The sequence below is a fragment of the Marmota monax genome, unplaced genomic scaffold, assembly GCF_021218885.2.
Source record: "Marmota monax isolate L192 unplaced genomic scaffold, Marmota_monax_Labrador192_F-V1.1 WCK01_AAM20220418_F8-fsc00220, whole genome shotgun sequence".
Taxonomy (NCBI): Eukaryota; Metazoa; Chordata; class Mammalia; order Rodentia; family Sciuridae; genus Marmota; species Marmota monax.
In genome coordinates, this window is record NW_026693909.1 from 920,340 (window position 1) to 1,051,398 (window position 131,059).

General features: G+C 58.0%; 10 protein-coding genes and 2 long non-coding RNA genes across 46 annotated transcripts in view; 6 read left to right on the forward strand and 6 right to left on the reverse strand.

The window, feature by feature from the left end:
- The first annotated feature begins 2,370 nt into the window (after window positions 1-2,370).
- Dus1l (dihydrouridine synthase 1 like) lies at window positions 2,371-9,526 on the forward strand. Of its 4 annotated transcripts, XM_046463245.1 has the most exons (14): window positions 2,371-2,448; window positions 2,843-3,143; window positions 3,658-3,766; window positions 4,290-4,340; window positions 4,788-4,900; window positions 5,807-5,889; window positions 6,107-6,210; window positions 6,452-6,596; window positions 6,836-6,932; window positions 7,003-7,091; window positions 7,700-7,845; window positions 8,736-8,773; window positions 9,020-9,095; window positions 9,176-9,526. In XM_046463245.1, the coding sequence occupies exons 2-14, from the start codon at window positions 2,907-2,909 to the stop codon at window positions 9,313-9,315; spliced, it is 1,428 nt and encodes a 475-aa protein (XP_046319201.1). In that variant the 5' UTR covers window positions 2,371-2,448; window positions 2,843-2,906; the 3' UTR covers window positions 9,316-9,526. The 4 variants fall into 4 exon arrangements, with proteins under 4 accessions (XP_046319201.1, XP_058441221.1, XP_046319203.1 ...); XM_046463247.2 differs by lacking the exon at window positions 2,371-2,448 and having other exon boundaries at window positions 3,006-3,143; window positions 3,368-3,766; XM_046463248.2 differs by lacking the exons at window positions 2,371-2,448; window positions 2,843-3,143 and adding an exon at window positions 3,212-3,239 and having other exon boundaries at window positions 3,368-3,766.
- A 292-nt stretch (window positions 9,527-9,818) lies between these two features.
- Window positions 9,819-14,839, reverse strand: Gps1 (G protein pathway suppressor 1). 4 transcript variants are annotated; one of them, XM_046463243.2, is made up of 14 exons: window positions 14,688-14,839; window positions 13,807-13,899; window positions 13,142-13,323; window positions 12,414-12,578; window positions 12,201-12,336; window positions 12,037-12,114; window positions 11,818-11,875; window positions 11,359-11,444; window positions 11,142-11,236; window positions 10,924-11,029; window positions 10,772-10,852; window positions 10,552-10,689; window positions 10,343-10,477; window positions 9,819-10,267 (listed from the first exon to the last, which is right to left on the reverse strand). In XM_046463243.2, the coding sequence occupies exons 1-14, from the start codon at window positions 14,718-14,720 to the stop codon at window positions 10,193-10,195; spliced, it is 1,461 nt and encodes a 486-aa protein (XP_046319199.1). In that variant the 5' UTR covers window positions 14,721-14,839; the 3' UTR covers window positions 9,819-10,192. The 4 variants fall into 4 exon arrangements, with proteins under 4 accessions (XP_046319199.1, XP_046319197.1, XP_046319196.1 ...); XM_046463241.2 differs by having other exon boundaries at window positions 12,414-12,590; XM_046463240.2 differs by having other exon boundaries at window positions 11,818-11,878; window positions 12,414-12,590.
- Window positions 14,832-18,213, forward strand: Rfng (RFNG O-fucosylpeptide 3-beta-N-acetylglucosaminyltransferase). 3 transcript variants are annotated; one of them, XM_058585244.1, is made up of 9 exons: window positions 14,832-15,121; window positions 15,219-15,267; window positions 15,746-15,851; window positions 15,950-16,103; window positions 16,198-16,286; window positions 16,369-16,534; window positions 16,819-16,904; window positions 16,981-17,089; window positions 17,744-18,213. In XM_058585244.1, exons 1-8 carry the CDS (start codon window positions 14,870-14,872, stop codon window positions 17,060-17,062), a joined length of 984 nt encoding a protein of 327 aa, XP_058441227.1. In that variant the 5' UTR covers window positions 14,832-14,869; the 3' UTR covers window positions 17,063-17,089; window positions 17,744-18,213. The 3 variants fall into 3 exon arrangements, with proteins under 3 accessions (XP_058441227.1, XP_058441225.1, XP_046319233.1); XM_058585242.1 differs by having other exon boundaries at window positions 16,981-18,213; XM_046463277.2 differs by having other exon boundaries at window positions 15,749-15,851; window positions 16,981-18,213.
- Window positions 18,214-20,653: 2,440 nt separating this feature from the next.
- Window positions 20,654-24,711, reverse strand: LOC124105890 (uncharacterized). Its single transcript, XR_006855899.2, has 4 exons — window positions 24,358-24,711; window positions 23,784-23,966; window positions 21,622-23,699; window positions 20,654-21,011 (listed from the first exon to the last, which is right to left on the reverse strand). It is a non-coding gene; the product is annotated as an uncharacterized LOC124105890 (long non-coding RNA).
- Window positions 20,760-45,461, forward strand: LOC124105868 (carbonyl reductase [NADPH] 2). Of its 10 annotated transcripts, none has more exons than XM_046463259.2 (8): window positions 20,760-21,030; window positions 43,822-43,919; window positions 44,003-44,181; window positions 44,262-44,304; window positions 44,383-44,482; window positions 44,571-44,635; window positions 44,762-44,879; window positions 44,994-45,461. In XM_046463259.2, the coding sequence occupies exons 1-8, from the start codon at window positions 20,760-20,762 to the stop codon at window positions 45,434-45,436; spliced, it is 1,317 nt and encodes a 438-aa protein (XP_046319215.1). In that variant the 3' UTR covers window positions 45,437-45,461. The 10 variants fall into 10 exon arrangements, with proteins under 10 accessions (XP_046319215.1, XP_046319216.1, XP_046319220.1 ...); XM_046463260.2 differs by having other exon boundaries at window positions 44,027-44,181; XM_046463264.2 differs by having other exon boundaries at window positions 44,954-45,189.
- A 224-nt stretch (window positions 45,462-45,685) lies between these two features.
- LOC124105876 (L-xylulose reductase) lies at window positions 45,686-49,257 on the forward strand. 3 transcript variants are annotated; one of them, XR_009228516.1, is made up of 9 exons: window positions 45,686-46,046; window positions 47,364-47,479; window positions 47,575-47,672; window positions 48,143-48,297; window positions 48,390-48,432; window positions 48,522-48,610; window positions 48,689-48,753; window positions 48,843-48,960; window positions 49,092-49,257. XR_009228516.1 is itself a non-coding variant. In XM_046463283.2 (9 exons), the coding sequence occupies exons 1-9, from the start codon at window positions 45,898-45,900 to the stop codon at window positions 49,193-49,195; spliced, it is 948 nt and encodes a 315-aa protein (XP_046319239.1). In that variant the 5' UTR covers window positions 45,714-45,897; the 3' UTR covers window positions 49,196-49,257. The 3 variants fall into 3 exon arrangements, 2 of the variants coding, with proteins under 2 accessions (XP_046319239.1, XP_046319240.1); XM_046463283.2 differs by having other exon boundaries at window positions 45,714-46,046; window positions 48,511-48,610; XM_046463284.2 differs by lacking the exon at window positions 45,686-46,046 and having other exon boundaries at window positions 47,347-47,479; window positions 48,511-48,610.
- Window positions 49,258-50,822: 1,565 nt separating this feature from the next.
- Window positions 50,823-53,148, reverse strand: Rac3 (Rac family small GTPase 3). Of its 3 annotated transcripts, none has more exons than XM_046463280.2 (6): window positions 53,016-53,145; window positions 52,464-52,535; window positions 52,123-52,240; window positions 51,956-52,018; window positions 51,362-51,521; window positions 50,976-51,226 (listed from the first exon to the last, which is right to left on the reverse strand). In XM_046463280.2, the coding sequence occupies exons 1-6, from the start codon at window positions 53,048-53,050 to the stop codon at window positions 51,096-51,098; spliced, it is 579 nt and encodes a 192-aa protein (XP_046319236.1). In that variant the 5' UTR covers window positions 53,051-53,145; the 3' UTR covers window positions 50,976-51,095. The 3 variants fall into 3 exon arrangements, with proteins under 3 accessions (XP_046319235.1, XP_046319236.1, XP_046319237.1); XM_046463281.2 differs by having other exon boundaries at window positions 50,998-51,226; window positions 51,358-51,521; window positions 53,016-53,148; XM_046463279.2 differs by lacking the exon at window positions 53,016-53,145 and having other exon boundaries at window positions 50,823-51,226; window positions 52,464-52,963.
- Window positions 53,149-53,533: 385 nt separating this feature from the next.
- Lrrc45 (leucine rich repeat containing 45) lies at window positions 53,534-60,628 on the reverse strand. 7 transcript variants are annotated; one of them, XM_046463223.1, is made up of 18 exons: window positions 60,571-60,628; window positions 59,958-60,213; window positions 59,486-59,547; window positions 59,065-59,135; window positions 58,643-58,821; window positions 58,205-58,438; window positions 57,144-57,256; window positions 56,707-56,765; window positions 56,385-56,462; window positions 56,062-56,197; window positions 55,910-55,987; window positions 55,718-55,829; window positions 55,553-55,623; window positions 55,087-55,179; window positions 54,841-54,933; window positions 54,338-54,511; window positions 54,115-54,262; window positions 53,534-54,035 (listed from the first exon to the last, which is right to left on the reverse strand). In XM_046463223.1, the coding sequence occupies exons 2-18, from the start codon at window positions 60,175-60,177 to the stop codon at window positions 53,839-53,841; spliced, it is 2,118 nt and encodes a 705-aa protein (XP_046319179.1). In that variant the 5' UTR covers window positions 60,178-60,213; window positions 60,571-60,628; the 3' UTR covers window positions 53,534-53,838. The 7 variants fall into 7 exon arrangements, with proteins under 7 accessions (XP_046319179.1, XP_046319180.1, XP_046319181.1 ...); XM_046463224.2 differs by having other exon boundaries at window positions 60,523-60,627; XM_046463225.2 differs by lacking the exon at window positions 60,571-60,628 and adding an exon at window positions 60,512-60,529.
- Window positions 60,629-60,802: 174 nt separating this feature from the next.
- On the forward strand, window positions 60,803-63,734 carry Cenpx (centromere protein X). Of its 4 annotated transcripts, none has more exons than XM_046463289.2 (6): window positions 60,843-60,908; window positions 62,068-62,390; window positions 62,617-62,772; window positions 62,859-62,912; window positions 63,137-63,225; window positions 63,306-63,734. In XM_046463289.2, exons 2-6 carry the CDS (start codon window positions 62,330-62,332, stop codon window positions 63,318-63,320), a joined length of 375 nt encoding a protein of 124 aa, XP_046319245.1. In that variant the 5' UTR covers window positions 60,843-60,908; window positions 62,068-62,329; the 3' UTR covers window positions 63,321-63,734. The 4 variants fall into 4 exon arrangements, with proteins under 4 accessions (XP_046319244.1, XP_046319243.1, XP_046319245.1 ...); XM_046463290.2 differs by having other exon boundaries at window positions 62,721-62,772; XM_046463288.2 differs by lacking the exon at window positions 62,068-62,390 and having other exon boundaries at window positions 60,803-60,908; window positions 62,721-62,772.
- Window positions 63,735-65,081: 1,347 nt separating this feature from the next.
- Window positions 65,082-101,712, reverse strand: Aspscr1 (ASPSCR1 tether for SLC2A4, UBX domain containing). 5 transcript variants are annotated; one of them, XM_046463232.2, is made up of 16 exons: window positions 101,559-101,711; window positions 100,498-100,553; window positions 97,116-97,230; window positions 95,360-95,460; window positions 88,710-88,767; window positions 86,844-86,917; window positions 86,011-86,431; window positions 72,144-72,283; window positions 71,811-71,892; window positions 71,300-71,366; window positions 70,414-70,476; window positions 69,986-70,038; window positions 65,840-65,891; window positions 65,515-65,584; window positions 65,271-65,446; window positions 65,082-65,183 (listed from the first exon to the last, which is right to left on the reverse strand). In XM_046463232.2, exons 1-16 carry the CDS (start codon window positions 101,658-101,660, stop codon window positions 65,170-65,172), a joined length of 1,644 nt encoding a protein of 547 aa, XP_046319188.1. In that variant the 5' UTR covers window positions 101,661-101,711; the 3' UTR covers window positions 65,082-65,169. The 5 variants fall into 5 exon arrangements, 3 of the variants coding, with proteins under 3 accessions (XP_046319188.1, XP_046319189.1, XP_058441220.1); XM_046463233.2 differs by lacking the exon at window positions 101,559-101,711 and adding an exon at window positions 101,375-101,424; XM_058585237.1 differs by lacking the exon at window positions 100,498-100,553 and having other exon boundaries at window positions 101,559-101,690.
- A 12,725-nt stretch (window positions 101,713-114,437) lies between these two features.
- Window positions 114,438-122,209, forward strand: Notum (notum, palmitoleoyl-protein carboxylesterase). The gene is made up of 12 exons (XM_046463239.1): window positions 114,438-114,669; window positions 115,818-116,188; window positions 117,270-117,322; window positions 117,402-117,497; window positions 117,994-118,054; window positions 118,223-118,281; window positions 118,604-118,706; window positions 119,415-119,606; window positions 119,746-119,846; window positions 120,645-120,792; window positions 121,158-121,205; window positions 121,465-122,209. The coding sequence occupies exons 2-12, from the start codon at window positions 115,845-115,847 to the stop codon at window positions 121,769-121,771; spliced, it is 1,512 nt and encodes a 503-aa protein (XP_046319195.1). The 5' UTR covers window positions 114,438-114,669; window positions 115,818-115,844; the 3' UTR covers window positions 121,772-122,209.
- A 50-nt stretch (window positions 122,210-122,259) lies between these two features.
- Window positions 122,260-131,059, reverse strand: part of LOC124105893 (uncharacterized) — a 10,979-nt gene continuing 2,179 nt past the window's right edge. The window contains exons 2-5 of the long non-coding RNA XR_009228518.1: window positions 129,545-129,614; window positions 126,035-127,320; window positions 125,050-125,236; window positions 122,260-124,443 (exon numbers count right to left, since the gene is read on the reverse strand). This is a non-coding gene — a long non-coding RNA (uncharacterized LOC124105893). The remainder of the gene's footprint in view (window positions 124,444-125,049; window positions 125,237-126,034; window positions 127,321-129,544; window positions 129,615-131,059) is intronic.

Below are 131,059 nucleotides of genomic sequence, written 5' to 3' on the forward strand. Positions count from 1 at the left end.
CCATTTGAAGTTTTCTGAGGAATCTCCATACTGCTTTCCAGAGTAGTTGCACTAGTTTGCAGTTACACCAACAATGTATGAGTGTGCCTTTTCCCCACATCCTCACCAACAATTATTGTTACTTGTATTCCTGATAATTGCCATTCTGACTGGAGTGAAAGTTTTAATTTGCACTTCTCTAATGGCTAGAGATGTTGAACATTTTTTTCATGTTTGTTGAATGACTATTTCTCCTTCTGTGAAGTGCCCATTTCGTTCCTTTCCCCATTTATTGATTGGGTTATTTGTTGTTTTGATGTTGATTTTTTAAAAATGTTTATTTTTAAGTTTTAGGTAGACACATATCTTTATTTTACATTTATGTGATGCTGAGGATCGAATCAAGTGCCTCGCGCATGCTAGGCGAGCACGCCACCTCTGAGCCACAGTCCCAGCCCCATGATGTCAATTTTTTTTTTAATTCTTCAAGTATCCTGGACATTAATGCCCTATCTGAGATGCAGGTGGCAAAGATGTTCTCCCATTCTGTAGGTGCTCTGCACATTCTTGATTATTCCCTTTGCTTTGAGGGCTTTTTAGTTTGATTCCATCCCACTTATTGATTCTTGATTTTACTTCTTGTGCTTTAGGAGTCTTGTTGAGGAAGTCAGTCCTGAGCTGACAGGGTGATTTGCCAGCCTTGATTTTTTTCAAGCCCCTATTTTGTAATTGAACACTGGGCACTTTAGAGAATATACCATAGAAACTCTGGATTCTAATTCCCTCTCCTTCCCATCAAGTGTTGTTCTTTTCTTGTTGAGTGACATGCCTGGATGAATTGTGTGTGAGTCTGTCTGCTCTGCAGTGTTTGCCCAGGGTGGCCTCCCGGGCCAGCACAGGCTAGTGCAATTATACTTGAAGATCCTGACCATCTCCTGATGGCTCTGAGTGTGGGCGGCAGATGCCCTCAAAGTCCATTCACAGCTTTACCCTGCACAAGGCTCCTGCTCAGCAGCCTTTAGGTTCAAGGCTGGGACCTCCTCCTTTGCTGGCTTCCCAGTCCCAGAGACTCTGCAGGGGATCATAGGCAGCTGTGGCAGGTCCTGTGGCCATCTTTTCTTTTCTTTTTTTAGTTGTTGGTGGACTTTTGGTTTAGTAGTTAATTAATATGCAGTGCTGAGAACAGAACCCAGTGCCTCACACATGCTGGGCAAGGCTGCAACCCCAGCCCCCTCTCGTGGCCATCTTATTCCCAAATTTCCTTGCAAGTGTCTGGTGCCTTTAGTCAGATAAGCTCTAAGAAGCTGCTGCCTTTGGTCAGATACGCTCTGAAAAACTTCTTTCAAGTTTAGTTGACTCTCCAATGTCTTCAGCTTAATATTCTTCCTATCATCCCTGAGGTCTGAGTAGGTCTGGGTCAAAACAAGGCAGGAAGGAATGGACAGAAGGGCACTAGAACAACAAGAGGAGGAGCATCAGGGGGCTGGGGAGCAGGGGAGAAGGGGAGATGGGGGAGACAGGGAGCTGGGGAGAAGGGGAGATGGGGGAGACGGGGAGCGGGGGCGGGGAGCTGGGGAGACGCGGAGCAGGGGAGACCAGGGACCAGGGGAGCTGGGGAGACGTGGAGCTGAGGAGACGGGGAGCAGGGGAGCTGAGGAGACGGGGACCAGGGGAGCTGGGGAGACGTGGAGCTGAGGAGACGGGGACCAGGGGAGCTGGGGAGACGGGGAGCAGGGGTGACGGGGAGACGGGGGAGACGCGAGACGGGAAGCAGGGGAGATGGGGAGCTGGGGAGACGGGGGAGCCGGGGAGCCAGGGAGCCGGGGGAGACGGGAAGACGGGGAGCAGGGGGAGACGGGGAGCAGGGGAGACGGGGAGCCGGGGAGACAGGGAGCCGGGGGAGACGAGGAGACGGGGGAGACGGGGAGACGGGGGGACGGGGGGGGGGACGGGGAGCTGGGGAGACGGGGAGACAGGGAGCCGGGGGAGACGGGGAGACGGGGAGCCGAGGAGCTGGGGAGACGGGGGGACGGGGAGCAGGGGGAGACGGGGAGACGGGGTGACGGGGAGCAGGGGGTGGCGGGGAGCAGGGGAGACGGGGAGCAGGGGAGACGGGGAGACGCGGAGCAGGAGAGATGGGAGAGAGAGAAGCTGCGGTGACGGGGAGCTGAGGCCGACCGGAAGTGGGGAGACGGGCCGGAGAAGGACGTTTTCTCTCCTGAGGTGCTTCAGTGCGTTGACCGGTTCCCGCCGGGGTCCCTGGGACCTTAGAAAGAACTCCCGCCGACATCCGCTCAGCTCGGGCCCCTTGGCGCCAGGTGCCGTTTCCGAGGCCGTGTTTCCTGCTACACCGCGGGCCTCCCGGAGCGCCGGGCGGCACGCTTCCGGCGCGGCACTTCCGGCGGCGGCGCAGTCTGACGGAGCTTGGGCGCCGGCCGCGTTCCAGCGGGTCTTCCTGGTGGTGCCGCGGTAAGGAAGGGCGCGGGCGGCCTGGTCGGAGCGCGTCCTGGCGCTGGCCCGCGTTGAACCCCGGGCTGTTCGGCTCCCGGCGGTGCCGGAAGCCAGTCCCCAAGGCGCTCCGTCGCGGGCCTCCCGGGCGGCCGCGGACAGCCGGACAGAGCCGGGGCGGGAGGCCCTGCCCCGGCGGCGCTGTCCAGACTGCCCGTCACCCTCCACACGGTCCAGCCAGGCAGCGTGGAATACCAGGGCCGAGGAGGGCGAGGGATGGGCCGGGGTCCCTGCTGGAGGTGGTTCCCGGCCCAGCGCTGGTTGAGGAGACGGGTCACCACTCAGAGAGCCTGTGCCCACCGCCTCTCGCTCTGCACTGAGCTCAGGCCGAGGCTGAGCCCGCCTCTCTCCCCAGGTCTGGCCCTGTACTGGGCTCCCAGGCTGGGGCGGAGCCTGGTGCCCCCCTCCGTGTGGACGTGATGCCCAAGCTGCAGGGGTTCGAGTTCTGGAGCCGCACCCTGGGGGGCGCTCGCCATGTGGTGGCGCCCATGGTGGATCAGAGCGAGCTGGCCTGGAGGCTGCTGAGCCGCCGCCATGGGGCACAGCTCTGCTACACTCCTATGCTGCATGCCCAGGTCTTTGTCCGGGACGCCAATTACCGGAAGGAGAACCTGTACTGTGAAGTGTGTCCTGAGGACAGGCCCCTCATAGTGCAGGTGGGCAGCAACCACGTCCCCAGCGGTGAAGCACCGTAGCCCTTCACACTGGCTAGTCCCAGCAGCCAGACACGTGTGGCTGAGCCCATCCTCCAGGTGCACCTCCCAGAGGCTTACCCCCCCTCCCTTGGAGCTGGCTCAGGCACTCATGAAAGAGTGCCCTGGATAACTGGAGCAACTCACAGCCCATGGCGTGACCTTGATGCTGCCTGTCACCCTCACAGGCCTTTCTTCTGGGAACAGTTACCAGAGACCTGTGCTGTTAGGAGAAGTCGGCACTAGCAGCTTCTGTTACTCATCAAGGAGAATTCTCTCGATCTGTAATGCACTCTCCTGTGGGGAGGGGACGAATCCCACTATCGTATTGTAAATGTTGGTAGGCCAGGATACTCCCAAGGATGGACCCCAGGACTACAACCATTGTGTCACAGTGGAACCCCTCACAGGATTGGGCAGCCTAGCCACTGAGGGACCTGAGCCTGGCTTGCCTCATGGGTATATTTCTTATTTTCAGTTCTGTGCCAATGACCCTGAGGTGTTTGTCCAGGCAGCTCTCCTGGCTCAGGATTACTGTGATGCAATTGATCTGAACTTGGGCTGCCCACAGATGATAGCCAAAAGGGGTGAGTTGGTATTCAGGGTCCTGCGATAGCCCTGTGGGGGCCCAGGCCCTGCCTCTGATCATGGCAGCAGCTGAGGCTAACAAGCAGTCCTTCCCTTGGTGTTCCTCAGTGCTGCATGGAGGCAGCCATTCTGCTGACTAGACAGGTGCACAGGCAGGGTTCCTTACTCTTTGATGAGTATCTCTGCAGAAATGTGGCATGCCACTGGGCTCAGCCTCTCCCTCCCTGAGCCCCTCAGTAGGCACTGCTGGTCCTGGCCCACGTGATGTGTGTACAGTGTCCTTTGAGCATGTGCAGCTGGGCAAATAGAGCCCCCAAGTCAGATGCTGGCACACTGCTTGGGTCTGTGATCATCCCCCTGCCCCACCCAGATGCCCAGCTATTGTTTGTCATTAGTTTATGCAGCCTGGCAGGGGGCTTATGGCCTGTGGTTGCAGGAAGGACAGGGATTGTGGGCCACCTTGTGGGAGGGTGCTGAGGCAGCTTGTACCCTGGCCTCACTGGGCCATGCTCATTGCTACAGGGCACTACGGCGCCTTTCTGCAGGAGGAGTGGGACCTGCTGCAAAGCATGAGTGAGTGGCCGCATGCCGCCAGGTGGGCAAGTGAAGGAGCCCCAGAGAAGCCCTGCAGGGCCGGGAGAGGACAGTGTGACAGAGTGTCCTGGATCACTCTGGCAGCTCCTGGCTGCTGTACCCTCCCTGTTGAAAAGAGGTGCCTGTGAAGAGCCACCTGTTCTGCACCAGCTTTCCCCTTAGAGCCAGACAGTAGGTGCTGGGAGTACCCTTGCTTGGCCACAGCCCCAGGGCCCTGTGGGACAGCCAAGTCTCTCAGCATTGGCCCCACGTCATGTGAACTTGTGAGGACAAGGGAAAGGCTGTGGTCACCTGCCCAGCAACCTGAGGGTGATGGCTGGGTGATGACCAGAGCTGTCCTCCAGGAGGCTGATGCAGCTCCATGGGGCCTGGGCTGTGGGGCTCAGCTGGCTAAAGTGGGATCTCAGAAACCATATCTCTTCCCAGTTCTGTTGGCCCATGAGAAACTCTCAGTTCCAGTCACGTGCAAAATCCGCGTCTTCCCAGAGATAGACAAGACTGTGAGGTACGCCCAGATGCTGGAGAAGGCTGGCTGCCAGGTGAGGGCTATGGCTTGCAGGCATGGGCGTCAGGGCTGAGGGCAGCCAAGCTCTCTGAAAGCTTCAGTGAGACAGGCTTCTGCCCTCTTGTCTGCCCTCCTTTTGGGGCCCTTGCTTGGAGGATTCAGGTGAGGCGTTTTCTGTGCTGGGGCTGGTGGGCTTGTCAGTGGCCTGACCCCATTGACTCCAAGACATCCACCCTGAGCTCAGTCCTGTGACAGATGCCATCTTGGCTCTAGGGTGTGGTCCCCATGGGAGTAGCTCTGGGGAGCTCAGCAGCCTGGAGGGCTAGGGAGGCAGGCCCCACAACTCTTGGTATATCTGGTCCCCTGTCCCTGTCCTCTGCATATTGAGCTCTGCCCCATGCAGGCTGGAGGGACTCAGCCTTGAGGGTGCCCTTCAAGGTGCTTAACTGCTGGGGTTGGACAGGATCCTAAGTGATCTTGGGGTAAGGCCTGGGCAGGAGACTCCATCTTCCCTTCCCCCTCACACTGGTCCCTTGTACACCTATGACCTTGGGTGGTACTGCTTCTTCCTGGCCTGGGCACTGGCTCTTTTTTTGGTACTGGGGATTGAACCCAGAGGGGCTTTACCACTGCCATATCCTATAACACTTTTTTTTTTTTTTTTTCCAGACAAGGTCTCACTAAGAGACCTTGCTTAGGGCCTTGCAAAGTTGCTGAGGCTGTCCTTGAACTCATGATCCTCCTGTGGGGTCTGACTGTGGACAGGATTGGGCATCCTTGGTGTAGCCTGGAGCAAGATCCCAAGGGCAAGGCTCACAGCGCCTTTGGCCCAGGACGGCTTTTTCTCTGTCTGGCTAGGGACCAGAGAAACTGAGGGAGGGGGTTCCCTGGAGTTGATCTGGAGGTTCAGTGGGTTGAGCTGGGTGCTGGTCTATCCTAGCTGCTGACGGTACACGGGCGCACCAAGGAGCAGAAGGGGCCCCTGTCAGGAGCAGCGTCCTGGGAGCACATTAAGGCTGTGCGGTGAGTGGACGGGGTGGGGAACACAGCCTGGTCTTTCATGGTGGGGCATAAACCCAGCTCCACACCTGGGGTTGTTCAGTACACCTGACTTTCTGTGACCAGTTGGGGTGGGAGGCCAGGCCCACGAACGTGGAGTTTGGGGCCTGTTTCCCCGTCTCTCCTGGGCCTTTCACTGCCCTGTTGGGGACAGCAGGGTCAGGCCTTTCTCCTCCTACAGGAAGGCTGTGGCTATCCCAGTATTTGCCAATGGGAATATCCAGTGCCTGCAGGACGTGGAGCGGTGCATCCAGGACACAGGCGTGCAGGGGGTCATGAGTGCAGGTGAGCAGGCGGATGCTCAGCCCCCTTCTTCCTTGATGCCCTGTTTTCATGAGCAGGCAGTCTGCTCTGATGGGCCTGCACTCTCAGACTAGGTTCCCTGGGCTGTTTCCAATTCATGACTGGCCAGTGAGCCAAGTGGTCAGTCCTATCCTCAGCAGGAGGTGACCCAAAGGGTGTCCTAGGCTTTCCTCTCCCAGCCCAGGGGATGGCCCCACAAGGCCTGCCTCCCTCCTGCCTGCAGAGGGCAACCTGCACAACCCTGCACTGTTTGAGGGCCGGAGCCCTGCCGTGTGGGAGCTGGCTGAGGAGTACCTCGACATTGTGCGGCAGCACCCCTGCCCACTGTCCTGCGTCCGGGCCCACCTCTTCAAGCTTTGGCACCACACGTGAGTCACACATCAGGCAGAAGCCAAGCAGGACTGCCCAGGCATCAATCTAGGGGCCCTGCCTCAGTGTCTGGGGCTTCCCAAAACAACTTGCCACCAATCTGGTGCGGAAGGGTCAGAGGCTTGCGGGCAGGCGAGAGCCTGGGTGGGAGGCACTGGCTCTGTGCCCTGTGTGCATCTCAGGGTGGTGGCTGGGGCCCAGGAGCAGGCTCAGCTCCTGTGACAGGTATCTGCCTTAGGCTACAGGTGCACCAGCAACTTCGAGAGGAGCTCGCCAGAGTGAAGACCCTGGAGGGCATCGCTGCTGTGAGCCGGGCGCTGAAGCTGCGGTGCCAGGCAGGTACGGGGCTGCGGGGCCCAGCCATGGTGGCCAGGCTCAGTCATGACCGGGTCTGGGCCTTTGCAGGAGGACATGTCGCGGCAGGAGGAGGGAGCCAGGCCCACTGGTGACCTGCCTTTCTTCCACTGGATCTGCCAGCCCTGCGTCCGGCCAGGGTGAGCACCTGGGCCACTCCACGGATGTGGGACTCACATGGGGACCTTGGTGTGGAGCAAGGCACATTTCCCGGGTGTTCCACCTGCTGCCCCTGGGGACCCGCCTGCTCTCTCTGGCTTTGGTGGAGGGTGCTGTCACTGAACATTTGGTTCCAGAAGCTACTTCCCCAAGCTCCTCTATACCTGGGGGATTTGTCCTTGGGGTCAAGACGTGGATTCTCTGGACTTTTCCTGAGCTCTTACAGCTGAGGCAGGCTATCGTTTGTGGCCACAGCCCTGCCTGGGCTTAGTGGCTTAGACAGTGGCACCTGAGGTTCAGACACCCTCCCAGGGAGGCCCCAGCCTCGTGCTAGCCACTCACCCCACCATATGTGTGTAGCTGCCCCCTGTAGTCCTACACAGGCCAGCCCCTGCCTGGGCACCCTGAGAATGGAGCTGGCCAGGGTGCTTTGTAGATTCACATATGTCCTGTGCACTAGTGCCCACCATAGCTACCCAGCCCCTCCTCACCCTCGGACCCCCTCCAGAGGCTCTGACCCATGTGGCTGTGACTAGATGATCACCTCTTGTGGGTGTCCTTGGCTCTGCTCACTGCCCTTTCTCTCCAGGCCCAAGGAGAGCACCAAGGAAAGCAGTGGTGGCCGTAGCAAGAGGGCCCTGGAGGAAGAGGAGGGTGGCACAGATGGCCTGTCCAAGAACAAGCAGAAGAAGCAGCTGCGGAACCCCCACAAGACCTTCAACCCATCTCTGAAACGTGAGCACCCTGCAGTGGCTGGGCAGGAGCAGTCAGGCCACCCCAGAGGCTCTTCTCAGCCTGCCTCTCATCCACAGCTCCAGAGCCAGAACCAGATGCCTGGCTTTCCTTCCCACACTCCAGGGGCTTGGAGTTGTCACAGTTGTAGTGCTGTACTGGGGGAGTGGCGGGGTGTGGACAGGGGACACATCTACTACAGTGTGTGTCAGATGCGGTTGTGGGGCGAGTCCTCAGCTGGGTGTTGTCCAGATGGCCACTGGGAGCCTTGGGTTACTGAGGATATCCCTGGCCAGCAGAGCACTGGGTATGCCCCAGCCTTGTACAGGGATGGCCTGAGTAGCTCTCAGGAGCCCTTGGGAAGTGTTCTGAGGTCTCTGCAGCAGGCTGTGAAGGAGGTCAGATTAGGGTGAAAATGCTCCACCTCACAGGAAGACCTGATTCACAGTTCCAGGAGGCCTCAACCTAATGTGGCCTTCCCCTCAGCAACCTAGGCCAGACCATGTAATGTCTCTCGGGCCTGGATACTCTGATGCCTGCTCACATCTGAGTAGCTGCCACAGAGAGCAGAGCTTGGGGCCGAGTCCTGATTTTGGCCTTCTTGCTATGGAGACACAGCCAAGCGCACCAGAGCCCTAGTACTGGGTGGGGATGGGATAAGGCAGCTCTTCCTGTTAGGAAGAAGCCCCCCCCCCCCCCCCCCCCCCGCTTCCTGTTTGTTTTCTAGCAAAATGCTCACTGCATTCTGCCACCATCCCTTACTTACCCAGACGTAGCCAACCCATATCCTTTGCCCCCGAGCCCCCGGAGCCCAAGTAAGCTTTGTGGAGGTGGACACTCAGCCCATCTCTGGCTTTCATTCAACCAGCATTTCTTTTTGTTCTTTTTTCCAGCAAAATATGCAAAGTGTGACCAGTGTGGAAACCCAAAGGTTAGTCCTGGCAGCCTGCTGCCCAGGAAGTGGTGGGCAGTGCAGACTACCCCAACATTGTCTCAGAGGGTCCCTGTGTTGCTATGGGGCTGGTACTGTCCAGCTGGGAGGACAGCCATGGGGTGACCTGGCCTGGGGGGGGCAGTGCCTTTCTGTGCTGATTCCCAGGGCTGTGACCAGGCCATGGGGCTTCTGGCATAGGCTTCCAGATGACTGGCCTCACCTCACTAGCTTTCCTGTGCCCAGGGCAACAGGTGTGTGTTCAACCTGTGCCGGGGCTGCTGCAAGAAGCGAGCCTTCCGAGAAACAGCAGATTGCCCAGGTGAGGGAGTGTCTCCACCGTCAGCCCACCACCTCTAATGGGCATCTGGGCCTCCTGACCCCCAATCTCTTCTTTTCCAGGTCACGGATTACTTTTTAAAACCAAATTAGAGAAGTCTCTGACTTGGAAAGGGACCCAACCTGGGCTGCAGGAGCCTCCACAGACAGGGCCTGGAGCACCAGGTGGCTTCTCTGAGGTTGTGGGCAGTGCCCTGGCCTGAGGAGCCAGCAGGAGCCACCCCCACTCCGGGCCTGCAGCTGAGGCCTGGACACTTCTTAAGGAACTGCCTTTACTCAGGGAATCTCCTGCTGGTTTACATAGAAGGACATGCCGACATCCTCCCTGGCCCATACTGGGACCTGGCGATGCTGCACCCAGGCAGGCCCAGCTTGTGTGTTCAAAAGCGAACAATAAATCATTTCAGAGACACATGTGCAGACAGCCAACAGCCTATGGCCACCACCCTTCCAGACCCAGGGAGGCCCGGGGCTAGGAGGGCATGATTAGAACCAGCAGGGACCTAGGAGTCTGAGAAAGAGTGAAGAGGCAATACACTAAAGCCTATGCAGAACACAGCTGGGAAATTAGGGCTTCACCCAACCTCCCCCAAGAGTCTCCAGAGAGCATTCCACAGGAGACCTGGTGACAGCTGGAGGGGGCCCACAGAAGCCAAAAGCAACCCAGGTGCGATCAAGTGGCCACAGCAGGAAGCAGAGCCAGAGCGACCATCAGTCTACTCTTTAATGTATGCTGCAGTTGACAGTCTGCAATCCAAACAACACGTGAACAGGAAGGGTGTGGGAGACCGTGCTGCCAGGCAGGAGCCTGGGCACTGCATGGAGTCTGTTCCCTGGGCATGGAAGCCCATGAGGTCGGTCCTTTGTGGCCATCGTAGGCACCCTGTCTGCCTCCGTAGGCCCTAGCACAGAGTCCTGCCAGGTGGAGGGACACATAGAAGCCTGGCTAGAAGCTCAGGAGTGGCACCCAGAAGTCAGGCTGCTCAAGCTCCTCAAGGCAAGCAGGCAGGAAGCCCAGGAGCATGTCCAAGGGGGCAGGGAAGGGGTGTGCAAACCATCCTGGAGGCCGCTGGGTGCCCCTCACATGTTGGTGCTCATCCGGGACTGGCTGTTGGCCGGAGTCAGCTCCCCCTGGCTCCCTTCTCTGGGAGGGGACTGCAGTGGACAGGAGAGAGCTCAGCCAGGGGATGCACAGGTGCTGCCCGCTCCCTGATGCCCCCAGCTGCTCACCTTGACGTGGATCTGGTTGCGCAGCACAGCTGCCCTCAGGATCATGGCCTTGGCACGTCGCTGGAACTCCTTCCCCATCAGCAAAGACTTCTCAAAGGTGGTACTGCGCTGATCCACATCCCGAGCATACAGGATCTGTGTAGGAACAGGTTTAGTGGGGCCAAATAGGGGCCCAACAGGCACCTTCGGCCCCACAGCCCCCTAGCCACCTTGCTATGCGAGTCGATACGGGCGTTAATGAGTCCTTCCAGAATGAGCTGTGTGAGCTCATCCTCCAGTGCTGCCACTGTGGTGTTGAAGGCTGCGGCCATCTTGTGCATGTCAGCTGACACGTAAGGGCTGAAGTACTGTGGGGGCAGAGAGAGCACCAGCTGCCTGCCGCTCTGGGGCACGTCCATCCCCACCAGCCTCTGCCTGCCCTACGCCTACCTGGATGAGCGCACGATTGCGGATCTGGGTGTACAGAGTTCTGACGTGGGGAGCGAGGTACATGTCCAAAAGCAGGTTGTCCTACAGAGGAAAGCTGGTTAGGGACCTTGCTGGACAGAATCCAGCCAGCAGGGCAGGACCTTGCCCCTCACCTTCATCTCATCCAGCATCTTCAGGCATGAAGCGTATTTGGACTCATAGAATTTAAAGATGATGTCTCGGACCTGTGGCTCCAGCTCCAGGAATAACTTGAAGGAGCTGCAGATGTCAGAGTGCTCAGCCCCACACCTCCACCTGCCCTCTCTACCCAGAGGGCTGGAAGGGCTCCACTCCCCAGGCACAAGGCTGAAGGGCCCCACACCCCACCCACCTGCTGGAGATGACATTGCGCTGCAGTTCCTGCCGGTCAAATGTGGCCAATGCGCACAGACCTCCATAGATGGCCACATTGCTGGGGGAAAGTAGCTGAGGGGCATAAAGGGAGATGGGTTCACTGATGACCTGGCCCATCACCTAGGTGTTCTACTCAAGAGAACACCTAGGACCCCATTCAGAGGAGACCAATGATGTGATCTGGACGCCCTCACCTCAGGGAAGTCGCAGTGATCGAATGAGGCCAACAGGAAGCACTTGGCAGCCTGCTTGTATTTGCGGGCAGCCAGCTCGGCCAAGCCTAGAGAAGGGGCAGTGAGGGAGAGGGTGGCGGCATTAGGCTGCCTGGAGCTGCCAAGAGGGCCTGGCCATCAGTGGTGCCCCCCAACCTAGAGACAGTCCTAACTGGGAAGCAGAAGTAACTGCACACTCCAGATATGCCTCCTCAGGCAGGTGCCCAGGGCCTTGAACTGCTGCCGCCTGCATCAGACACCCAGGCTCGGAGACACCAGCTGGGCTGCCAAAGGCAACACGGTGGCTTGTCCCAGGCACATGCTGGCAGGTGTCGCCTTGGTGTGTGGGTTTGGGACACATGCATCCAACGCTGCCCTGCAGCCTTGCAACAGCTCCCAGCTGTGAGACGGGGCACACCCTCTGGGTGGCGAGGGCCTCACCTGCAGCACACTTGAGCTTGGTGAGGACGCCTTGGGTCTGGCTGTCCCGCTCTCCACGCTGCTGCAGGGGAAAGCCACGTGCCTAAGAGGGCTGCGCCCCTCCCCTCCTCATCTGGGGAGCCCGGGGCCCAGGCCCCAGCCCCAGCCTGAGAGGGGCATGAAAACAAAAGGGTCGTGGGCAGGCTCCCACAGCAGGGTCTCCCAGGAGGTGGGCCCTACCTCAGCAATCTCTGGGGTAGACTCAGCCTTGCTGACATAGCTCAGCACATGAGACCAATTCTGCAAGTAGACGCTGACCTGGAGAACAAGGGGCAGGGCCACACTGAGCCTGGGCTGCTACCTCCTGGCTACCCAGTGCTGCCCCCGGCCCGCCACAGGCCCACCTTGATGACGTTGAGGCACATATTGATGACATGCTTGGCACTCGTACAGTAGTCTCGGGCGCGGGAGTAACACTTGAGAGCATTGCTGAGGTCTCCACAGTCAAGGTAGTGGTCACCCAGGTCATCGTGGCCGCGCCTGTAGACCTGGCTGTGAGTGGACACAGCAGGGGGCCAGCTGGGCCCAGACAACCCCTTCCCTGGGCAGGCCAGCACCTGATGCTCTCCTTGATGGAGTTGCCCTTGTAGTTCTTCAGGTCTGTGTCCAACTTCTCTAGCTTCAGCAAGGCCTTCTTCCGAGTGGCCTCCACCCAGGCTGTGTCCAGAGGTGGGGGCTCCACACCACTCTCAGGGATGGCGTCGGGGGCATTCTGCAGCTCCCTGAGGGAGGACCTGGCCATCAGGACGCCGACGGTCACAGGGGCCAATGAGGTGGGCGGATGTTGCCAGCCACAGACAAGCCCTCAAGAGGCTCGTTCCCAACCCCAGCTAAAGGGCCACCTGTACCAGGAGCACAGGGACAACTGCTGACCCAGGAGCCCTCGGCTGAGAGGGGAGACCTGGCCAGGGGAGTGGCTTCCAGGAGAGGACTATACTCCATGGGCTCCCCTGGAACATGCAGGCAGGTGCAGCTCCTTCAGCCGGAGAGGTAACACAGTGGCTTGTCCCAATCACATGCTGGCAGGGGTCACCTTGGTGTGTGGATTTGGGACACACGCATTCAACAATGCCATCCAACAATGAGCAGGGCCTGCGCAGCCTGCCCCTGCACTGCTTACCACGTGCGGGAGTGCTGCTGTGTCACTGCGCAGCTAGGGCACTGGGCATGGCAGGAGCACAGGAAGGCCCCCCCATCCAGGCCAGTCCCAAGCAGGGGGCACACCACATCCAGCCCCGGACACTTCCCACCACAAACGCCTTTTTTACCAAGGCCCTGGCCTTACCTGGTGGCCTCCGAGAGCTTCCGATGTATCTCCTCATACATATCCACATTGAAGGTCCTCTGCACGAAGGAGAGGGCCATCTTCAGGGCTTCCACCCGCAGTGGGGGGCAGTGGTCAGCAATGAACTGCAGCCGCTCAATGCGCATCAGCCCACTGTAGCTGGCTGCATACTGCTCCAGATCCTAGCACAGGTGTGAGAGGAAAGCAAACAGAGGGTCGGACAGTGCATATAAGGCAAGGTCCCATATCCCAAGCCCAGGGACAGCAGACGGAGAAGTCTGACTGCCCACAACAGGCACTGGACCTGGTGGTGCTGAGACCACTGGGTGGGTGGAGACCCCATGGTAGGGCTCTGCACCTCATGGCACTTATTAGTACTGGACTGGACTGAGCAGCCAACGGCATTTAACAGGTTGAGTCTCCCTGGAGATGAGACTCAACAGTCAGGGCTACTCCAGGTGGGTGAGAAGTGGGTGCAGGATGTCAGGCTAGGCTGAGAACCCAACATAAATGAGTGACGGAAAGCTGAAGAGTCCCAGTTCAGAGAAAGACCAGAAAAGTCACTGAAAAGTCACTGATGTCTGCCTAGGGAGCAGACTGCAGTGGGACTCTGGCCTGGACACCCAGCAGGACTGCGATGGCCTCTCCCCGGCCGGGCTCTGTACCAGGGTGGGGTTCTCCACCACGTAGTTGACATCAGGCGCATTCTGGGGATCCTCCTGGGGGTCCACATCAATCTGCATGGGCTCCACAGCCCCCTGTAACATAGGTCAGGCATCTTAGGCACCTTCAGCTCTCAGGTCCTTCAAAACATAGCGCACCACTCCCCGACCAGTGCTGCCCTCCCCAGCCCCTGCTCGACGGAGCTCAAAAGAAGCCCCTTGGCTGGCTGGCTGCCCAGGTTTGAGGGGGAAAGCAGACATCAGGTGGGCTTGTGTTCCCAGCCACCGCCTTCACCCCAGAGGCAGGAGGACCCCCAGAGGCTCTGTCCTGAACAGCCACACGGAGGTGAGGGCCGCGTCAGGGGGAGGGAGAAAGGGATTATCGGGTGGCGCAGGGCCCGCGGGGAGGGCAGGGCCTGGCGGACACCTCGGAGAGCAGCGTGCAGGCCGACAGGCTGACGCTCAGGCTGCAGTCCCCGGCCGTGCCAGGCCGCAGGTCGGAGGCCGACGAGGAGACCGAGCTGGGCGCAGGGCTGCCCGGCATCGCGACCTGACCGCAGCCCGCCCGGCCGGCGGCCGAGGAGCGTTGGCGCAGGGCGGAGGAGGGGCCGGGTCGTGCGCAGCCCGCGCGGCCGGTCCACGTTGCGCGCGGAGCCTCAGCCCGGCAGCCTCCCGCCCCCCTCGTCCTCCCCGCGGCCTCCCGTCCTCCCCGCGGCCGCTCCATCGCCCTCGAGGCCTCCCGCCCTCCTTCCCAGGGCCTCCTCGTCCTCCCCGTGGCCCCGGGGCCTCCTCGTCCTCCCCGGGACCTCCCGTCCTGCCCGCGGCCTCCCGCCTTCCTCGCGGCCCCAGGCCTGGAGGGCGCGGGCGCGGCCTCGGCTCATCACCTGCAGGTTAAACACCTGAACCGGCAGCGGCATCTTCCACCACCCCTCCGCGGCGCGCCGTCCACTTCCGGGGCGACGCGGCTGCTGCTTCCGGGTGGCAGGGCGGGGCTGGGCGCGGGCCACTCTTAAAGGGGCCGTGGGCCGCGCAAGCCGGTCCCCGGCGCCGGGGTCGCGGCGGCCGCATGAGCCGCGCGCGGGGCGCGCTGTGCCGGGCCTGCCTCGCGCTGGCCGCGGCCCTGGCCGCGCTGCTGCTGCTGCCGCTGCCGCTGCCGCTGCCACACGCGCCCGCCCCTGCCCCGGGCCCCGGCCCGACCCGCGCCGCTCCCCGCCTGCGGCCCGACGACGTCTTCATCGCCGTCAAGACCACCCGGAAGAACCACGGGCCGCGCCTGCGGCTGCTGCTGCGCACCTGGATCTCGCGGGCCCGCCGGCAGGTGCGCGCCCCGCCGCGCCCTCGGCTCGCCGCCGCACCTGCGCGCCCGCCTGCGCGGGCCCCGGGCGCGGGCGCCTCACGGCTCCTTTCTCCCGCAGACGTTCATCTTCACCGACGGAGACGACCCCGAGCTCCAGCTGCTGGGAGGTGAGCGCGCCCTGCGTCGGTGCTGCCGCGCGTCGCCGGGTGTCGCGCGTCCCTCGAAGGGTCCAGCCCCAGCCGCCCCGTGGCAGGAGCTGAGGCACTGGCCAGGTCACACGCCAGCAGAGGGAACAGCCAGGACGCCCACCCGCCGGCCAGCGCCCGGGGCCCCATGTTGCCGGCCAGGTTCTGTTCCCCCGCCACTGCCACTGCCACTGCTAGGTTTCCCGGGGCCCCTGGCCAGTGCCACGTCCTCTGCCCGACAGGGAACGTCCCTTTCAGGTCTGGTCAGGGCTGCCCCTCCGCGAGCCGTTTCCCAAGGGCTGCTGGACTCCCAAGGGCCGGTTATGTGTTCAGTCCCGGCTGAGCGAGGCTGAGCTCGGGCCGCATCTGGACGTGGGCCGGGCGGCCGGGCACCGCGCTCTGGCCTCGACCTCAGGGGTAGGCTGGGCGTCCACCCTCCACTTCCCCTCTGCCAACTCAGCAGGCGGCCGCGTCGTCAACACCAACTGCTCGGCGCTGCGAACCCGCCAGGCGCTCTGCTGCAAGATGTCCGTGGAGTACGACAAGTTCATCGAGTCAGGTCGCAAGTAGGCGGTGGTGTTCCCCGCTCCCCCAGGGAACCCAGGGTGAATGGTGGGGGCCCTCTCAGCCACCAGCCCCGTGTACACCACTGCCCTCCCTGCAGGTGGTTCTGCCACGTGGATGATGACAATTACGTGAACCCCGAGGGCTTGCTGCATTTGCTGTCGGCCTTCTCTCCCAGCCAGGATGTCTACCTGGGGAGGCCCAGCCTGGACCACCCCATCGAGGCCACTGAGAGGGTTCCTGGAGGCGGCACTGTACGTGGTGGGGCAGATGGCCTGAGGATGGCGCTGGGGGTCAGGGCTGAGGAGCTCTCTCCTGGGCAGTCTGACCAGAGCTTCCTGTCTCCAGGTGACCACAGGCAAGTTCTGGTTTGCCACTGGTGGGGCCGGGTTTTGCCTGAGCAGGGGCCTTGCTCTCAAGATGAGCCCGTGGGCCAGGTGAGTAGGGGCCCAGCTGCTGGTGCTGGGAGGCGGCGGGATTGGGGTGAGGGCTGAAGCAGCTGACCAGCCTTCCCCGCAGCTTGGGCAGCTTCATGAGCACTGCTGAGCGGGTGCGGCTGCCGGATGACTGCACAGTGGGCTATATTGTGGAGGGGCTGCTGGGTGCTCGCCTGCTGCACAGCCCCCTCTTCCACTCCCACCTGGAGAACCTGCAGAGGCTGCCACCCGAGGCCGTGCTCCAGCAGGTAGGCCCTGGGCTCCCTGGCGCCTCAGTGGGCGCTTCTGCCCCTGGGCCTGCCCCACCCTCCTCCATCACCCTGGCTGGCCAGCCCATCACCCAGGTGCTCTCCCAGCTGAGCAGGAGTACAGGGCTCAGCCTTGGGACTTCTGTGTGGTCAGGGGGGGACCCTGGCCAGGTCATTTTGTTACTGGGCACAAGGTCATCAGGTAAAGAGTCCCTGTGCATCTTCCCCGGGGTAGGGGTAAAGGAGAAAGGGCTGGCCCTCCTGTCTGCTTCCTTTTCTCCCAGGTCACCCTAAGCTACGGGGGTCCCGAGAACCCACACAACGTGGTGAACGTGGCTGGAGGCTTCAGTCTGCAGCAAGACCCCACACGGTGAGCAGGTGGGGGGCTTTGGGCCCCCGGGGCTCGTGTTGGCCCACAGTCTTGACTTCGATTTCTTCCTTCGCAGGTTTAAGTCTGTGCACTGTCTGCTGTACCCAGACACGGACTGGTGTCCCCTGCAGAGGAGGGGTGACCTCACCTCTCGGTGACTGAGGACTCCTGGTGGCTGCCCCCAGGTGGGCCTGGTTGGCTTCCTCTTGCCACCAGTACAGGTGCTGGGCAGATGCTCTGCTGGCCTCCCGCAATCTCTCAGCAGTCTCAGGGGCCAGGTGCTCGGATGAGCGAGGACCACCAAGTCCCGTGCTCTGGCTGCCCAGGGATGGAAGGAGGAGTGATGGGAGGAAGGTGGTGCTGCTGGGCCCACAGGCATCTCCCCAGCCCAGCCCAAGCATCACGCTTGCAGGGAGGGACCTCTGCCCAGCATCTGGACACCCAGGCTCCCAGGCTATGGCCTCCCTGCTCACCTGCAGAAGGGCCAGGCAGGCAGGATGCTCAGGAGTGGACTCCAGGAGGACTGTGGGCAAGTGAGGGGGCTTTCCCTGTAGGCCTCATGGGCACCTCCCCACACAGACCGCTCGGTAGGGCCTGGGGCCAGCGTCAGGGCGTGTTCTCCGTAAAGCTGCACTTGCAGCCAAGAGCCTCCAGGGCTGGCCTCCCCTGGGGCCCTCAGGATGCCCTTCCCCATTCTGCTGGACACTCAGGTCTTCCAACGGAGCTCTGTCCTTCCTGCCCTGGCCAGGGTTCCTAACGCAGCCACAGTCAGGGAGCCCCGGCGTCAGGAGTGCAGCGAGTGCAGCCTCCCGTCGTGCTCATTTGGGCTCCTATTTCAGTGGACACCCGCAGGTGGCAGCTCGGCCCTGCAGTCCTCCCCACAGCCACCCTCCTGCCCAGCTCGACTCCCTTCAGGCTCCGACGAGAGCTTTTCAGGCCTGGTCCCAGGCGCTCTAGCTGCCCTCTCAGCGCGTCTCGAAGCAACTGCCTTGTGTGCGTCTGCACAGGTGTGCACTCCCACGTGCGGGTGGCTGAGAACGGATGGCCCCGGCGGGCATGTGTGCACGTGTGCAGAGGGTGTGCACTCGCTAGCCGTGGGTCAGCTTAGGTGCTCACGTGGGGTGAAAGCGTGTGTCCTGTGCTGGGGAGCCTGCCTTACACTTAGAACACCATCCCTTTCCCAGACCTGGGCCATGACGCCACAGCTCAGGCAGCTGTGGGATCTGATGTGGGGGACCCTGGGCTCCTAGCTGCGTTGCCAAGCCAGGGTGCTGGCCCATGTGTTGCATTAAATGCTTTTTCCACTCGGGATATGTACACCTTGCGATCGGTTCCTGGGACCCAGCCCCTGTGCGTTGGAGCAGCTGTGTGGAAGGCAGGGAGCCACACCATGTGGCAGGTCAGAGTTGGGGAGCAAGGCACACCCAGGACATCTGGGTCAAGGGTCACCAGCCTCAGGAGCCAGGAGCAGTGGCACACACCAGTAATCCCAGTGGCTCAGGAGGCTGAGGCAGGAGGATGGTGAATTCAAAGCCAGCCTCGGCAACTTAGTGAAGGCTTCAGCAACTCAGCGAGACCCTGTTACTAAATAAAGTATATTTCTAAGGGGGGAGGGAGGGGCTACTGGGGGTGTGGCTCAGTGCTTAAGCGCCCCTGGGTTCAATCCCCAATACCAAAAAAAAAAAATTACCAGCAAGCCTGAGAGGAGAACAGTAAGTTCTGAAGTCGCCCCGACAGCGGTTCCACAAGAGGGCGGCCCCTGTGTCCCACGTACACCTGCTTTGGCTGCTGGAGTGGAGGTGTGGCCAGCTGGCACTTGCTTCCCGACACGGGATTGGGTGGCCCCTTCTTCCACCCTCACATGAGGATCTCCACCCGCAGCCTCCCCACAGCCGCGTCCTTGGGCTAGGGACGTGTTCAGGCCACCAGAACAGCGACTGCCAGGTGCGGGCCACTGTCCCGCACGCACACATGGACTCCCTGCATCTTTACAGCCAGGTGTTCTCCACTGTGAGTTCAGCTAGAGCCAACGGCCTGTGGCCCAGCCAGTTCAGGCTGCTGTGACCTGCAGCAGCGTGCAGCTGCTGGCGGGGAGGGGACCTGTCCGTGGAGGGCTCCCTGGAGGTGGGGCTCTGCAGGTCTGACCGGGGCTGGAGCCCAGAGGTGTGTGACTGCTGAGCCACCAGCCCTTTCTACTTTTTATTTTAGGATGGGGTTTTGCTAAGTTGCTTGGGGCCTCCTTAAGTTGATGAGGCTGGCCTCGAACTCTCGAACATCATGCCCCAGCCTCTCGGCCACCACACCTGGCTTCTCTCCTTTTCTGATCCACATTGAGGCTGCTCCTGAGGTCTTGTAGCCTCTCTTCTGAGTGACTAGGCCCACCAGAGTTATGGTCAGACTTTTCTAACTGGTAATTTTGTACTTTAGTCCAAAAAGTTGTTCCCAGGCAAAGCCGGTCCTGCAACTCACAATTTGGGAGAAGACTGCCCACCCCAGACTCGGGCCCTCCCATGTGGATCGCTCAGACTGAAGAGCAACCACTGCTGGGAGGAGTGGAAGAGTCCGGAGGTGACCCACAGCTCAGGAGCAGGAGCGGGACCTAGAGATGGCAGCTGGGGCCCCAGGAGTGGCACAGCATGAGAGGCCAGGGCCCAGACATGGTGACACCCTAGGCAGCCGTCACACAAGTCACACGGGCTAGGGTGTCTGGCAGGTTACAGGAAGTGGCCATGCCTTGTCAGTGCCTCCCCACCTGTCCAGCCTGGAGTGGTAAGCCCCGAGACCCTGCGGCCCCTCGCACCTTGCCAGCTCTTGCCAGGGACGCCCAGGAGAGGATCGGCCAGGCCAGACCTCCCTCCAGAGCAGCCCACAGCCCAGAAGCCCCTGCGCGGCCCCAGCAGAGCAGTCGGCAGCTCCCGTGCCCTCCAACGGGAGCTGTGTGCCCCCCAGATAGCTGCTGCACCTGCCTTCCAGAGAGAAGGAGACCACCAGGGTGTGCAGCTTAGTCCACCTCTGAAAGAGGAAGTGGGGGAAGCACTTGCTCTCTTTGGTTTCTTGTATAATTCACAAACTGCCTACAGTGGACATGTAGTAGATATATAGAAAACGTTATTGACTAACATTAAAAATTGTTGGGCTGGGGACATAGCTCAGTAGCAGCTGGTGCATGAGTCCCTGGGCTCCAGCACCTGTGTACTTGGTCATTTTCTGGACAAGCCTCTACTAAGCTTCAGTACCCCCCATGTGACTGCCCACCAGGCACCTGAGGACCAGTGCCCATAGGTTGGACCTGGCCAGCAAGCTGGGGAGGGCTCCAGGGCCGGATGGGAAGAACTGATGCAAACAGTTGGCGCCCACTACTTGCAGATTACTTGCAAATTCACCCCTCGCTAAATTTTATGTGTAACCCCAAACCAATATTTGCTTAGAAGAGGAGATTATTCACAGATGCACAGAGTGGGGACAATTTGAGTGGCCGCCTTGGCAATTTACGGAGCTCTGTCTCAAAATGAGAAAAGGGCTGGGTTCAATCCCAGCACTGAAAAAGTAAAACTCAGTGGCTGATGGACCACTTCCCGGCTAAGGCCAGGCTCAGGGACCTGCCCTCTGGCTCTGCTCTGATGCGGAGACATGGGTGCTCTACTGCGGTTCTGCTCAGGCCGCTGGACCTGCTGGAGCCCCAACTCTGGCACCCAGAGGTGGCCAGCCTCAGACAAGTCACTTACAAAATTTTACTTTCTCTCAAAAAATAGACTCTGCAGAAGGCGTCGCCCCTAAGCTGCAGGAGAGGTCTGTTTCCTGGCAGCCACGGCTGAGCATTAGTTTATTCCATGGTTGCACAACTCTGTGAGTGTGATGAAAACCATCGAATTATACATAAGGGACTGCCCAAAGCCTCCCGAGATGGGCTGGTTGAGAGGCCCAAGCAGCACTGGGCACCGGGGATCTGTCCACAGCACGCTTGGGGGCAACTTGGTGCTGCAGCTCATCCTGGGGACAGCAGCAGAGGGGTCCTCCACCTGCGTCTGCAGCCAGGGGCCAGGAGGTGGAGTTCAGAGCCCGACGTCAGACACCTTGTTTATCAGGTCTGGGAAGGTCCAAGCCTGGCTGGTCACACAAGATCAAGGTACAGTGTGATTTCTAGCCAAGATACAGAAAGGAAGGTGGTGGTGGTGGGGAGACCTTTGGTGTTACCTAAGAAGTCAGTGGGGGGGGCACGCCTGTATTCCCAGCGCCTCCAGAGGGGGGCAGGAGGACCACGGTGTAGGCCAGCCTGGGCAACTTGGGGAACCTTATCACAAATGTAAGAAGGGCTGGGATGTGGAGCACTCCTGGGCTCACCCCAGGACGGGGGCGGGGAGTGAGTCAAGATAAAGGGTAAGATTGGAAGAGCACAGTATCTGAGCCCATAGTTTTATTATTTATTTTTGGTGCTATGGATTGAACCCAGGACCTTGCACATACTAGACAAGTTCTCTACCACTGAACAACATCCCCAGCCTTTATAATTCGATTTTATTAACAAACGTTTCCACAAAGAGGTCTCCGGGACCAGATGGTCCGATTTACTAGACATTCAAGGGAAGGCTTCTATCAATATGGGACTCAGCAAATAGAGCACCTTTCCCAACTCCTACCGCAAGGCCAGCAGGACCTGTTTCAGCTCAGACAAATACATTATGAAAACACTGACGCCGAAATGTGCATGGGTACTTACCAGCCAGGGGGGACACTGAGGTCACGAGGGTGGTGTTCCGGGGGTGGGGGCCTCCACTGCTCTCGGTGTGCTGAGGGGCAGGAATGGGGAGAGTGGCTGGTGCCCAGAAACCAGGGACGATCCTGGGCAGAGCAGCGTGCACACTGCTGGATCATTGCCAATAAATCTGCCCAGTGATAGAAAAAGTCTTTGGCATAGAAAGTGCTGGGAAACCGACATCCAAGTGGCAAAAATGAACCTTGACCCTTCTATCAGGCCCGACAACCACTGGCCCGGGTGATCCGCAGATTCAGGTCCAGCCTGGTCAAAACCCCATGACTTTTTTCTCTCAGAATCTTAGAATTTATTTGTAATCTCGTAGGGAATCTCAAGGGGCCCAAGTAGCCTAAACAGTCCTTGGGGGGGGGGGGGAAGAGGACGGAACGGCCTTGGCTGATACCACATACCAGAATTAAAACGCGAAAGACCAAGGTCCAAGCCAGAGCCAGGGCACCCCGAGTAGGGTGTGCCTAGCCAGTGCCCACAGCCCTGGGCTCCTTGCCTGCTTCGCGCGCACACAGACTTTGTGTACCAAAGAATGGCATCAAAAGTACAAGGGCTACCCAAAGAGAATCTGGAAGTGTTTACCGGTCACTGTGTGGTAGGGGGTTGCTATCAGGAAGAGAGAACCCCTGAGACTCAGCCAAGAAGCAGCCTGATTCACAAAGCAGGCGCAGGCCTGGAGAGACACCTCTCCAAAGGGGCACAGTGGCCGGCTAGAGAGGGGACACTCAGCAGCTGTAGCCGCAGGTGCCCCCCCTCACTGGGATGACTGCGCCAGGCTGCAGGGGAGAATCGGGGACCTCAGAGGCCTGGCGCACAGTTGGTAAGAATGTTAAATGAGCCCAGCACAGGGACACACCTGTCATCCCAGAGGCTCCCGGGGCCGAGGCAGGAGGTTGGAGAATGAGAGATGAAAAGGACTGAGGGCAGCTCGGAGGCAGAGCCCAGGGTCAGTCCCCAGTTCAAAAAAGGTGAGAAGAAAGGAAAGCAGGGCCACTGCTGTAGGGGACAGTCTGGCCGCTCCCCACGTGACCCAGCAGCTCCGATTGAAGATATATACCCCCAAAACTGAAATCAGGGTCCTGGGGGGGGTGCTTGTACTCCATGCACACAGCAATGCTGTCTACCACAGCCGGCACAGAAGCAGCCCAAGTGTCCATCCACCAATGAATGGACAGGCCATCCACATCATGGAATACTCTTCAGCTCTACAAAGGAAGTTCATCATGGTGGCACACCTGTAGTCCCAGCTAGGGAGGCTGAGACAGGAGGATCACTTGAGCCCAGGGTCTGGAGACCAGCCTGGGCAACAGAGAGAGACCCGTCTGGAACAGGAAGGAAGGTGGGAAGACAGGGAGGAAGAAAAGGAAAGGTTACGGAGAAGACATTCCTACCAGACAACCCTGGCGGGAAATGTGGAGAGAGCGTGGCTTGGGAGGGGGAAGAAAATCAGCCAAACCTGACCCTCTGCCAGGAGAAAGTCCTCCCCAGTAACGTGGCCCAGGGGAGAGCAGGCCTTCTCCCTCCCAGGCTCCTTCCCAGCCCTGGTGGGTCCTGGAGGAGGGGGGCCCCAAGCTCGACCTCCCCCCTTGCCCATCAGTGCTGTGTGGAGGCCTAGTGGGGGGACTTCCAGAGGAAGAGGAGAGCGCTGGGCGGGACTTGAGGCCTCACCCCAGGGTCTCAGCGGCTCCCTTCCCCTGACATTTTAACCTGCACAAGTAGGTCCCTCAGTGTCCCATCCACGTGTCCGCCGTCTCGAAGGATCAGTTCACCCTCAGTGTAAACTATAAAACCCAGGCTCCTTCTGGAACCTGGGGCCATTTTTGTACCCAGAAATGAGCCCTCCAGTGCCCGACTGACTCCACGCGGAATACGGGAACCTTGCTGATGCGTCTGCCCAGTCATTTGTACTTTCATCATGGAGCTGAAACCGTGTGGTGGGAAGGTGGGTGAGGGCTGGGGGTGGCAGCGGCCTGACCTGGCGACACCAGAGCTGGCTCTGATCCCCAACAGTGCACAATGAAGTCGCTCAAGAGCTGCGGAGGCAACAGAGGGAACGCTCACCCCGCACCCCGGCACCCAGGCACCCCACACCCCGTCGCCCCCGGGCGCACACTTACACAGCTGAGCTGGGAAGGGGTCGGCTCTGTGGCTGGTCGGCTGGTTTTCAAGACAGGATTTTCCTAAATGCTGAGGCTAGTCTGTGACCCACGCCCTCCGGCCTTGTCTCCAGGGTGCTGGGATGACAGATGTGCGTCCCTACCAGGCTGCGTACTATGTGCATCTTACTGCAATAAAACAGTCTGGGAATAGGTACCCAAATTAGGAAGAAGAAGGACTATCTCTATTTGCAATGATTTGATTTTATATACAGAAAATACTAAATCACCACAGAATAACGGTTACAGCTGATAAAAGAATTAAGAAAACAGCATCTGGAACTGTGGGTAGATCAGTGGCAGAGCACTTCCCTGACACACTCGAGGCCCTGGGTTCATCCCCAGGACCAAAAAAGAATTCAGCAAAGTTGTGGAATGCAAGATCAACGTGCAATAGTGATGAACAATTCAAAACCGAAGTCAAGACAATTATATTTTGAATTTAAAAGAACCAATTATATAGGAATAAATCAAACAACCAGACAAACGACTAATACCCTGAAAACTACAAAATGTTCCTGAAAGAAGTCAACACCTGGGAAGGGATCCTGTGCTCCTGGTCAGGACGGCAGAGGGCCTGGAGCGGCTGCTGCGTGTCCAGGCTGAGGTGTTGGAGCCTGAGGACCTCCCAGCTGGACACCGGCCACCCAGCCGGAGCAGTGTCTGTGCACAGGGTTCAGCTGAGGGGGGCAGGGCCTGGCTGTTTGGGCTTGTTGCACTCTGCTCTGGGGAGGGGACAGCAGCTGTCAAGGAGCAGCCCCAGTAGGAGGCACTGCCTGGGGAGTGGCCCTTGGGGTCTGGGAGGACCGAGATGCTTCTGGCCTGGGTGGGTTGGGGGAGAGGGAGCAGGGTCTCTGCCCTTCCCAGGGACCTCAGGCTGGAGGGAAGGGCCAGTCCTCTCCCGGGGACTGAGGAGCTGGGGTGGGAGTCTGCAGGGAAGAGACCTCTCCGCCCACCCAGGACCTGCCCACAGGCTGGGTCTCCCCCCCCACCCAGATGCTGACCCTGAGGGCACGGGCCTCAGTTTCTCCAAGTAGAGGCCACAGGGGTTGGTAGCCTCCCTTCTCCCCACCCTGCCCCCGGGCTGGCCTTTCCCACAGTATCTCTTTACACCCTCTCCAGCCCGCCCTGCCCACTCAGAAGAGCTTAACCTCTTGGCCCGGTGACTAGCAGCCCTCTGGGAGCCCATCCTCGTGAGACCTGTTATGATCCCCTTATGTAACAGGTGGGTTGGCCTTTCCCCACCAGCAAAGCCACGGCCTCCCAGGGCAGAGGACCAGGGGATCCTGCCACCCACGCGCCCTCCCAGCAGGGCCCTGAAGCTTCAGCCCAGGCTGCCAGCAGGGCTGCCTCCTGGCGGGCAGAGACCCCAAAGCAGGGTCAGGGGACTCCCAGCTGCTGGTGGATGCAGGAGGTTAGGGTGCCTGGAGAAGGACGAGAGAGGCCTCGGCCTCCAATCTGACCTCGGGCCTAGGCTCTCGGCCAGCCCAGCCCTGGGCACAGCACTGAGCCCTCGTACCCCCAGACTCGGGCCTCCCTCGGCTCCAAGGGCCACCGACCTCCCAGACACCCTCCCTACACATGCCACTGAGGCTCAGAAGACAGGACTGGAACCGAGGGGCCTGTCCCATCCATCCATGCTGGGGACAGCGGGTCCTAGTGGTTTCTGGTCACACAGGGCTGTCCCAAGAGCAAAGGACAGGACGGCCACCCCATAGAAATTTGGACTGGAGCCAGGCACTATGGCACACACCTGTCATCCCAGCAGCTCAGGAGGCTGAGGCAGGAGGATCTCGAGTTCAAAGCCAGCCTCAGCAATTCATCGAGGCGCTTAGCAACTCAGTGAGACCTGTCTCTGAATAAAATACAAAATAGGGTGGGGACCTGGCTCAGTGGTCAGGTGCCCCTGGGTTTAATCCTTGGTGCCAAAAAAAAAAAAAAAAACAAACAGTTTGGACTGGATGCTCTTTTGAACCCTCATTGTCCAGAAGAAACAAAGCAAGGCCTTGGGGTACCCCAGCTTCCCTCGGGAGCAGGGTCTTTCCCAGCCCCTCACACTGTTACCTTCAGAGGCTCCAGATCAGGCCCGGCCAGGAGCCTGGGAGCCACCAGAGGCCGGGGCAGCAGGAGCCATCTCCGACACGCTCTCTGCGGCTGGCTGCCTGCAGAGGACTCCCTGAGCCAGCCGGCCACGGGAGCCTGCTGTCACCTGCGGGGGAGACTGTCCTGCAGGAAGCCAAGCCCAGGACAGGGTCATGGCCAAGCCTGTGGGACCCTCACGAAGACCAGCATCTAGGGTGGAGCTGCTGACTCCACCTCTGTGGGCCAAAAGTGCCTGTGGGCGTGTGTGCTCACGCGGGTCACGTGTGCCTATGTGTACATACACGTGGATTCACGTGAGTGCCGGTGTGCTTTCTTGGAACGTGGGTACCCGCGTGTGCCTGGGGCCTGCCTGTCCTGTGTGCGCGTGGGGGTGTTCGCCCTGGGGCCCGGGTGCCAGAGTTTCTGTGTGTACACACCCGCTCCTGAGTGCACGTCCCTGCATCCCTGGGCCTGCGTCCCCCAGGAGCCCAATGCACGTGCTCACGGTGTGTGCCTGCGCATGCACCGAGGGCCAGAGGGGCATGGTGACTGGGACAGCTGTCCCCTCCTGGGGTCCCCTTGAGCTGGCGCTCAGCGGGGCCTGCTCCAGAAAGCCCCTGCTCCCAGCCCTGTGCTGCGGCTCTCATGCTGAAGGGGAGATGGCCACCCGACACGGTGCCCTGAGGGAGAACAGCAGCTCCCTCCAATGGCGGGAGCCTGCCGGACCCCAGGGAGAGAACCGTCGCTTCTGCTTCTCCCAAGTCCCCATGATCGGAGCTCCTTTGTAGGCTGATGGTGGTCCACAGGACACGGGTGGACTTGGGTCATACAGGCCCAGCTGGTCCACACAGAACTTTGTGGGTCCAAGCGCTCTGTCCAGGGCACCACATGTTCTCCAAGCCCACAGGGTCCCCTGGAGAGAACTTGCTGAGCCCTGAACGTTACAGCATCCCCCGTTCTCCTCTCCCCCAGGGAAGGGGACGCAGACGCTCTGAACTGCACGCCTGCCCGGGCAGTCGCAGCTCGAGTGCCCTCCTCCTAGTTGACCGGGCACCCTGCTCGCCCACACCCAGCGCTCTCCCACACTGTGCTGCGGAAGACTGGCTGAGACAGCAGGAAGCCCTGCCCACCTCCTAGGCCCAGACCTCGGAGAAAGGGCACGGGGCCTTCTGGTGGCCATCCTGAGCCGCCCTGCACCTGCTCCCTGCTGAACCCGAGACGCAAAGAACACTCCAACTTCACACCAAATCAAAGCTCACTGTGCTGCGCGCACAAGAGAGCTGACCAGCGACGGCCTCGCGAGCAGCCGGGCCAAGCGGCTGGTCTGAGGGCAGAAGGTCTCACAGCACCGAAGTCACAAAGCTGGGTGTCTCGGGGACTTGGAGCTGGCAGGGTCCAGGCAAGCGCCACACAAGGGCAGACAGCAGGTTTAGGATCCACGCGGTGTGCGTCTCCAGGTCGGAGCAGACAGAGTCCCACATCAGAGTGGATGAGGGGCAGCGGGGACTTGAGGGCGGTTGTTGTCTGGCCAAGGAGAGCGGGCTGGGGTGAGCTCCGCACACGGGCAGGACCCCGAGCAAGTGTTCCCAACATCAGATTACGGCAGGCCAAACAGAAGTCCTAGTATTTTACAGTAAAACGGAGATGAGCTTCCACGGCTTTGTGATAAGAGGGCTCCCAATCTTCAGACGGATCAGGCTGGGTCCATCACCCGCTCCCCAGCACCCCAGCACCCTGAGCGCCCTGCACGGGGGCAGCCAGGGCCTGTGCTCTCTGCAGCCACACAGAGGTGGATTTGGGCTCTTTCCCTGGGGGTCATTTGTGCCGTCCTCCACCCGTGCCTCTGCCCATGCGTCCACTCACTCACAGACGAGTCCCAGAGCAGTGAGGGACAGGACCTGCCCTCCAGGGTCAGCCTCATGCAAGGCAGGGGACATGGATGACCCCTGATCCTGGAAGACATGAGAGGGGACACGGGAGACCAGCAGCAAGTGCCCAGGGAGACCGGAGCCTGGAGCCACCGGCTGGGCCCAGGCTTGAGGAGCCTGGTGGTGTCTGTCCTCCAGGAAGCAGCCGGGCCCTGGGCAGGTTCAGTCCACACAGACCTGGGGAGGCCAGCGAGGGTAGAGGCCCACAGGTCACCAAATGACTGGTCCTGGGGACACTGGCAGAGGAAAACCCGGGGTGCCAAAGATGAGGAAGGGCCTGGGGCAGGTGGGACTTGGGCTGAGCAGCCAGGCAGTGACGGGTGGGGGGCTGGGGTGAAAGTCAGGTGTGAAGGAGGGACAGGGCCGGACACAGGGTGGAGGCCCAGGGGCCTCTTCAGTCACCCCCATGGACTTGGGCTCCCAGTGGGGACACAGCGTGGGCCCTGGGCGTCTGCGATCCTTCCCCGCGTCCGTCCTGCTGCACTGTTCTGGGTCCAGAGCTGGGTGGCCTGATAACACCCTCCCTGGGGAAGGGGCCCTCCTTCCTGGGTCCCTGTGCAAGGGGCCACCTCAGAAAGCCTCGGTTCAGGGACCGGCCCGGCGCCCGCCCTTCCTGGCTCTGCCGGGAACCCTGACACCCCCGCCCTTCCCTGAGTCCACTTGTCCCTGGCTGAGGCAGCTCTGACCCGGCCCTGCCCACACCCTGGCTCATGTGTCCCCTTGGGAGCTGGGGTCCGGTTTCAGGGGCTCTGCCAAGCTCCCTGCACACTCTGAGAACAGGAAGGCGAACAAAGCCTCCCTCCCTGGGGCCTCCGAGGAAGGAATCGGAGCAGCCCAGAGGCTCTGGAGGATCTCGCCTAGTCCACGTGCAGGGAGGGCTCCCAGGGGCTCTGCACAGCAGCAGCTGAGCGGCCCAGCCCAGGCTCTCCTGGGAACGCAGCTCCTGCCACCCACCCGCGGAGCTCCCCGCCCTCCTGCAGCCCCAGCCCCACCTTCCCGTGTCAGAGTGTGTGCGAGTGCACACGTGTGTGGGTGTGGGTGTGCCTGTGCAAGGGCCTGTCTGCAGAGCCGAGGCTGGCCAGGGAGCATGTTGGCCTCCCTGCTGGCCTCCCCCAGGAAGTCCCAGGACAGCACTGTCCTGATGAGCTCTGTGGTGGCCTGACAGCTCAGGCTGCATGCAGCAGGTGAGCAGGCCACGCTGCTCTGCACTGACCAGTTCCGTGACCTTGGACAAGGACAGGGCTCTACCTGCAGACTCCGACCTGGCCAAGGGATGTGGCCATCACCAGCGCCCCACCCTCTGTGGTGGAAGGACAGCAATGTGGAAATCTCAGAGCTACATGGCAGCCACAACAGGGGCTGGAGAGCGCCCGTAAGATAATGTGACGTTATTTGGAAAAAGGGACTTGGGGATTGAGGCGGGGAGCTGATGAATCCTGGGCCCAGAGCCGGTGCCTCGAGGATCCTGTTACGCAGCTGAAACTCTAGTGGGCAGTCCTTCCTCTTAGCCTCCCCCAGAGGCACTAGCAGCCCTCTGGCAGGGTGACTGCTCATTGCTGGAATCCCCTGGCCCCCATGTGGTCCAGCAACCAGAGTGGGGGCCCAGGGAGGTCGGCGTGAACTTTTGGGGCACACGTGTGTTACAGCAGGGGTGCACTATTGAGGTGGACACGCACATCCAGGAGAGAATCCCACCCTGGCCTCCTGAGCCATGGGATGGCTGCGGTAGTGGGAAAGGCCCCCTAGGAGTTGTTGGAATGGACTCTGCCTTCCTGATGGTGACCAGGGGCAGGACACATTCCAAAAGGGATTCCCGAGATTAGCAACCCGCTTGGCAAGTCCTTCTCACAGACGTGAAAACACGTGTCCCCCTACTCCCTCCTCAGCTGCTCAGAGAACAGAAGGAGCCCGGGGCCCGGACAAATCGCAGGAGGGACTCCAGTCACATCTGTTGCTCCGCATGCTGATGCACGACAGTCACCTGCTCCCGCCATGGCTCTGGGGGGCTTTTCCCAAGCACCCTCAGGGCACGCGTCCTGCTCTCCAGGGCCATCACAACTCAGGAAACTCCAAATCCTCATCCTAAGGAACACACAGGCCCATGGCCCCCAGGAGCACACTGGGACCTGCCCTGGGCCCTTTGATAAGACGTGCATCCCAGAAGGCAGTAATCAAGCCACCTTCGGGGTCCCTCCCCAGGGAAAGAGCACGCCCGCTGCCTGTGGCGCCCCGACTGCTCAGGAAGAGGCACGTGGGAGGTCGTCTGGTTTGGGAAACACGCTGCCTCCGCGGCAGGTGTCTTCTCTGTACTCCGTTGCCGGCATCCAAACACCTACTGGGTCTGAGTCGGGCCAAGAGCAGGGGAAGGCCCAGGAACAGACCAGGCTGCCCTGGCCACACGCCAGGCAGCAGACCCAACGCTGGTGACAGGTTTGTGACAGAAGCATGTGGCAGGTCCCCCAGGTGACTCACAGCACGATGCATTAGCAGTTGACAACTATTCTCATCTTCAGGAATATCTGCTATGAAATTCGCTTCTGGGACTTAGAGACTGAACACGTAGGCACGGACCACCCAGTCACCCTGTGACCAGAGCTGCCTGTCACGAGTGGGGGTTGTCAGATCTGTCCAGCCAGAAAACTGGAAATCCAGGGAACGCCTCAAGCAGTTCCTGAGCCGGCAGAATGAGGGACGCTCTTCTGAAGAGCCGGGTGCTGTGGCCCCTGGTGGCCAGGCCCTGGGGTTGGGCAGCGTCCTCCGGAGTGGAGTCTGAGCTCTCAGTCACACACAGTGCCCGGTGCTTTCTCTCCCAGAGCCAGGCGCAGGCCCAAGGGTCAGGGGCAGGACGGGAGCCCTCCTCTCCCTACTCCCCCAGGACCCACTGGCAAAATGTCTGCCTCCATTTCTGCAACCCAGGGCTCCACCCCGGGAAAGCAGTCCTGACCTCCCGGGACAAGACGACGGTCCACTAAACTGGAAGTGGGTACTGCACTGGCTCTTGAGGACGCTTCACACAGGTGAACCAACCAATGGGCAAAAGGAGGCCCTTCCAGCTGGGCGCTTGCTTCTGACCGTCCAGAGCCTGGACTGCCCCGGGGTGCACCATCTGCCACGAAGTACATCGTGACTCGGGGACCCGGGGCACCCCTTGGTGCTCCCACCCGTGTGATCCAGGTAAGGCTCCACGCTGGCACGGTCAGTGCCCGGGCTTGGAAGCTTGGCCAGCTGAGGTGCTTCCTGGGAGAAAGGAACAGGAGTGGGGTGGCCGTGTGACTGCAAGACCAGGAGCAGAAGGGAGCCGAGGGACAAGGTGTCCGGGACCGGTTGGCGCATGGCTGTGCCTAGATGCCAGAGTCCCTCTCCCTACACAGGGCTAAATCAGCGTGGCCACCACAGGCCTTCAGCTCCAGGTTCAGAGGACGCAGTTGGGCAGCGGTGGCCGTGGGCTTTCGTGTCTGGAAGTGGGGAGCAGCTGACATCCTCGAGGGGTGCTCCAGACTCAGGTCTGTCCCGTGAAGTTTGAGAAACTGATGTGACTCCATTTTTGAAAAACCAGCCTCTACCTCAGCAGGGCCTGTCCAAAGGGAGGGTGGCCCTTGTCCTTGGAAAACCTGTTCCTAGGCGCATAAGCTACGCTGCTGAGTCCTCGGTCCTTACCAGAGGTCCTTGACTTAGCAAATGCAAGTTCCTGGAAAGACCTTCTCTCTCTACCCCCTCTACTGACCTTCATTTCTTGGAAAGACCAAAAGAATGCCTGAGGCCTGATTGGGACTTAGTGACAACCAACCAGAGTGAGACACCCAGATACCCAGCCCTCCCAGGGGTTTCGGCCCCCCTGAGTTTAGCGTTTACACTCTTGCAACCCCTCGAGGCCTAAACCAATCAGTTCAAACCTATCCACCACTTGAACTAACCAATCACCTACCCAACTTGTTCCCGCCGGTGAGTGTGCTCATCAGTGTTAAGAGTTGTTGTGTGACTTTCCCGCGGTGTGGAATGACTTGCTGTGTGATGTTGTGACACATAGAGTATCCCCCAAACCTATAAAATCTCACTGGACAAAAGACCGGGACTCACTCCCTGGGACCGCTGCGTTGGGAACGGTGGTGAGTCCAGGCTCCAGCTTGCAATAAAGACTCTTGTGTGATTGCATCGCATTTGGCTCCTGGAGGTCTTTTGGGGTCCCCCGAACCTGGCCTTACAGGTTCCCCATCAAGAGGCCACCTTGAGGAGACACTGGCAAATCCAAACCCAGGGCTGCCAACCAAGGCCAGCTGTCCTCTGTAAGAGCATCAGGCAGAAAGGGCAAGCAGGTCCCGAGGACAGCTCCCCCTCCTGATGACCGTCCTGGAGCTCAGGAGGGGTCTGTGTCCCCAGGCAAGCATAGAGAGCAAGGCTCACAAAGAAAATGGTGCAGACAGACTTCTCCCAGGAGGAGCGGGGACTCAGAGCCAGAGCCTATGGGAGGGGTGCGACTTCTTCTTACGACTCCAGAACCCCTCTTTAATTATTTCTCCCCTGTGTATACGTGACCAAGGGCAGGGACGTGGAGCGTGCCCAGGAGCACAATCACAGAGGCCAACGACCCTCCTTCTCTACTTGAGAACTAGCCGCCACCCTCTCCACCCCACCCTGTTACCTACACTGACCGCCTGACCTCTGCCCCTGCCTCAGTTGGCTGAGGAATGGGACACATCTTGTCCACTGAGCCAGGCAGGGGTCACTTTATAGAACGTGTATGTGGGGAGAGCTTCAGGCCCCATGGCAGATGCCCGGTCAACGTCACAGCTCGAGGGCTGTAGCTGTGCAGGCCAAGGCATTGGTCAAAGGAGACAGACACTAACTATTTGGGGGTTGATGGGGTGTTACTTGGCAAATGGCTCCCAAACAGTGCAGGGGAGAAGGAAGTCCTTTGTGCTACACCTGGTGAGTGCAAAGCCAAACTGCACAAGCGGGAGATGGACCTGTGGGGGCCTCATGACCTGAAGCAGGTGAGTAAGGACAGCCCTGGGCTCGTTTCAAAGAGATGCTGTCCCCAAGCAGAGGAGTCCTGGTGTTTGACTGAGGAGGCACATGCCTGGGAAAGGCACATTTCTGAGCATGCTCCGCTCAAGGTCAAAAAGAAGGACGGTAGCCAGAAAGGCTCTGGGTGCTCCCTTCAGCCCTGGAATGAGCCAGGTCCACACGGGCTGCCGGAGTCGGAGTCACTTGATGGCCTTGGCTGGTTCCAAAGAGCTTCAGCTGAAACACAACAACAACTTTGAAGGTACGTTCTGACTCTTGAAAGGGCAGCAGCTTCCCAGTAAGCACGGGAGTCTGTCCTGAAGTCAGTCCTTACTCAATAACACCCTGCGGCTGGATTATTTAAATATAGAAACTTCAATAGAGAGCGTCTGGTCATTTGTCAGGAGGGTGACGTGGCCGTGTGGCGGGGCTGGGTGCTGTGTGGTTTTCACTGGAGATGTTTGTGAGCTGCTGTGTGCCTCCTGTTCCAAGCTGCAGACCTTGAGGGACACTCCCAGAAGGTCGTGTTAGTAACTCAGGCCAGGCCGGGTCCCTCGGAATCAGAGCCACTGGGATGGTGGTGTATCTCACCCTGACCCATCCCAGGTCATCTGGAGATCACTGCTAGTTGGGGTCAGGGGCACAGTGGAGCCGGCACCCTGGTCCTGGGATTCTCCACTGATGCTCTACCACTGAGCTATACCCTCAAATCCTTTTTATTTCTTATTTTGAGACAGGGCATCCCTAAGTTGCCCAGGCTGGCCTCAAACTTGTGATCCTCCTGACTCAGCCTCCCAATAATGTTAGGGTCTGGAAACAAGTCAGGATGGCGCCTGGCATTTTGCCAGAGGGAGTGGTTTGTGAAGTAACGCCAGCGAGCCATTAAGTGTGGAGATTCCTTATTGGTTGACTGCTGTCTCTAGTTTATGTTAATTAAGATAGGCTGTGTGGAATGTATCTAGACCCCTCCTGTCCTACAATAAACGGCTCCCACTCCTGCTGCATCAATGTACACAAGTTGTTCGTCACCCCCCGGTTATTTTGCTGCAGCCGGACTGCGGCACCAAGTCACTGGGATTACAGGACTGCATCTCTATTTTAAGTGGGAACTTGACCCCAGCCACACCAGTCCCTCAGGGTCCCCACCTGTGTGGGTTGGGGTAGACCCTTGCACAGAGCTGATTTCCAGTTTCTGCCTCTTTACTCTCTACTCCCCAGAGTCCCAGAAACTTCGTAATCTGCCCTTTCAAAACTAAATTTCTAATATGATATGTCAAGAGTTTTGTAATGTTTTGAACAACCAGTAAAAAAAAAAAAACAACTAAATTTCTAGGGGCTGGGGCTGCAGTTCAGTGGTAGCCCACTTACCTGGCATGGGAGGCCTGGGTTTGATTCTCAGCACCACATATAAATAAATAAGTAAATGAAATAAAGGTCTATCAACAATTAAAAAAAACAAATTTCTAAAACAAACCCACTAGATTTCTGACACAGGTGAAGGAAAACCCCAATTGAGCACTCTGCCTGACCCCGGCCCAGGCTAAGATCTCCTGCACTCCCTCTCTGAGGAGCCACAGGTCGAGGACACGACCCTCCCGGAGGCCCACAGGACCCAGAGGTTTCAGAGGGCAGGAAGGGCAGGATGGGCAGAGAAGAGTGACCAGACCACGGGGTGAATCTCTTCTTGGGGGTCTGGCTCTGGGTTGAGTGGCTCAGCTTCAGGGCTGGGGCCTACCTGCTTGTGTAGGCCTGTAAGTCAGGGCCTCCTGCCTGACAGAGGTCCCAGTGACCTGCCCTGTCTCCCCTGGACAGAGGCATTTGTCCCAGGAACCCTGTCGTCCAAGGGCTTTGGACTCACTCTTAGGGGGCTCCCCAGAGTGGAGCTCGTTAGCTGCAGAGCAGGCTGCAGGAATGTCAGCTGCAGGTGGCCTCAAGGCTGAACACGCTGACCCCAATCAAGGCTGGACACTCGACCCCCACCCGTCTGGTGAAACGGAAACCCACATCTGACCCCTGCCCATCTGCCTGAAGGCAGAAGATGACACCCTTAGCCCCTGCTGTGTGACCCCAGATCATTACATGCCAACAAGTCAGCTTGCAGACCCAGAGACCCCATTGGATTTTGGCCATAAAAACTCTCCCCTCTCTCTTTCTTCTCTCTTTCCCTGCTGTCTGTCTGTCTCTCTTTCTCTTCCTTCCCTGTTAATCAGCGCCGCAATAAAGACCTCTTGGTCGCTTTCCTCTCAGAGCTGGGGTGGGCCTGTTGAGCCTCCTGACTGTAGGGCTAAACTGCCCTCCCGAATGCCGGCCATTGGCTCTGAGAAGGACACCTCCTGGGGGTGCTGCTGGAGCAGGAGCCTCCACACTCAGGAGCCACCTCGGGAGAAGGGTGCCTCAGGGTGACAACTGAGCAGAGTCCAGGGCTGGCCGGGGCAGGTGAAAGGCACCCAGCAAGGACAGGTGAGGAGGACTCAGGCTCAGTGACCTCCGGGTGCATGGCAGGAGGGGCGAGGTGCACAGGCCCGTCTTCCCAGCTGGCTCCTGATGCGGCTCCCTGCCACTGCGCTCTGGGTGCCTGTCCCCACCCCGGGCAGCAGAGCCAGTCCAAGGTGCAGTGCTGAGTGTGGAGCTACACCCCCTTCCCACTGGGCACAGCCCGGCTTCCTCTTCTGGCCTAGTAGCAAAACAGTGTTAAGGGAAAGGCCTTTGTGCAGACGAGACCAGTGGACACCATTCCAGGCTGGGGGTGTCTCGTGGTAAAGCACTTAGCTGGCCATAGCACCGATAACCCTGAGAAGCCAAGGGTTGTGGTCAGAGATTAAAATGCACACACAGATAGCAGTGACAAAGATGAAGCACTTTATTGTAAGCTGGTGCTAGCTTAGATAGAAAGTGAGAGTCAGTTATCTTAAACCAGGAAGCCCCCGGGGCCAGTCATAGCAAAGGTCAGGTCATCACCTATGGTGCTTGCACGTCTGCCCTGCATGAGATTCATGGGGGCACGAGCTGTCCACGGGCACAGAAGACGGGAGGACCAATTAGAAAACTTTCAAAACAACTTGTTATCCGCCCACTGGCAAACTGCCCGCCGCCATGTTACATTAGGGGCTCCTTATCTGAAAGGCCCCGGGGAGTTCTCAGGGAAACTTCCAACATTCCCCCTTCTTTATTATTATATGGAAAGGGATGTTGATTCATTCTAGCTACTTCCTGCTGAGTGGGGGCGTCGCCGGGAAGCGGTCTGAAGGAGGGAAGTTAGGAGTCCCCATAAAAGAGCTGCAAAGATTGGTATAAGGTCAGATGTGACATCATAAAATGTTCCTGTAGCCAAAGGTCCATTATCACTTCAGTCCAGTCAGTATAATTCTCCATGGCGGGTACAAGCCAGGCATCATCAGATACCGCTCTCAAGAAGGTATCCCAGGAATCTTTGAAGGGTTTTTCAGCATTGAGAGGGGTGTTCTCTGGAGAAGGCGGTTGATTCATCTGTGGCCATAAGCTGATAATTTCTAAGTAGAAGCTGGTTAAAAGTTTGGTTAGAGATTTTACCTACTTGAGTTTGAATAAACTTTATAATACATGGTAAAAATAAGCACATTAAAAAGATTACACACAGTGGTCCAAGGATAGGCCATACCCATGCCAGAAAGGGAGTGGACATTAGGAAGAGAAAAGGTTTTGACTTGTTGGGGTCCTTAAGGTGGCTGCAGGTCAGTGAGCTTAACAACATTGTCTTCTACAAGACCCGATTCATTGATATAATAACAGCATTCTTCCCTGAGGAAAAGACAGGTTCCGCCCTTTTCGGCGGTGAGTAAATCTAGGGCCTGCGATTCTGAAGGGTGACTTGTGCCAATGAGGTGACCTGTTTTTGTAAGGATGTTAGAGATTCTGCTGTGGAAGTAAGTGCTCCTTCAAGTTTTGAATTAATGTCCTTAACAGTCCATAGGGAATGACCTAAGTCTCCTCCCGATAACCTTGCGCTTGCTGCTGAGGCCGTTAATGAAATGCTTATCACTAACGGAAGGAATGCAGCCCGTTTTCCACGTTTTAGAGGGTTAAGGATGGATTTTACTTCAGAGCTGCTATAGAGAGTGAGTTGTGGAACTATGGTGACTAATAAACATGGGCTAGACATGTTGGAGAGTATAATGGCGGTGAGAGTGCCATTGCACAGAAGAAGAGACCTGGTGGGGAATAAGTGGTGTGGTTGATGGTTAGGTTTTGGTGGCAAAAACCTGCCAGAAGGGAATTGGGAGTCACAGATTCCAGAAGGCAAACCCGAGGAATCATGGTGTGGTTATTTTCCTTGGGTTCCCATAAAGGAACATTCTGCAGGGGTTTAATAGGATCCTTTTTGTAGGATGAGTTGAGCAAGCTGGAAACATCCGTGCTGGAAACTTTTATTGGAACTGCGTCAAGTAAGGGCCGTGCTAGGGAAGCACACAGAAAGCAATTTGCTGGACTTGCAGCGGGGAAAGTTTGGTTTAGGAAGGACAATGTGTCAGTGGTGATCTGTACCCAGGTATAGATGGGTGAAGCCTGAGAGTCAGAAGTGCGTTGGCTTTCTAGGAATGCGAGCAGCCATTGTTCTGCTTGTTGAGACAAGAGAGACTGGGGAGTCTATGGAAACATATTCCCGGGTAATGGATAAGGAACCACAGGGAGTGGAGGCATACCCACCACAATAAAAGGAAGCTTTTACTCCTGCTGCCCAGCGTGGGTTCCCAGGGTCTGGGATGGTCAGCTTGTATTGGTGGGAGGCAGACTCAAGTTTAAATCTTCCTACATTTAATTGCCCTGAATATGCATCATGAATTCTGCATGACCAATAGGGGCAGCCCCCGTAGGTTTCCGGCCACTGTTTGCAGTAATCCTTATTTTGGTCATATAAAATACATAAGTAAGGGCGGCTGGCTTGCTTAATGAGCTCAGAGGAAGAGAGTACAATATAGATGGCTGAGGAGCACCCTGTTAGGGACAGTCAGAAGTGGTAGCCAAGCGGGTGGTCCGGGTGTTTTTTGTGTGTATGTTTCTCTCACCTTGAATCTCCAGACATACGATGGTGAAGGCGTTACCCTTGGGGTGAGGATGAGGATGAGGATCAGAAAGTTAAGGTACATTTTTGGATATGTTCTCAGCTATGGGTGTAAGGGCAGAAACACGAGAGAGACGAATTTTTAAAGGGTCAGTAGGGTGGGGAGAGCAAGAGTATGTAGGTGTGGATTCTTGCGAGTCCTCTGGTCCGATGTTGCCAGAATCAGTTTCCCGGATGCATGGTTTGAGCCTGGAAATGTGAATCCACGGAGTTAATTGATTATTTGTGAGTTTGAGTTTTGCTCCGAGGGAGTGCACATGATAACCAAGGTGGGGCCCTCCCATTTGGGGTGCAGTTGGGGTCTTTCACCTGGGGGGCAGTAATATACCTGTTGGGCGGGTGTTAGGGTGAGGGGGTTTTGAGTAATGGTTGGGTCAGGTGAAAGCCAGTCCTGGTATTTCCAAAGTTCAGAGCGTAGATGGAAAAGGAGAGGTAGAGTGTGGGAATCAGGTATAGGTAATTGTTCAGTCTGTATTCCGGGGGGTGAGAATGAAGGGCGGTACATAACCTCAAATGGGGAAGGGCTGGATGGTTTCTTTGGTAAAGCCCTGAGACGCAACAGGGCCAAGGGGAGGACCTTAGTCCAGTCTAAGCTTGATTCCATGGTGAACTTGGTGAGGGTTTCTTTGAGAGATGGATTAGTTCTTTCAACTTTCCCGGAAGCCTGGGGACGGTGAGGGCAGTGGAAATGCCAAGGGAGTGATAGTGCGCTAGCCAGCCCCTGAGTTATCTGTGAGGTAAATTCTGGGCCATTATCCGACTGGATGGAAGTGGGCATCCCGAAACGAGGGATTATGTCAGATATCAACCGATCCACAACCGTGGACGCCCGCTTATTGGATGTGGGAAATGCCTCTGTCCACCCTGAGAGTGTGTCCACCAGTACTAAGAGATATTCGATGTTTTCTACTCTGGGCATGTTTGTGAAATCAATTTGCCAATCAGCTCCCGGGTGTGACCACGGGCCTGATGAGAAGGATAGGGTCTGGATTTTAAGGGCGTGTTGGTATTGGTCCTCTGGCAGACCTGGCATGTGGATGTAACCTGTTGCAGAAAGGTCCGATCGTCGGAGGAAAGAGGGAAAAAAAGATTGAAGGAAAGTCGATAAGCTCTGGGGGCTAGAATGGAGCAGTGAATGGAGGAATCTAATGAGCTGGTGAGGGTCAGGAGGTCGCTCCTCAGAGGAAAGGTGGAGTAATGAGGAAGAGGATGGGGCCTGTAGGGCGGCTGACCAGGCTGCCTGGTCAGCTTTAGAGTTGCCCACTGTGGCAGGAGAAGAGTCGGTCTGATGGGCTTCACAGTGGACTATTCCCAGCTGCAAAGGCGGCGTGGAAGCCCGTAGCAGATTAGAAATAAGGCCGCATTTATAATAGCAGTTCCTTTAGTCGTTAGGAGTCCCCTCTCCCTCCCGATAGCCACATGAGAAACCAGTATATGAAAGACATATTTGGAGTCAGAGTATAGAGAAAGCTTTCTCCCTCTTGCTAGTTCACATGCTCCTGTGGCGGCTATAAGTTCTGCTTGTTGGTTGGTTGTGTTGGGCTTGAGGCAATGAATGGCGCAGGAAGGCACCGGTCTGCGTGTTCCCTTAGGAGTTTGTGCAGAAGTGTGAGATAGGGCAGGTAGGACACGGGGGGGGAGGAGTGATGGGAAAGCTTTGGGTGGTTAAGACAGGGCACCCATAGAGTTGTTCAAAGGGGCTCAGGTCTGAGGGGGCCTTGGGGCTGCCTGAATTCAGGGGAGGGCCAACAGCAGGAGATTGGGCCAGGACAGCCTGAGTTCAATAGCGAGTTTAGTGAGATGATCCTGGAGAATGCCGTTAGGTCTCTCGAACTTACCCGAGGATGGGGGTTGGTGGGGGATGTGGAGCCTCCAAGTGATGTTGAGGCCTTTGGAGACTATTGAGCAATCTGAGAAGGGAAGGCTGGACCGTTGTCTGACTGGACAGAGGCGGGAAGTTCGAACCTGGGAATGATCTGCTCAATGAGGATGGAGGCTACGGTGTCAGCTGTTTCCCTGGAGGTAGGGAAGGCTTCTATCCAACCTGAAAAAGTATCAACCAAAGTAAGTAGGTAGCGAAGCTTTTTGTGCCTAGGCACATGAGTGAAGTTGATCTACCAGTCTTCGCCTGGCTGGTGGCTCCTCATCTGGGGTGTGGGGAGTTTAGGTTTGACGCTTCCTTGTGGGGATGCTGTAGAGCAGACAGAATAAACAGGTGGACCTGCTGGAGAGTAGTTCTCATTCCTAGGAAGTGAAATAGGGGTTGTGAAAACTGGAAAAGGGGGTTAGAGAGGGTTTTAGATGGGCACAGAGTCTCTGGAGCCAGAGGAGTTGGTCATGAGTCGTAGGTCTCTGTCTTGGGCACCAGGGCTGGCAGTCTTAAAGAAGTGGTTGATTGACTGACTGGTTGGTGAATTTGTGTATCTGATCTTGCAGGAACTTCTGTAGGCAATTTAATAGACATGGTCCTATCATTGGTCCTATTAGGAGAAACATAAAGAGGACTAACTGGGGTCCTGCGAGGGGGAGGAGCCAAGGCCATGACCGAACATTCCCCATGGAGCCTGCTGGCTTAGTCGCTGTCTCCTCTTTTCTAGCTGTTCTTGTCCTTTATTACTCCTAGGAATGACTTTTTGGCTTAACTGTTTTTGGTAGGTGTTTAAGATCAAGTTGGTCAAAATTGACTTTGTTTCTATCTATTGTTAAGAGTCAGCCGAGTTCCCATAGGGGTGGCTCGTGGGGGGACTTGAGAGCAGCTTCTCAGTTCTGCTAGTGCCATTTGCGCTAGGATGGGTCCAGGTCTTCCTTGACCATGTGGCTTCCCTTGGAAGCATCAGGGATGTCTCCTGTCTCCAATGACCCTCCTCTTCATAGCAAATGCACTGATTGGCTTTTCATTCTCCAGTGGTCTCATTAATCTCCCTGATCGGGAGGTTATGTGGCCCAGAGTTGCAAAGCTCTTTAGAGAAGTTCCCTGTTCCCTGGATTCAGACTGACTCAGAGGGCCAGAGCCAAACATTGGTTTTCTTGGCCATTTTAATTTAACTTTAAGTCTTGATCTTAAACATCCAGCAAAGTCAGTTTCACCTTAAATTAAGAGTACTGGGCTTTAGCTGAAGTCTGGCCTACTTTGGAGTCATTCTGACATGTAGTAAGATGGGAGGCAGACCCTTATCTCTGGTAAGGCTAAGATTTATAAATCTTAGGTAAAGTGTTCTAGTATTGAAGCTGATATTTGTTTTTAAATATCATTTTATAATGTTTACTTATATTGTTGCTTGATGTCACATGAATATATGATATTATATTTAAATTGCACCCAGTGTATAGAACTTTATATTAATCTTATCGATAACAGGTCCAGTTATAGAACATTAAGTGATATAAAATCAATGTTTAAGTATATAGAATCATAGTGTTGTAGGGACGGACAAAGCAAGGCACCTAAGATAGCAGTGAAGATAGGGAAATAGTTTTATTTGGTTGCAACCGGATTCAGAGGGCACATCTTCTGCTGTAATCAATTAATCCCCTGAACCCCAAGTTTAGGTAGTTTCAGAATTTTGTATCCAACATGTAAGGGAGGGGGCTCAGAAGTTCACAGTCTGCAGAAGTTCACAAAAAGCAGTTTTTGTTTCTGTTTTTTTTCTCTGTTCTGGGCAAGTTACCTTTTCAAGGACAACACCTGGGAGGGGGAGAGCCTCTTCTCCCCTCTCTTTCCTCCCCCTGCCAGCTGTTCCCATGGAGCCCAGTTGGTAACTCCCTTATCTTAGAAATGTGGACATCTCTGTGAAGCCCAGCTCAAGGCCAGAGGCCTTGTTCACATATTTTGTGAAAAACTAGTAAGGGGATGTCCAGCACCTGGAGTGCTGATTTTTCCAGCCAGTGGCCAAGTAAAACAGGGCAATATGAAAAGAGGAAGTTTATCTACATAGGGGAGTCTCCTTCCACTTTTTTGAGCACTCTCAGAAGTTAAAAAGGTCATGAAGAATTTGAGGATCTAGAGACCCCTCTGGGGGCCATCGGTTTTGGTTGTCTAACTGGTACTATGGCCAATTTTGTGAACTGAATTTGATAAGGAGTTTGGGTTTGATGTCAGGAGTGAGGGACAACCGGTTAAGATTAGCCAGGAGCATTTGAGAGGGGAATCAGGGGGAGGGAAGAAGAGGCTCCCATGATGACTCTCGGCAGGAAGAGAAGAGGTGAATGGCCTGGACTGGAACAGATTTTGGTTGAGTTTCCTACAGGCGTCCCCGAAAGGAGAAGTCAACCAAAGAGACTCGGGAGAGTCGGGGCCGGGAGGGCAAATGAGTCGTCACCCAAGAGCCCAACCAGGGAGACCTTAAGGCCGGGAGTCACAGGCCACCTGACGTCAGGGCTTTTCCCAGGAGAGGTGAAGGAGAATTTAGATAAAGAGAGTCAGGGAGTGCCTCTTCTTCTGTCCCTTATAGCTCATCAACCATGAAATGGGCATCCAGAGAGTCCACCGTAACTGTGAAAGCTGTGGTGGGGTGCGTTCTCTCCTCCAAACTAGGCGTCAAGGGCCTTGCTGGACGATCACAGCCAAGGCCTTGCATATAGCCGTTTGGAGATGGATTCCCAAAGAGGGGGAGGGGGAGTCACCGGTTGTCGATCAGAAGGAGTCACCTATTGGAGAGCCGGTGTTGGGTGGAATGTAGCAGCGCTCAAAAAGGTGAAGGAGGACGGCGAACCTTGAGAGAGGGGGTCCTCAGAATGAGGAATCTCCCCTCCCGGGTTTCGGCACCAATGAAAAGCCAAGGTTTGTCATCGGAGATTAAAATGCACACACAAATAGCAGTGACAAAGATGAAGCACTTTATTGTAAGCTGGTGCTAGCTTAGATAGAAAGTGAGAGTCAGTTATCTTAAACCAGGAAGCCCCCGGGGCCAGTCATAGTAAAGGTCAGGTCATCACCCACGGTGCCCGCACGTCCGCCCTGCATGAGATTCATGGGGGCACGAGCTGTCCACGGGCACAGAAGATGGGAGGACCAATTAGAAAACTTTCAAAACAACTTGTTATCCGCCCACTGGCAATCTGCCTGCCGCCATGTTACATTAGGGGCTCCTTACCTGAAAGGCCCAGGGAGTTCTCAGGGAGACTCGCAACAGACACCCCCAGCCCTCCTGCACTTTCCATCACTCTCTGTATCTACCCCCCCACACACACACACACTTTGTTTTTTAAAATTTATTCTCCAAATCCCAACAAAGCATCTGACTGCCACGTCAGGGAGTGAGGAGGGCCATCCTTGAAGGAAGTGGGTGATGCCACCTTTGCCAGGCCTCCCTGGCTCTGGTCCCATCCCTGCCCTGCCTGCCAGGCCAAGTCTATAAAAACCCAAGTCCTCCCCTAACTGCACGACCAGGCTGAGAGGCAGCACCATGCAGCTGAGTTTTAGCGGCATGCGGGCTCTGGTGACAGGGGCAGGGAAAGGTAAGTGAGCCAGTGTGTGAGTGCTAGGTGCTGGGGAGAACAGGGCCACCAGACACCAAGCCACATAGAGGCCCGTGGTGACCTTGTCACAGCTCACCCTCCAGCACCTGACTGCACCCACCCCGGGCTGGAGTCCCTCCCCAGCCCACATAGACGGGAGAGCTCACCCTGGCCTCAGCCCAGACCCAGGTTGGCAGATGGGGGTCCAGCTACAGCCTTCTCCCTTGGGCCTAGTGGGAGGGAGCTGCCCTGGGCCTGACTCGGGTCAGTCCCTGCTCCACTTCATCCTGGCCCACTGCCCTCTGACCAGCATCACCTCCCTGCTCATTCCAGGGCAGGAGGGGCTGCAACTCTCCCTTGCACCTGCTCCCCTCACCCCAGCCCTGACCAGGTGTGTAGGGCCACCTCTCCACTGAATCCCATCCTGCAGGGATTGGACGGGACACTGTGAAGGCCCTGCATGCCTCAGGAGCCAGAGTGGTGGCTGTGAGCCGCACCAACGCTGATCTGGTCAGCCTATCCAAAGAGGTGAGGCTCACAGCCCTGCTGGGGCCAGGCCTGCCCTCCACACCCTCAGGGATGCCACAGGAGCCTGCTGGAACCACCCACAGGCCTCCATGCATCGTCTCCCACAGTGTCCTGGAGTGGAGCCCTTGTGTGTGGACCTGGGAGACTGGGAGGCCACGGAGCGGGTGCTGGGCGGTGTGGGCCCTGTGGACCTGCTGGTGAACAATGCTGCTGTGGCCCTGGTGCAGCCCTTCTTGGAGGTCACCAAGGAGGCCTTTGACAGGTAGGAGGGGGGAAGAGCGCTTTGGCTGGGAGAGGCCACCTAGCACAGGTGGGCAGAGCCTGGTCCCTCTCTCCTGCCAGGTCCTTCAATGTGAATCTGCGTTCTGTGTTCCAGGTGTCTCAGGTGAGCCTGCGGGAGGTGTGAGCCAGTCATGGGGTGGGTGGGTAGGGTGAGGTGAGCTGCCCCACTCTTGGCTTACAGATCGTGGCCCGAGGCATGATAGGCCGGGGAGTGCCAGGATCCATTGTGAACGTCTCCAGCATGGTGGCCTACGTCCCTTTCCCCAGCCTGGCTGTCTACAGTGAGTGCAGAGCCCCTGGCTCTGGGGCTGGGCCTCCCTGGAAGGAGGGCTCAGTCCCTCGGGGGTTCTCAATGCTGTCCCCGTGCAGGCTCCACCAAGGGTGCAATGACCATGTTGACCAAAGCCATGGCCATGGAGCTAGGGCCATACAAGGTGAGCCAACGAATGGGGACTGAGGGCCAAGCCTGAGGGGGCACTAGAGGGACACAGAGGTCGTGGGTGAAGGGGCAGGGTTAGTAACCACCAGCTGAGGTGGCCACCTCTGGTCCCTGGTCCCAGATCAGAGTGAACTCGGTGAATCCCACGGTGGTTCTGACGGCCATGGGCAAGAAAGTCTCAACTGAACCTGAGTTCTCCCGAAAGCTGAAGGAGCGCCACCCACTGAGGAAGTTTGCAGGTCTGGGAGGCAGGCGCGGGTGGGGCGTGTCGGACGGCTGAGCCCGACATACTGACCGGTCGGGCGCCCCGCAGAGGTGGAGGACGTAGTGAACAGCATCCTCTTCCTGCTCAGCGACGGTAGCGCCTCTACCAGCGGCTCGAGCATCTTGGTGGACGCCGGCTACCTGGCCTCCTAGAGCAAGCCAGCTGGCGGGGCCACCCGCTGGCTGGGCTGTCCGGCTCGCCCCTCCCAGGCCCGGCTCTTGGCCCCGCCCCGCGCAAGCCCCGCCTCCACATCACGGCCCATCCCACCTCCACGCCCGCCACCGCGCACGTCGTGGGGGGGGCACCACGCCCAGCCCTCCCCACCTTTTTGCTCCCGCCCCTGTTAAGCCCCACCTTCAACCTACGCCCCGCCCACGCCCTGCCCCTAGCCACGCCCCGCTCTCGGCCCAACACCCCCCCACACACACACACACGTCTCCCAGTCCTGGCCCACTGCGCGCCACGGTGCCGGCCCCACAGACCACGGCATCCCGAGCCCTCATGCCCACCGCTGCCTCTTTGTCTAAATAAATAAATGGACGCTATTTTCCCGGAACCAGCGCTCTGGGTGGGCGCGTTGCGACGCTGGGCGTGGGGAACAGTGACCGCACGCCCTGAAAGCTGCTGACCCCGCCTCGTGGCCAAAGGGCTGCGGTTCTTTCGCAAGGAAGACACCCCTTCCCGCATGCTCATCCAGCCCAGGGCAGAGGCAAAAGGCAGGGAGCAGCCTGCAGCGACCTCCCTCCCCTGCGGCTCACCCAGGGTGCAGGGGAGGGGAGAGGTGCTGGACCCGGGAGGACGCTCGGCCAGAGGAGCTCAGCGTTCAGAGGCAGCGGGGCGGGCGGTGGATCAAGTCTGTCCATCCTCTCCCTGGGACGCCCGACCCGCTCCGGGCACACCTCCCGCCAAGAACACCGGAAGAGGGCGCCCAAGCGCGCTCGCCCTATCTGCTCTACTGACCGTCAGGCGGAATCAAGCCCAACAGCCCTGCCATGCAGGGCTGGCCAGAGCGGCTTGCAGGCCCTGTGGGGTTTCAGCTGTGCTTGCCCGGTACACGGCCCGGGCATTTTGGAGACACTGGCACAACGTCCAGCCCTGGGCAAGGAAGCAGAGAACGAGGGGCTGGGGCTGAGACGTCTAGGCAAGTGGCTGGGAGGGCACGGTGGGGTGGGAGTCGCGGGAGGGTACTTCTGACTGGTAACAGCATGGTCTGAGCTGAAGCTTACTTTGGCCTGTTTGGCCAAGGATCCCAGGACAATTGATACAACTGATGAGATCCGGACACTGTGCAGGGGGCAAGGCCCAACCACTGAAAGGATATGAGCAGAGGTGCCTCTGAGGAAGGACCATTTAGGGGCTGTCCCTCCCTTGGTCTCTGGCAGGCAGAGGGCAGGGTCCAAGGTTAGGGACAGAGGCAGATATTACAGGGACCTTACAGGGGGTGATGAGCAGGCTAAAAGCCAGGCCTGTGGGGAGAGTGTACTTGACCGTCTTCCAGGGTCTCTCAAATCTGTGTTCCATATTTGATGTCAATTTTTTACCTTCTAAAAATTCACTTTCTTACCTAATTTTTAAAAAAAAATCTGAGCGTCCTGCTTCACCTGGCCATCCTTGCCTCCATCCTGTCCACCCCAAAGCCCCATATATTACCACTTCCCTACTACAGAAGGTCATCAGGACAGTAGTGACTCTGGACTTCCCCACCACGACCAACAGAACAAAATAGCTTTTGTAGAGTGATCCAGCACAGCCCTGGACATGTACACGGTAACTGAGGATTAGGACTCAGGTAGCAGTACTCTCCTTTGCTGGCCTCCACATACCTCCCATCACTCCAGTCCTAACCCTTTTATTTATTTATTTGGTGCTGGGGATTGAACCCAGGGCCTTGTGCATGCTGGGCAAGCACCTACCAACTGAGCTATATCCCACCCCCTTCCTTTCTATCTACTTTTAAAGGTGCTGGTGGCCTGATGGGCAGTCTGGGGTGGCCTTGGGATCAACTAACTCCCTTTGAGGCTAACGTGGAACCCTGTTGGCAAGTTCATTCTGTCGTCCAAATTCTTTCTGGGCATTACAAGTGAGCCAACAAGACCCACTCCGGGCCTCTGGAAGCTGGAGGGGTGAAACATTTTTGCACCTGTCAGTACTGTGTTCTCCATTACAGGAGTAGCCGCACGTTATTTCTGACATTACCTTATTTTTATTATTATTATTATTATTATTATTATTATTATTATTATTTTGTAATAAATTTGGCAGGGAAAAACTTGCCAATTGGGACTCGCTAAACCAGATTAGAGCGCAGTGCAATCTGTGGGCAGTTTGAAAAGGCCCGCCCCAGGGCCAACCGGGACTCCGCCTCTCCACCGTTCTGCCCTCTCCTCTTCCCAGGAGGGGGCTTTATTAGAATGTCCCCGCCCCCTACCCAGAAGCCGCCCTGTGATTGGTCTTGCAGCGCCCCGCCCCCGCCAGAACTCCAAGTCCAGGGGCCCAGCACAGGGTTCCCAGGAAGAGTCGCCATGGAGCTGGGGCTTGCGGGCCGTCGGGCGCTGGTCACCGGCGCTGGCAAAGGTGGACGGCGGGCCGGGACAGGGGAAGGCGGGCTGGAGGCGCAGGCGGGGGGTGGCTGGCGGAGGTTTTCCGGCACTGAGCCGCGCTCGCCCTAGGCATCGGGCGCAGCTTGGTCCAGGCGCTGCATGCGGCGGGCGTACGGGTGGTGGCTGTGAGCCGGACCCAGGCCGACCTGGATAGCCTTGTCCGCGAGGTAGGCGCTACAGTCTCAGCCCTGCGGAGAAGCGGGTGAGTGGGTCCCTTTGGGCCCCCTGCCTCCCCTCGTGGGCACGGTGCTTCTCGCCTCTGGCCAGGCGCCTGGCGCCCGGGCTGGCAGGGACCCGCAGCACCCCCTCTCAGGAGGCGCGGTTTGCGTGGCTGGCGGGGTGGGGGTAGATTGGCTTGGCCCCCTGGGCTTGGATGAGGTTGAAGTGTCTTCTGACCTGGCCCTGCGCCAGGATCGCTGGGGCAGAGAGGAAATGAACTGGATGGAGGCGGGCCCAGCTCCGGGGAAGCGCAGCCCCGGTTTGCCCGTAGGCAGCTGAGACCCCTAGCTCCTCTAGCTGAAAGCCCTTTGCAGCCCCAACTCCTCCCAGCCCAGTTCCTTCCCTCAGGTGGCAGCCGTCCACCTGTGCCCCTTCTTTGGCACGGAGCCGCTGGTAGCTGTGCCTCATCCCAATACAGTGTCCTGGAGTGGAGCCCTTGTGTGTGGACCTGGCAGACTGGGAGGCCACTGAGCACACCCTGGGCAGCGTGGGCCCCGTGGACCTGCTGGTGAACAATGCTGGCGTGGCACTGTTGCAGCCCTTCCTGGAGGTCACCAAGGAGGCCTTTGACACGTGAGCCAGCTGGGGTAGTGGAACACTGCAGGAAGGGGATGTCCCCTGCAGCAGCCCTAAGTCCCTGACTAGGACTCTGCATCTGCCACTAGGTCCTTTGATGTGAACCTGAGGGCTGTCATCCAGGTGTCCCAGGTGAGCTGCCCTGCCTGGTAGGAGCAGGAACTCTGAAGAATGGTGCTGGTTCTGCCTCCTGTCTCTCTGCAATTTCAGATTGTGGCCAGGGGCATGATTGCACGGGGAGCCCCCGGGGCCATTGTGAATGTCTCCAGTCAGGCCTCCCAGCGTGCACTTACCAATCACACTGTCTACTGTGAGTGACTGGCTGTGACCTGGCCCCTGCTCCACCCCAGCCTGGCCAGCTTGGACTCTAAGATGTCCCTCTTCACAGGCTCTACCAAGGGTGCTCTGGACATGTTGACCAAGGTGATGGCCTTAGAGCTCGGGCCGTACAAGGTGAGCTGGGCTGGGGCACCTCCCACCATCCAGCCCACATGCCCAGGGCACCCTATTGGCCTTGCTGATCCCTGCCTGTCCCTGTGCAGATCCGAGTGAATGCAGTAAACCCCACAGTGGTGATGACACCCATGGGCCAGGCCAACTGGAATGACCCCCACAAGGCCAAAGGCATGCTGGACCGCATCCCACTTGGCAAGTTTGCAGGTGAGTCAGGCTGAGCCAGGTGAAGCAGCACCAGTGGCCTGTGCCTGCTGGGGTTGGGGCTGGAAGCCACTGAGCCACTTCCCCAGCCCCTTGTCTGTGCCCGACACGCCCCCCCCCCCCCCCGCCCACAGAGATGGAGAATGTGGTGGACACCATCCTTTTCCTGCTGAGTGATCGAAGCAGCATGACCACAGGCTCCACTGTGCCCGTGGACGGGGGCTTCCTAGCTACCTGAGCCCGCCCACTCAGCCCCATACTTAGCCTTCCCCTGCCCTCCAATAAACCTCATTCTTCAGCTCCCTGTGTGCCAATTCCGAGGGAGGCCAAGGCCCAGCAGATTCACAAGCCAGACCAGGTGGTGGCCTGGCTCTCACACCTGAGACTCAGGCCTGACTGGCCTTCTGGCAGGAGCTGGGAGGTGAAGTCTTCATGAAGGCTGGCTCCTAGAGTGGTGGCCTTTGGCCTTGTGTGGCAGGGAGCTGCAGCCACCTGACTGTGGGCCTCCCCTGGAGTTAACCAGGAGAGGCACGTCAAACCCCACCCATTCACTGGTGACCCAAGCGACCTGGTTGGATTTGACAACTGTCGCCCCATACTAGAACACTCCACAGCTTTTGTGCTCCAGCTGTGGGCTTGCCCATTTCTGTGGTGTAAATACCCTATTTCAAGCTGCTCACTAAATGTCATTGGATGTGGAGTGGAGAGAGGTGGGCAGTAGCACCCTATTAGGTCCCGTAGTAAATGGAAACATCCCGAGGCACAGATGACACTGTTATCACAAAATAGGCGGCCATGTGTTGTATTTTTGTTACTAGGGATTGAACCCAGGGGTAATTTATCACTGAGCCATGTCTGCAGCCCATTTATTTTTAATTGTGAGACAAAGTCTCATTAAATTGCTGTGGCTGGCCTCAAACTTAACGATCCTCCTGCCTTAGCCTCATGACTAAATTTTTTTTTTAAATATATTTTTTTTAGTTGTAGCTGGACACAATATCTTTATTTTATTTTTGTGTGGTGCTGAGGATCGAACCCAGGGCCCCGCACATGCTAGGCAAGCGCTGAACCTCAGAGCCACAACCCCAGCCCTTAAATTTGGTTTTAATACAACTAATTGCAATTTTAATTACTAATGACGGCTATTGTTAACAAGTAGCTAGCAAAATACCTGAAAACGCATCAATCAGCCCTCCTGAGCCAGTGTGAACTGCCTGGGCACACCCTGCAGGGCACCCTCTAGTCCTGTGTTTGTCTGAGGCCTCCAGGGTAAAGTCCAAGCCCCGGACTATGGCGGCCCTCCCTGGGCTGCACCCACCTCTTCTCTCATTTCAGCAATATCAACTGTCACTCCTCCTGACCGCCATTTGTTTGGTTAGGCTGGGCCCTTCCTCTTCTCAATAGCAGCCAGAGGAGGTTGGGTGCTGTGGGGAGCTGCCCTGGGTCCAGCAGGACTTCATGAGGCCTGGCTGGGCTCCAGCCTCTGCACACCTTCCCTGGCAGCACGCCGGGGAGCTGCAGGAGACCCCAGCCCCCCAGACCCCAGGTCAGCCAGCATCCCAAGGGGCTAAAGGCACCTGCCTTGCTTTGGTCTGGGGAGGGTTTTTGGGCCGGGAGCAGTGCCTCTTACCCAGAGTGTGAGCAAGCACAAAGTCCCATTGGGGAACCTGTATCCGAGTCTGCTGCCACAGACTCCTCCGCATCTGCTGGGGGTAGCTAGGGGTGAGCCGCCCCAGGGTGATGGGCAGGACAGGTAGTGAGAAGCAGGAGTGTTGATGGAGCATGTTTTATTGTATAAAATAAGGAGGGGCCGCCCCCTCTGGGGACGTAGTGGACAGAACCTTCCCACCCACCCACCCATCAGGGAAGCCCATCCTGGGGCTGCCCTGGACCCACCCCTGCAGCCCTGAGGGAGACCCTGCTCCCTCCTGGCCTCTCATGGGGGCCAGGGAAGGCTGGAGTTGTACCCCAGAAAGAGGAGGCAGAGGGGACAGGACCCTGTCACCCCAGCCTTGTCCCCATGCTTCCCCCTCCCCACCCATACCACTCCCCACAGCAGACTCGGACACCAAACAGCTCAACACAAGGGCACACTTGGGCAGGCGCTGTCCCTCCCCAGGCTGGCCTGAGGGGGGACTCTAGAAGACCGTGCACTTCTTGCCGGGCTTTTTCACTGGGGGTGGGCAGAGCACTGCCCGGATGGCCTCATCAAATACTGTCTTCAGGCCCCGCTGGGTCAGGGCAGAGCACTCCAGGTACTTGACAGAGCCTGGGGACAGCAGGGTAGTGGTCGGGGAGAAAGGGGTCGGCGAAAGGACAGCGAGGATGGGGGCAGTGGGAAAACAAGCAGGGACCCCAGAACACACCCTTTATCTCCCACCTGGGCCATGCTGAACCCACTCACCAATCTCTCGGGCCATGGCCAGGCCCTGTGGGTAGGTGATAGGTGCCAGCTTCTTGTCCCGCAGCCGCTCAATGGTGTCCTTGTCGTCACGGAGGTCCAGCTTGGTGCCCACTAGGAGGATGGGCGTGTGGGGGCAGTGGTGCCGCACCTCTGGGTACCACTGTGGGGACAGAGGCTCTGAGCCTGCAGGCACTGTGGCCCCCTATATCTAGGCTGCTCCCCCGGCCCTGCCCAGGTCAGGCCCCGGTTCCCCAGGCCTCTTCATTCCCTCCTTGGACACGCTGGGTTCCTCCACTCTGGGGCACACTGGGGAAATAACTGGGAACACAAATGCCCGGCCAGAAGGCCTTAAGGCGCACCAGGCCGCCAGTCAGGGCCCACCTCGGGGGGGGGGGGCGGGGGGGGGGAAGCTGTCCGCCCCTCTGACAGCAGTGCCCACCAGAGCCACCCTCAGTGTCCCCCTCAATCAGAACAACGTTTCGTTGGCCCCTGAAGGACACGCTGCTTAAGGTCTGCAGGAAGAGATCCCTGACTTGGGGCAGAGGCTCAAGGCCAGCCCTCCCTAGGAAGTGTGGTCCCTGCAGCCTGGCCTACCTTGGCACGGACGTTCTCAAAGGAAGCTGGGCTCACCAAGGAGAAGCAGATCAGAAAGACATCCTAGAGGGAGGAGCAGATGAGAGGTCAGGAAGGGCTCAAAAGCTCCCTGTCCCCACCCCTACGGGAGCTGTGCAGCTCCTTTGGCTGGCCCTGTTGTCACCTACAGTTTGAGGATAGGAGAGCGGTCGCAGCCGGTCATAGTCCTCCTGCCCTGCAGTGTCCCACAGCCCCAGGTTGACTGGCTTCCCATCCACCATCACGTTGGCTGAGTAATTGTCAAAACTGCAGAGCAAAGTGGCAACGGGGCTCGACAGGGGCTCGACAGGCCACCCAGCAGCCCGCGGGCGGACTCCGGTTCTTAACTAAGCCTGCTGCCCAGCGCTTCGACTCCACTGAGGAGGCCCACAACCCGGGCCACTTGGGTCGAATGAGGGGCCCGGAGGAGTCCCCGTGTGCGCTCAGCCCCCACAGCTGGTTGCCGCACCTCCCACCCGCACGCACTCACACAGTGGGGATGTACTCTCCGGGGAAGGCGTTGGTTGTGTAGCTGATCAGCAGGCACGTCTTCCCCACGGCGCTGCGGACAGAGGGCCAGCCCACGTGGCTCGCGGGCCCAGCCTCGCACCCTCTGCCTAACAAGGGCAGCCCCTCCCACGGAGCCAGAGACCAGTTTGGGTGGCTGGGATGGTGGGGTGGGGCCCGGGGACCCCCAGCAGATCCAGAGCCACCTGGGACTGGGGGAGAACATCCAGGGCGCAGAAGCAGAGCCTCCCAACCCTGGGTCCGGCGCGAGATCCACGCGCCCGGGAGGGCTGCAGGAGAGGGTGGGGCTGCGGAGGGCTCGGTGCAGGTGAGAGGCCTGGCCCCACCCACCAGGAGCCCAGGCGGGGACCCATCAGCATCAGGTGTGCCCGGGCGGAGGCCGCAAGCGGGACCCGCCCCACCCGCCCCTGGGGCCGGCGGCCGGGCCGGGGCAAGAGCGTAAGGGACCATCCCACCAGGACCCCACGCCGCTGGCCGCCGTGCCCCGCCCCGGTCCCGCCGACCCCGCACTCACCCGTCGCCGACCACCACGCACTTGATGGCCTGCATGGGCGCGGGGCCGGGCGGCGGCGGGCGCGGCCGCGAGCCGAGCTGCGGAGAAATGCCCGGCGCCGCAGCGGCCGCGGACCCGAGCGCCGAGGAGCGGCCGGAGACAGCCGAGCGCCGCCGATCGCGGGGCGCGGAGACAGCCGAGCGCGGCGCGGCGCGGCGGGGCGGGGCGGGCGAGCCGCGGCGGGGGCGGGGCGGCCAGTCCGTCCCCGCGCCGGCGAGCTGCCGCGACGCTCGGACCCGGGGTCCACACTCCAGGGCAAGGCCTGCGCGGCGGCGCCCCCGGCGCCGGGGACACTGCCCCCCTGCGGCCGGGAAGCCGCCGGCGAAGACGAAGACGCGGGGATCTGCAGCCCCGGGCGGGGGACCTGGCGGCCCTCCAGGCGCGCGCGGCCACAGCGAGCGGCGACCCCGCCCCGCCCCCGGGGGCCTTCCCGAGGGGTCGACAGCGGCACACAGAGAAAGGCGCTGGGCCAACAGGCATCACCGAGAGCAAAAGTTCTGTATTCCAGACTGCGCTTGCGGTGGGAACGCCCTCCCTCCGCCGCCACTGTCCCCGCGTCGCGTCGTTATGGGATCGGGACCCAGCAGCCCCTTCCTGTGCACGCGCACCCGTCCTGGCGTAGGGCTGGAGGGTCACTTTGGCTCGGGCCGCACGCCCATGGGCCGCCAGGTTTGTTTGTCCCCATGGTTGAAAAGGCCTGAACTCAAGGCCTGCCCTTGAGGAAGGATGCTTCGAGGGATGCCACCCCTCGGTTCTCCCAAGGCGATCCTGCTTTCCTTGCCTTTCACTTTGGGGGACTCAGAGATCTCAGGGGAGACCCCTGGACATAAGCCAAGACGGCATTTTGTAGGAAGCTCGCCCGCTGGGCCTCCTCGTCCCGGATGCGCGCGATTTCAGCCTCTTTGAGTCTCAGCTTCTCTCGAAGGGACGCGTTCTCGCTCTCCTTGTCCAGCAGCGCCTCCCGATGGTCACTCGCGATCACTGCAGGCGAGGGGCTCAGTGAGAAGGGGCAGCCGCTGAGACCCGTTCCTGCTCACTCTCAGGCCAGGTGTGAACGCACCTTTCAGCTGTCGTTCCAGGGCTGCCACTTTCTCCCTCAGAGTCTCCTGGGCTGTCAGCTCGGCCCGCAGGCGGCCCATCTGCTCCTGCAGCTCCACTCGCACTCTGGTCACCTCGGCTACCTTTTCCTGGTCTTTGTTGCTTAACTCCTGTGGGGTATGGGGATGAGACCCAGCAGCAGCAGCAGGCACCCCTGGGACCTGCATCCCTGGAAACCCCACTACCTGCTGCAGCTCCTCTATGCGCCGTCGCTGCCCCTCCACCTGCAGGCTGAGCTGGCTGGCCCGCGCCTGGGCCTCAGCCACTGTCTGCTTCTGCTGTATGCAGGTGCCCTGAGCTTCATCCCGGGCTTGCGCCAGCAGCCGCAGCTTCTCCTCCAGATGAGCCAGGTGCTGTTGCTGCAGGCATGGGAGGCACTGCTGCCCCAGGGCCTCCTGGCCTGAGCAACAGTACACATATGCACCGACTCCCACCTCTGGGCAAGCTGAGGGAGGCTCCACAGTGCCACTTGTTATCTCTGTGCCTCCAGGACCATCCCCTGGTGCAACCCCAGGCCTGAGCCTAGCCCCGTTGGTTCCTGGTGCTGCCCTCTCCCCTCTCAGAGGCCTAGCTGTGGGGCCCACAGCCCTGGCCTTGCCCACGTTAGCCACATTCCCAAGGGCTCAATAGTCCCACAGGCCTTGCAGGGTACTGCAACCAGCCATGTGTACCTGTGGCCCTGCCTCACCTCCTCCAGGCGGGCCTGGTTCCTGGCCTTGATGAGCTCCTCCTCAGCCTGGCCACGCTCGCTAAGTGCTGCTGCCTTTACACGGCTCAGCTCCTGCACCGACACCACAAGCTAGCCCTTCCTGCTCTGGCCCAGGATCCCTTCTGGGCCATGGGGCTGAAACCAGGGTTCCAAGACGGGACACAAGTGGAGCCGCCACCCCTCGCTCACCCTAGGCTGGAGCTTGCCTCAGTCCACGTGGCTCACCTCCTCCAAGGACAGCCTCAGAGCCTCCAGCCTCTGCAGCCTCTCCTGCATGGCCCTCTCACTTTCCTCTAGGTGCCGGGTCATGTGCTCCACCTGCCCAGGAGTGGAGTCAGAGGTCAGGGTGGGGAGGTGCAGGCTCTCCAGCCCACCCCCATGGAATCCCTGCCCTGGAAGGCACATGTCTCTGGGGGCACCCTGAGGGTGCTGGTAGGAGCCAAGTACAAGGGCACAGCCCAGCCCTGGTGCCCTAGGATGCATGCCAGAGCAGGGCAGGTGGGCGTCCCTTTGCCTGTGGGGAGCACACATCAGATTGCACTATACAACGCACACACATTGCCTGCCATCAGCAACTCAAGGCCAGTGAGGGGACCCCATGAGGGGTGGGCTTTGGGGCCATGGCAGCCTGTCTGTATGCACCAGGTGGATGAGGGAACCAGGGGCCCCATGATGTGCACCAAGAATGCACCTCCTTGAAGCGCAGTTTTTCGGAGTCCTCCATGTTCTGTCTGGCCCTTCTCTTCTCCATATCCAAGCGCTCTAAAGCACAGGAGGAAAGTGTGATGAACCTTCTCTGGGATGCTCCATCCCTGGGGCTCCCTGTCCCCTCAGTGGCAGGCCTGCCTGGGCCTACCCTCAGCCTGGACAACTCGAATCTTCAGCTCAGCTGATGTGTGGGTTAGCTCCTGCCTGGTCAGAAACAGCTCTTCCTGCTGAGACTTTAACTTCCGCTCCAACTCATCCACCTGGAAAGCCAGCAGCATGGGCCAGAGCTGGGCCTGGCCCCATCTTGGCTCCCTGGGTGGTGACCCCATGACTCTCGTACCTGGTTTCGAAGCAGCAGGTTCTTTTCATTGGCAGCAGACAAGTCTCTGAGGAGCTTAGACTCCCGTTCTGCAGCTTCCTGAGTTGGGTGTGGGGTGAGTACCACTGGTTACACTGCTGCCACCCCCACCTGCCCACCCGCACGTGCCCCACCTGCTGCTCCAGCCTGCGTTCTTTCTCTTCCCTCTGTGACAGACTCAGCCGTTCCTGCTCTGCTGTGGCCAGCAGCTCCCCCAGGTCCTGGGACTTCTGCTCCGACAGAGCCAGGGCAGCCTCAGTCATCTGCAGTCTGCAAGAAGAAGGGCCAGCCAGCTCCGCCCCAACTCCATCAGCAATGTCCGGGGGTCTCTCTCCTGCAAACCCAGCCAGCACTCACCTCTCACAGAGAGCATTCGTGAGTAACCACTGCCTCTGCCTATGCACAGGCCGTACTCCCTTCCCCTGCCCCCTGGGCACAGCTCCAGTGTTCTGCTTACTTGGCCTTGAGGGCATTGATGATGGAGTGCCTCTCCTTCAGGGCTTCCTGAAGCTGCCCCACACGTGCTGCCGATGCCCTGTGTGCAGAGGAGGGTCTGAGAAGCCCAAATCCAGGAGCCCTCCCTGGCCTGCCGAGCAGCCGTGGTTCCTTCTGCACCTGCGGCTCACCAAACTCGGAGCTGAGAGGGTGTGTTGCACCTGCACTGACCCTCCAGCCCTCCTGGGGAAGCTCACAATACAACTCATTCTCATTCTCAGGCAAGTGACCCCAGGTGTGCAGCTGAGCTGCAGCCCCGCCTCCCCAACCCTGGGCCCACTCACTGGCTGCTCCTGGCCATCTCTTCTCGCTGCTTATCGATTGTCTCCATCAAATCCAGAAACTGGGGACAGAACAGGCCAAACCCTCTTCAGGGTCCAGAGACTGCTTGCCCTGCCCTGACCAAGCAAAGGAGAGCAGACGCCCACCTACACAGTTGGGCAACACTCAGCCCCTGGCCCCACTGCCTCATTCAAAGGAAAAGTGCCCTGCAGAGAGGAGCTGGAGGCTGGGGCACTGGCTCTCACGTGGCACAAGGAAGTAGGACCAGGAGGTCACCTTGGGGGTGGTTATCTGTGCCTCAGAGGCTCCAAGGTCTGGAGGAAGGAAAGATGGGTATAGCACGGGTGCGAGGGAGTAGAGAGCGGGCCACAGCCAGCTGCATCCACAGCAGCCAGACTGGGCTTGGGCAGCTCCGAGGTCTGTGAGGGTGTCTGCTTACCTGCTTGGACTTCTCCTCCTGGAGGTACTGGACCTCCTTGCTGAGCAGGTGGGTGCGGGTCTGGGTCTCCTGGAAGGCAGTATGCCGGTCCTGGTTGTGCTCCATGGCTTGCTCTGTTGGAAGGAGCTGTATTACCCACTGGGTGGGTGTCTGCTCAGCCTTAGGAAAGGCAGAAGACTGGCCCAGCCCTGCACCGGCTATACTGGAAAAATGGCCATTTGGGAACCAACACTGTGGCAGGTACCATCTCTAACAAATCGACACACCCGCCTCCAGTACAGGGGTCGGGGGGCTGGATGCAGGAGGTGCCTGGTATGGGGGCATCTCTTGCACATCTGAGGAGGTCACTCCACCACAAGGTGGCCACCATCCTGGAGCATCTGTCCTCCACCACAAAGGTTAAGGGCCACTGTACGACCTTAACAGGTATTCTGGAAAGACTTAGGCAGCTGTAGAAATCAAAAGCCCTTTCAACAGCTACTGCTTGCATGGAGGAAGGGCTAGGAGCAGTGAGAACTTGGAGATGACAGAGGGTTAGGCAGAACCATCAGGAGGAGGTGACCCTGGGGCAGAGGAGTGTGGAAGAGGCCATGGTCCAGACTCTGGGCCCATAATCAGACTTCTGTGGCTAGCATTGTGCAATAGATGGAGAGTTATAAGATGTGGATCTGCTATCCTGGGGCTGAGGTGTCATCCACAGGGACTTGGGGGAGGGGTCACCAGTAGGAGAGGCCATAGCTCAGGCAGAAGCAGCATAGGTCATGTGGCCCTATACCTACCGGGCTCATATGCACAGCCAAAAACACAAGGATGACCAGGAGACAAATGCCAAGAAAATACCCTCCCTAGCTAGGGCCAGGGCTCCTAGTCACAGGGCCCCAGTTTGCCAGTCTGTGAAATGTGACATCCCTCCCCCATACGGGGTCCTAAGAACTGAACGAGCACATGGCTAAGTCCTCGACAGCAACAAGCAGCAGGCACCTAGTGGGGGGGGGGGGTCTTCTGCTCTTCCCTCATCTTCCTGGTGCCTATCTAGGCTGGGCTACTCCTGATAAGCTTACCTGTCCACAGCCCTGAGCTGCCCCCTCCCATGGTGGACAGGCCTCTGTCAAAGGGCTTCATGCCTTGCTCCAAACTGAGCAGCAAGCAGCCTCGTGCACCCGTACCCACGGCTCTGAGGACATCACTGGGGACGTTGTTCCCAGCCAGGTCCAGCCTCCACAGGGTTCTGTTGCTGGGGAGACAGTTCACCAGGGCCCGGCCCCCCAGGAGGCCAACGTTATTCCAGCGCAGGTCTGGAAGGAAACCTGTTGTCACTAGATGGAAGGCACCTGGCAGGGTGGGGGAGCTGGCCTAGCCCATGTTGCTGCCTTTGCCTATGGTTGCCGACAAAGCAGGAAGCCCAGCCCACTCCTTCCAGCAGCAGAGGGATGAGGGAGCAGGGGATGAAGGAGACGCCCCAGGTCCCACCAGGGAAGCCCGAGTGCAGAAGGCCTCACCCAGCTGCTGGAGGGTGGCATTGCCCTTTAGGGCCAGGGCCAGCTCCTCTGCCCCCTTGTGACTGATCTGGTTGTTGCGGAGGTCCAACTGCTGCAGGGTGCTGTTGGCTGCCAAGCCCCCACAGAAGGTGGCAAAGGCATCTTCCCATGTGCCCAGGTTGTTCCACTCCAGGGTGAGGCTGTGGGAAGGGGACTCGAGGTGCTCAGCCCAGTGGAGCACCTGACCTAGGGGGACCCAGGGCCTACAGATTACAGAGGCTGTGGGTTCAGGTCTCTGGTAGAGGTTGGAGTCTCCTGAGTGATTCATACCCACCTACTCCCCACCAGCGGGTGTGGAACCCAGACAACAGGACTATGTCCTCTGGGGCCAGCCCCGAGCCACAGGGACCTGGGAGGTGCAGGTGGGTTGGATGGTGCTGTACCTCTGAATGGACTGGTTCTGTCGAAGGAGTTTTCCCAGAGCCTCAGCCCCTGCAGCTCGAAGGTTATTGCCCTAGGATAGGAAGAGCCTGGCCAATTACTTCCTGTCACCCTAGTAGGTTCTGAATTCCACATCCCTACCCCTTAGAGCTTTGGTCGGGCAGTAGACAAGAGCAGGGAGGCAAGCTCTGGAAAAGGCACATGTCCTTTCAGAACCTAGTTTCCCTGTATCCTGGGACGGGTGCACTCAGCGTTTATGGGAGCACTGCCCTCAACACACACATGTGTGGTTCAATCAGAAGGGAGTCATGGAGGCCCTGGGTGCCAGAAGATCTTACAGACATGGTTTCTGGCCACTGTCAAGACCCAGACCCTAGGACCCTGCATTTCCCCCTCTCCTACCCAAAGTGCAGGCGGGCTCACCTTCAGATCCAGAAACCGAATGACAGTGTTAGCACACAGCCCTTGGAGCAGTAGTGTGGTTCCTGGATAAAGGAGATGAGTGGTCACTCTCTGCCTCTGCTGGCCCTGAGCCCTCACTGTGGGCCCCATCTCAGGGCATCTCCCCAGACACAGGAAGGAGGACTGCCCTGTTGTTCCCACTGTTCTGGGTTTACAATGGAAATCAGTCTTCTTGCTCCTTGTAAAGTTAGTTTGAAACATCTGCTGCCCTGCCAGGCAGCACTGGGCTGCTGAGACCTCAACGTTAAGTCTCCTCTTCCTCAGCTAGACAGGGAAACTGCCCTCTGCTCCCAGGTTTGGGGAGGGGACACTTTCTCACTTTAGGATATACAGAGAAGAGGAAACAATCAAGTGGCACAGAAAAATTCCCTGCCTGCAGCTACAGAGGCCAGCCCTTTAAGTTGCAGAGGCCACCTGCAGCTCAGGCACCCACCTTCCTCGCTCAGCATACAGTCGCTAAGGACGAGCTCTGTCAACAGTGTCTGATTCTGCAGCAGCTTGCCCAAGGCCCTGCAGGTGTCCACCGTCAGGCTCTGCGTGGCCAGGTCCAGCCGGCCCCGTGGAAGCTGGTGCAGTTGCTGCAGGACAGCCTCCTGGGGTTCGGACCCACTCTCCTTGCACAGGCGGCTGTAGGAACGCCGGAACTCCTCCATGTCCTCGAGTGCGGACTGGGCCTCCCCTTCATGCTCCTAGAGACAGGCTCCACATGAGCCAGCTGGGCAGGCGACCGAGGGGCCTCCTCCCTGGGGGCCTACACCTAACTGCGGGAGGGACAGAGGCTAAACACCCGGCTCAGCGCGGGCACTCGTGGCGCCCGGGCGCGATCGGCGCCTCGAACGACGGGGGCTGGGGGTGAATTTCGCTAATCCTAAGGGGGAGGCCTAGGAGAGTGGGATGGGAAGGTGGATGGATGGTCGGGACCGCTCAAGGAGGGCGTCCCAGGTTGGCAAGGGAGGTCAAGGAAGCAGGCAGGCGCGTCGCACGTACCCCGAACCCACCCTACGGACCCCGCGGCTCCCAGCCCGCCCTCGCGCCGCAGAACCCACTAGCAGCCTCCGCACTTCCCGCTGCCCGGGCGCCACGGTATCCAGGAAGAGCAGAGGACGCCGGGAACGACGCAGGGGACTACAACTCCCAGGAGGCGTTGCGGAGGAGTTGCTCACCAAGAACCAATGAGAGAGAAGGGCGGGCGCGCGCTGCAGAATGCAAGCCTAGGGACTCCGGCTCATTGGCTGGGACGTGGCGGTGTGGGGGCGGGGTTACAGGGGAAGCGCTCCGTATCATTGGCCAGGGGTGTGACCAGGCTCATTGGCTGAGGCGCAGGTTTCGCGGAGCGCGAGCTGCGGTGGCGGTCATGGAAGGATCCTGTGCGGGCTTCCGGAAGGTGAGACCCATGGCTGGCGGGCTGAAGGTGCTCACGCTGCAGCCCCAGCGTGACACCTGAAAGGGCCCGAAGCCTGTCCGCGCGCTCTTCAAGGGCGAGGTATCGGCCAGACTGAGGGGTCTGCGGAGGCAGCCGGGCCGCCGCCCGCCCCTCGGTTCCCCGGAAGAGTCGGCGCGCCGTCCAGCCTCGGAGCCGCAGGGCGTCCCACACCGCCCGGCTGCACGCTGGCCGGGCTCTGTCGGGGCAGAGGCGGCTGCGGCCTGCGTACTCACCGTGTGCGGGCGAAGCTGCCGCGCGGAGGCGTTCCCTAGGCGGTAGGGCCGGGATAGCCCCGGCCCCCGAGGACCTGGTCTTGGAGAGGAGGAGTTGCGGATCCCAGAGGGAAAGTCACTGCGGCTTGGGCACTGCCCTGAGACAAGACCCGGGGAGGGTCACAGCCTGTCGGGCTTTGGATTAAGCCCACCTGGACAGCTAGATCCTTGCGGGCTTTGGCTAGAGCTGGGGTTGTGGCCCTTACACACACGCAGGCGTCCTCAGCGAGGGTGACAGAGGGGACTTGTAGCCTTGTGAGGCCTGTGTGGTGGGGCCCCGGAGCTTGGCATGTTCACAGTGCCTTTGCTGATCCTGCCTTCCTGGAAGTCACTGCAGAATGACTCCAGCAGCTGTCGTCCAGCCCCAGGCAGTGGCTGCCTCTCCTGCGTGGTCTTCCAGGGCAGCATGCCAGGGGTCCTGGAGAAAACGGGGAAGGAGGCGCCTTCTCTGCCTCTTCTAGTACCCTCTTGGTATAGCACTTGATAAGCAGAACCAGCAGGTGGCACTAGGCTCCTGTTCTCGTTGACAGGACCCCTTCTGGCCACTGGGCTGTCTTCCCAACAGGTTCTTCACCAGCTCTCAGAACTTTGCCTCTGCATTCACTTTTGCCCATGCTTCTCTGCGCTGGGTGAGACGGTGTGGCCTCCCTGTGGCTGATGCTAGTGGCCTGGTGGGTGCTAGCTCACCCTCCCCTGTGTGACAGCCTGTTGTCTGGGCTCCTGGGTGCCCATTGCTGCTGCCCTCCCTCTTCTCCACTTGGCCCCACAAACTGCATGGGTTCTTCTTGTCCAGCTGCCCTGACCCCCAGGTTCACTCACCATATCACAGAATAGTGTCATCCTTTCAGGTGTCAAGCCACACAGAGGGAAGCCCAACAGCTAGGCCCCACAGCAGAGCCTACTTTTAAGACCTCAGCAGCCCAGTCTTTCCACGACAGTGCCCTTCCACCCACAACCTGGAAATGGCACCCAATTTCCTGCCAAGGAGAGCTTAACAGGTCTCGGGCCTCTGTACAGCCCCTGCCTAGCTAACTGCAGCCCAACTCCTGCTCCCACCACACCGGTCACCTCCACCAGAACAATGATGCCCCTTAGCACCCACTATGCAGCATGCAGCTGGTGCCAAGTGAGACAGTATTGGTGGGCACATCTTCCCAGGCCTCTGGAGCAGGTAGCTGTAGCATCCCCTCCGCCCTGCCCATTGAACCAGGGCTCTGCTTCCTCATGGAGAGCCACTGCCCCTCAGGCCCCAGGGGTGGGTGATGCAACAAAACCTCTCCCTTTCTTTCTCCCCAGAGCCCCGAGGGTGCAGGTGGCTCCCAAAGGGATTTCTTATCCCTAAAGGGGGTCCCACAGGTCCCCCTACCAGCCCTCCTGGATAAACTCTTCCCCCTCAGCACAGCCAGATGCCTCCCTGATCCTGAGACCCTGGGGTGGCAGTGCTTTCAGCTGGAAGTCAACCCATTCCTTCCAGAAGGGGTTGACCCTCCCTCCCCTCCAGGAGCTGGTGAGCAGGCTGCTGCACCTGCACTTCAGGGATAGCAAGACCAAAGGTGAGTGCCAGTGGGAAGCTTGCGGGAGAAGGGAGGTGTGGGGGTGTGGGGACAGGGTCTCCTGACGGCTCTCTTGTTCCTTACAGTCAGCGGGGATGCACTGCAGCTCATGGTGGAGTTTCTGAGGATCTTTGTTGTGGGTGAGCCAAGGGCCCAGCAGCTAAAGAGCAAAGAGCATTCAGAATTCTTTTACTTTTCAACGTGAACACTAAGCTTTTCTCAGTTCCCACAAACACCTAAGCTGTGCCCCTGACAGGGAGGAGCCACAGCCTGGCTCTTCTCAGGGGTGCCAGTGGGTGCAGGGGGTGGCGCAGGGCCAGGGCTCCAGTCCCCCGACTTTCACCCCCTCACTTCTCGGCATCAGAGGCAGCTGTCCGAGGGGTGCGCCAGGCCCAGGCAGAGGGTGCAGTGCTTGTGGACGTGGACCAGTTGGAGAAGGTGCTCCCTCAGCTGGTACGTGGAGTGCAGGATGGTCAGTCTGGGGGGTCCTGGGGGGTGCCTGGCTGGCTGCTGAGTGCCCTTCTCCCCAACAGCTCCTGGATTTCTAGGGATGTTCATCCTCCCTGAGGCCACCCCCAGGGTGGCTGAGTGTCTTCTGAGGCCTGTGGGGTCTGCAGTGCATTGACAACAGTATTATCACCTGGTTCCCAAGAACCTCCTCCAGTGTTTCAAGGACACTAAGGACCTAGCATTCGGTGCCCTTAATAGTATCCCTTCCCCGTGGCTCCCAGCTGATGAGACTCTGGGACACACAGGCAGGTACAGGGAACAGGTGGACTGGCCTGCTTCCCAATCCCAGCCATGCCACCACGTGGTGTATGGTGTATTGTAGCCACCCCAGCATTAGAGCCTACCAGCAGCCTGTTAGCCATATGGGCCTCCCCTAGAGGATGCCCGCCCCCCCCCAAGCTGTAAATTTATTCCCACAGACGAACACCAATAAATCAACATCTCTTCTCCCAGGCTTTGCCTTGTTCTTCCTGGTCACCAAAGTCAAGTTGCTTCAAAGCCTTAGCCTGCATGTCCCCTTTCATCCATCTTGGTAGAATGAAGCCACACCCTTAGGAAGGAGAGGATGGGCAACAAATGCCATGTGTGCACTGCCCACCAGGGACTAGGCCAGGCCACAAGACAAGAGCCTCTACACATGTGGCCAGCTCTCCTAAAACATACTCTTCTGTTCACAGGCTGCAGCAGGCAGTCATGTCCAAGAGCATTGCCATGTGCTGGTCTCAGGCCACGGGGCCCACTTACTATGGCCAGGACCAGGATACACAGGATGAGAGGGACCCAGAGACCAGATAGATGCTTCTAGGTCTTGTACCTGCTTCAAAGCCATGCTGAAATGAAAAAGGGCCTCTCCCATCCCTGCTCGCCAATGGCCCCAAGCAAAGTACAGGTCAGCTGCAGGCCATGCACACTGCCCGCCTCAGCAATGCAAGGCTGTGTGGTCCCATGCAGGAGGTCTGGCAGTCCCAACGCTCAGACTGGCCAGCTAGCTCCACTTGTGCTGGAATTCAGGAAGCACACAGGGTCTTCTATCCCTGTTCCCAGCAGCACCTTGTAGGGCTATGGAGTCCCCTCCTTGAAGCACCCAAAGCTGCTCTGTCAGAACACAGGGCAGGGACACCACTATACCACTGGGCACTTGGCATCAATTGTGGCCCCCTGGACTCCTGCAGGTTTCAGGTCTGGCGGGGGATGGGCACTTTGGAGGGTGTGTATTCAGGCCCCAGGGCAGGACGGACAGCGCCTGCTCCTGCTAGGGCCCAGAGTAGCCTTGGAGAACCTTTGGAGGCAGGAGCTGGCCTGGGCATAAGCCCCACAGGTCCAAGGAGCAGCTGGGTAGGCAAGGGACTGCTCTGAGCTCCTGTGTGTCCCCACTCAGCAGGTGGGTGTCTGCAGAAGTCAGGAGATCTGCAAGGGAGGGGCTGGCTGGTGGTGACACAAGGGCTCCAACTAGTGGAAGTGCAGGAACTGGCTCTGCAGTCCTGCTGGGGGCCCAGGAAAGGGTCATCAGGAAACCCTATGCTAGGCCCTGCCCAGGGCGGCCCTGCAGGGGTAGGGGAGTGGCCTACTTTCTCCTCCTCCTCCTTTCTAGTACAGTACTGAGATTAATTTGGTGACAATAGGGAGAAAGCCACTGCACCTAGGGTCTGGCCTGCCCAGACCTTTTGCAGGGGACACCAGAACTCTTGTATCAGGAACACCAGTCCAGCCAGGCTTCTCGGGGCCAGCCTGGTCGTTGTGGAGGAGTGAGCGGGACAGAGGCCTGGGGGCCTTTGCTTTAGGAAGGATGATGGAGAGCCTTGAGAGAAGCATGTCTTTATTCCTGCTGGGGGCGGGGCGGGGCGGGGTGGGGTGGAGTCCGGTCCTGCGGCTCTTAGATGGCAGCTCTCACCTCTTGCTGGCTGCAGCACAAACACACGGGGATGACTGTGGGTCCTGGGACCCTTGCCCACCCTGCTCAGCCAGCCCTGCCTGCCCACCACCAGCACCTGGCAGCCTCAGCCACTTGGGCACCTTGCCCGGGTTCCTCCTCATGGGTTGCACTGCCCCTGGGAGAGACCCAGGGGGTCCCAGTGCCCCCTCCTCAGCTGCTGGCTCAGACTCCAGAGGCACAGCACCAGGGGTTGGCAGTACCAGGGGAGACCTGGTGGCCCTGGACATGCACCTGGGATGAGACACAAAAGTCAATGCGGCTGGCACTGCCCAGGAGACCCCTGAACCCAGGGCACTTACCTAGCCACCAGCACATCCGCTGCAGAAGGGGAGATGGTGTGTTCCAGCAGCCCTGGCTCCAGGTAGAGGCCTGCAGAGGCACAGTCTACCCTCAGTCCCTTGGGGGGGGGGGGGACTCCCCCACCTTCCACCCACACTCAGCTCTGGGAGGGTGTTTGCCTGGGCAGGGAAGTAGGCATCTGGGTACAGACCTTCCCTCTAAGACCCACATGAGGTCCCCAGACTGAATACCCTCCAGGACTTCCTGCTTTGGGCATCAAATAAGCTGGGATTCATGGTACAAGGCAGTTGGCCAGGGTCAGCAGCATGGTGGTCTCCCACTCACCTGTTGGTTCCTCAGCTCCGAAGTGTACAAGGGCAGCAGGGAAGAGGTTTGCCTGCAAAGGGGAGGGGGCTCAGGGGCTGTGCAGCAGTCTGCTGAGATGGCCACACCTCCTCCCTACAACAGCCTGCCCAGTTTGGATAGGGACCCAAAGGACCGCCCCAAGCCCCACCTGGAAGTGCACTTATTTCTGTGACTCCTGCATTTCCCGTCTCTGTCTCTTCCCTCCCACCCTTCTGCCCTCGGCAGGGTGAGTAGTCAGCACTCTGGGGGCCAACTTCAAGGCCAACCAAGTCAGAAGGGACAGTGCTGGACAGGTGGTCTGGGAACCAAGGATGTCTGGGCAGGGCAACCTGCTGCTATCTAGGAACAGAGGATGCCTATGACTCTGCTGACCGTCCATACTCCCCATACCTGGTATTGCCCCCAAACTGGGGGACTCTGGGCAAGGGGTCTTCCTTTGGGCTGAGGGGATGCACTCAGACCCAGTGGGAGATAACAGTGTCCTGGGAGGGCAGGCCTGGGCTTGAGGTGGGCTGCTGGTTCCCAGAGCCAAGCAGCTCTGGGGTCCCAGGCTGAGTGCCCCAGCCAAGGCAGGGCATCCCTCTGGCTAAGCCAAGAGGGCACAGGCTGCCAGAGTCCCCGAGTTCCTCATGTCCACTCAAATAAGGCTCTGAAGCCCAGGAGTCTAGCACCAATTCCTCCCCAAAGCGGGCAGGGGTGCAGGTTCCTGCTTGGGGACTGGCCTCACTTGCTTGGGCACCAGTGGGGGAATTGAAGTGTACAGGCCCACATGCCTCTGACGCCTTGGGCATGTGGCTCTGAGAGCATCAGAGCTTCAGAGGCCTGAGAGCCACCAGTCAGGGCCTCTAGATCTTCCTCCTCTCCGCCAGGGCCTCTGCACCACCAGAGGAAGGTGGGGGCTGGGCCCAGCCAACAGGCCTGGGGCTCAAGCTATATTCCTGGAAGGAGCTACAGCTGCTAGTTGAGGGTGTTCTCTCCCCGAGGCTCCAAGCTGCTGGGAGTGCCCAGGGCTTGCCAGGTGGGTGGGGTTGGGGAACGTTAAAAGATTAATACGAGTAGGCTTCAAAGGCCAGGCCTAGGAACACTGAAACCTCAGCCTGCAGCCGGCAGCAAGGCACACAAACAAGGGCGGTGAATGCTTTGAAACCCAACTGTGGGGCAGGCATCAAAGGCTAAGAGGAGGCCTGGGGTGGGGGCCTACTCAAAGCCCCTGCAGAGGCACCGGAAACGGAAGCCTTCCTTGGTGGAGCACGGTGGTTCTTGCCCTCACGTGAGCCTCCCATGTGGCTGGCCCACCTCCACACCCAAAACACGTGTCCCTATGGGACCTGGCCAGGGTTCAGACGCAGGCCACCGCCCCACAGGCTCATCTGGGAAGTTCGCCCCATCAGCACTGGCCATGTGCTCCGCACCCACCCCAGCTAAGTGAGCTCCCTTGGAAGCTTCCAGGAGGGACCACACAACTCCCTCAGGTGGGGCCCCTCACCTGGAACTGCCTGTGCAGAGGGGCAGTCAGGACCAGGAGCAGCAGGCGAGGGAAGGGACCTGCAGGGATCTGCTGCGCTGAAGGGACGAGGAGGCGGGGCAGCAGGCCGGGCAGCATCAAGGCTGGTTAGTGTGCAGCAGGGCTGAGCCTTATGGCACCTCCCACCTGTGGAAGCCTCCAGCTGGGCCCCCAAGAAGGCCCAAGGTACCTGCCCTCCAGGACCCAGGAACTGCCCCATCTTCACTGCCACCTCCTGTTCAGGCCAAAGAGCCAGGCAGCAGAGAAAGGCTGCCTCCATCTCTAGGCACAACCAGGTGTGCCCAGGCTGAGACCTGCTCAGAGGCAGCAAGTGCCTCCAGCAAGTGCCTTTTCCCTAAACCCAAGGGACAGCAGGCTATGCCTTCCGAGGGCAGGGGCCACAAAGTCCCTGATTGTGGGGCTCACATGCTTCCTATGGGCTGATGCCTTGGGTGGGAGCCGAGTCTCATCTGACCCAGGCTGCGGGGTACGCCAGAAAAGACCCTTGGAGCTGCTTACTCCTTCTGGCAAGCTAGAGTCTGGGGCCTACCTCCACCCCTCGCCTCCTTCTCTGCTCTCAACCTGGAGACAGGGCATGCAGCAGGGCCAGCCTGGGGGTACAGGCTTGAGGCCTTGGGGAAGGAATCCTCTAGGGGAGTCCTCTAGTCCCCCTGGGCCAGCCCCGCCCCCAGCCAGGCCTTCCTGCCCACCAGTTCAGGGCTCAAGACCTGAGTGAACAAGGGCCAGCAGAAAGGAGATCCCACCACCTGTCCACCAATAGCCCCTGTTGGCCACTCTGACCCATTCCTGGGGCTGAGCACTGGCCAGGTTGCCAGGCCCTGGCCCAATCCCACCTGCCCATCCCCAGTAGATCCACAGAGAAGGGGTGGGGACAAACCTGACTACAACCTTCAAACCAACTGCTCCCCAAGACTTGGGGACAACTGAGAGCTCAGATGGGAGAGGAAAGTTGGGGACATCAAGAAAGATGGATAGCAGCTGACACACAGCCCCCAGAAAACAGAGGGCAGGAGAGGCGCAACTCCTCCATGCCTCAGTGGCACCACAGGCCAGGCAGACACAGGACCTGAAGCTCAGGTCGAAAGGCCCCTGGAGAGCAGTGCTGGCCTTAAGGGCCCTGTGCAAGGTGGTAGGCGGGGGCTGAGAAGGGCGAGGTGAGGACCCTGGCTCAGGGCAGCACCCTCACCAGGGTGCTCCGGCACAGGAACAGGGTTTGCCTGTTCCCATTTGGAGAACGGTTCTTGTCCTCACTCCTGACCACCCCAACAGTCCTCCCAGAAAACCCTTGCTGTCCTAGGCCAGTGGTGTCCCCCGTAGGCAGCCCACACCATCGTTCTCTTAGGCGGGCTGGGCCAGACAGCCCCAGGCGGCAGGCAGTCAGAGCACAGCCCTGCCAGAGGCACCAAAGCTGCCGCTTCCACGCCGCCGCCTGCTCACCCGCCGGAGGGAGGCAGGCTTCCTTCCCTCAGCCCTGCCAGCTCTGATGATGGTGGGCATGGGCGCCACCCCTCACAAGGCCCTGAGGCTCAAGGCCCAGCAGACTGATGGAAGGAGACAGCTGCTGGTGGTGGGGGAGTGTCACCAGGAAGCAGGCACGGTGGACTGGAGGTGCCTGAGGCTCAGTGGGGGAGCCTCCTGACGGGGGCGGGGGAGTTGGAGGCCCTCCACGCCAAAGCATCTTCCAAGTTCAATGTTTATCAGCAGGCTGGCCAGCAAGGCAGGGAGGGGTACAGAGGGAGAAGCCTGGCGCCTGGGCGACACTGTCACAGGCCGGCTATTGCACCTCCACGCCCCTCGCTTGCGGGTGAGGCTTGGTGAGCTTCCGGCCAACTTTGTACCCCACCTCACCCCAATGGTGGTGGCTCTAGGCAGCCAGCAGAGCCTGTCACCCCCAACCCAGACCTCTACAGAGGCCTTTGGGCTGCCTCTGTTGTTAATTAAAATATCTGAAGATTCTTTGAAGAGGAAACTATTAGGCCAGAAGGGCTGGGGAGGCTCCAGCTGCTCTCCCAGGGGGCGCAGGGACAGGACATTCATCCCTCCTGGCTCTGCAAGGCAGCAGGGCAGGGCACAGGATTAAGTGGCCGCCCAGCGCCAGGACCTCCAGGGGTGGGTGGTAGGGAGTGGTGGGCCAGTTGGGGACCAGGGGAAAGGCCGGGCCCAGGAGAAGGCAGGAATATAGGCTGGCAAGAGCCCCCCCAGCCCAGGTCCCCAGTCCCTCTCAGGCAGTCACTTCCAGCCAAGGGCTCCACCCAGTCCTGCCAGGGCCCTTCCTCACCCAAGTACTGGGCAGGGGACTAGTGTTACCCAACAGTCCAAGGGCCAGGACCTTCTGATGGCCCCAGCTCAGGATGGCTGGCCAGTCAGGCAGGCAGGCCCATCCCCGCCCTGGGGCCAGGCAGGAAGCGGAGGAGGTTGGAAAGCCCTGTCAGAAACAACTTCAGAGGCCACGCTGCTCCCTCTGAATTCCCGGCTCTAAAAGGCTTTATTACCGCCGCAGCCTGCCAGGGCACTCCTTCCCAGCCGCAGGCCTCGCCCTGCCCAGCCTCCTGCCCTCAGCGCGGCCACCCCACCAGCACCCCCAGCAAAGCAGGTAGTACCTGGAAGAGGGTCAGCGTGTGGTCATCCAGGACTGTTCTGGGGGGGGCGACGACTGTGGAGGGAAGGCACTGTGAGGAGACCAGCCCGAGGGCTCCTTGCTCTCCTCTGTGGCTGCAAGAGTCCGGCAAGGGGTCCAAGGGGCTGGGGCAGACCCACCCAGATGCAGCTCTCCCTGGACCACTGGCCTCTCCCTGTGGACTGAGCCACAAGGTAGGGTTCAGGACACTCAGAGCCTCCCTCCCACCTCTGGCTCCTTCCTGCCTCCCCACCAGGTCCAGCCATGACACTGACAGGCGCTGGTGGGGCCCTCAAGAGCTGGTGGGGCCAGCTGCAGATTGCACGAGAGTGGAGGTGGGCGTGTGCCTGGGCCTGGACCCAGGAAACGGGGAGGGCAAGGAGTGGGCAGAGCGCAGGAGAAGGCACTCACACAGGTGAAACGGCAACTGGGGATTCCCCAGGTGGCTCCGCACGAAGTCTCGCAAGTCCCCCACTGCAAAGAGGGAGGGGAGCAGAGGGCTTCTCAGGAGAGGCCCACACGCCTGCTTTCAAGGCCTACCTTAAACCCCCACTGCCAGAAGCCCTGCCAGCCAGGGCACCATCAAGTCAGCCTGGGAATACGGTCCCCACAAATTGGATTCTGCTCCCACCTTCTTGGCAGAGGCCAAACAGGGATGGGAATTTCAACACTGCTCCTTCTTCAGCATCCCAAGGCTCAGCCTGGCTGGACCACCATGCAGGCTGCTGGGCCCCGCTGCAGGGGAGGCCCACTCACCCCCAGCCATGTGCCTCGCCAGGCCCAGAGCATCCCCTGTGCCTCTTGTCACCCATCACCCCAGTCTGAGCCCTGTCCAGGGGGAAGGCTCCCTCAGAGGCTGGTGTGCCACTTTGCCCCGGCTATCCTGGGAAGATCAGACACCGAAGCCCCCCTGGGCCCCTTCTGCAAGGTGGGCCCTGAGCCACCCTTCCCCTGGATGCCTGGTCCATCATGCTCTGAATAAACACCTGTACATGAGCCTCCTTCAGCCAGGACTGAGCCCCGTCCCCCTTCCCCCCACTGCAGCACCTCTGACCCGCATCACACCCTGCTCCTGCTCTCCAGCAGGGCCTGTGGCCTCCAGTCTAGCTCAGGCCAGGGAGACTTGGGGAGTGGGTGGGGGAACTCAGGCAGGACTGAGCTCCTGTGGCAAGAGCCTCCTCATGGTCTGTGTTCAGGCTCAGAGCCCTCTGGCTGTCTGCAGAGAGCCCAGAGGGAAATGGCCAGTGAGAAGGGCTCAGAGGGCCCCCACCTACCCCTCCACAGCAGGGCCACGTACCTGTCTCGCTGGGGCGGAAAAAGCCCTGCAGGATGTAGCGGTCAGGGAAGAGGACCCTCAGAACCACCTAGGCCAGGACAAGTGGAACGGCCATCAGGGACTGTCAGAGTTCAGACTTGGCACAGGGAGATGCCCCCATCAGCCCCCAACCCGAGCAGTGTCAGCTGCCCCCCAGTTTAGCAGAGCCAAATCCCAGGCTGGGGACAGAGATGGCCAAGCCTGTGTGCACACACATGCATGCTAAGAGCAGGTGTTTGCTTTGAAACCTGTTGTCTTAGCACTGCAGAAAAGAATTTCACCATCAAACGCAGGCGCCTGGCTGGTGAGGCAACAGACCATGGCTGCACAGGCCTCCCACCTTCCACGAGCCCTGGTCAGCCCATCTAACCCTAACCTGTCTCACGACTGCCGGCATGAGCCCTGGTGGCCTGCTGGCCACGTGCTGAGACATCCCTGCAGGGGGGCCACAGAAGGCCCTGCTCAGACAGCTCCCGCTCCCCGCCCCCCTTACCTTTGGGTAGCGCTCCAGTTTCTCCTTCATCTGAGCTTCCCTGAAGGCCTTGGTCACCAAGGGGGCTTCTTCCAGGCGTTTCCTGTGGCAAGAGGGGCGGAAAGTCCAGGTCTCCCCAGTCAGAACAGAGCCCCTCAGGAGCCACTGTGGGTTTCTGGCACCCGACCCACAGAGGTTTTGCTAAGGGCATGGGTGCCAGGGCCCAGGCCAATGCCCAATCCTGGCAGCCCTGTGCACCCCGGGGAAGACCGACCGGACCAGCAGCCAGAGGCAGAACCCGCTTGGGGCAAACCATGGAGAAAAGACAAGATGCTGAGGGGCTGGGTCACCCACCGCTCACTCTTGAGCTGGGCCAGGCGTCTCCTCACGTCATCCACAGTCACCTCGAAGAACTCATCTGGCAGCTCTGCTGGCCAGGCCTGCAGCAGGTCCTCCAGGTCAGGGTGGCAGACCACAGGGTCTCGGTCCACGGGCTGTGGGCAAGGGGCCTCAGCTGACCTGGGTGTCCTGGGGCTCTTGGCCACGTGCCCTCTCTCCGTCTCTGCCCACCCCTCCCAGCCCACCTGCCAGCACAGGGCCAGGGAAGCCTGGAACAGAGGACCAGGGGACAAGCCCAGACAAGCTCCTTCAGGGCTGAGCCCCGTCCCCTCCCCCACTGCAGCACCCCTGACCCCCATCACACCCTGCTCTTGCTCTCTAGCAGGGCCTGTGGCCGCCAGGCTAGCTCAGGCCAGGGAGTCCTGGGCAGTGGGTGGGGGAGCTCGGGCAGCTCCCCTGCACACTTTCTGCTTCAGTGGGGGAACCCCAAGATTAGGAATCCACTATGGAACAACACCCCTGTTCTTGGCCACGTCAGGGGCTCCACAGAGGGGAGGCGCAGTGACAGTCACCAAATTAGAGTGTTGGCAAAAACCCCAGCAGCTGTCCCCGCTGCCCTCTCAGCCACAGCCCATGGCCAGGCTGACTCCACCTCTCCCTCCCCTGGGGAACAAGCCAACCCTCCCTCTGCCCACCCTGGGGACAGAGGAAGGGACAGCGTCACTCCTAATTGGCATCAACAGCAATGAAAATTACAAGGCAGACCCGCTCCATTTGCGGTGCTCTGGGAGGGTAGGACACCTCCCGGGGGCAGAGGCCACCCCACAGAGCCAGGCTTGACCGAGGTGCCCAGCTGGGCCAGCAGGGCCCATAGTGACCCTGTCCTCTCCCACACAGAACAACAGAGATATCGGAGAGGGAGGTGGCCCTAGGAACCTACCCTCTGCTCCTGCCCTGTATCACAAGGGCCCCTATGGTCCCCAAGTTGGCCTGGGACCCCCTTCTACTCCTCCAACACCTGGGGAGGGGATGGCAGGCTCTGGGAATGGCACCTCCTTCCTCCCTTCCTGCAGCCCTCCAGCAGCTGGGCCAAGCCCTGGTCCCATGGCCCTGAAGGTGTCCTTCCAGGCCCAGGCTGGTCAGCCCTGCACAACATTTGGGCACCAGCACCCTCAACACATCCACACTGGGGGACAGCCCGACACACACCTGCTCCTGGTGTCTCGGGCCTACACCCAGATCCTGCACATGGACGCCAGGTCCCTGTGGCCCACTAATCATATAGCTATGTCATGCCTCAACCAAGGGCTGCAGCCAGGAAGCCCCTCTGCTTGGGTCACAGCCTTGGAAGAATGGCCAAAGGAGCTGGCTGAGGCCCAGGCAGGGACCCGTACCTGGCTGACCAAGGCTCCAGGGGCTGCCCCTTCCGAGCCACGGCCATGCTGCAGCAGCCGCAGGCGGTCTTACGCCTGAACTCTTTACTAGCTGCCAGGCACCAGGTGCCCTGTGGCCAGTGTCTGCATTCCAACAGGGCCGTGAGCTCGCTGGGGCCCCAGGAGAGGGCAGGCAGGACATGGATGGGCCCAGAGCCAGGAGCCTCCACATCCAGGTCTGGCCAGTCCAGGCTGAGATCCTGATGCAGATGTGGCCTCCAAGCCCCAAGCTGAGGGGCAGGTTCTGGTGGCCTGATCCAGTCCCTCCTCTGGAGGGTCCAGCCCAGACCCAGAGGATCTGAGTCCACACTGGCTGCAGCAGGCAGGTGACACAGTGATGGCGCCACACCAACACTGGCCACTCAGACAGGCCCCTGTGCCCAGAACTCAGCAACAAACAGCAGAAGTCAGAGGCCAGCAAAGCCAATCCCAAGAAGGGCACGCCATCCTGGGGCATCCAAAAAGGACAGTGGGTTACAAACACAACCACACCCTGGGAAGTACAATGACCCCGAGTTTTACAGTCCCCACTGCTGGTCAGGGTTACAGGGGCAATAGCCACCTGCTTCATGCTGCAGGGGCCACTGCATTTCCGAGCAAAAATAAAACTGACAGAAATTCCTGTTTCAGACCCACCCTGGCCTCCCAGAGTCCCACTCTGCTCAGGAAGACTGTCTATCCAACAGGACCAAGAGCCAGGGTCCTGCTCAGGGCCAGAACAAGAGGATGAGCGATGGATTACCCGGGCCCCTTGCACACTGGCTTTCAAGGGCTACAGGAGCAAGGTGCCCGTGGGAGCCTGCTGGGCGAGGTTGAGGCTGCATGAGCAGCTGCGGACGGGGCCAGATATCCCAGGAGCACTGGTGGCGTCTGTGGCTGGGCTGATAAGAAATGTCACTTTGCCACCAAATGGCAGTGGGAGAAGCCAAAGCACTTATGGAGAGTGGAGAGACCATGGCCTGCGGCCAGCCCAGGAGTTCCCACCACAGGGAGGGCCCTGGCGGACATCTCAGTATGGGAAGGGGGGAGCAGGCTGAGCACCATCTCGAGTGCCCGGCCCTGCTCACTCAGGACGCTTTGCCCAGCGCCCGCTCTATACTGCTGTTCCGTCGGCATCCACAGTTCCACACGTGGCTCCTGCCCAAGGGGACTGTGGAGATGGTTCTGGATGGAGATCAGGTCTAGGGAGGAGACACCCCAGCACAAGAGAAGATTTATGGTGGTACCATGGGGACCATCAGAGGTGGCTTGAGGGGCCTCCAGGAGGGCCTGATGTCCAAAGGCAGGTAGCCTTCCGGCTGGTGGGGACAGAGGAAAGGTGCAGGTTCTGCTGTCCCTGTGGCCAGGACAATGCTGAAATGAGAGATGCAAAGGCAGCGCAGGAGCGCGGGCCCCTCCTCTCCCCGCAGCTTGTTTGGGAGGGCTGCGGAGATCTCTATTTCCACCTGGCTGAGGCTGGGAGCGGGCTCCAGATCAGTAAGAGCTCTTGGTGGCTGCAGGGAAGGGCGTGGGCAGGAGGGGCAGCGCCTAGGCCGAGCAGTGGTACAAGGTGAAACTTTTTTGAAGAGCCCAGGGGCTTGGTGTGATTTCTCTCCCCACAAAGATGGACTCTCCAGAGGCTGCAGGGACCCAGCCGGGTGGGCAGATCCCAGAGCGCCTGCTTCGGATGCCTCTCTGCAGCCAAGGTGGCTCCCATGGTGTCCAGGATCCACCTGCTCACCAGAGGACAGTTTCTCACCCTTGGAGGGGACATGGCACCAGGCTGGTTTGTGTCTCACGCGTCTCTGGGCCCAACTTGTGGAAGAAGTCGCCTAGGCCCTCAGAATCATATCCTCGTGGTCAAAACCAGCCAGAAGCAGGTGTGGGAGGTCCTCAGGGGCAATGGGACCAGGCGGCCCCAGGCTTTTATCTTGAGTGATAAAAACTCCACAGAATTGCTGGGAGACACATGCACTCGTGTCCACGTTTACGTCCGGCCCTGTCTGTTCTCTCACGCCTGTGCGTGGGATGCCATGCTTCCTGTACCGCCCTGCAGTGCACAGCTCTGCTGGGAACTCAGGGCTCTTGCACTCACGCCAGGGCCTCCAGCAGCAGTGCCTCAGTGCCCACAGCCCCTCCTGGACGTCCCTCTGTCTCCAGGTAATCTGTGCCGTGCCCTGCAGTGGCACCCTCCCCACCTCCTGAGGCGTCTGTCTAACTGGCCAGGGAGGAGCTCACTGGTCTGGATGGGGGGCCCCGAAGGTTGTTAATGCACTAATACTACCAACCCGAGGGGAAGCGACTGGCCTCGTCAGGCCATCCTGTTGGAATGAAGGGACTGTGGAGGTGGGGTGAGGCTGGAGAGGGGCCACAGGGTTGCCCTGAAAGGCGCCTCTGCCCTGGGCCCCGCCCCTGGTTTCCCTCTTCCCAGTGCCATGAGTGCCGCAGCTTCTTCCCCGTGCACCTCCCCGTGTGGTCCTCGCCTCAGGCCCAGAGCAATGGGCTCGGCCAGTTGTGGACGGAACCTCTGAAACCACGAATCAGAATGAACTTCCTCCTCTAAGCGGTTCTTGTAGGGTATTTTAAAAAGAAATAAAACCTCACTAACACAGTGCCGATCAAGTCCCGATCCCCTGAATGGGTTCCAGACCTGGGCCCTGCAGGAGATCACAGGTCCACGGGAACCTCGATGTGCTGAGGAAGGCTGAGGGAGGGGCCAGGACCTCCTCGGCGCTTCTGACTGCTGGTTTCCACAGGTCACGCCTCCCGCGCTGCTCCAGAGGCCTCCCGGCAGCCCCACGAATGTCAGCACCTCCACCCAGAACGTGCACTGGCCTGCACCCAGAGCCCAGTCAGCTTCCAAGGACACCACCTTCCGGTCCAACCCCTCTGTGTTAGGAGACCTGGTCTCCTAACTGGTGCCCACGTGCTACAGCCAGAGGAGGGGCAGGAGGACAAACGGACCTGTCACAGTGGAGCCAGTGAGGGGCCAGCTCCGAGGCCTAAGTGTGCTAGGCCTAAGCATGGAGGCGTGTGATGGGCAAGGAACTGAGGTCAGAGGGAGCAGCTGGCCAGCAGGGGGGAGCTCCATGGGTGGCCAGCCTCACTACGGTCAACGGGCCATGAACCCCAGACTTAGGAGGGAACCCCCTCGATCAAGTGGTCCAGGGAACCTTGTTTCCTGCAAACTCAGAGCCCTGGTAGACTTCCAGGCCACAGCCTCCAGTGAGGGCCACAGAGAAAGACACTGGAAACGAAGCCAGGTGGGCAGGAGAAAAACCAGGAGGGGCCACGCAGAGCAGAAGGCAGGGGCCCCAGCGGACTGCAAACGTGGTGACAATGGATGCCCAGGCAGCCCAGAGGAGGGCAGAGAAGACACTTAGGAGGGACACAGAGTCTCCGGGGGAAGATGGGGTACCACTGTGGGCAATGTCCAGCCACCCCCGGCCAGCTGTCAATGCAGACGCAGTGACCACCCCAGCAGGCAGACCCCAGATAAGGAGGCCCACACAGCCTGGTGGGCACCCAGTCCTGGGGCTCTGCTGCCAGGATCTCCCAGGACACGATGGGGAACACCTGTACACTGCCTGAGGCCATTTCACTCCCAAATCCCAACTTTCCACAAGGACTTGGGTCCCTTGTGCTCTCCCTCAGCCCCCCGCCTCAGCCCCCTGTCCAAACGGGTTCTGGTGAGAGGGAATGCGAAGCCTTTTCCCTTGAGGCTGAGCTCAGATGAATCACTCCGAGAGGGATGCCGGGATGCCGGCCAAACCTCTCCTGTTACTCTCAGGGCCAGGCGCCCTCAGGAAGGAGGTGCTGGGGCACGTGGTCACCACCAAAGGCTCTGAACAGCACAGTGGGAGGTGGCCATGCCTGAGGGAGAGGCCAGGCCTGGACCTGGGCTCAGGGGCTACACAGCAGGGCAAGGTGCCACCCGCGTGGCCTGGAGCAGCCACAGCAGCCGGCAAGGTGTTGGCCATGAGCCCCCAGGAAGACGGCACCTGACCAGGTCTGGGCACAACACCCACAGCACAGCCACACACGGCCAAGGAAAGCACCAAAACAGGAGGTGTCAGCAGCAGGGACAAGGTCCCGAGGAGACCCGGCACCCGCACCTTCTGCAGAAAGACACGTGGGCTCTCCAGCCCCATTCCCACCCAGGTCACCCTGGCCTCCGACACCTGGCACAGTGGGCACACCTCTGGAGGCTGCACTCAGGGTGGTCAGCTCAGAGCATTCTCTCCCAATACCACAATGTCCCCTGACCCTGGTTCACCCTGGCCCACAGAGAAACAGCAAGAGGCAAGGGGCAGACAATGCCACCATCCAGGGCCTCTCCTACCCTTTCCAATCCCACAGATGCCCCGGACACACTGAAGGTCTGATAAGCTGCAAACAGCTGTGGACAAACAGCTCCACCTGGCAAGAGGACGGCCACCGCTGAGGCTCACAGCACGCACAGGCCAAGGGGCAGGACTCTGCACCCCGCTGGAGGCGGAGGGGGGGGCACCCCGAACAGGAAGGCGCATCCCAGGCACGCCAGCACCGCAGACCTGGCTCTCAGACACCTCTAAGGCGGCCAGAGAGCGCCACCCAGCGCCCCCGCGTGCTCAGCAACAGGTTCTCGGCTTCCTTGAGGTCTTCTTCCTGAACTAACTTCTCTAGTGTGAACACAAGTTACTTCCGTCACAAAGAAACAAGGAACATTTCTTTAAAAGAAGACTGCACAGGCTGGGAACACAGCTCAGTTGGTAGTTGGCTGCCTTGCATGCACAGGCCCCGGGTCCAATCCCAGGGCGAAGCCAAGCTGTGTGAGCAGGGCACGGGCACTGGGGACGCCTGCAGGGGGAGGGGCAGGCTGGCCACCACACAAAAGACGAGCACAGTGCTGACCCTGAGAAAGCAGCAGCACCTGCGCATTGCAGAGCCAAGTGTCATCCACGCACACAGAGCACACTGCCTACCAAGAGAGCGGACACAGCCAGGCCGTGGGCGGCCTCCTCACCCACAGGGCCTGCCAAGTCTGGCAACTGCTAGGGACCCAGGAAGGGCAGGACACGCACACAAGATGGAAGCTACTGGAACAGCCTGGCAGAGGGCCTGGACCTGATGGGGCAGGCAGGGTCCTGGCTCTACAGGGCCACTCCATCCAAACCAGCCTCAAGGCATTACTAAGGGACAAGCACCTGCCAGCCACCAGGCTCCAAGAGCAGTCAAGACCCAAGCAGCACCCACAGTGCCACTGAGCCAGCTGCCAGCAATCCTCAGGGGACCTTCCAATTAAGGCATGGCCTCAGGCTCTCAGGACAGCTGGGTCTGGCCCCCCCAACTTGGGGGTTGTCCACAAATGCCCACCAAACACAGCAGGGGACAGGGCTGGCCCATGGGGAAGGGCAGGGACCCCCACGCTGAGAAGGGGAGAGTGGCATTGGACTCTAGCTCTCCTGAGAGCACCTGCTGCCAGAGACAGCAGCCCACCCTGCCCAGGAAGCATGGTTCTGGAAGTCGGGGGATGGTCCCACCCAGCTGGGCAGCTACAGTGACCTCACACCCCCCGTCCCACACAGGTTCCATCCAGCCCCGGCAGCACCAACTGGCCTGAGCACAGGGCCAAGCCAAGCTGTGTGAGCAGGGCACAGGCACTGAGGAAGCCTGCAGGGGGAGGGGCAGGCTGGCCAGCAGCAGCCAGCCCTGCCTGGAGGACGGGGCCTTTGATCAGGACCAGCCCTTGTGCCAGCAGCTGCTGGGGAGGCCACAGGCGTGGGGGGTGTCTGTTGGGCCCGCTGGCGAGCAGAGGGCTGTGGAGCAGCCTCCCGGCCGTGGAGGGACTTCAAAGGACAGGGCCAGGGGGCGCCGGGTAGCCCAGCCTCTCCCAGCGCCCGGTTCTGATCGCCAGTAAAACTACCTTCTAATAATTAATGTCTGACATCAAAGGCAGGAACCGCCCGGGTCTGTGAACCATCCCGGCCTCAGCGAGGACCTGCCGGTATTTTATCCTGTCTCTTTCTTCTGAGTCTTTATTTAAATCCAAAAACCACACACAGGCAAAGCATTAATGGGAAACTTGGAAACTCTTCTTGATTACTAAAGTGTACCTTTGAAGTTCCCCAAAAAAAAAGCTCTGTCTTGTTCCAGTCCCCTCCCCCAGGACTGAGGAGGGACACAAAGCAGACACATGCGCCCTGCGCCCTCTGGGCGTGTGGCTGTTAGTGACAGGAGGTGTGTGTGTGGGTGGGGGGTGCTCCACAATCAACCAGCCACCCGGGCTCCAGATCAAAGGCCGAGCGGGAGGCAGAGGCAAATGCACCCTCCCCTGGCACCTTCCCCAGACCCCCCTGGGATTAGCACTTGAGGACAGTGACACCCGACCCAAGAGCAGGCCAGGCCAGCTGCACTAGCCCCATCACAGAGACAGAGATGGAGAGACACACAGACACACACACACACACAGAGGCACGTGCGCACACCCACCTGGCCCCACTCGGGAAGAGCACAGAAAGGGCAAGGGGCCTCGGGCTGAGGCCTTGGGCTTTGGGCCTGCCTCCTGGGAGAAAGATAGCCACCTGCCCAGGAAGAGTGCCCTGAGGAGGCCAGAACCCTGGCAACCAGCTCAACTCAGCCACACAGCCAAGGACCCCAGGCTGAGGAGCCTCAGGGGTTCACAAGGGCAGAAGCCAGCAGGGTCCCCAAAGGGGAGGGGGCCCACTGTCACCACCATACCAGGGCCCCCATACCAGGTTGAGCCCAAACTGGGACCTGGGGCTCCCCTCACCTCCATGCCCACTTCCCTGTCCACTCATCAGACACATCAAGGACGGTTCAGGTTCGGGCTCCAAAGACACGATGCTGGCCAGGACCCCCCATCTCCCAGGTGTACAGCAGGAGGCAGGAGTAGGCACTGGCTTGGAGGGCAGGACAGGTGGGGCAGGCACTCACTAGCTCCCTGACCATCAGTGGTGGCCCCTCCACAGAACAGACCTCTGTTGTAGCACACACTATGTGGCCCTCAACTGCAAGGTCACCATGCACTGGCCAGAGTCCCCCCTCAGCAACTAGAGAGAGGCTTGCTTCTCAGGCTCCCGCGGTTGTGGACAGAGGCACCCAGTGGGCAAGGGCAGGCCCTGGCAGGACGCAGGAGCAGGGGGCATCCCCAGCACAGCAGTCAGCAGCCACCTTGACGGGAGTCATAGGAAGCAGAGCACAGACACAACACAGCCATGACCATCTCTCAAAAAGGCAGGAGCTGCCCAAACATGCAAATGCCTTTTCTGAAGAGAAGGGGCGGCTTGCGGAAGGAAGCCCACAGCAACAAGGGTCCCCAGACTACCCAGCCAGGAGTCAGATGCCAAGACCTTCAACACGGGGTCCAGCAGACCGCCCAGGTCAGCAGGAGCTCATGCCTGGCTCCAGCTGCTGGCATGGCCGATAAGAAAGCTGTGACCAAGGCACCCTCCTGCCACCCCACTGAACCCCAGGATGTTCTGAGACCCGTTGGCCCACACTAAGGGCAGCAAGGGCTCCACTTGCTTCCTCCAACCCAATCCATAGAGAAGAAGATGCTGACTCCTGACCCAGGAGCAGGCCAGGCCAGCTGTTCCCAGCTGCTGCACTAGCCCCATTGCAGACACCACACACACACACACACACACAGCCCCACTCAGGCCCCCCAGGGCTCCAACGTGTGGCCAGGAGCGATCGGACAGGGTCCACGGCAGGGACGGCTGGGCTAAGTTAAAAGACCAGGGAGCCCACCTGGCGAGCACTTCCCAGAGTGAGGTAGCTGTCACGGCCCCAGGCAGGCAGGCTGAGGCACCACCTGGAGGCCTGTGTGCCCAGTCAAAAGCCCAGCCAAAGAGATGCAGCAGGCAGCAAAGACCTTGTGCCACAGACGACCCCTGGTGCAAACGCTGCTGCATTCCAGACAGAAAGGTAGGGCTCTGACAAACCTGCCTGCAATGTTTCCAAGTTGGCGAAGGCAGAAAGCGATAGTCTGCCTCTAACACAAACACAGGGGTCCAGCCTGACACCCAGTGCTGGCTGACAGAGAGGAACCGCACACGAGAAAACAAAACAGCACAGCACCTGGACAGTCATCCAGAACTTCACGTCACTTTTTCAGCAACAGGAAAAGCAGATACCTCAAATGATGCAAAAAGCTGTTTGTAATAACTACATCTGGCAAGAAAATCTCAGGAAGTCAGGAAGAGTCAAGTCCTTAGCTTGACAAAAGCTTGTCATATCATACGTCATCCTTAAAGAAAAATCAGCCCCATACCTTTAAAATCAAGATGCCCTTAAAATACACTCCTGTTGCTACTATTCACCAAACACCAGTGACCCAGAAAAAAGACAAAAGGAAAGACACGAAGGAAAAGGCAGGCAGGCACTGACTGCAAAGATCCCAGGGAACTAGGACAGCTGCTAGGCCTGGTGAAGAGCAGTCACAACCAGTGGAACCAGGGCACTCCTAGACACCATGGGAACAGTTCCAAGATCCAGAAAACCACCAGCTCCACGAGGTCTACATGGGGACACTGAGCAGATTCTGCAGGACAGAAGGTCGATGGGAAGACACAGGTGGACCATAATGAGGTATTGCTGCCCAAGGAGGCTCAAGGAATTCTATGACGTGTCCCACAGTGACTTCTGTGGAAGGTTCCAGGATGTATTTCAGAGGGCAAAGTCTCTGAATAGGTCAGGGAGTCACTGTCAGAGGTCTGGAGCCAGCAGGCAGGTGCAGGGAGGAGGCCACGGGTCCAGAACGCCCCAGGAGACTGCATGACGATGCGCAGACGTGCACAGCACATGCAGCCAGACCCTGCCGCACACTGCACAAATGGGTCCCCAGAAGACCACTGCACGAGGGGCTGGGGACACAGCCCATGCACAAGTCCCTGGGTTCCTCCCAGCACCACACCACACACACACACACACACACACACACACACACAGACCACTGCATGAAAGACAAAGCCACGGAGCAACAGAAGAAAATCCAAAGATGACCCCCCGCCTTGACCTTGGGGTGAGGAATGACATCTGAGACCCTGCAAGCACAAACCATAGGAATAACGCATCTGAGCAACCAGATTCCATGCACTCTATTTAACTAAGGGTCAGCACAGCCATGGCATGTGATAGTACAACCCCAACACCCAAAATGCACAAGCAACTTTCTCAAAGAAACGAGAGTTAACAGGGCAGAGGACGCCAACAGGTAAAATCGTGAAGCTCAGACGGCAGCAAGCAGGGTAATCGGGGAGACACAAAACTTCCCAAACACTCTACCTTCAGCGGAAGACAGCCCCAGATGCGGTGGGGCGCAGCAATGTGCAGGCTGGTGCAGAGGGCACGGCTGCAGCAGGTGGCAGGTGTCTGCTGTGAGAGGGTGTGACTGCAGAACGTGAGCCAGTGAACACAGGGGCCCAGGACCCCAACCCTGGAAAACCAACACCACGGAGGAGGGAAACCTGCAGACAGGGCTGCCAGGGGCAGGGAGGGGGAGGACGGGGGTGGGGGCACACAGCAGAGAGCCACCCGGGCCCACCACAGTGCGGGTCCTCAGTGTCACAGACATGTGCGAGCCCACAGCAGGCCAACACCAGAGGGAAGAGGGCAGCAGGCCATGAGCTCCACAGGATACAGACGAGCCCTGGAGGTCTGTCCTTTTTCTTCAGTACAGGGGACTGAGCCCAGGGGCACGCTACCACTGAGCCACACTTCAAGCCCTTTATAGTCTGTATTTCTTTTGAGAGAAGATTTTTTTGAGACTGGCTTATTGCCCAGGCTGGCCTCAAACTTATAATCCTCCTTCCTCAGCCTCCAGGGTGGCTGGAATTGCAGGTATGGCCACCACGCCCAGCACCCTTCTCTGCTTCTAAGACAACACACAAGAGCCTCCGTGGCACACTGGGCAGGACCTGAGCTGCCTCCTCCAGGCAATCCCCGCCCGCCCCTGCCCACGCTGTGGAGGCCTGAGAAATAAATGTAAACAGCAGGAATCAGAGACTCCAAAGGTTGAAGTCTTGCCATGTCATCTAATGCAGCACTCTCCAACTGCCCCCAGGACCTTTGTTTGGAGGAAGAATACAAGAGCAGGTGGCTGTCCCCCACACCTGCTGGGCTGCTGTCCTCCCCTGTACTTTAGAGACAGGGGCTTCTCCCCCGGGGCCTGTCCACAAGCCTGTCCACCCCCAGGGGCTGCTTCTCCTGTCCCTGTGCTGTAATAGCTATAGAATCCTGCTGAGTGGCAAGGCGGACCCCTCCTGCCTCCACAGGGCCAAGTGGGCATCTCCAGGTCTGGCCCTTCTCCCACAGCTGCACGACAACTCAGGACCTGCCTGTGCTTCCTCTGAACCGAGTGTGGCTGACTAAGCACACCCCGTCCACACGTCTAAGTCCACACGCTTGAGAGACGCTCTTTCTGGAGGTATTGTGTCCCACAAGAGCACACATGGCCCTGCTCATCAGCACATGAACGCCTACAGGCCCTGGCAAGATGTCCCCAACAAACAGGGCAGCTCCCCAGATCAGACAGCCAGAGCCACCCAGGCACCTGGCTACCCAGGGAATCACTGTGGCTCCCTCCTGGCGCAAGAATGGCACCGTCCCCTCCACCCCGTGGCCACTTCTCTGGGGCTGACAAATCACCTTCCAGCTGCTTACAGCACTACAGCCCCCTCCGCAAGTCCCATTACACAAGCATCAGCACCGGGGCTGAGATGACGCCAGCCCAGGACCAGGCAGACCGGCCGGCACAGGGCACCACCCAGGCCAGGCCTCACTGGGATGACTGCCCCTCCAGGAATTTCTGTGACCATGTTTCATGTCACCTCCCTCAGAGCCCTCTGGCAGCCTGCCACCAGGAAACTCACCAGCTGCAAAGCCTCTTTAGCAGCACGATCCTTCTCACAAATAAAATCTAAGTGGACCCTGAGGACATCCACGCACTAGGAGTGGGCAGAGCTGCTTCAGTGGGAGGAGAGGGCTGGCACTTCCCCAGGCGGGACACCGACACCTCAGGCGGCGCTCTCCTCCTGTCTGAAGGCGTGCAGAAGCAGCATCTGTAGATGCCTTGCCTCGGGCAGGGCAGGAACTGACTCTCAGGGTAACAATGTGAGGCCAGGCTGGCTAGTGGGCAGGCTCTGAGGGTAAGGATGTTGTGTGTCCACTGCTGTCCCTAACACCAAGGCAGGAAAGGGTACACCTAACATCTTCTCCAAACGAGCTCCCTCCTTCAGGATGCAGGGCACAGGGTGCCAGGCCCAGCCTTGCCCGGGCCAGGCACGACTAGCTTCAGGTGATGCTGGCCAGAGGAAGAGACGTCCCTATTTCTGAGCCAGAAGCTGCAGGCTTGAGTCCTGACAGAGCCTGCTGGACTCCTGAACCTTCCCTGGAACCAAGCCCTTGGGGAGAGGACCCAGCACATCCAAGAACCTGAGTGTTTCCTGGGAAATTTGCAAGGAAGCCGTGACTGCTGGGGCAGATGGGGTCTTGTGGCACCCAGTGGATGAGCAAGAGCCACACCCAGGCTGAGCCGAGGTAGTTCTGGAGAGGATGAAGGCCTCACCACACTTCCAAGGGGACTGGCAGAAGCCGTTTGGCCTTGGCTGCGGAGTCCAAGAGGGGCCAGGCCGAGTCTCCAGGCAGGAACTGATCAACAGGGCACACTTCACCTGCTCAGGAGTTGCCATGGCTGCCACTGGCCAGGGCCACTGGACAGTGGAGGGAAAGAGGCAGAAGGTAGACACTCCTTGAGGGCCCAGTGGGAAGCAGAGATGGTTCCTGCAGGTGTGCAGCCCCAGGCAGGGCAGGAGCTTGCTCCCAGTAGCCATTCATCCACCCATCAGCACCCACCTGCTGAGACCAAAAGGTGGGGCCCCTCCCATGCCTCAGGTGGTGGGGGTGGGCATTACTGGGATGGCAGGACAATGAGACCCAAGGACAAAGATGGCCCCAGAACTGAGATGCCAAATGCCATGGGACCACAGGGTGCAGCGCTCAACAGGGAGCTGCCCTCACAAGGTCGTCGCCAGGGAGGAGGCGAGTCACAGGTCACCCAGGCCAGCAGCTGCTGATCCGGCTGCTTCCTAGGTTCTCTCTCCCAGCACAGTTTGACTGAAGCTGACGAGAATCTCCATGCCAGGGCTGGGGCTGTAGCTCAGTGGTTAAGCACCACTGGGTTGAATCCCCCAAGAAAAACCCACCCAGCTGGGCAGGAGGGTGGACAGCAGCTTCTCCAGGTCACTGCACAGGTGCAGAAAGAGCGGGTCAGATTCAGGGTGGCTCCAGGTGGCAGAAACATTTGGTGGTGCCATGAACAGTGGGCATCAGAGCCCATCAGACTAAACACCTAACCAGGACCTCGCCCAACGGTAGACACAGACCACAACAGAACAAGTCACCACTGAGACACAGCCGTGGCTGCCAGCCCTGGCTGATCAGGTCCCCCTGGTCCACCACACCCTTACCTCCTGCTGGGGCTCCTCGCCAGGCCTTGACTTCTTGGGTTTGGAGGGACCTCCAGGGCAGGAGAAGGACTTGGGCGACATGGCCAAGGGTGAGACTGGAGACCTCGCGCTCTGCGAAGGGCCCCCCAGCCGCTGTCCCCCACCAGAGAAAGGAACAAAGGGGGCGGACGCAGGCTTCTTTGTGCTCTGCTCCGCCTGAGCGTCTCCTGGCTCTGAGCTGCCCGTGAGGCTGGTCCCCGAGGTGCCTGCATCATCCTGACACCTCAGGTCGCCCCTGATGAGCCCCCCTGATTTTAAGAGGGGCAGAGGGCTGCCAGGGGCCTGGGTGGCTGACGTGGAGGAGGCCGGGCTTCCTGGGGTCTTGCTCCCCATGGCCCCAGGCTCCTGCTTGCCTGCAGAGTCACATTGCTTCATGACAAACCTGGGGGAGCCAGAAAGTGAGTGGACACCACAGAGCAGAGGACAGGACCTTCTCCACTTTCTCCAGTCCCACCCTCTGAGGGCACCTCACAGAGGGGTGGCCTGAGCTCCCGCACCTCCTCTCCTACTTTCCACATTCCTTCTCCCGTTCCTGTGAGATCTCGGGTTTGTTTTGTTTTGTTTTGTGTGGGGATTGAACCCAGGGGCTCTACCACCAAGCTGCACCCCAGCCCTTTATGCGTTTTTTGTAACAAGGTCTCACTAAATTGCTTAGGGTGACCTTGAACTTGCGAACCTCCTGTCTCAGTTTCCCAAGTCGCTGGGATTACAGGTGTGGCCACTGCACCTGGCCGAGCACACATTTTATTTTTAACTAAATGGAACTCCAAACCCAGTAGCTGCTCTGCCCTTACCTGATGGTGGCACTGCCCCCGGTCAGCCCCAGTGACTGCAGCGTTGTGCTCCGTAGGGCCTCTCCACCAGTTACCTGTAGGAAAGGCAAACAGGACGCTTAAGTCCCTCTCCCAGATGCCAACACCCAGGGCAACACCCCAAGCCATCAGGCCCAGGCTGGGGCTCCTCTGGCCAGTGCCCTCTCCCACCCAGGCCTTCCTCTGCCCACGAGCTCTGTGAGCCCACGAGCTCTGCAAGGTCCAACAACCTGACTTGCAGCTGGTGAGGACCCGCGACCACCTTTCTCCACCCAGCCTGGCCTCCTCAGCTGTGAATTGAGCCCACTGAGGCTGGGAGAGAAGGATGGGCTGGGTGGGGGCCACCCTGAGGCCCGTAGCCCTGCCCAAAGCTGCCGGCCAGTGGGAATGGATGGGGGGAGCACACTGAGGTGAGCGCAGAGAACAGGCCCCATCCCCACCAAAACTGCCCATCTTGATCTGTGAACACCAGGCCCATGGCCACCACTGGCCAAAATGACTGCCGAGTCTGCCCAGAACAGCCTGTTCAGAGAAGGGCCTCTTCCCCAGCACTCCCAGGCCCCTCACAGCCCACTGCACTGCGGCAGGACGTAGGGACAGCAGACAGCCCAGGCCTCAGGGGTCCAGACACTGGGGGGCCGGCCAGGTTCACCAACTCCACGGCTGCTGGCCAGACTCCAGCAGGACCAGCCACCTCTGTGAAGGGAGCCCGTCCATGGCTCTGACTCTTCAGAACCCTTTGAGCCACAGGGACCCCAGGTCAGAACATAGTTCCACGGGCTCTGCTGGCCTGGCCAGGGTGGCAGTACCCACTCTGCACCCTGTCTGGCTGTGGCCAGCCCAGCTTCTTCCCCACCATGCCCACAAGCAGCCACAGCTGCCCTCCAGGCCAGTGCTGCCTCAGGGTCACTAAACTATCTGACTAGACCTCACCTCTCAAGGACCACTTCTAGTTGGGTTTTGCCAAGGACTGAACCCAGCCCCATACTCCACCACTGAGCAACTTCCCGCCCTCAACAGTCATTCCTGACACTCAGCTCTGGATGCACGGGGCTCAGGATGGACAGGGCTCAGGCCCAGCTGTCTGCACCCACTGAGCTAACGCAAGCTCTTTGAGGAGCAGCCTCTGGAGAGGATCGTCCCTCTGAGGGCTGAACACAAGAGCCAGGGTGCATGGCCACACCCCAGCGGTCAGCCCAGTCCCAGAGGCCTCGTGGCCCATCTCTTCCCCAGGACGCGCTGGCATGAGCAGCTTCCTGGTCCCCTCACAGTTCCCACCCCTCACAGCTTCAGGTCAGGGGACCTCGACTGGGAACAAACAGGGGGAAGTCCTGTCCACACAAGGGCTGTCCCAGCCTCTCAGGGACCGTGTCCCCCACTCTGCCCCAAGCCAGCAAAGGGCACTGGGCCAGGGTTGAAACAAAAAGCCCCTGTGAGGCCACAGGACCAGGCACTAGGAGAGTCCCCACCATGGCGGGCAGGCTGCCGGGCGGCAGGCCTTGGGGCCAGACTTTGCCTCGGCCTCGCTGCGCTCGGTTTTGAAAAAGATCAAAACACAGAGCAAAGCAAATATTTATTAAAATGAAACCACTTTTGTAACTCTTGGGCTTTGAGAGAAGCTGAAAAAACAAACAGGCCACTGAGGGAGGTTTCGGGAGCAGCCCAGGCAGCGCGGCTGGTCCCAGTGGGCTGGCTGTGCCACTTCTTTCCATAAAACACGCCGGCTCTCAGGAGCCGCCGCCCAGCCTGCCGCTTTGAGCTTTGAAGATGGTGGGCAGTTTCCAGCCTGGAGAGCGGGCTGGGCTGGCTGAGTATGGCAACGGGCAGGGGTGGGTGGCCGGCACCTACCTCGTCCCTCATGTACACACAGACAGGGGTCGCCTCTCCCGGCTGCTGCACGTGCTCTCTGGGTGGAGGAAAGAGTGCGTCAGGGGCCTCTGGGACAGCTAGGAGCCCCAGGCACCCAGCCCAGCTGGGGGCAGGAGGCCCTGGGGGCTTAGGGCCACAGCCCTCAGCCAAGCAGCCCAGCCTGGCATAGCCTCCCACACCCCATCCACCCCTGACCACTGGGAGGAGGGAGCTGACAGCCAAGCAGAGCCCGGAGAAGGTCCCAGCCATTGGCACGCAGCCTCGAGAGAGAGGAACTGTCAACCCTAGACAACCCCAGCAGCAGCACGCTGCCAAGGGTGCTACACTCTGCTGTGTGCTAGGCCAGCGCCCGAGACGGGTATCAAGGTCCTGGGATCTGGGTTTTCATCTCAAGATGCCTCTCAGAGGGCCGCTGACCCGAGATGGCCAGGACCAGTTCAGCATGCAAAGCCATTAGGCGGACTTGGATCAAGAGGTAAAGTCCCCAAGGCCATGAGCATTGCCATGTGCTGTCCCCTCTGCCCAGCCCACAGGGCGACACTGGGGTGTACACACAGCAGTCTTTAGGTACTACAATGTCAGTCCTTGACCACAGCACACATTGCAGTCCACAGGGCCCAGTGGATGACCGCAGGGCATGGACAGGGACAGTGGCACCTCCTGGTGAAGCACACTTCAATACCCGTGGTGTCGAGTGGGACAAGACAGGCTCTGAAGAGGACCTTTACACAGTGAGGCAGTGGCACTGCAAACACACTGGTCCATGCCTGCCCAGAAGGCCACCTGGAAGCTGAGCTCCCAGTGACCGACACAAGTTGGGGACAAGAGCAGGAATAGGCTGGGAAACACCAGACCCAAAGGGACCCGCCCCATACACACGCCCCCCCCACCCCCCGCATGGTCCCACCAAGGGCTGTGCCCATGCCTGGCCCCACGCTCAGCTCAGGCCTGACTACCCACATCATCAGCCACATGATGTGGGGCAGGGCTCGAGCAGCAAGGGGCATGGGGCCGCGCTGGCAACCAGAAGGCAGGGCAGAGACTAGGTAAGGCAGGCTTGGATGGGCTGCAGCCTGGAGGGCCAAGGACAGGCACTGGGACCACCAGGCAGGGAACCTGGGCACCAAGCGGGTTTGCAGCCGCCGCCCCCCCTTACAGCATACTGTAGAGCGTCTGATGACAAGAGCTCTGGTCTCTTCCTGGGTTACCCACAGCTCGATGGGCCCTGGGAGGTTTAGAAACCAGGAGGTGGGACCTAGCTGAAGCAAGTGGGTCTTCAAGGCACCTGCCTTTGGGGACTCGACCTTGGCCCCAACCCCTCCTCCCCCACCCTGCTTCCAGCCCCTGTGATGAGCAGCTGGCTTCAGCACACCCTCTGCCACCAAGCACTGCCACTACAGCCCAAGGCCTGGGGCTGCAGGGCTATGGACCAAAGCCTCCAGAACCACGAGCCAAGATGAACCTCTCCTCCTTCAAGCTGCTGCTCTCAGGTGCTTGGTCCCAGCAACACACGGCCGACTCACACACAACCTAAGGAAACAGGGAGCTCAGGCCACAAGTCGTCTGGGAAAGCCAAGGGTCCGACCTCTTGAATGGGACAGACAGCTTCAGGTCTCACAGCTGGCTGCACCACTCAACCTGGGACTCCCCATGGCCCTGATGCCAGCAGAGCATGGCCAGAGCTCCCTGAAGCAGGGATGCACACAGCAGGACGACATCAAAGCCTGGACGGGCTCTGACATGTGGCTTCTCCAGAAGAAACACAGGCGGGTCAGATTCGCTTGTGCAAGGTCTGAGGAGCGGCCAGAGGCCAAGGGAAGGCACTAAAATCCCTTCCAGACCTTCAGCCACTCAGACCAGCAAGCAGAGCTCTCTGCCAGGTGGCAGGTCTAAGGAGGCCTCCCGCACCCTGCACAACCCTCAGGTCTGAAGACCTGGTCGTGCACCACAGGCCAGGCGAGCCTGGAGTGAGAAACCACCAGTGCACCCCGTGGTTCCTGTGGTGCTACCCACTCACAAGAGACACCCCTCGGCCAAAAAGAGGGTGCTGGGGGCGCCAGTAAGGTCTCAATCCTCAAAGGCCAGCAAACATTCCCTGGTCAGAGCCAAGGGTCAGCTTGGATGATTGGGCAGAGCAGAGATGCCACTGATGCTGGCCTTGGGTACAAGTTCCACCCACCACAAAGCTCATCACCCCCTGAGGGGTAGACTGTCTGCCCACTCAGGGCCCAGCTGCTGTGTGATGCACCGTGTGCTGGGGACAGGCGGTGTCTGTGACGACTGTTTGGCCCTGAACAAGCCAGAGCTGGTACAAACACCACTGCCAAGAAAATTCTGTGTTCCCCACACAAGAATGACACATGCTGACAAAAGCTAGCAAGACCAGCAGAGCCGTGACTGCCGGCAGAGTGGGTGCGCCTGCTCAGGGAGCCGAGAGAGCCAGGCAAGGTGTCTTGGCCACCACCACACGACAGCACAGACCCTGCTCCCTGCCCCCTGCCCCCTGCCCCGTGTTCAGGCTGGAGGGAGCAAAGAGGGCAGCAGCTGAGCCTAGGCGAGTCCTGAGGAAAAGCAGCTGTGACCAGGAGTTCAGAGCCAGCTGTCCACTGGGCCCACAAAGCAATCCTAAGTGCGTCCACGGGCTATCCTCAGAGCCCTGTTCTCACTGCAGCCACTCCCTGCAGCCCACTTGGCCTTCCAAGAAACGTAGGTCCCACTCACAGAGGGGCAGGATATGAGACAGCCAGGGGACGGGAGGCACAGTCACACTTGGGGAGGAGAGGAGGGGCTGAGTCCCCTGCGTAGCCAGTTCATGGACTTGACACTCACCAAAACCCCCAGTACCCGCAAACTGACTTGAGAGCGTCCCCTGGGGCGGGCTCGGCCGGAGTGGAGCAGAGGCGGCCGAGGCTCCTTACGGAAGGGCACTCCAGGCTGACTGGGGGCTCTGCCCAGGCAGCGAGTTCCAGTCTGGGGACTTCGGCATCTGTGCTTTCTCCCACCCAGGCTCAGCCCTTGATGTAGCCTCCAGCTTCTCCCTCCTCCAAGCTCACCTGGCCATGCGGAACTGTGCCTGCTCAACAGCTACTCTGAGGGCTGCCCCATGGGCAGCAGGATGCTGCCTGACTTGTCCCTTACACCCCACACCAACCTGTCCTGGAGCCTCACAGGTCCCCCACCTGAATGACACTCAGGCCCCCAAAAGCCCCCAGCATCCGCTCCACGTGCTCCTCCCAGGCCTGCCCATGGTAACATCTTGACCGCCCGATGCTGCGGCTCATCACTGAAGGGCACTGCAGCCAGACTGAAGGTCCACCCAGGCAGGCAGGAGCAGCAGCGGCCCAGAAGCCAGTGAGACATACCCAGTGCCAAAAACTTCAGGCAACGTAAGGGGCCTCGTTTCCCGTTGATTACGTGCTTGAAGAATACTACTTTGGTACACTGAGCTAAACAAACATTACTAAAATTATTATGCCCGTTGTTACTTTCTGCTTAACATGAGTGCTAGGAAATTCTGAGTTCCTTCATGACCTTACGGTCATTGCTTGTGTGGTATTCCCAGAGCTGCTCCAGAGGCTGGGGGCCAGGTATGAGCCACATCCATGTTCAGATGGAAGGCCCTACCTAACATCACTGGCTCCAGCCTAGGAGACCACCTGGTGGTCCCCGACACACCGAGCATGACCCCCATGCCATGCTGATCTCCAGAGGGCTCCCTAGCAGGTGTGGGTCTGCGATCCCCAACCTAAGCACACCTAACCAGGCCCAGCACCTGTGTGGTTCTCATACTCTCCCACTTTCCAGAAGTACCAGGGGGCAGCCAGCTTCTCTCCTGTCCCAGTCTGGGGAGACTGGGGGGTCCCAGAACCAGACCACATGCTCCTCCTCACTTCATGCAGTCATCTCTGAATCAGGGATGTCTCAGTTCCCAGTGGACCCTCTGCTCTGTCCCCAGCCTGTGCTCCCTGGGCCTGGAGCCCTCACCATGGAACTGGAAACACACACGCGTGCGCGCGCACACGTACACACACGCACACACGCATGCAAGGGGCCTCCATCCTGCTTCCCAGTGAGGAGCACCAACTTCAAAGACAAAACTGGTTCTGCACTTCCAGAGCTGAAATGTCTCTTGTTTCAGCAATTCTGCCTCTGGAAAGTATCCTAAGGGAGGCGCTAAGGGTGGTCCTGGGCTAGCAGCCCACTCCCACTGCCTGTGCAGGCCACACGCTGGGCAGCAACTGCGGCGGCTCTGGCGAGTTGGTCGGGTACAAAAGGCAGTCCTGTCGCCCAGCAGAGGAGGGAAGTGGGAAAAGCACCCAAGGCACTCTCCACAAGGGGGTCTGTACAATCATGGCCAGAAAGGCCAGGCCCAAACCTCGTCCCCCACAGCCTTCCCATGTCCATGAGCTGTCATGAACATCCTTGACAGACACTCCACTGTCACCCAGGCCCTGAGGCTGTGACCTCCAGACTCCATAGCCTCTAAGGGCCCCGTGCCTCCTGGTGGAAGGGCTGCCCCATCCTCCCCTCCAGCCACACTTCACCATTTACAGTCACCTAGCCTAGGAGCTTCTGTGAACACCCTTGGCCTGCCCCAGAGGCCACTCCAGGACACTGGGGGCCATGTCCTGTCTTCGTACCCACCCACCACTAAGATGACAATAAATGAGGTACAGTCCACGAGCCACCCAGGCAGTACCAGGCCCAGAAGGCGTGTCCCCTGGGGCTGTCTGTCCTGGGTGCTGACTCTCCTCCACACGCCTCTGACTCCACCAAGCACAGGCCGCAGTTCCCTCCCTGGGGTGTGGGCAACACTGGAACCTTTCTGGGATTCGGAAAACACTGGGTGTTCCCACCGGATTCTGAAGGCACTTCTCCACCCCCACAGAATTCCCAGGCCTGCCCTCCTTCAAGCTGCGGAACGTCCTGCATTTCACAATGATGACCCTTGATGAGGGTCTTCCACACACTCGGCTGGGCCCTCGAACCTTCGGCACTGCTCTTCAGAGACCCACAGGAGAAGCTGAAGATCCCACTGAGCTTCTGACTGACCCTCTGCCCTCTTTTCTCCACCCTCCACTAGGGTCCCCACAGTTCCTCCACCCACCAAGGAGGCGCAGCCTCTATCCTCAGAGGAGTCAGCCACACAGCCAGCAGGAGGGTGACCAGCAATGGTCATGAGCCGGCCAGTGGTGCGTGCTGGCCCCAGCCTGGCAGGCTGTGCACACTCTGGCTCTGAAGCCCACAACCAGAGAAGGAGCCAGTCCGTGTGACCATAACCGCCACGGACCAACACCCTGCCTGAGACGCTCCTGGCTGCGCACACACCTGCAGCCCCAGACCACCTTCATCTAAGTGCTCCACTGCAGCCCATCCTCATGTTGATGACCTTGCATATCCTCTGAAGACAGTGACTAACACACAGTTCCCAACCAGGCAGTAGCCATCTCGTCCTCTTCATTCCCCTGCCTCAGGGGCAGCTGCACACATGGGGCGTCCACTCATCTTAAACCTTCAAACCAGGCTCCATCAAAACTGCTGTTGTCAGGGTTGCCGAGAGCCCAGCCTGCAGACCCCAGCACCTCGTCCTTAGTGCAGCTGAGGACAGCTGGGCACTCCACCCACCCACTAAGGTCCAGAGCACTCTCTCTCTACAGTGGCCTCTGCCAGGCAGAGCCACTTCCCACACACAACCCCCACACCAGGCCCTGTTCTCAGTGCTGGAGACACACCCGCTCATCTTGTCTGCACACCCATGCAACAGAAGGGGACCACAAAGGCCCCGAGAGTGGAGCAACAGAGCCACACAGCCAGCACTACTCCTTCCACTCTGCTGGCTGAGGCCTGTCAAGTGAACAGGGACTTCCATCCCACAATGAAAAGACCCAAACTTAAAGGGCTACCACTTTCACACATCCAAGAATAAAGCTTAAACCATAAATCAACAGCCAGGAACTAACACATGGCAATATTATTTAGAAGACCAGCTGGGCACAGTGGCATATACTTGATGTTAGCTACTTGGGAGGTTGAGGCAGGAGGATCCCAAGTTCAAGGTCAACCTCAGTGATTTAATGAGATACTGCTGCAAAGTAAAAAATAAAAAGGGCTAGGGATGTGGCTCAGTGGTACAGCCCCACTGGACCCAATCCCCAGTCCTGAGGGATTAAAAAAAAAAAAAAAGAATTCATTTTCATGAGGAATTTCACACCAAAGAGTTAGTGTCTTTTCTGATCCCCCAAACACTGACCCCATCTATCCAGGGAAAAGCAGGCACAGGAAGAGGCACCAGTACAACTCCCTTCTCTGCTCACCAAGCCCCTGGGGGGCCTCTCAGGTCCCCACAGAGCTGGAGGCATGCTCCTGCTCCTCTTGGAGAGCAATGACAAGGCTGTGTCAGGCCTGAAATTTTGCTCAATGAGAGGAGCCAGTGGCCACCCACGGCACTGGGTCCTGACCAGTAAATGGGCAGCTTCCACATCCCATCAGTCCTCTCAACCAGCACCACCTGGGGGAAGTCTCGTGCTCGGGCCCTGGCCACAACAGTGTGGGTTCAGCCCTGGGGCCACAGCAGCATGCCTGCCAGGAGCGGGCAAGAAAGAGTCAGGGACCTGCCCACCAACACTCACCTGGTCGGTGCAAAGTGGCTGAGAAGCTCCCAGAGGGTCTGGCCTGAACAGAAAGTGTCCTGCAACCGGGAGCCATCATCAAGCTGCAGAGCAATTCGAACCTGGAAGGGCAGGACGTGAGAAGTCAACTAGCAAGAAGAGCAGCTATCCCAACAAACCTCACTCGAATCCCAGGGAACAGGCAGAAGGCACCCACCTGGGGAGCACTGCTGCCACTCTGTACACCCTGGAGACACCAGTGGTTCAGGGGCCCTTAAGGGTCGCACCAGCACATGTACGTGCACAGGTGTGCAGGCCCCACAGGAAGAATCCCTCATGGAAATGCCCCTGGTGCCAGAGGCACCCTCAGGTCACACTCCATTCACCTGGTGCAGCATCACCAGAGGCCCCGAGTCAAACTGCCCCTGACAACCCCAGAACCCTGAGACAGTACCTGATGTGTGTTGCCAAGTTTCCAGAAATGTGTTACATGGCAAAATGTAACTGACACATGTCATTTTATGAATTTTTGTTCACAACTGAGCACACTACTTTTCCAAATCTTTTTTGGGGACTGGTAATTGATCACCCTGGAGCACTGAACCCCAAGCCACATCCCCAACCCTTTTTATTTTTGAGATAGGGTCTCACTAAGTTTGCTTAGGGCCTCTCAAAGTTGCTGAGACTGGCTTTGGACCTGTGATCCTCCTGCCCCAGCCTCCTAGGCCTCTGGGATTACAGGCGTGCGCCACTGTACCTGGCCCATATCTACTGTTAATAACTGTGTCCCCATTCAGGAGCACAGGCTATGACCCAAACGGAGGCATTCTTTCTGGTCCCTCTGAAAAGCGAAGCAATAGATCCCCTGGTGCACAAAGCCTGGGTGTGGACCTGAGCTCCACCCTCAGACCACACACCGTGGCCCGGGCTTCCACATCTGCGAGTCCAGCTGCCCTGCTGTTCTCGCCATGGGATTCTTTCTTCAAGTGCACATTTACATCAGACCCCAGTAACACAGAGGAGGGGCTCCCTGCATGACAGGGTGCCTGGGCCTCCCACTCACCCCACCTACCTGAGGAACCCTGAGGGAAGCCAGGCTCCCTCCCACGCAGCAGAGAGGACCGCAGCAGCAACCAAAGACCAGTATTGGGCTCAGTCCCAGCCCACTGAATCCTGGTCGGCACAATCCAGCCACGGCCTTGGGGAGCTACCGACACCCCAGGGCAGAGCCTCCTGGTCTGATGAGAAAGCACTTTCCCACCACGCAGGGAAAACACAATCACAGGAGAAAAGGCCTGGGCAGCGGCTGGTCAAGAGGACAGCCATCACCCTTGCTGGCGTTTTCATCTGCAACAGAGGCTACCTTCCAAACCCTAACAACCTGGACCCGAAGGACTGTGGTGAGCAGCTCGGGGCCAGCAAGCCCTGCTAGAGAAGGACGGCAAGGCCTAAGCTCTGCAGCTGCTGGCCGAGGCGTGCAGCAGCTGCTGGGGGTCCACCTGGCTCCTCAGGTTCTATATCTTTATGACTCTGTGACCAGACACGTCAGCCTGGTGGGCAAACATTACTGACAGGCTGAGATCGACATGGCATCAAAAAGGAAAAAAGAAAGATAGAAGACCATGACTGGCTTCCAGTCAAACCAGGTAGAATACATTGCTCCAGCCTGACCGAAGAAGGCCCCCGACTCCCTTCTACTCTTCCAGCCCTTCTGGGCTCACAGCCCAAACAAGAGCCAGGCAAGCAGCCCCCACCTCACAGCCGGCCACATACCTACCATTTTCTCTGGCCCCTCACGGCTCCGGGACACAGGCACCATCTCCAGTTTGGCATTATTGGGCAGGTTGGCAAATCTCCACTGGAGAGAGAGGTCCAGCACAGTCCTCTGGAACCTATGGAAAGAGACCAAAGCCACTTGCTGCCCTGCAGACCACACTCGTCCTGACTCCATCCAAACTGCAGGGCAGCTACCCACTGAGCAGGCCCCATGGCCACAAGAGCAAAAAGTTACAACCTGCAAAGAGGCAGGTCCCCAACCACAGGGAGCTCAGGAAGGAAACAGAAGTATAGCACTGACTCAGCCTGAAAGCCTGGGAGACAGGGAGAGGAGCAGGAAACTGGCATTATGAACCTCTGGACCCAGAGGCCTATAGACCCTCAAGAAATAAACACATGGGGGCTGGGACTGTGGCTCATCGGAGGAGCGCTCGCCTAGCATAGGCGGGCCCCAGGTTCAATTCTCAGCACCACATAGAAATAAAAGGCATTGTGTTGTGTCCATCTACACCAAAAAAAAAAAAAAAAAACATATTCCACCAGTGGAAAGTCTCCCCCTACCACTCCTGCTTCCTCCCATCCTCCAAGGGGGCCACACCCAGGAGACAAACAGAGGAGGCAGAGATTCTAGAGAAACCACACCAGGAATGGGCCAACCCAACATCCTCAAGGTAAACTCAGGGCAAGAGCAGACAGTAAAGCTACAGCCTCCCACCTGCAGCAGCAGTCATTTCTCTGCCATCTCCTGGGGGTCAGCTGTGAACCAGGGCCTGGAGGTCTTAGAGCCTCCTAGCCAGCAAAAAATACCATAAATCCCTGGGAAAACAAGGTGAGGCTGAAAACTTCTCTGAGCCCTAGCAGGGAGGGTCAGAGGTATTCCAAAGGCCCAGACAATACGGCTTCTCTCAAAAGCACCAGGGACCAAAAGCCCTGGTGAGTCAGTAGAGATGGCATCCAAGGAAAGCAGAAACAGGCAGCAGCCCTGAGCCCATCTGGGATCAGCCTTCAAGAGCCTGCCCCTTCCAGAAAGCATGGCCTCACATAGTCACAACTAGTGTGCCTTCTGATGAGGAGCTCAGACAAGGAGCCAGCAGGCAGCCCAGGCCAGGCGAAGGCAGAGCCAGGACCTCAGTGCAAGGCTCCTGACACCCAGCTCAAAACACCTTGGCCACAGACCCACAAGGAACTCAACACCTGCCCTAGGAAGAGAAGAATGACAGGCACTGGAGGAGCTCACCATGCTGCCTTTGTCAGGGGTGGGCAGGGCAGGAGCCACCCGCCTGGGAGCCTTCCCAACCTAACCCTTCTCATGCCAACTCCCACAGGTCCCAGGACCCGTGTGGAAGCAAGAACCACTGGTCCACCCCACACTCTGTGACAGACCACACACACCTGAGAAAAGTTCCTGCTCATCCATCTTAAAAAACAAAGTTACTGGCTCCAATTTAAAAAGAGACATGTGGCGGGGAGGGAGAGAAGGGAGGGGGCATAGGGGTTGAAAAAACAGTGGAATGCGATGGTCATCATTACCCTAAGTACGCGTATGAAAACACGAAGATGTGACCCTACTTTGTGTACAACCGGAGATATGAAAAATTGTGCTTTATATGTGTAATACGAATTGTAGTACATTCTGCTGTCATATATAACAAATTAAAATTTTAAAGATTTTAAAAATAAAAAAATAAATAAAAAGAGATATGGATCAGAGGAAATCAATGGGAGAACAAGTAAGAGAACTATTGTCACTCAGAAGTCAGACACTGGGCTCTATTTTAATTAAAGTTTAGAGGAAAACTACAGAACTAGGGAGAGAAATTCATGTGAAATTTGAATACAGAGAGTGGTCAGCACAACTTCAAATGCAAAACATTAGAAACAACTGCTCAAGGTTTTCTGGATTTCTAGCAGTTTACAAAGCCCAAAGGCATTTGGAAAAAATGAAATGAGGCAACACTGATAGTGTCTTGAACATGGCTAGCAGACTGGAAACTGCCAAATAAATATCTAATGTAAGACAGGACAGCAAGTCCAAAGAGAATCAAGAGCAGTGGGCAGAAAGGAGCCTCACTCACCCAGGAGAGGGATGGCAGTGCTTTGTAAACCATCACAGTTAGTGATGACAGGAAGACAGGAGGAAAGCTAATACAGTGTTGCAGTGGAGCTCACTCAAACTATACTCATTAACTGGGCATGATGGCCCACACCTGTAATCCCAGCAGCTTGGGAGGCTGAGGCAGGAGAATGATAGGTTCAAAGCCAGCCTCAGCAGCTTAGCAAGGCTGTAAGCAACTTAGTGACCCGCAGCCAGCTTGCCCTCAAATAAGAAATTAAAAGGGCTGGGGATGTGGCTCAGTGGTTAAGTGCCCTTCAGTTCAATCTGTGGTACCAAGAAAAGAAAAATCATATTCATTGGCTCCAACCAGATACCATCATACGGATGGCAGCCAACAGAGTGGAGCAACACTCTGTGACAGGATGCTCAGAAATGACCCACTAGTTGAAGCATGTGTCCTGGGATTCTCAGACAGACACAACAGGAGGGACATGACAGGCTGACACCACCCAATGATAACTCTTGAGAAACTCCTCCCTGGAAAGCCCATGAGCTGTGTGGACAAAGCTGAGGCAGGCTCCTGCCCTCTGCTCAACCATCAGGACAATACTGCCAGGACCTATCTTTAAGATGTAAAGCTTCCCCGGCAAGACAGAAACCCATACCTCACCAGCACAAGTGTCCTGACACCCCTAGGCCTCAGACCCCTGGAGGATCTTGTGGATCTCCTCAGAACTGTGCAGGGAACTCCAGGACTAGGATCTGCCATAGCTGCCAGGCTCCACCCCGTTTACAGAATTTCTTCCCAGGACCACTTTGTCTTCAGACCCCTGCCAGAAACTTATACAACCAAATGCACTAAAGCCCTCTGTAGGTTGAATGTAGGCCCACAAAAGACACATCAATGTCCTAACCCCACAACATGTGAATGTGACCTTATTTGGTAGAAGGGTCTTTGCAGATGTACTTAAGGATTTGAATAAGATCATCCAGGATTACCCGGTGGGCCCTAAACCCAATGACAAGTATCCTTCTAATGCAGAGAGAAGCCATGTGAAGGCAGAGGCAGAGAATAATACAGCCACAAGACAAGTACCTGGGCCTGCAGAAGCTAAGCTGGAAGAGGAGAGAAAGGACTCTCCCCCAGGACATGCAGAGAACAGCTCTGTCACACCTTGAATTTGGACTTTCAGGTACCAGAAAAGGCAAATATACTTCTGTAGCTTGAGGCCACCCAAGGGGACTCTTCCAAGCCAGAGACAGTACATGTTGGGGGCATGGAAGCAGATAAGACTGGGACCCCACAGCTAAGCCCAAGCACACTCACTTCAGATCGTATTCACTGGGGTTGAAGTCCTGCCGCCGACAGGTGTCCTCCAGAACCTGGGAGATTAAAGGACAGTGAACCTCTATTGTTGGCCAGGGCACCTGCCCAGAAAGGCAGACACATCTGTCTGTGCAGAGCCAGCTGCTTGGCTGTCCCGACAAAACCAGGTGTAAGGCCACTGGATCAGCAGCTCAAAGCCCTGTGCAACTAACCCACAAATCCTGTCCACTCACCCCTCTTCTAACTAGGGACCTCCACCACCTGCCTTATTTCCTCAGCTCTTGTGGACGCGGTCTATTCATGCTCTGGGCGCTCTGGTCCTCACTCCACAGATATCTTTGTATCACATGCCCTGAGATTGTCTCTCCCAAAGAATAAAGTTCAAACTATTCATTTCTGCCCGCTGCTCAAACCTGCCCAGAGACAGACTGCCCTGGGCCTAAGAGCCTTTGAAAACCTGCTCCCAGACCCTCGCCCCTCTTCCCCAGGAGCCAGATCAAAAGGGTCACTCCTGTAGGTCCTGGGGCCCGGCAGCCAGAATTCCCACTTCTGAACTTTGCGTCCCCCACTCCACCCGACCCCGTGGTCTCCTGCCACAGACACCAGTTGCAGGTCCTTTGACCCTCACTGTCCCCTACAACAGGGGCTCAATGAACACTTTTAAGTTGAAATCATTCGAGGTCACAAGCAGCGCCCAGCAAAAGCGCAGTGCGTGACTCAGCAAGTCGCTTCCGGACACGAAAGCCGGCCCGTCCAAGGTCCGGGAGGATGAGGGGGACAGGGATGGCCCCCTGCCCAACGCCCCGGAAGGCTGGGCTCAAGTGTGCGCCGCCGTGGCCTCTAGGCCCTCGAGGAGACTCGCGACGCGACCACCCGCCTGCGCAGGGCGCCGCCTCCCTCCGAGACCTCCGAGACCCCGGAGCCCGCGCCGCGGACCTCCAGGAGGGCGGGGCGCCGCGCGGGAGGCGACCATTGGCCGCCGCGGGCCCCGCCCCGGGCCCCGCCCCGGCGCTCCCGGGCCGCCGCAGAGACCCCCGCCCGCCCCGGGCCGCCGGCCGCACCTGCAGCAGCACGGTACTCGGCGTCACCTTCACCGTGTGGCGCCGCCCGTTCGGGGCCAGCACCGACACCGCGGAGCCCCCGCCGCCCGCCGGGGCCGCCATCTTCCGCTCACGTGACCCGCAGCCGGCTCGCCCTGAAACAACTTTATCGGCAACAGCCGCGACGCACAGCCACGGGGCCGCGGGGGCGGGGCCAGCGCCGGGTCCCGCCCCGGCCGCCAGGCCCCGCCCCCGCGCGGTCAGAACCACGTGCCGGCCGCTGCGGTCCGGGTGTGCCGCCGGCCGCGGCCCGGGAACAAGGCCACCGCCAGGGCTCGTAGGCTTGCGGTGCGCTCCAACGGGCGCCGCGTGGGACCGGACGGTCAGCCCGCCCCAGTGAGAACAGCGAGGCCCGGGGTCCCGCCAACCCCGCAGCCATGCCCACGCCGCTGGTCCTCAGTGCCCAGCTCTCCTGTGACCCCACCCCTCCAGCCCCTGGACAGAGCCTCCCATTCGTCTACCCATAAAGTAATGGGCAAGCATCCCTGCGTCGGCTCTCCTCACTGACCGAGCGCCTGGCCTTCTCTTGTCCTCCTCATCTTGGTGGCTGGAGGAGACAGTGAGATACCTGTGGAGTGTTGTAGAGACCTCTGTAAAGGGGGCTGGGCGTGTGGCTCCCGCGGCAGCGCGCTCGCCTGGCATGCGCTGGGTTACCCTCAGCACCACAAAAAGATGTTTTTTTGCCCACCAAAAGCTAAGAAATAAATTTTTTAAAAAAAAGAAAGATCTCTGTAAAGCTGCGAATAGAGAAGTGGGGACATGTCCCAGAACCCTTGAGTGAGCCACACTCCTAACTTCATGCCTAGAGGACTTCCCCTAGCCAAGCCCTTTGCTGAGCAGAGGCTTTTCAGGGGACATGCTGCAACACCCTGGTGGCCTCAGCCATCCAAGCTGAAGGCTGCTAGCTTCCATATTTTGGGGGAACTGCCTTCACTCTCCAGCCACAGGCTGCTAGTCATAACCACCATTGCACAGGTGTCCCCCAAGCCCTGAGCTTGGCAAAGCTCTAAATTCTGTCCTGGACTTTTGCTGTCCCCAGCACAGCTGCCTGATGCTGGTCACACCAGATATCGGCTTAACTGCCTCTCCTGGGCGCGCGTGCTGTGATGCTCTGGTAAACAGGATCATCTGTGTCACAGACCCATGATAAACATGGACGCCTGTGTAGAAGTGGGGAGATGGGAAAGCCTAGGTGAAGGGACAGCCTACACACTCCGCTACCTGGAACCTTCCCCGAGCCACACACGGTGCCCTGGGGAAACTGGGTGGGTTTGTCCCCACCCTCAAGCAAGACAAACAGAAGTCCCAGATCTCTTGATGGCCTGCAATCCAAGCCACACTGTCAAAAGAATCTGAGCCTATTTTCTTTCAACATACCACAGTTGGGAACCTGCAGCTAAAAACTTGGGGCAGCAAAGTGGCACGGATGAAGCCAACATATTCTTCATGTAATAAATAAGCCAGGTGTGAGTAGCTCTTTGGGACCATCAATATCATATTTTCCCCACAACCATTTACCCAACAATTTTAGCATCAGTTGATAAATGGAGCCCTTACATTTATAGCTGCAAAATTATGATTTTCCAAGTTAATCATTCCTCCTACATTTAGCAGTCAATTGTTCTTCAAAAAGAAAAGTTTTCCTCTTTTAAAAATGTTCTTAAGCACTAAAATGAAAATTCGATATTCTTTCTTTTTTAATTTGTTCATTATTTTTTAGTTGTAGAGGGACACAATACTTTTATTTATTTTTATGTGGTGCTGAGGATCAAACCCAGGGCCTCACATGCACTAGACAAGTGCTCCACCACTGAGTTATAACCATAACTCCTCATTATTCTTTTTTTTAATATTTATTTTTAGTTTTGATTGGATACAATGCCTTTATTTTTATTTACTTATTTTTGTGTGATGCTTAGGATTGAACCCAGAACCTTGCATGTACTAGCCGGGCGCTCTACTGCTGAGCCACAACCTCAGCCCCTCATTATTCTTTATGATGTTTAAATTGGTCCAAATGTAGACAGTGAGACTGACTTCCTTCATTCTGTTTCCTGCCCTCCTTTTTTGGGGGAGGGTTTTTTTTTGGGGGGGGGTTGGGGATTGAACCCCAGGGTGCTTAACTATTGAGCCACATCCCCAGCCTTTTTAAATTTTTTTTTAATTGTAGTTGGATAGTTATATATAGATGGACACAATACCTTTTTTTTTTTTTTAAAGAGAGAGTGAGAGAGAGAATTTTTTTAATGTTTATTTTTTAGTTTTCGGCAGACACAACATCTTTGCTTGTATGTGGTGCTGAGGATCGAACCCGGACCGCACGCATGCCAGGCGAGCACGCTACCACTTGAGCCACATCCCCAGCCCGACACAATACCTTTATTTTACTTATTTTCATGTGGTGCTAAGGATCGAACTCAGTGCCTCACACATGCTAGGCAAACGCTCAGCCACTGAGTCACAACCACAGCCCCCAGCCCTTTTTTATATTTTATTTTATTATTTTTTTAATATTTATTTTTGGTTTTCAGTGGACACAACATCTTTTATTTTTATTTTATTTTTATGTGGCGGTGAGGATCGAACCTGGGTCCCGCCCATGCTAGGCGAGCGCTGTACTGCTAAGCCACAATCCCAGTCCATATTTTATTATTTTTAAATATTTTTTTAATTGTAGATGGACACAATATCTTTATTTATTTATTTTTATGCGGAGCAGAGGATTGAACCCACGGCATCACACATGCGAGGCAGGCATGCTACCACTGAGCTACAGCCCCAGCCCCCCCTTTTTATATTTTATTTAGAGACAGGGTCTCACTAAATCACTGAGGCTAGCTTTATAAACTTGCAATCTGCCTGCCTCAGCCTCCCAAACCACTGAGACGATAGGCATGCACCAACAGACCGGGCTTTATTTTAATTTTTTTAATTTTTATTTCTTTTTCCAGGGTCCCGGACTGAGCTCAGGGCCTTGCATGTGATAGGCAAGCACTGGGTCATTGAGCTAAATCCCCAACTCCAGGCTTATTTTTATATTATTTCAAACTTAGAAGAAATCTGTAACAAATCTCTCTCTCTCTCCATATATATATATATATGTATATATATATATATATACACACACACACACACACATATATATATATATATTTTTTTTTTTTTTTTTGCGGTGCTGGGGATGAACCCAGGGCCTCGTGCATGCAAGGAAAGCACTCTACCAACCAGGCTATATCCTCAGCCAAGAAACCCCTCTATGTCTTTTAGCCAGATCAATCATTTGTCTACAGGTGGCACCATTTGCTCCGTCATTGCCCTTCTCCACTTGTGTATAAACTTCTTTTGAATCGTTTGAGATAAGTTGGACACATTGTATCCCTTTGCCACTGAAAACTTCAGTGTGCAGGTCTCAGGAATAAGGCCATTCTGTAATAGAAGTCCCCTCCTGTTACACAGAACGGAGGGATCGTTGGCCCCATACTCCAGACCCTCCCACAGCTGGCCGTCCAGTGACCTCTGTCCTGCTCTTTTAGGTTTCCATGACCCCCAGCACTTCCCCCTTGCTCCAGTCCTAAAGTCATCCATTTCTTTAGGAGGCCCTGGTCCTCTTCAGAGGGAAATGGGATCCAGAAGCAAGTTCTGAGTACCCAGGGTTCTCATTGCTGCTGAAATGCCCCAGCCCCTCCTGGGGCAGCACTGCACTGTAAAGTGTTCCAAATGCTGCTAATTCCACGCCACACCTCAGCGTTTCCTTTTCTTCCCTCATCCCATATTTGTATTTTTTTTGGTGGGGGGGATACCAGGTAGTGAACTCAGGGGCACTTAACCACTGAGCCACACCCCCAGCCCTATTTTGTATTACATTAGAGACAGGTCTTACTGAGCTGCTTAGAGCCTCCCTTTTGCTGAGGCTGGCTTTGAACTTGCAATCCTCCTGCCTCAGCCTCCCAAGCTGCTGGGATTAAAGGTGTGTGTCATTGCACCTGTCTCTTCCATATTTGTATTTTATTGAATCATGAAACTTCCAATAGTTTTTTATCTACCAAAAAAAAAAAATGGTAAATCTATATGGCTCAGCCTCACATCTCCTTTGTCCACAGTGAGAAGGCTTGTTTTCAGTAAATCAATATGTTGATTCTATTGGTCTGTACTGGATTATCTTCCAGGGCTGGAGGTGTAGCTGAGTGGTAAAGCCCTTGCCTAGCATTTGTGAGGCTCTGGATTGGATTTCCAGCACTGGAGTGGGCAGGGGGTGGGGTGGGGGGAGCCTTCAAACAACTTCAGAGCTGCTATAGTAGTCCTGCTAGTAACCACAGACCTAGTAATGAAATTCCAAATTTTTTCCTAGTTGTTTTTGCCCTTAGAATATATCCTACCAGAGAAATACAGAGTATTGTGTTCAAGAATCATTTAAGACTGGGAACAATGGTACATGTCTGTTGTCCAGCTACTGGAGAGGCTGAAGCAGAAGGAGTGCTGGAGTCCAGGAGTTAGTGGCCAGCCTGGACTACACAGTGAGACCCCTTATCAGATAAATAAAAATAAAACTGGGGAAATTTTATTTGAATTAATTATTTGGGGGGCTTAGGTCAGATTCTCAGGCTACCATTCAAATGTTCAGGAGGAGATTCATTATGGGGATGGGTTCACATGATCCACTGTCAAAGACCAAGGAGAGTCAGGGGTGTGGTTCAGTCCCAGTCTGAAGGCCTGTGAATGGGTTGGGGGGGGGGAGCCAAATGTGAGTCCTACTCTGAGGCCAGAGGCCTGAGAGCTGGGCTGGGATGGGGGCCTGCACTGCCATAAGTCCTCAAGGCTCAAGAACCAGGAGCCCCACTCTCCAAGGGCAGGAAAAGCAGGGAAGGGGCTGAGTGTACCTCGGGGGTAGAGCCTGGCTTACTCTGCTCAAGGCCCTGGGTCCCAGCCCCAGCCCAGTGCCCGGCAGTGGGGGCAGGATGAGGAGAAGACAGCGTTTTTCCTTCTGTCTTTATGCGCCGTTTGGTCTCCAGTGAATTGGATTACCCCTGCCCACCCTGGGGAGTGCAGATCCCTTCAGCCTCACTGATTCAAATGCCCATCTCTTTCAGCACACCCAGAAATCATGTTTTACCAGCTTAGGGCACCCCCCTGAGCCCAGCCTCACCCAGCCCATCTCCCTCCCTCCCTCCCCCTCCTCTCGTTTTTTCTGTTTGTTTTAATTTATTTTTATGTGGTGCTGAGACTTGAATCCAGTGCCTCGCAGGTGTGGGCAAACACTCTACCATTGAGCTACAGCCTCAGCCTCCCTGCCCCTCTCTCTTTAATGCATTGCTGGGGTCTGAACCTAGGAGCACACTACTGCTGAAGTGCCCCCCAGCCCTTTATTTATTTTATTATTTTTTTTTAGTTGTAGATGGACACAACTCCACCATGCGGCCTGTGCAATGGTTTCATTAATGAGGTTCTTGGCATAAAGTTAGTTAGAAGAGATCGAAATAAAACACACAGACTCAGTTACCTTATTTCTATTGCCAGGTCCCAGACGGCTCCCCTCTCTGGCTGCAACCTCTAACCGCCCAGCAGGGCAGCAAGGATTACTCAGGGCTAGCAGGAGAGAGAGAGAGTGAACACGCCAGGGAGTAGCCTTTTATTGGGGAACAAGAAATTCAGGGGATAATTCCATCCAATGAAGGTTGAGGGGGGACTGCACTCCAAGGTCAGGGTCAGTGATTGGGCCCCCGGGGTCAGTGGTCAGTCACACCCCCACACAGACGGGTTCTCTCACCAGGAAAGGGCCAGGAAAATTCCAACACAGCCAGAAGCCTCAGACCCTTAACGGGAGCCGCCCAGTCACGTGTCAGGATGGCTTCCCACACACAACACCTTTATTTTATTTATTTATTTTTATGTGGTGCTGAGGATGGAACCCAGGGCCTCACACGTGCTAGGCAGGTGCTCTACCCCAGCCCCTCTGAATTTTGAGACAGGGTGTTGCTGAGTGTCCCAGCTTGTCTTGAACTTGTGATCTTCCTGCCTCAGTCTCCCTAATACCTGGGACTACAGGTGTGTCAACACGCCTAGCTAGCCCAATAATTTGACATGAAATCGACCATTACAGTTAGGTTAACAATTTGATGTATAGTTAGGCTCATTTATTTTGATTTTAACTGAAGTTTAGAGTTTGTTTTCTTCACTCCCCTCTACCCTGCCTCTGGCAGCCAGTACTGGGGATTGAACCCAGGGGTACTTTTCCACTGAGCTGCATTCCCAGCCCTTTTTACTTTTTTTTTTAATTTATATTTATTTTTTAGTTATAGGTGGACACAATATCTTTTTTTTTTAATGTGGTGCTGAGGATCAAACCCAGTGCCTCATGCTTGCTAGGTGAGCACTCTACCTCTGAGCCACAACCCATACCTATTTTTTTTTTTTTTTTGAGACAGAGGTCTCACTAAGTTGATGAGGCTGGCCTTGAACTTTTGAGCCTCTTGCCTCAGCCTCCCAAATCACTGTGATCACAGGTGTGTACCACCATGCCCTCCCTACTCTTCACCTCTTTTTCTTTCTTTTTTGACTTTCTGTTACATTTTGACTGTTCAAAATATATGTTGACTTAAGTTATAAGGATAGAGCATGACAGGGCCAGCACCTCCCTCCCAGCTCCTCCCATCTGGCCTAGGTCAGAACCCAGCTGTAGCTCTTCAGTTTTCTTCTTCTACCACAGGTGACAGGACGGTCCTCCTTTGTTCTTTTCCTTGCAGCTTCTCCACAGTAGAGTAAGGTGAGAGCCACAGTGTCCCTTTGAGCAGGATGTCACAGCGTCTGCAGCCTAGCTGGGCATGAGGGAGGCTCGCTCCCCTGCACTCAATTATTCCCTGCTGGCCTGGGCACAGAGCAGACCCTGCCCCGCCCTCAGCCCCAAATTCATGGAGTGGAAGCAGCCACAGCACTGACCTCACAACCTCTCGGGGAGTGGACCCTGGCTCAGCACACGGCAGCGCATCCCGTGTGGGCCATAGGAAGTCCCTGAGCCTGACCACAAGATGGGGTTGGGGTCTTTGCCCGGGCTGCAGAGGTCTGGGCCTGTGTGGGTCTGTTCTCTGCCTGGTTTTCACACTTCTCCTCCCACTGTCCTTCGCCGGGAGCTCCCAAAGACAAGCCTTGTGATGTGCCCTGCTGTCTAGGCCTGGTGTCCCTGTGCCTGGACAGGACTCAGGTGTGTGAGGTGTGACTCTCAGAGAGCCTTCCTCTGGCATGTGGAGCCACCCACCTCTGAAAGCAGCCAGTAGCCTGCAGACAGGCAGACCCCTGGGCAGATGAGGACCTCGTCCATGCTCAGATGTGTGAGAGGGACCACATTCTTTCTTTCATTCAATCAGCCTAGGTCCAAGTTGCCACCCGCTGGCTGGCAGGGTGATAAGCCCCTACTGCAGTCCCCTCCTCTGAGAAGCGAGTGAGTCTCCTGCAGGACTGGTAAGGAAGTCCCCTGGAGAGCAGCCTCCTGTTCCCAGCCCCCACCGCCTTCTGTGCTCCACCTAGGTTCTAGGCAGCGACACGGTGGGTCTGGAGAGGAGGGGTGGCCCCTGAATACCACCTTCCTTCTGCTCCTTTGCTGCCAGCACCCTCCCTCCTGCTGCAGCTAGACAGCTGTTCCCAGGATCTGCTTTGAATTAAAAGTGGCATGGCCCTTTAAGAGAAGCATCCACCACCCCCGCGGCCCCCTTTGATGTCTCTGGCGCTGAAAGGTTCCCAGTGGCAAGATCTGAGGGTTTGTTTCTGCCTCCCCAGAGGCCACGTGCGAATCACAGGGTGGGAGGGAGGCCAGCGTCAGGTCACATGGCCAGGCGGCCTCTGGCCTGCAGCCGCTGTGGCAGCAGGAGCCTGGGGACCCGCAGTGGGCAGATGGGGCCAGGCTGCAGCTTTGTAGGACTCAGTGACAGCTGGGAGGGGCAAGGAGCAGCCTTTCCACCCTTCTCCCAGCCCAGGGCCCTGACCTCCGTGAACACTGGCTCCTTGTCTGTCCAGTAAGGATGAGGAATTGCTTGTCACCTTGGTGATGCTCCCAAGATACCCAAGAAGCCCCATCTCCACAGATGAGCTAGGAGGCTCACCCACGCCACACCTTCTGTCCCAGCTTTGGAGTGTGTTAGCCCATATCAACAAGGCCAGCACCCCGCAGGGTCCTCCAGCTAGACCACATAGGGAAGTGACTAGGGCAGGGCTCAGCTGCTGGGGTGCCAAGAAGGGGATCCATCCTACCAAAGTACCAGCAGGGTCGAAGACTGACAGGTCCAGACTGCAGTAGAAACACCCCCGGGATGTCAGGGGCACAGTGGAGTACAGGGACAGCGACCGGTCACGAGGGCTCTGACCCCCCAGTGGAGGGACTCAGGGTGCAGTGTTTCAGTCCTAGGACAAGGGTAAGGTCTATTTGCCAGATCCCCCCAGACTGCGCACATCAGGCCTGGTTCCTAAGAGCCAGGCTGGGGGCTTTGGAGAGACTGGGCCTGCCTGACCTGTGGCTCTGCCTCTCTCTCCCCTACCAGGCCTGAGCTGAGAGAAGCATGGTGACCCCAGCCTCTATACCATCCCTGCCAGACACCTCTTGGTAAGGGGCTTTCCTCAGGACAAGGGTTTGAGAATCCTGCCAAAGAATGGGAGGGAGTATTGAAAGGGGGGCTTAATCTGTGGTCCCCAGGCTCAGAGCTGGAGGTAGGCTCTCAGTTCACTGGGATCAGGGCATCCTCTTGAAGCAGGCTACAGGGTAAGGGGTGGCCTTCAGTATCCTTGCCTACTCAGGCCTCAGAGGCCAGCAGATCGGGTACAGAGCTGCCCAGCTGGCCACAAAATGCAGAGTGACTAGGGGAAGCCCAGAAAAGCTGGGCCCCAGATGATAGGCAGCTGCTGGACCATGGAGCCACCTTAGTGCTGTTGAGGGGGCAAGACATGCAGCATCCCACATCTGGGCATGGAAACTAGGTCCAGCGAGACTGGACATCCTAAACCCTGGAGACCTAGCAACTGGTGAGGTCACTGATCTATTAGGGCCTCAGGTGGAAGCCCATGCTCTGCTATCTGCCCTCTATTATACCTGCACTCTTTCCCCAGCCCCGCTGTTGGTCAGCCCAGCCTGCAGTCACCCCAACACGGGCCCTACCTCTTTCTTTTTAGAGAGGGAGAGAGAGAGAGAATTTTTTAATATTTATTTTTTAGTTTTCGGCTGACACAACATCTTTGTTTGTATGTGGTGCTGAGGATCGAACCCGGGCCGCACGCATGCCAGGCGAGCGCGCTACCGCTTGAGCCACATCTCCAGCCCCAAGGACCCTACCTCTTATTCCCACAATTTTCCATCTTGACTCTCTTCCCAGGAATTAGGTTTCTACCTTCTAAGACAGGCCCATGACTCTTGTCAGTTAATTTTGTGCTCATCTGTGCATCCCTGGATCCCCTCCTCCCAAAGGGGGAGGCAGTGAACCAAACCCACGGCCCACCCTATTCTCGGGCTTCCGCTCAGAAGGGGTGAGCCCCCTTAGAGGATCCCCTTTTCCCAAGCTCCCTTGCAGCTAAGTGGGCAAAAGATCTACGCACAGACAGAAGCATCTACCATTGACCTGAATGGGAGCTGGGGAAGCCCAGGGGCAGGAACCCTGCAGAACCTGTCTCTGACATGCAGTGGGCAGCCAGAGGCAGATACGGGCACACACCATGCCCAGTGTCTTCCCTTCCAAGTAGTCCACAAGCCTCCTGTACCTGGGACCCCACACACCTTGGTCCCTGAGGAACCGTCAGCACCCACCATGGTGCCTAGGAGTCATTCCTGTTACCTGTCACATGTTCCTTGCCTACAACAGCAGGCAGAGCTCCCACACAGCCTGCCCCACTTGATGCTCATGATGACCCTGTGGGGCAGGTACTCTCACTATGTCCCCTTCATGGACCAGGAACTTCAGAGCCCCAGTCACAGGCCAGCAGTAGAGCCTGGGTCCAAACACAGAAGGCAGGCCCTTTGTCACCCTCTCCATCCCCAGCTGTGCAGGGAGCAGTGACTGGAAGAGCAGCCTACCCATCCTCTGTCACTCCACCCGCCCAGCCCCAGGCCTCGCTCCAGCTGTCCTCTGGTGTTCTGTGCCCAGCCTGATGACCATCAGCAGTCTGACTCATTGGTGAGTTTTGTTTTGATAGTCGGTTGGTTGAGGTTTTTGGGTATCGGGGATTGAACCCAGGGTACTCTACCACTGAGCCACATCTCCAGCCTTTTTAAATTTATTTTTTATTTTGAAACAGGTTCTCACTAAGTGGCTTAGAGCCTTGCTAAGTTTCTGAGGTGGGCCTTGAACTTCTGATCCTCTTGTCTCAGGCTCCCAAGCACCTGGGATAACACAGGCTCCCAAGCACCTGGGATAACAGGCATGAGTCACCACACCTGGCTGGTGGCATTTTTTAAAGGTAAAATTCATAGAACATAGAACTAACCACTTTAAAATGTACTTTAAAGGGCTGGGTTTGTGGTTCAGAGGTGGGGCACTGGGGGTTCAATCCTCAGCGCCACATAAAAATAAAATAAAAGGTATTGTGTCCACCTATAACTAAAAAAAAACATTAAAAACTAAAATGTACTTTTAAATTCCATGGTGCTTAGTATGTTCACATTGTTGTTCTATCATCCCCACAGTCGATTTTAAGAATATTTTCATCACCCCAAAGATAAACCCACGCCCATCAGCAGCTACTCCCTACTCCTCCCTGTCCCCTGGCAGCCACCGCTGTGCTTTCTGTCTCTGTGGATTTGCCTATTCTGGATATTTCCTATCAATGGAACCACAGCATGTGCCCCTTTGTGTCTGGGCTATTTCATTCAGCATAGTATTTTCAAGATTTATCCACATTGTAGCATGCAAAATATATCTCATTGTAAAGATAGACTGTGTTTTGTTTATCCATTCATCTGTTGGACTTTTGAGTTGTTTTGGGTTGTTAGCTACTGTAAATGGTGCTGCTGCAAACTCTTTCACAAGCCTTTGTCTGAACATCTGTTCTCAGTTCTTTTGGATCTATGGAGTGAAATAGCTCGGTCATATGACAACATCATGTTTGACTTCCTGACGAGCCACCATCCAGGGCAGTTGCACCATCCTACACTCCCACCAGCAATGCACAAGGATTCCAGTTTTTTCATATCCTCACCAACACTTGTTATTTTCGTTCAAAACCATCCAAGGGGTATGTGATGGTATCTAACCTGAGCTTCGGTACACTTGTCAGGGACACAGCGTCTGGTCTCAGTTGCAGGTGGCCTGAATGCAGAGACCTAGCATCCATGGCTTTAAAGATCTGCCCTCTGGGGAACTTCCGACAGGTGGCAGGGGTATGGGCAGTCTCAGGGTGCCGTCTGTGGCCATATGGTTGCAGTCTTGTCAGTTATCTGACCAGATGACAGGGGCCTGAGAGGAGAGGGGATGGGAAAGACAGAGAGAAGGCAGAGAAGTTCCAGGAAATGTTGGGTTTGAGCCCCGCTTTGCTTCTGCTACTAGTGTTGAGTAAACCAAAACATGAACTCATTGTGGTTCAATGTGCAGGATAAATTGCATCACAGCAAATGCCAGAGAACATAATATGCATGTTCTGCACTCATCCTGGGATTTCCTTGGCAATCATTACCACGGACCTGCTGTGTACTTTCATGCACAGGCTCCCGTAATCCCACAACAGTCCTCTGGCTGAGGTATTGTCCTTGCCCTTCTTTGAAGAAGAGGAAATGGAGGCACAGCGAGGGGTCACAAGCCTTGCCCAGGATCTCCTTGTCTGGAAATGGCTCAGGGCCAGAACGGTGTGCAGCACAACCTGCACAGCCAAGCCACCCAGCTGGAAGTTGGCATTTCTCTGCTGAGATTTGGAATACAGTCTCCCAAAGTAGAGAGCTCCTGGGGCAGGTTCTTACCCAATGCTGAAGTCCTACCCTTGGTCAGCCTACACTGCTGGCGGGTGCCCAGGATGACACATCAGCATGGTGAAGCTACTGCCCCTGGCCAGTACCAAACATGACCTTTAAACTGACCCAACAATGGAAGTACAGCAAGTGTGGGTTTCTGAATGAACAGAACTAAGCGCTGTCTTCAGCACTTCTGTTACCTTCTCTGAACTCAGTTGCCATGAGTGTGCACCTGCGCTCAGATGCCTGAGAGTGAACCTGTGTGTTTCGCAGTTTCACTGATGTCCCAAGGTCAGCTGGGGGCCTTTTGGACTGATGTTGGGCCTTGCAGTTTACACTGGGGCAACTTACACCCCTCAGGTGCCCAACTCCACAATTCTCAAGAGATCCTTTGGCCTCTGGCAGTATTTTGCTAGGGTAGCTGAGCGTGCAGGTGTGCTTGGGCTTTCTTCCTATAGCTCATCACGAGCTCAGAGACCAGCAGGACAGCACCTGTGTCCAAAGAGCGCTGCAGCTAGGCAGCGTCCTAGCTACTGTCTCATCCTAGCAGCCTGGTGTTTGCCTCAGAGGGCCGCAGTGGCCTTCCAGGTGAGGCAGGCTCCCACTGCACTGAATAAAGAGGTGGGACCCAAAAGCCCTCCCTGGGTCTGGATCCTGGTCCCAAAAGGCAAGCCTATGTCCTGTCTTTAGGGCAAGATCACCAGGCTGCAGGTGGCAGGGTGCTGTGCATGAATGGCACTGTGGAGATGGGTGTGTGTGTGAGTGTGTGTGTGAGAGTGTGTGAGTGTGAGTGTGTGTGTGTGTGTAGACATGCCTTCTCTTTCTTTTACCCACCCCCCACCCACCACCACTGGAGTAGAAAGGCTCCTGAGCAAACACCCGCTCCCTTCCCCCAATTTTGATTTCTGACAGCACAGGAATTTCATTCTGTCCTCAGTGACCTGAGCCCTGGGACGTGGAGGGGAGGCCAGCTCAGAAAGTGAGGTGACAGGGCAGATGCTCTAAAAAGGTCACCAAGCCCGCCCCTCCTCCGGTCCTCGGCTCCCTCCCCCAGTGGCGGCTGGGTCAGGGAGAGGTTCTTGGGGGTCTTCTGTCGGGGGTGCGGCAGCCTGGACGCTCGCGGGACAATCCCAGACCTGACCCTGCCGCTGACAGACCTTGGTAAGTCACAGCGGTCCCTCTGATCCCAGTGCCTCAGAGAGCCGCCCAGAATCACTCGCTCAGGCGCGGGACAGGGAGACTCCCCCGCGGCGCCGAGCCTGGGCGCCAGGTCCCTCCCGCAGGTCGCCTAGGGAGCGGGGCCTCGCGCCACACCTGTCCGCTCCTCCGGGAGGCCCCGGCGCCGCTACTGCCGGCCCCTCGGCGCGGAGCCCTGTGTCCGCCGCCGCTTTGATCCCGGGGGCCCGGCTGGATAAAAGTCCCGGGCGGCTCTGCGCCAGCGCCAGAGGGGGAACGCAGCCGAGTCGGGCGCACCAGCCGGGCCGCGCAGCGCGAGCAACGCCGAGGAGCCGGGGCCGCGGGGCCGCCCGCGCTGGCCGCGGTGAGCGCAGGGCTCGGGGCCGTTCGGGATACGGGTTTTAGGGCCAGGGTGCGAGTCGCCCGCGGCTGCTCTGGGGCTGGACGGGGGCGGAGGAGCGCCGCAGCTCCAGGTGCGCGCCCCAGTCCGTCGGGCCGAGCAGCGGAGCCGCGGGGAGAGCGCCCCCCGACGCGGAAAGGCCTGGCTCCTCCCCGCCCCCAGCCGCTCCCAGGGCGGGGGCAGCGGCGCCGGGCTGGCCGCGGTGAATGGAGCCACTGGGGCCGCCCGGCCGCGCTGCCCCCCACGGAGCTGGGCCGGGAGCGCCTCCCGCGGCCGCGACGGGGTAGTCCAGGCCCCTCCGTCAGGCTTGCGGTTTGGGAAGAAAAGGCGATGCCTCCGCCAAGAAAAGAGCGAGCGCGGCCCCCTCCCCCTCCACCGAGCCCGGGCGGCGGCGGCGGCGGCACATCTAAGGCGCGGGCACCCGGGCCGCCGCAGCCCCCGCGAACTACGCCCAGCTCGGCCCCCGCTGCCTATTGGCGCGGGCCAGAGCCAGCGCACCCAGACCCTGAGCTGCGCGCGGCCGGCTGAGCGCGGAGCTTCAGCTGCCGAGGCCGACGGCGCCGGAACCCAGAGCCTCGACGCCCAGAGCCCACGCCGCCTCGGCCAGGCCCGGCGCGCGGGACCGAGGACCAGCTAGCAGACGCGGCCGGCGCCCCGTGGCCCAGGCGCATTGGGCCCGGCGCCCCCCTCCCCCCAAGCCACTGCTGCCTCAGGACCGTCCGCTTCTCTGCAGGTGGCCGCGGGCCGGAGTGGCGTGGCCATGGGCCGAAGGGTGTGCGTGCTGCTGCTACTGGGCCTGCTGCACTGGGCCGGGGGCGGCGAGGGCAGGAAGACCTGGCGGCGCCGCGGCCAGCAGCCTCCTCTGCCGCCGCCCCCGCCGCCTCCCCCGCAGCGAGCCGAGGCGGCGCCGGCCGCGGGACAACCAGTGGAGAGCTTCCCGCTGGACTTCACGGCCGTGGAGGGCAACATGGACAGCTTCATGGCTCAGGTCAAGAGCCTGGCCCAGTCCCTGTACCCCTGCTCGGCGCAACAGCTCAACGAGGACCTACGCCTGCATCTCCTGCTGAACACATCGGTGACCTGCAACGACGGCAGCCCAGCTGGGTAAGGCCCGCGCCGGCCAGGACCCCGGGAGGCTCGTCCGAACGCCCTGCCTTCCTAGCCCGTCGTCCCCGCCGAGTTCCAGCCGCTTCATCACCCGTGGCACCCGCAGCTACACCTCCCTGCCCCTGCGAGGGCTCAGAGACTCTGTGCTGGACCCCTACAGTCTGTGGCAGTTCTCAATTCTCACCCCCAGAGGAAAGGGCTCCCGTCGGGTGCCCAGCGGTGCTGGCCCTGCGGAGGACCTGGCTTGGTGCCTCCCTCGCGGGGGAGGGGGTGATTGGCAGCATTTGAAGGCCTGGTCCCCGGCCCAGCGCGGGCACTGACCCCTGGGCCACAGTGCACAGCCCCTTTGCCCGCGTCCTTGGGCGGGGATGGGGGAGTAAGGTAGACTGGAAACAACCTGAGAGTAGCCCTGGCACCAGCAAGAAGAGGCAACACTGGCTACCTCCCCCCACCCGCGCCCCTAGCAACTTGATTTTGTACAGGCAGGAATTCCATCGTTAGCTAGAGGGGCTAGGAGGGGGGCACAGGTGGGATAGAAAAACCCCAGGTGCGGCATGGTCACACTCCAGGCGGCAAAGGAAAGATGTGATGCTGGGGATGAGGAAGGGATTGGGAGTGCCCCTGAGCTTGGTGCGTGGACGTTAGGCTGGGACTTGGTGAGAAAACTGCGACACCGCCGCGGTGGCGCCCCCCCCCCAGCCTGGCGCGTCCCGTGCCTCCACCCACGCCCAGACGTCTAGCGAGAGCACTCCCCACTCTCCCAGTGCCACTGTGTGCCCCAGAGCGACCCCCCCCCCCAGCAGGCGGCGAGGTTACAACGGGTCCCGCACCGGGCGGTCCATGGGGATTTTCCACCGACCACACAGCCCTCGCAGGCGGTGCCGTCCCCGCGAGCGCCATCTCCCGGGACTGCTGCGTGGCTCGCGGGGCTGGTGCACTCTGCGTGGGTCTGGCCGCTGGCGCCCCCATGCGGCTATCGTGCGCACAGAACGACAGGTGGAAGCCTGGCGTCGGAGGCGAATTACTGTAGCTTCCAAAGCCCCAGCTGACTACCTGCTCCGCGCGTTCTTCCCTGCAGTTACTACCTAAAGGAGTCCAAGGGCAGCCGGCGGTGGCTACTCTTTCTGGAAGGTGCGTTCTAGGGAACCAGGAGGGGGAGGGCTGGAGTCCCCTAGATACATGGGCTAGACCTTGGCGACTGTGTCTGCAGGCGGCTGGTACTGCTTTAACCGGGAGAACTGCAACACCAGATATGACACCATGCGTCGCCTTATGAGCTCCAAAGACTGGCCGCACACGAGGACAGGTCAGCAGTGGGGGGCCTGCTAGCAGGGAGCCTTGAGATGGGGAATAGCCTCAGGGCAGTAAGCTCTCAAAATGAGGTCCTGCAGAAAAGGATCTCTTCACCTGGGACATGCCCCTAGCAGCACTCTGAGCTCCCGGAGGCCAGCAAGCACTCTGTCTTACCTTGGTTACCATGCTACAAGTAACTTTCCAGTGCTCATGGTGGTCACCCATCACCACCCCCGACCAGGGTTGAAGCACCTGGTGTAGAGTGGGAAGGCCAAGGGTTGCATCCAGTGTCACAGCCTGGCTGGGCATCGTGACCTCTGTGACCTCCCGCAGTAACTAAGCCCGCCCATCCCCCACTTCCCTGGCACCCTTGGCTCAGGCCAGAAGTATCACCTGCCTCCCTTGCCAGGGCCAAGCAGGAGCCCCTGTCCCCCACACCCTCCTGCAGTCTCCATCTTTGCACAGCCCCTCCCACAAGAAGGAAAGCTCCACTGCCTGTCTGTCTCCAGGAACCGGGATCCTGTCTTCTCAGCCGGAGGAGAATCCCCACTGGTGGAATGCCAACATGGTGTAAGAGCACAGGGGTGTCTTGGGGGGGGTCTTCCCTGGAGGGTCCTGTCCTGAAGGGTTCTTCCTGGTAGGTGTGGTCCTTGGGGGGTACTGCTGGGGAGGGGTCCTGTCCTGGTGGTCTTTCCTGGGGACTTGGCAGCAGAGCAGACTCACAGGTTCCTGTTTCAGCTTCATCCCCTACTGCTCCAGTGACGTTTGGAGTGGGGCGTCTTCCAAGTCTGAGAAGAGTGAGTCTCTGGTTTCCAAGCCCCTTCCTTGTGACCAGGCAGGATGGTGGGCTTCTGGGGAAGGGCAGACTTTCAGCCTTCCCAAACTCCTTGACACCTGTCCTCAGGTGCCAGCTTATCTGTGGCTGGCCTGGCCCCTGAGGTGTCCTCACTCCTGAGTGTTCCCTGGGGAGGGGCCCCCAGAAGGTCCTCTTGCACCTGACCCACCTCCCTCCAGTCTACCCCCACCCCAGGGACACCCCAGGACCTTCCTCATGCTGGCCTGGGTGGAGGTCTTTCTTTCTGCCCAGGCCCTGCCTGAAGCCACCCCTCCTGCACGCAGACGAGTATGCCTTCATGGGCGCCCTCATCATCCAGGAGGTGGTGCGTGAGCTCCTGGGCCAAGGGCTGAGCGGGGCCAAGGTGCTGCTGCTGGCCGGGAGCAGGTGGGCAGGACAGGGCTGGGTGGGGAGGCGGCGGTAGCCCCTGGGGCAAGCTGGGATGGGAGTGTGGGTGGGACGGAGAGGAGGAGGCCCAGGCAGAGCTGGGGTGGGGGGCAAGGTCCAGTCCCTGCTAGCTCCAGCCTTGCGAGGCCTTGATGGGGAGTGATGGGGTTGAGGCTGCAACCAGAACATGGACCACCAGGGGTGTCCTGGAGGTTAAGCCTCCAAGGAGCTCAGGCTGCAGACCCAGGCAGTTGGTCAGGGGTCTGCTGTAGACAGCTGCCTCTTCGCTAGGGCTCACAGGTACAAGGGCTCCCTGCTGCTGTCCAGTCTCAATCCTGTCCGGTAGCACCGTGTGTATGTGGAGTGAGTGAAAGGGCCAGAGGCAACGTAGTTTATCTTTATTTCCAGACAAAGAAATTGAGGCAGAGAAGGTGAGGGAGGGAAGGACGAGGGAAGAGCTCGGTGCTGAGCAGGAGTAGAGGCCTCTGCTGCCAGCCTGGGGCTCTATCAGTCCCCTGCCTTGGGCCCTCAAGAGGCCCACGGGTTTTACATGTGAGCAGGCAATGCATCCACTGTCCAGATGCATCCTTGGGAGGCAGCAAGAGCCCCGTCCTTCCTCAGGGCCCAGGTCGGGGCTGAGCAGGCCCTGGTCTGGGTGTTGGGTGCCACTCCCCAGCCAGCTGGCCTCATGTCTGGCCTTCCCTGCAGTGCTGGGGGCACTGGGGTGCTGTTGAACGTGGACCGTGTGGCCGAGCAGCTGGAGGACCTGGGTTACCCGGCCATCCAAGTGCGAGGCCTGGCTGACTCAGGCTGGTTCCTGGACAACAAGCAGTACCGCCGCACGGACTGCATTGACACCATCACCTGCGCCCCCACAGAGGCCATCCGTCGTGGGATCAGGTGACCTGGGAGGGAGGGGCCCGGCCCCATGCTTGGGAACCTGTCCATGCAAAGGGCTTGGGACAGGGTGGCATCTCTGAGGGAGGAGCTCCTGGGGAGAGAGGACCCACAGCAGCCTGACCTACAGCTGTGGCTCCAGGTACTGGAACGGCATGGTTCCGGAGCGCTGTCGGCGCCAGTTCAAGGAGGGGGAAGAGTGGAACTGCTTCTTTGGCTACAAAGTTTACCCAACTCTGCGCTGTGAGTGGCTGGCCTGAAAGGGTTACGGGGAAGCAATGGGAAGTAAAACCCAGCCTGGTCCAGCCTCTGAGCTGCTGGGTGGAGAGACCCCTGTCCTGGCCCATGCAGGTCAAATCCATGCCAGGCGATCAGTCACTCCTGTTTGTCTGCAGCTCTCCTGGTTTTAGCACTGAAATCCCCAGACCCAGGCAAACCAGGATGGTTGGTGACCCTGTCTACACCACTGCTTGGGGATAAGCTTTAGAACTGAATCCCTCGGCTGTGCCCTGAGTTGCATGGCCTCAGGTAGGCCCCACACTCTGAGGACTAGTGGGGTCCCATGCAAAAGACTTACTCACCAAACTTTGGTCAAATTAGAGTCCCTGAGACTCAGGCCAAGAGCAATTTCTTCCTTCCTTCCTTCCTTCCTTCCATCAGGGATCAAACACCCAGGGATGCTTTACCACTGAGTTACTTTCCTAGCCCTTTTTATTTATTTTGGAGACAGGGTCTTGCTAAGCTACTTAGCACCTTTCTAAATTGCTGAGGCTGGTCAATCCTTCAGCATCAGTCTCCTGAGTCCCTGGGATCACAGGTGGGCACCACTATGCCCAGCAGCAAGGGCAGACTTTAAAGAAGGAAAAGTGTGGTGTCATTCAGTAGTAGAGGCTCTGGGTTCTGTCCCCAGAACTGTAAAAAAGGAAAAGGGAGGACACACTGGTAGGGAGAACCTGGCCGGCCAGCTGGCCTCTGAGCCTGTCAGAGAACTGGCCAGGACCTCAGCACAAGGCCAGCCCTCTGAGCCAGGTGCCCTCCCAGGCCCAGTGTTCGTGGTGCAGTGGCTGTTTGACGAGGCCCAGCTGACCGTGGACAACGTGCACCTCACGGGGCAGCCAGTGCAGGAGGGGCAGTGGCTGTACATCCAGAACCTGGGCCGCGAGCTGCGCAGCACACTCAAGGACGTGCCGTGAGTGTGCTGGGGACCCGCTCGCGCTCGGCAGCCCCCCCAGTCCTCAGTAAGCCACCCAATTCAAAAACAGGTCTAAAGTGGCAGGAGAGTCATCTGTCAGGGACAGCCTGCTGCTGCCTGGCAGGCCCCAGAGGGGGAGGTAGACTCTGAGCAAGATTTGTCGGCAGAGGTCAGGGTTAGCAGGGCATGCTGTCAGGAGGGGACAAGACCTGGGCAGAGGAACAGCTGCCTGGCCACAGACAGGAGGACTGGTCCCCAGCCAGAAGATGGGGTGCAGGGAAACAGGGTGGAGCACGGGGGCTTGCGGCACAGGGTGGTGGGGCTGGGGGCCACAGGGCTCAGGCTGCTGTCTCCTCCCCCAGGGCCAGCTTTGCTCCTGCCTGCCTCTCTCACGAGATCATCATCCGCAGGTCAGTGTCCCTGGGCCCCGGGGCCCCTTGGTCTGCAGTACTAATTTCAAACACCACAGGCTCCCTTGTCCTGCAAACACCTGGCCTGCACTTGTCCCCCCTCAAGCCCCCCACCCCTGCCTCTACTTACTAAAGGGCCTTTTGGGGTTGTCAGAGACATTCATTGTGTGGCTGGCTGTGAGGCCAGGATTACACAGGCCCCTCCACAGTGGTGGCAATGCCCCTCCTCCATGACTCCCACCCGGATTTCTGTCTGCAGTCACTGGACAGATGTCCAGGTGAAGGGGACCTCACTGCCTCGGGCACTGCACTGCTGGGACAGAAGCCTCCATGACAGCCACAAGGCCAGCAAAGCCTCCCTGAAAGGCTGCCCCGTCCACCTCGTGGACAGCTGCCCTTGGCCTCACTGCAACCCCTCATGTCCCACCATCCGGGACCAGTTCACGGGGCAGGAGATGAACGTGGCCCAGTTCCTCATGCATATGGGCTTCGATGTGCAGACCGTGGCCCAGCAGCAGGGACTGGAGCCCAGCAAGCTGCTGGGGATGCTGAGCAGTGGAAGCTAGGGGAGCCTCCTGGAGAAGGGGCCAGCACCCAGGGGCCAGGCCAGCCCTGCCCAGGGCCACCTCTTGGTGACTGGCAGGCCCTCCGCCTCTCCCAGGACCAGCCAGGACTCAGCCACACCCACTTGGGTGTGGATGCCCTGCACCCAGCTCCTCTCCCATGGCCCTCAGGAAGCCCATCCAGAGGGCAGCCTGGAGACCTTTCCCATACCCACTGGCCTCCTCCCAGCCCCAGCCCCAGCCCCAGCCCCAGCCCCCAGCCCCGAGCCTGTGGTGGGGAGGGGAGCAGAAGCGAAGCACTGGATCCCTCACCCAGCAGCCCAGACGGCGTCCAGCCACCCCAGCTGATCATGTCCTTTTGTATTATTTTATAAAGTGACTTTTTTATTACTTTAATATTTTTAAGAAGGAAAATAAGCAAGAAATATATGATGAATGATATTGTTTTGTAACATATTTTTTTAAATATTGAAAAAAAAAAAAAAGAAAATGAAAGAAGCTCACGCTTCGACCTGGTTATTTGAAGGGTGGCTCTACTCAACTCGCACCTTAAGGGCACAAGGGGCTGGGAAGGGCTTGGGGGTCACAACCACTGACCCCTTCTTGTGTGCTCAGTGGCCCCCACTCCACCTCAGTCTTGTTCCACCCCTGAGGAGTCTCTGTTCATTCAGCAAATCCCGACTCTCTGACATTGACAACGATGGCTCACAGGTTTTCCATATTTTTTTTTTAATTGGAATAAAGTCCAGTAATGCCACCCCTGGCCCACGCGGGCAGCTGACCTTCAGGTCACTCTGTGAATCTGCAGGGACACTAAACAAAACACAGACACACTTTACTTTACACAAGCTTCAGGGCGGCTTCTCCACTCTCGGCCTCAGGCCCCCCAAGAGGGAGAGCAAGAGAAAGTCCAGAGAGGCTGGCGAGAGAGAGCGAGCACGTTCGGAAGTGAGTGTTTATTGGGGGGACTCTAGTTCTTAGAAAGTTTCATCCAAAAAAGGTCAGAAGGGGCAGGGTTACCAGGGTCAGATGAGTGTAACTCGACCCTGAGGATGATACCTACACCTGAAGACGTGCCTTTACCGGAGCTCAGACAACGCCCAAGTCACCACAAATGTAGTGCCTGGACAGAGCTTCTTGCTCCAGGACTGGAAGATGTGGGTCATTCAGAGTGGCTCCTCACACAGTAAGAAAATAACATCAGCCAGGCACGGGGGCACATGCCTGTAATCCAGTGACTTGGGAGGCTGAGGCAAGAGGATCCCAAGTTTGAGGCCCGCTTAGGCAACTTAAAAAACCCTGTCTCAAAAGGACTAGGGCGGGGGGTGCGGCTCAGTGATACAGTGTTCCTGAGTTCAATCCCCAGTACAAAAATAAATCAGTAGCATGAGCTTTTTCACAGTGACGATGGCATCAGCACCTTCAGTGTTGTGCAAGGCCAGCTTTGTCTAGTTTGAAAACATACCACTGCAGAAGTACCATTCCCTACCCAGCTAACATTTTCTGAGAAGTTTCTGCATTTTTATTTATTTATTACTATGTCACTCAGTCATATAGCTAAAAATTTGAAAGGTACAAAACTGTGAGGGTGAAGTCGCCCCCTCCCCACCTTGCTTCACTTCCAAGAGCAAATACGTGCATTTTCTGTTCCGGCTGTTTCCACCCCTCACTATCTTGGACACAAGGACAGCTTCAGATGGGAGATGTTCCTGGTCCTACAACAGGCTTTGTGTCTCACACACTCACTGGGTGCAAAGGACATGTGTGGACAGCTTTGTGTCTACATTGCTTAGTGTGGGGGCAAGCAGTCACTTACGTTAACCACAGAAGCAGGATTGTTGGGACATAGGCAGAGAAGAGAGATTTTTTTATTTCTGTTTTGGCCCTGGGGACTGAACTTGGACTTGAACACCAAGCTACACTCCAGCCTGTTTTTGTTTTATTTATAGATAGGGCCTAAGTTGCTGAGGCTGGCTTTGAATGCATGATCCTCCTGCCTCAGCCTCCCGAGCTGCTGGGATTACAGGTGTGGGCCACTGCACTTGCCTAGGGAGGAGAGTTTTTTTGTTTGTTTGTTTGTTGGGTTTTATGTGGTGCTAAGGATGGAACCCAGCGCGTTAAGCCACGGAGCCACGACCCAGCCCTAGGGAGGGGTTTTGATGGTGCCACAGTTGGTGGTAGCAACACTGACCTTGGGCCTCATGGGCTGAATTCCTGAGCAAAGCCATCTATGTGAATCCAGGTGACAGTGCTCCTACTTCCTGCCGGGCGGGTTCTATCCTAAGCTCTAGAGAGGCCCTGAGACAGCTCAACCTGAGCTCTGTATCTGGCTCCCAACCACACACATCAGGAACCTACAGCTCCATTCCAAAAGTGGGGACAGCCATGTGGACCCTGACTTTCTTAGGGGTCTAACATGCCAACAACTCAAGGCAACCCTGACTCTGAGAAGCACTGAGTAGGACCACAGCTGCTAGTGTTGCCCTGGCAGATGTAGCCCTGCTAAGTCCGGCCAAAGCACACTGAGGCCTTGCCCTGACCCATGTGGGCCTTTCGTCACCAAAGTCCACTTCCTCAGGTCTCCTCCGTGGGCCACCCTACATGGCTTCCTGCAGAAATCCATGGAGTCCCAGCAGCCAAAGGAGACAGCACAGTAGGTTTGCAGAGACCCTAGGCTGGGGATGGGAGAACACACACCCAGGGGTAGCTGTGAGCCTGGGAGAGCAGCCTTGTCCTCAGGCCTCCTGGGTGGGCTTTGGACCGCTCTCTCCATGAAGGAGGCTGGGCAGTAGAGGAGGCTGGGGCGACCCGTGGGGCTGGGGTGCCACCTTGGCTGGGGAGACGTTCAGAAGGTGGGGCCTGCCATGCTGCTGTCAGAGCTGGGTTGGGTCATGGGAGGTGCTGCCTGTCTGTGCAGAGAGGGAGGTAGGCAGCAGCTTCGGCACAATTAGAGGGTGCGTTGTTCCTGCTGCGGGGACCCAACGGCATCAGAGACAGCTCTGTGTGTCTGGGCACAGCAGACACATTGAACACGACACTGTGGGTCAGGCCCAGAGGGATTTTCCCAGATGACTAAACCCTTTCTCTGCACGACTGTGGTGAACAAGGAATACGTCAGGCTCACCTTGGACTGGTGGTGAGTCTGTGCTGGACTTTCCTGCCAGGACCAGAGACACAAGGAACCTCAGCCTGCAAGGACCGAGGGCGCTGCCAAGAGCCACCCCTCGAAACCCACCCTGTTCACTGAAGCCACCCGTGGCACAGGGCCCCTCTGCACTCACCGCTCAGCCTTTCTAGACATGCTGGGGTCTCACACTTTCTGTAGGAGCAGCAACGCTCAGGACAGGCACCCACACCTGGGCCTCTCCTCTCCACCAGGAATGGCCAGAGTCGCACCTTCACTGTTCAGGAGCCTGACAGTGGGATCTGAGCTCCACGTCGACATCCGTGACACATTTCAGCCCCACACTGAACCCAAAGAGCCAACAGGGCTGGGGTGCCAGTGGTCAAGGACTCGCCGGGCGTGAGCAAGGGCCGGGGTTTGGCCACCAGCACAGGAAAAAAAAAAAAAAAGAATAGAAAAGTAAAGCTCTTGGGGTGGGGTTGTGGCTCAGTGGTAGAGCGCCACCTAGCACGTGCAAGGCTCCGGGTTCCATCCTCAGCACCACATAAAAATAAATAAGTAAAAATAAAGGTGTGTGTTCAACTGCCACTGAAAAATGAACTTTTGTTTTTTAAAGTAAAGCTCTTGAAGGACAGAGCTGGGTTTCTGCTTTTGTTTCTTCCTTTCTTCTTTCTTTCCCTGGGGACCAAACCTGGGCACTTTACCAGTGAGTTACCGCCCCCGACCTTTAAAAAAAAAAAAAATTGTAGATGGACAGCATGCCTTTATTTTATTTTATTTTATTTTTTATTTTTGTGTGGTGCTGAGAATAAAACCCAGTGTCTCACATGTGCCAGGCAAGTGCTCTGCCACTAAGTTACAACCCCAGCCCATTCCAGCCCTTGTGTGATTTTTTGAGATAGAATCCTTCTAAATTGCCCAGGGTGACCTCCAACTTGTGATCCTCCTCCTGCCTCAGCCTCCCAAGTTGCTAGGATTACAGGCTTGTGCTACCACACCCAGCTTTCCCTCTCCTCTTATATTATCCCTGCTTCCCTGAACCGAGGCCACCCAGACCTTTCGGTCCCTTTTGGTCCCCCCCACACCAGGCCTTTCTGTCTGCCACACCCTGGCACCTGCTGATCACTCTGCCTAACACTTACCTGGGCCGGCCTTCTCACTGAGCTCCTGTGGTCACCTCCTCACAGTGGCCCCACGTTCTCATCTCATCAGGAGTCTCTATGCAACACATTGCAGTCCACGATTGCCTCTTTTGTGGCCCAAGTTATGAGGACTTTTGGCTCCTTTCTCCACGTCTGTTTCTCAATGCCTAGAGCAAGGTAGGGCACTGTGCAATCACAGGGAAAGATTCACTTAGTGAAAATGTTAATTAGAATGAGAGAAAAGAATAATATATTGCTGGGTGGTATGATCCCAGAGACTTGGGAGGCCAAGGCAGGAAGTTCACAAGTTCAAGGCCACCCTGGGCAACTTAGCAAGAGTCTGTCTCAAAATAAAATTTAAAAAAAAAGGGCTGGGATTGTGGCTCAGCATAGAGTGCGGGCAGGACCCGGGTTTGATCCTTAGCACCACAGAAAAATACAGGCCTTGTGTTGTGTCCATCTACACCTAAAAAATAAATATTAAAATAAATAAAATCAAAACAGCTGGGGATGTGCCTCAGTATTAGAGCATTTGGGTTCAATCCTCAGGACCACAAAATAAAATAGTTCTAAAAAAAGAAACTCTGAGTATAGTGGCACATGCCTGTATTCCCAGCCACTCAGGAGGCTGAGGCAGGAGGATCACAAGTTCCAGTCCAGCCTAGCAACTTAGCAACACCCTGATTCAAAAATTTAAAAAATGGACTGGGGATGTGGCTCAGTGGTAAAGCGGCCCTGGGTTGAATGTTGAATTCCTGGCACAAAGGAAAAATAGAAGGAGAATGAGAAGAAAGAAAGAAACTTAAATTTTTGTAACAGAAAATTTTGGGTCTGGGGTTATAGTTCAGTGGCAGAGCGCTTGCCTGGCGTGTGTGAGGTACTGGGTTTGATCCTCAGCATTGCATAAAAATAAACAAAACAAAGTCATTCTGTCCATCTACAAGTACAAAAAACGATTTTTAAAGCACAAATTTTGTAAAGGCAAGTTTTTTTTTTTATTCATACAAGAATATGCATTAGCTTTTAAGTTTTAAAGCATGACAATTTTTTATAGTTGACAATTTTTAAAACTAGTCTTCTTTATAGTAGTTTAGAAAGTATCTGATTTATTTTGGAAAAAAAAATTATAAAGTCCAAAGAACAAGCAGAGGCGCCGAGAACTGTCTCATTTCACAACTAAACACTCAGGGTCACTCCAGGTGAACTGGGCTGCACCACATAACCACACAGAGACAGAGAGACCTTTTTCTTTGGGTCCTGTGACAGCTCCTCTGACCCTAGGGTCCCTGGAAAGACAGAGAGAGAGAGAGAGAGAGAGAGAGAGAGAGAGAGAGAGAACGTGCTGAACCCTTTTATTGGGGAGAGGCCATTCAATGAGGCAAGGGGTCAGGTTGCGGGGGCTGAGTCTAGCTTCCTGACGTCTGCTGTCAGCAGGTTGACTGACATCTAGGAAGGCCGTGCCCATCTCAGGAGCTGTGCGGGGGTCATGGCAGAGCGAGGCCTGCCCAAACAGAGGGGCCACATGGGTTCGGCCCACCCTGTGTGCCCAGTGCCCAGAGTCCACGCACTCAGCCCACGGCTGGCTCGCCACATCCACATTCCCATCTCTCGGGGCCAAGGGGCGCTTGTTCCTGTGTGGCAGCTCCCGACAGCGTATTCCCTCTTAGAAGTCGCTGCAGGGGACATTTTGGGGGCTCGCCCAGCCCCTCCCTGTCTCTGAGGCCTACCTACCCACAGGGCCTCCTGTTGGAACAGTGAACGGTGCCACCCACACAGTGCCTGTGCGGGCTCCTCCCACGACCCCCTCAGGCCTGTCCTCTCTCGTCTGCACTGTGACCCTAGGGCGCCTGTCAGCCCGCACTGTGGCACTGAGGTCAGGGCACCCCACACACTGCTGAGCCTCTGGGTGGCCTGCAGCTCCCTTGCTGCGGAAACTTTTCCCTTCGCTTCCACCCCTGAGGAGCAGGCGATGCAGGCTCGGAGCCGCTGCTGCTGTGAGTCCAGGCAGATCGTGGCTGGCTGACTGCTGGGGCCTGGTGTCTGGGATTTGAGGCACAGCCCGTGTGTGGAGCTGCTCTGGGTTTTCCGGGCCAGCCTTGGGTCAGCTGCCCAGTCTGCTTCCCAGCCCAGGGTGCTGAGCAAGTCGGTGGGTAACAGGATCAAGGGGTGAGGACCAGGGGCTTCCACACTAGAGACAGAAGCCCCACTGTGGTGGGCACAGTCCTGGCAGCAGAGCACATAGCACTTTTGTTCAGACAGGGATCTCCCTATATGAGCCTGCTGGCCTCAACTCCAGGGCCAAAGCCATCCTTCTGCCTTAGACTCCCACCAAGCTAGGTGCTGCATGAGGGTCTCAGGGGTCAGCCTTGGGAAGGTGGCTGGGAGCCCAGTGGCTAGAAGAGGAGGTAGATTCTGTTTCCCATCTCTTCTCACACAGCCCCTGAAGGCCTGTCTTCTGAGAAGGAGCTGATAATAAGAAGGGGAGACAGCAACCAGGGCTGGGGCGGTGGCTGTGCCTACACCCTGTCCTCTGCTCCTCTGGACACTTCATTTCTCATCTTTATGTGAAAACATGGAGGCTTGACCCCCACCCACAGGCAGGAAGGGGTGGGGGAACATGGTGGCAGGAGGGAGCCCAGCCTCACCCAGCCTAGGGGTCACTTGTGCATAGCCATCACCTTGGCAGGGTGGGTCAGGAAAAGCCACACCCTGAGGTAGACACCGAGGCTGGCTGGCCCACCAACCCAGGTGCTTCCCAAGGTCTTGGGGAGAGCCGCTGTGGGACAGAGGGTGGGGTGGTGGCTGGAAGCCAGGGCTAAACAGCCTCAGCATCCGCGTGTGCAGAAGGGTGATAAGGAGACCTCTTCGGGTGGCACCGCCCTCCCCAGACTCCAGCCCATGGGGCCTTCTGGCATCTGACAGGCCCAGGACTCCCCATCCCCTCTTCCTCCCTAGCCCAGTGCAGCCCCTGGAGGACACAGCCTTCTCCTGGCCGGGGCCCTGCAGGCTGAGGTGGGCCTGGAGGGGGCTGGCAGGGAGCCCGCCCACGGCTCTGGGGCTGCAGGCAGTCACAGCTGCTGACTCTGGGACTGCTATGGTGGCTCCCAGGGTCACTTTCACTCAGAACTCAGAGTCCGCTGGTCACTCTGAGGTGCCCAGCAGGGCTCCCAGGATGGTCTTTCCTTGGTTGAGACCTCTGTTGCCCATTTGTGCAGGCCAGCCTGATGCCCCTGGGGACACCATAGGCCCTGGCAGTGCTGAAGCTAGGTTTCCCTGAAGTGCCCAGGGCTTCAGGTGCCACAGCCAGCTGCTCATGGGTGGCAGATGTGGGCGGACAGAGTAGAGGCCAAGGGTAGGAGCAGAGGGATTGGCTCTGGGGTTGGACCTAAGGGGTGGTGACACCAGGAAGGTTGAGATGGCCTGGCAGCTTAAGAGGCTGAGGCAGGAGGATCTTGAGTCCAAAGCCAGCTTCAGGGGCTGGGGATGTGGCTCAAGCAGTAGCGCGCTCACCTGGCATGCGTGCGGCCCGGGTTCGATCCTCAGCACCACATACAAACAAAGATGTTGTGTCTGCCGAAAACTAAAAAAAATTAATAAATATTAAAAAAATTCTCTGTGTCTCTTTCTCTTTAAAAAAAAAAATAACAAAGCCGGCTTCAGCAACTTAGCGAGGCCTTAAACAACTCAGCAAGACCCTGTGTCCAAAAAAAATATTTTTAAAAGGGCTGTGGCTGTGGCTCAGTGGTCGAGCACCCCTGGTTTCAATCCCCAGAACCAAAAAAGTAAATAAATAAATAAGAAGGTTGGGATCATCAGTAACCACCGGACCAATGTGGTGCCAGCCTCTCAGCGGTGAAGAGATCTGAGGTCGGACACTTGCTGCTTCTTTGGCAAAACTGAGATGAAGAGATGGGCTGTGGGGATCAGCTCTGTGGTCCCTGCACACACAGTGGCTGGTGCCAGACGCTACAGCACGCACCTGTCATCCCAGGAGGTGTTTCTTCGTATTGCAGGAACTCCTGTGGAAGGGTCCCGGGGGACACCCTGGAGCGGAGGAGCCCTTGAGAAGCATCAACAGACACCAAGACCCCCGGGGAAGGCCGCATAAAAGGGATCAAGCGGACACCTAAGTGGGGGCCCCAACCAGACGGCTGACCTTCACAGGCTCTGGGTGAACTGTCACATGAGATGTCCCCTGCCGGGTTTTTCTGCCACAAGCATTCAGCTTGGAGCCCAACCAGGAGGAAACAGGCAGACAGCACTCGTTCTGAAGGCCAGTCTGTGACAGCCCTGAAAAGGTCAGTGCGACGACACCCAAAGAAGGACGGCTCCAGAGTAAAGAGTGGTGAAGGCCGGGATGGCCACCCCGGGGCATCCCCCGGTCAGATCTGTATTCCAAGGACAGGTGGGGACGTGTATCTGGACATCATGGCTATGTCATGCTTCTCTAGGAAAATGGCCTTGCTCTGAGGAGCCACTATGGAAGTGTCTAGGGCCACACTGTCACATCTAGAACTAGAGCTGATTGATTAACTAACTAATGGAGGTGCAGACAGGGCACACCATGACCAGTTCCTGGGCGTGCGCACACACCAAGAAAATCCTTGACTCTGGGGGAAGGAGGCACTGTGTTGGTCACACTCTTGCAACTCTTCCCCAGATCTGAAGTTTTTCTGACTACAAGTTGAGGGAACATCTATGAAGATACACCAGACATTCTAGTGTGTGTGTGGTGTGTGTGCGTGTGCGTGTGCGTGTGCATGTGTGTGTTGCTGGGAATTGAACCCAGGGCCTTGTGCATGTGAAGCAAGCACTCCACCAACTGAGCTATATCCCTGGTCCTTTTTTTAGTATTTTTTTTTAGTTGTAGATGGACACAATACCTTTATATCATTTGTTTATTTTTATGTGGTGCCTTGGATCAAATCCAGTGCCTCACACATGCTAGTCAAGTGCTCTACCACTGAGCCACAACCCAGCCCTGGACATTCTTTGTGTGTGTGTGTGTGCTCTTCACTGAGCCAC

Coding starts and splice junctions, on each gene's coding strand:
- Dus1l (XM_046463245.1), top strand. CDS start 2,907: ATGCCCAAGCTGCAGGGGTTCGAGTTCTGGAGCCGCACCCTGGGGGGC. Junction 3,144..3,657: donor ACAGGCCCCTCATAGTGCAG/GTGGGCAGCAAC, acceptor TCTTATTTTCAG/TTCTGTGCCAATGACCCTGA. Junction 6,597..6,835: donor TTCAAGCTTTGGCACCACAC/GTGAGTCACACA, acceptor TATCTGCCTTAG/GCTACAGGTGCACCAGCAAC.
- Gps1 (XM_046463240.2), bottom strand. CDS start 14,720: ATGCCGCTGCCGGTTCAGGTGTTTAACCTGCAG. Junction 11,030..11,141: donor CGCAATGTCATCTCCAGCAG/GTGGGTGGGGTG, acceptor TGACATCTGCAG/CTCCTTCAAGTTATTCCTGG. Junction 10,268..10,342: donor GCAACCAGATCCACGTCAAG/GTGAGCAGCTGG, acceptor TGTCCACTGCAG/TCCCCTCCCAGAGAAGGGAG.
- Rfng (XM_058585242.1), top strand. CDS start 14,870: ATGAGCCGCGCGCGGGGCGCGCTGTGCCGGGCCTGCCTCGCGCTGGCC. Junction 15,122..15,218: donor TCTCGCGGGCCCGCCGGCAG/GTGCGCGCCCCG, acceptor TTTCTCCCGCAG/ACGTTCATCTTCACCGACGG. Junction 16,905..16,980: donor CTGCAGCAAGACCCCACACG/GTGAGCAGGTGG, acceptor CTTCCTTCGCAG/GTTTAAGTCTGTGCACTGTC.
- LOC124105868 (XM_046463259.2), top strand. CDS start 20,760: ATGAAAACCATCGAATTATACATAAGGGACTGCCCAAAGCCTCCCGAG. Junction 44,305..44,382: donor CTGTGTTCCAGGTGTCTCAG/GTGAGCCTGCGG, acceptor CTTGGCTTACAG/ATCGTGGCCCGAGGCATGAT. Junction 44,880..44,993: donor CCCACTGAGGAAGTTTGCAG/GTCTGGGAGGCA, acceptor CTTCCTGCTCAG/CGACGGTAGCGCCTCTACCA.
- LOC124105876 (XM_046463283.2), top strand. CDS start 45,898: ATGCAGGGCTGGCCAGAGCGGCTTGCAGGCCCTGTGGGGTTTCAGCTG. Junction 48,611..48,688: donor TACCAATCACACTGTCTACT/GTGAGTGACTGG, acceptor CCCTCTTCACAG/GCTCTACCAAGGGTGCTCTG. Junction 48,961..49,091: donor CCCACTTGGCAAGTTTGCAG/GTGAGTCAGGCT, acceptor CCCCGCCCACAG/AGATGGAGAATGTGGTGGAC.
- Rac3 (XM_046463279.2), bottom strand. CDS start 52,951: ATGGTCCCTTACGCTCTTGCCCCGGCCCGGCCGCCGGCCCCAGGGGCG. Junction 52,019..52,122: donor CGCTCTCCTATCCTCAAACT/GTAGGTGACAAC, acceptor TCCTCCCTCTAG/GATGTCTTTCTGATCTGCTT. Junction 51,522..51,955: donor TTGAGAACGTCCGTGCCAAG/GTAGGCCAGGCT, acceptor CTGTCCCCACAG/TGGTACCCAGAGGTGCGGCA.
- Lrrc45 (XM_046463223.1), bottom strand. CDS start 60,177: ATGGAGGAGTTCCGGCGTTCCTACAGCCGCCTGTGCAAGGAGAGTGGG. Junction 59,548..59,957: donor CTGTATGCTGAGCGAGGAAG/GTGGGTGCCTGA, acceptor TCCTTTATCCAG/GAACCACACTACTGCTCCAA. Junction 54,934..55,086: donor TGAGGCTGTCCTTGGAGGAG/GTGAGCCACGTG, acceptor GTGTCGGTGCAG/GAGCTGAGCCGTGTAAAGGC.
- Cenpx (XM_046463289.2), top strand. CDS start 62,330: ATGCAGCTGGTGCCAAGTGAGACAGTATTGGTGGGCACATCTTCCCAG. Junction 62,391..62,616: donor TTCCCAGGCCTCTGGAGCAG/GTAGCTGTAGCA, acceptor CTTCCCCCTCAG/CACAGCCAGATGCCTCCCTG. Junction 62,913..63,136: donor TCTGAGGATCTTTGTTGTGG/GTGAGCCAAGGG, acceptor TCTCGGCATCAG/AGGCAGCTGTCCGAGGGGTG.
- Aspscr1 (XM_046463232.2), bottom strand. CDS start 101,660: ATGGCGGCCCCGGCGGGCGGCGGGGGCTCCGCGGTGTCGGTGCTGGCC. Junction 100,554..101,558: donor CGAGTACCGTGCTGCTGCAG/GTGCGGCCGGCG, acceptor TTAATCTCCCAG/GTTCTGGAGGACACCTGTCG. Junction 71,893..72,143: donor GCCCAGCTCAAGAGTGAGCG/GTGGGTGACCCA, acceptor CTCTTGCCACAG/GAAACGCCTGGAAGAAGCCC.
- Notum (XM_046463239.1), top strand. CDS start 115,845: ATGGGCCGAAGGGTGTGCGTGCTGCTGCTACTGGGCCTGCTGCACTGG. Junction 117,323..117,401: donor GTGGCTACTCTTTCTGGAAG/GTGCGTTCTAGG, acceptor CTGTGTCTGCAG/GCGGCTGGTACTGCTTTAAC. Junction 118,707..119,414: donor CTGCTGCTGGCCGGGAGCAG/GTGGGCAGGACA, acceptor CCTTCCCTGCAG/TGCTGGGGGCACTGGGGTGC.